Source organism: Rhinolophus ferrumequinum, chromosome 3, assembly GCF_004115265.2.
Source record: "Rhinolophus ferrumequinum isolate MPI-CBG mRhiFer1 chromosome 3, mRhiFer1_v1.p, whole genome shotgun sequence".
Taxonomy (NCBI): Eukaryota; Metazoa; Chordata; class Mammalia; order Chiroptera; family Rhinolophidae; genus Rhinolophus; species Rhinolophus ferrumequinum.
In genome coordinates, this window is record NC_046286.1 from 51,726,527 (window position 1) to 51,870,705 (window position 144,179).

Here is a 144,179-nt window from a genome sequence, read left to right on the forward strand (position 1 = left end):
TTTTAAAAAGGGGAGGAAAGCGAATGGGAACAAGAGGCTTAAATCTCCAGGTATAAAACAAATATGTCATGAGTATGTAAGGTACAGCATGAGGAATATAGTCAATAATATTGTGATAGCATAGTATGGTGCCAGATAGTTGCTGGACTTATGGCGATCACTTCTTTAGGTATATAAATGTTGAACTATGGTGTACACCTGAAACTAATATAATGTATGTTAGCTATATTTCTTAATAGAAATCTTTAAAAAAAAGAATAGATTTTAAGATTCAAAGAAACAAATTAATTTAAAAGAAAATAAGAATTGCTTTAGTGGTTTGCAATAACATAGCCTTATATATTCAAAGACATTTTTACCATTCACATAAACTAGGATAGATACCAACTACCCTTGACTTTGGCACTTTTAGGACCTTCGCCAGAATGTACACTCAGAAACAATCTCTTCAGAATGAAATTTAGGAAGGTAAATTTTAGAGATGCCAGCTGTGGTTCTTGACAACTTCCAGATGTCATCACTGCTGCTGCTACAATGTGGCATCTGCTACAAGTCCTCAATTTCTTTACAACATATCATCTTATTGGTGTAATTAATAATTAACTTATAAGACTTGGAGGAAAAAAATCATAGATACAGAGAACAGGCTGGTGGTGGCCAGAGGTCAGGAGTTGGGGGTGAGAAAAATGTGTGAAGGCAGTCAAAAGTTACAAAAAGAAAACAAAAAGAAGAAAAAGAAGAAAGACACAAGTTGGTCCTGGAGATTTGAGTCCAACTTTTACCTCGCTTGGCAGCAAGCACAGATACTATACATTTCTTTAGAATGTGTTCCTATGACGATTAACTCTATACACCACTGCTTTAGCAGGGATACAAGCTGGCAATATATTCCTTTAAATCACATTTTGTTGATGAAATAGAAGAATTTTCAGCTCCTTTGATTACAAGGCCCAGCACTGACAAGAGCACTAAGTTGTCCCTTTGCGAGTTTGCCTTTTTGTCATTTTGCCTGGAGATTATACTGTGAAGAAGTGTACACAAGCGAGTGAAGCCGGGAGCTAATAAATCTGGCTCTAAATACAGCATTGTAAAGGAATTGAGGGGGGCGGGAGAAGCAAAACCAGGAAAGACTAATATAGATTTTGTTCCCCTGGAAACAAAAGAATACTTAGTGCTTTAGGAATATATATATATATATGGCACAAGTTTTCCAAAGCTGTGTCTCTAAAATGAAATTCTGACAATATTATCTGAAATAGCACCAGTGAGGAATAAATGGGGGGGGCACAAACTTATACAGAATTTTATAGTTTACATTTATATGCATTTGACTCCATAGTCCAGAATACAAAGATTATGTACCAATGATACACTGATGTGAAACAGAAGCAATGTCCGTGATTGCTTTACTGATGAAGGGGAAAGGGCACAACGAGCAGAAACTTGCTGTCTCAACCCCAAATCAAACCTACATACATCGAACGGAATTTTAAAACTCACTTTAGAATAGAAAGAAAAATAAAAATATAGGAAAGCAGGAAGTATTTCAAAATAGATTATTAAATAAATGGATTTGTAGGATCTAGATAAAGAAAATGATTATTAGGAAATAGCATGAGTTTCTTAAGAGTAAGTCTTAAAAATGTACCCCTTCTAAGATTGATAAATTTGAATCTGGTATTCCATAAATAAGGTAGCATTCCATGATCTTCCCCTTAAACAAAGGAGAAATATGGTATTTAAGACAATCATATCCATGTACATGGTAACTATTTAAGACAATCATATCCAGGTACATGGTAACACTCTTTTGATAAAGTAAACAAATCAGACTGTTAGATGTCCCTAAAGTCCCCTCTAGCTCTACACTTTTTAAAATCTAGGATCCTAGTGTATCATTGTCACCAGTGTATCACAGAAATACATCCTTTATTCTCAATCAATTTTGTTATTAACTTGAATAAAGTCTTAATCATACATTTCAAATTTATAGATAACAGATAATGGCAGAAATAATCATGTTGACTGACACATTTAATTTTTGAAGTAAGCTCAACTGGTTAGAGCAGTTTGTTCTCCTTGGTATCTTCAGGGCATACCACAAAGCCTGGGATATAATAGATCTCAAATACTATTTGCTGAAAGAATAAAGAATAAATTAATGAATGGGTCAAAACTAACAAGGTGAAATTTATCAAATAAAATTAATTTGTTCAGGTACAGAATAGACTAAACCTGATTTGATAGCAATTTAGATAAATACCAGTCAGATACAGTTTGTTACCAGCTCAATTTAAGCCAAGAGTCCAATTAACAGAATTATAATACCAGGGAAAATTAATCTCACTGTCACCTGCTCTAGTCAGACTATGTATAAAATACGAAATTCCTTCTGGGCATCCCTTTCTAAAGCTGACCTTGACAAACTAGAGTTCAATGAGAGAGGGTGAGTGGCCAGGATAGACAGAGATCTGGAAATCTTGTCAGAAGACGTAATTGAAGGATCTAAGATGTTTAATTTGGAAAAAGAAAACATGCTTTGAATATCTGAAGAGTTGTCATGAGAAAGATTTATTAGAGTCATTCTATGGATCACCCAAGGAAAGACTACGGAAGCTATAGGGTAACAGATCCTGTTTTAGTACAAGGAGGGAATTTCTAACAGATTTGTCCAAAAATGAATTAATCTACCTTGCAAAGAAGGGAACGCTTCATCTCTTTAAGTGTTCAAGCAAAATGTAGATATGTAGTCTACCAGGGCCTTGCAGACAAATTATTGCTGTGGGTGGATATTAACATGTATGATGAAGAGCCTTTTCTAACTTCATATTCTGTGATTCTATGACTACTGAGTGATTTGCCGCCTACCTCTTCAACATCATCCTAATCTCTGTTTTCACTGACTTACCTTCATCATTTCTTTTAATACCTGACTATGTCTCTCTTTGTTCTTTCTCCTATTATTCTCATTTGCTCATGATGTAGCTCAACAATCTGACTTCCTTTGCAAACACAGAAGGCAAAAAATATCCCCTCTTACAAGTCACAACCTCTTAGCTCTAATAGCCACTGGACTTGCATTTATTTTCATTTTCTTTGACTCTGTAGAGGTATTCTTAACTATTCCATCCCCTATGCCTTCTTGCTTCCCTTATTTCTTCTTCAAATTCAGTTACTCTTTACTAACCTTTTTCTCTCTTCTTCCACCCTTGAATAATAGTGGTTTCCTAAGGAATTGATGCTTGCTATGTATAGGATTTTATTGACAATTTTATAGTGGGATTAGTGTATTATTAATTTCCTAACTACAATAAGATAATGTGAACGATAATATATATATTGTCTATATTTTTGTAATTCCTTTGTAATGACAAATAGTAAATGCAGTAGTCCCTGCTTATCGGTGGGCTAGATGTCCCAAGACCCCCAGTGGATGCCTAAAACCATGGAAAGTACCAAACCCTATATATACTATGTTTTTTCCTATACACACATACATACCTATGATGAAGTTTAACTTATAAATTAAGACCAGTAAAAAATTAACAATAAGTAATAATAAAATAGATCATTATAACAATATAGTATGTGCATGAGCTTGCTCTCTCTCTATCTCTCCCTCAAAAATATCTTATTGTACTATATTCACCCTTCTTCTTCTGGTGGTACTGGTGGAAACATTCCATAAACAAGATGGCTGTCACTCACGTTTTCTTACTATGTTGCCAGAACTTGGGCAGGTACTTTTTGTTTTTGTTTTTGAGAGCACATGTGTTCTTCACTTTGTACACACGCCTGGCTTTATCATATGCCCTGCAGCATTGCCACATATTACCAGAGTTAATATGTCCTTCCATGTTTTATGCCCTGCTGTCTTATTTGCACTTTTATGAACCTAAGTTCTATTGCTCATCTTTTTCCAGAAAAGCATAATTTCATCGCAATTGAACTTGTTTTGTATGGTATCCTTTCACCTTAATCAACTTCTTCAACTCTGCCAGAAATGTGGCACCAGCTCCTTCATCAGTAGACACAGCTTCTCCAGTAATTTTTATATTTTTCAATCGAAACCTATTCCTGAATCTGTGTAACCATCCCCTGCAGTAAATGGCTTGGTGTTACTCGTTTCCAGCGATCCCTTGCTGAAGTTTTTGTTTAGGTCAGTGCTTTCTGGCACAACACATTGCCATCCATTAAAGCCCATTTTCAGTTCACGTCTTCTGCCCACAAATTTAAAGCCTTTTCCGTCTTAACAAAGCTCTTACCCTGCATTGTGGTTGTAACTTTTATACGCGTAGTTTGAGGTGCGACAACAAAACTAGCGTGAATTTCTTTTTCCTTTTTCACAATTTCACAGATAAAAGATTCTTTCTTATCTTAGGTCTTAGTAACCTCAGCATACAATTTATTTTTCCTGATTAAGTTGAGAACTTTTACATTTTCACTTAAAGGAAGCAGTTTTGGGCTTTTCTTTGATATATCCACATTGCCAGCACCATTACTCTCGTGCTTTGGGGTCATTGAGTAACATAAGGGTTACTTGAAAACAAGCACTGTGATACAGTGACACTTGATCATATAACCACCAAGAAGGCTACTAAGTTACCAAAGCTCCATCTCACGACAGAATGGGCAAATGTGAGATTTCATCACACACTCAGAACAGCCCACAATTTAAAACATCAATTTTTTATTTCTGGAATTTTCCGTTTAATATTTTTGGTCCTCTGGTGACCTTGGGGAACTGAAACCACGGAAAGCAAACCAGTGGTTAAGAGGGCACTACTGTACTGACTTGTTTGACAATGCCTATTTTGCAATTGTTTAGTTTTATTTTCCTAGTTGAGTTAGGAAAATTACTTCAAATTTTATTGTTTTATTTTCCTAGTAAACAAGAGAAATGCTTCAAATTTTAGAAAAAGAAATGTTTATCATGGAGGAACTTTACAGAATCACATCTTTTATCAGTGAAACCATCAATCCACATTACATCTATTTGAATATTTTATTAGCCTTTGAATTTAAAATAAATCTGAGGATGATGTCACAATTATATACTAAGAATAGACAAAAAGACTGAGTCCTTTCCACATAACATACATGTCAAAATTCGACTTAAATTTGTAGACACAAGCTGTTAGAAAATCTTTTAAATAATTGAAGTTCTATTTTTCCAAATCCACACAAAGCTTGTTCTTAAAAGAAATCTCTCATCTCTCATTCAAAAGTCACTTGTGCTCTCTACCATTATCCTAATCATATATTATTTCATTTAAAGCTCCTCTGATCTGTATCAGATGTTGTTAAACACTGAAACCTTCCCCATTCAAATTCTTATGCCCCATTCAAAATGAGGAAAACTGCAGCTGGGGTATATGGTTACTAGGTGGAAATAGCTGCTTTGAGTCTCATATCTTAGAGTCTGAACAAACCTGTGCCCTCATCAATGGTCTAAATGAGAGCTGTCCAATAGAACTTTCTGTAATATGAAACAAGTTTTTCTCTACTGTTTCATAAGATAGCTGTAAGCCACATGTGGCTATTGAGCACTTGAAAGATAACTGTTGTGACTAAAGGACTAACTTTTAAATTGCATTTAATATTTTAAAAGCCTACTTTTTTAGACCAATTTTAGGTTCACAGCAAACTTGAGAGGAAGGTACTCAGATTTACCATATGCTCCCTGCCCCCACACGTGCAGCCTCCCTATTGTGATATCCCCCACCAGAGTGGTACATTGTTACAATCGATGAACCTACTTTGACACGTCATAATCACCAGAGTCCATATTTACATTAGGGCTCACACTCGCTGTGCACTATTTTGTGTGGGTAAATGTATAATGACACACGTCCACCATAGAGTATTTTCACTGCCCTACAAAGCTTCTGTGCCGCTCCTAGAGCCCTGGCAGTCATTGACCTTTTTACTGTCTACATAGTTTGCCTTTTCCATAATGTCATGTAGTTGGAATCATCGAGTACGTAGGCCTTTCAAATTGGCTTCTTTCAATTAGTCATATGCACTTAACGTTCCTCCATGTCTTTTCATGACTTGATAGCTCCTATTGTTTTAGAGCTGAATAATTTCACTACTGGATGTACCACAGTTTATTATCCATTGACTTACTGAAGGAAATCTTAGTTGCTTCTGAGTTTTGCCAATTATGAATAATGATGCTATAAAATCCATGTGCAGGTTTTTGTCTATGTAAGTTTCAACTCCTTTGGGTAAATACCAAGGAGCAAGTTTGCTGGATTGCATGGTAACAGTATGTTTAGTTTTGTAAGAAAGTGCCAAACTGTCTTCCACAGTGGCTGTATCATTTCACATTCCCACCAGCAACAAATAAGAATTCCTGTTGTCAGCATTTGGTGTTGTCAGTGTTCCAGATTTTGGCCATTCTGATAGGTGTGCAGTGGTATCTCCCTGTTTCAATTTGCATTTATTTGATAACATATGATGTGAAACATTTTTTCAAATGCTGTTTTGCCATGTCTATTTTCTTTGGTAAGTTATCTGTTAATTGGCCCATTATTTAATTGGGTTGTTTGTTTTCTGGTTGTTGAGGTTTAAGTCTTCTTTATATATTGTAGATAACAGCGCTTTTAAGATGTGTCATTTGCAAATATTTTCTCCCAGTCTTTGGCTTGTCTTCTGTTCTCTTGATATTTACTTTTGCAAAGCAGTGTTTAATTTTAGTGAAGTCCAGCTTATCAATTATTTCATGTGTTGTGCCTTTGGTGTTGTATCTATAAAGTCATCTGAATTTTCTCCTATTATCTTCTAAGAGTTTTGTAGTTTTGTTTTACATTTAAGTCTGTGATCCATGCTCAGTTAATTTTAACAAAAGGTGTAAGGTTTCTGTCTAGATTCACCCTTTTGCACATGAATATCCAATTGTTCCAGTACCATTTGTTGAAAAGACTATCTATACTCCATTGTATTGCTTTTGTTTCTTTGTCAAAGATTAGTTGACTATATTTATGTGAGTCTATTTCTGGGCTATCTATTACGTTCCATTGATCTATTTGTCTATTTTTTCACCAATAGCACACTGTCTTGATTACGTAGGTTTACAGTAAGTCTTCAAGTCAGACAATGTCATTCCTCCAACTTTGTTCCTCTTTTTCAATATGGTGTTGGCTATTCTGGATCTTTTGCCACTCCACGTACACTTTAGAATCAGTTTATTAATGTCCACAAAATAACTTGCTGATTTTATTGGGATTGCATTGAATCTATGGATCAATTTGAGAAGAACTGACATCTTGACAGTATGGAGTCTGCCCATCCATGAACATGGAATACCCTCCATTTATTTAGTTCTTTGGTCTTTCATCTGAGTTTGTAGTTTTCCTCATAATGATCTTGTACATATTAGATTTATACCTAAGCGTTTCATTTTGGGGGTTGCTAACGTAAATGGCATTGTGCTTTCAATTTTAAATTCTACTTACTCATTGCTGTTAAATATCATTTCATTTTAATTCAATTTAAATAGCTTCATCTGGCTAGTGGCTACCATTTTAGACAGCACAAGTCTATTCTATAGAAAATACAATCATGAATTATTCCTTTTTTAGAAATTATTCTCTTTTAAGGCATAAATGTAAATGTTGTTACTATACAACATGTAATGCTGCACCAAAACATTTACACTGGCTTATTCATTTAACATTTATGGACTATAGCAGGCAATATGTACCAGTTGTTTTACTATATCTAAGGAGCATTTAGGAGCACACTTACGACTCAGCCTATTAAGAGATGTACTAGCAGTAAAACTTAAACGTAATTTTGCTTGCTATTAGAGACATCTGAATAAAGAATTGTGGGGACAAATTATATAGAATAACTGTACGAGTTTTAAAAGGTTTCATTGAAGAATTTTATTTAAGCAGGGACTTCATGGAAGAATAAGTTACAAAATAAACGGGGGCAGGGTGGAGTGAAAAAGAGAACAGACATCCACAAAATGATATGGAGTCCTGAAAGGGCTTGGTGTGTCTAGGGCTCAGCAAGCTATTCCACAGGTGGTGTGTAGTAGCAGAGGATGCTGCTGGCAAGTAGACTGCAACCTGATCATGAGTCTTACATGGTAAGAAATTTGAATGCCAGGTGGTCACATACTAGTACATTGTATTTGTATTCTTTATGTTAAACGTTTTTTAAAAAAATCTGCTGCTTCATTAGAGTTCTAAGTTGTTTCTGGCAAAATCATGTCTGCCTTATCTACCATTGTACTCCATGACATCTGATAGAGAATCAGAAAGTATGTTATAAGAATATTTTTGCTTGTTCTGAAGTCTGACACCCTTTGGAACCACACCACCTACCCTCTTTCAAGTTACCCCTTTTACTTGACTTCTGGTGTTCCACCTCTTGGTTGGAAATCACACTGTCAGACAGTATGGCTGTTTGGTGGCAGTATTTAGTGACAGGTTTTATGACTGTGCTCTATTTTAAACAGAGCTGGGGACTTTACTAGAGAAGTACATTTGTGGCACTGGATTTGAGTCACCCAGAATAAAATACTGAGATAGCAAAGGACCTGAAATAAACCCCCTTCACCAACTCTATAGGGCATGTGGTTAAAAGGAATTTTTAAGTGAAAAGTGAGGTATAAAAGTAAAAGAAAACAAGAAAGGTACTCCGGAGTAAATTTCTACGTTTTATTGATTTCAATGTAGGGGAAAGCAAAATAAACATTCCCATTGCTGCTTCTATTTCTTCTGTAGCTATAGGCACTTACTACCTTATGTTTGCATTTCTTCATTATTTGATGGGGGCTAATCATCCCCTTAAGAGAAACAGGAAAGGGTCTAGATACACGGAAGCAAACCTTAACCTTTATGGTAACCAAATTATTCACCTTTGTGCTAAATAAATAAATAAATAAATAAATAAATAAATCAAAGAACCCAGCAAACAAAGCCATTACCTTCAGCTGTGTCCCTTACTTGTCTCCTAAAAAGTGTCTGCTCTGAGCCCACGTAAAAACGTGATTCCCTATGCAAAGAGGACTGATCTACAAACCATTCCACAGTAGAGGGGACGCTGATTACAGGCACAGGCACATCTCTTCAACCCCTGCCCCCCAAAAACAAATGGAAGACAGAAGAAAAAGAAAAGTGGTTAATTTGATTATCACTGCGCGGAAACGTTAGGGATCATGCAAACACACAGTAAAGTAATACTTCACTAACTTGGCCGGTCCTGCAACCCACCCGCAGCCTTGCCGAGACCTCAGGACCCGCATGTGTCCCAAGAAGCTACGCCCGACTCGCGCGGCCCGCTCGTACCGCAGTGGACACACCTCCCTCACGGGGTGGGAGGAGCTGCGGCTCTTCTGCCCGCCCCCGCCGGCGCGGGACTCGCGCGTTCCGTATCTGCGTCCGGGGCGGCGTCTCTTGTCCCTCCGCGCGGCCCTTTCCGCGCACGCTCCAGCCGCCTTAGGGTTGACGTGTCCGCTGTTCTTCCGCGGCTCGGCGAGTAGGCGGTGATGGCGGATGCCTGGGACGAAATCAGGCGGTTGGCGGCTGACTTCCAACGGGCGCAGTTCGCCGACGCCACGCAGAGGTGCTCGACCCCCCTCTCCATTGTGGCGTCCAAAATAGCCCCCGGGCGGTCACTCCAACATCTCAGGCCTCAGGTCCCTGGCGCTGGGCCCCTGGTCCCGGACCTTCCCAGCCTCTGTCACCATTCCCGCCTCCCCGCTCCTCCTGGAGCCTGGATTGCGGTTCCGAGTATAGTTCTTGGCCTGGAACCCCGAAACCTACTGTGCCCCAGAACCCCCGATCCAAACCCCAGCCAGGTGCTAGCGTGCCCCACCCCCACGATGGGCTAGGCCGGGGACTTCCGAGCTGTCATAGTGTCCCTCTGATCTTTACCCGTCATCAAGTCACTGTGGCATCATTGCCTTTTATACACTTCCCGACATAAAACGAGCTTGAAAGGCGAGGCTAACACCAAAATACAGTACTTTGCAGATACTGTGTTGACTCTTAAAACATTTTGCCTTTTTGACCACCGTAACAGATGTGCTAGGCCAGACCCATGGTCCCATCTGTCATGTTTAGGGACTTCCAGACACTGACATTTCCTGCAAAGCCCTTAATTTTGGGGGGATGTGTCCAGAGCACCCTAACTGCTTTTTAACAGAACACATATACAATGCTAACAGAATCCTTGTTTATCTGTTGTCTAATTCTTGCTCTTGGTGTTTTTGTTCCTTCTGGGGCTGAAGACCTTAATCCTTTGATGCTCTATTTTGAAGAACAGAGCAAACTAGGGCACATGCAGTACTTAAGTGCTTGGGTAACTAACAGTTGCAGTTACAGTTTTCCTAGACCAGATCTCCTGCCTACAGATCAATTGTATGAAAGTAGGGCAGGGTTTTTTCCTACCTAAATTATATGTCCTCACTTTCCTATTCAGATTTGAAGATTAGAAGCAGGACTAGAAGAAAAAGCAAACTTGAAATCCATAATTGAATGATTTGTACCAGTTCAGTACATGATTTAAATGCATGTGAACCTGCTCACTCCCAAGTTTTTTTTTTAACTTACTGAACTAGTAACTTACTAAACTTACTGTTATACTAATGAAAGATACAGATTTTGTATTATAGAATCTATGACTCTTTACCCAAACTTTTTTTAAAGGCCCGTCTTCAAACATTCTGTTAATTTTATTGAGCACTAAATGTATCAATTGCATTTTTAAAACTTTTCTTTTTTCCCTCAGGTTGTCAGAGCGGAACTGCATTGAGATTGTGACTAAATTGATTGCTCAGAAACAGCTAGAAGTTGTTCACACACTTGATGGGAAAGAATATGTTACTCCAGCCCAAATTAGTAAAGAAATGAGAGATGAACTACATGTCCGAGGTGGTAAGTAATTCCTTAGTTTTTTTTTTTTTCTTTTGGTTCTTTGGAAGGGAAAAAAAAACCTTAAAACCGTAAGAGTAAATTATTCCGAGGTTATAGGACGCCTGTCTCAATTGTCAATATAACAGCCTTAACATTTTTAACAGGTTCAGGTAAACATGAGCATATAATTTAAATGAAGTCAAAGATTGTCACTTTACAAAAAAGCATTATGATTTTGAGTTACGTGTCTGTATGTGAATAATCGATTGTTTCTTTGCACAGTGCATGAATTTATTGCATGACTCAAGGAGGGTTATCAGGTGGTAATTATGAAGGGGGAACAGAGATTTCAAAGGATTATAGATTGTTGAAACCAAAGCTGTACTACCATGTTGCCCCGCCTTTATTTTTAACTTAACTTTAAGGATTTGCAAATTAGGAAATAATTCAATATGGTGCTACATGTATTATATGGTAGGAAATGCTATTATAAGCACACGCAACATTTTTGTTTTCATTTGTCTTTTAAAAATTTGAACAAACTACAGAACAAATTTGAACACTATTTTATTAAAATAGAAGCAACAATGGAAACAATTCTTCATTAGATGTTATTAGATAATTCCTTGGTGTTTTGTTTTCTGTATCTACCTGCATAGTGAGTGCTATAACATATTAGCTATAATTTGGAATGCTTAACAGATTTTCTTTTGCTAATAGGTGGAAGTCTACCAATTTTAAATAGTTGAAAAAAATTCATCTGAATTTAGTTGTCAATATCTCTTTGGTCACAGTTGATCAATTGTGAATGGAGATAAATACCCTCCGTAGGTCTGGTCAACTTGTGTATCAGTTGATGTTCATAATTGGCCTGATGTGGCAAATGATACTTTCAAAATAAATTATTGCCCATGCCTTCAGCCATGAAGATTTATGTAGCTAGTGGTTCGTATTCGAAGACATTAATTACTGTGGCTGTATAGAAGATTTCAACTGTGCATAATGTAAATCTGTTGAAATTTACAGTTTTGAGCTAGTGTGTGTACTTATACATAATTTAAAGTAAATGAATGTTTTTTCTTTAAAGGTCGAGTAAACATTGTTGATCTGCAACAGGTAAATTTTTGATTCATAAAATCTTTTCCTTTGATATCTCAGTTTTTTGATACTATGAATTGTTTCAATGCCTTAAGTATTCCCTAATACTAGTATAGTATTTCTCACTGATATAGTGACTCAATTTAATAAGTCCTGATATATTAAATTGATTTAATAAGTTCTTATTTCTCTGTTGCCTTGCTTATTCTTTATTCTTTACCAGGTAAACTCATAGTTATCATTTTATTTATTTATAGCATTTATGTAAATTTGGGAGAAAAATTACTAACTACATGTTTACTTGTTTTTAGTATGTGGAAATAATAGAGAAATATTTAAAAAGTAGAAGATATTTTTAGAAAATATAAGTACACATATCAGCAAGGTACACTATATACAAAAAGCTGGAGAATCTTGTGTGAAATGGTGCCCATTATATGAAAATGTAACTTCTTAACACAAACTTGCCTAGCAAGTATAACGTTTCAGAAATGAAAATAAATAAGCAGTAAGCCTCTGATATTTTATTTGAGGCTTTTTACAGTATTTTAAAACAATATGAAATCCAACTAAGAGTAAGTCTTTAAAAAGATAGTTCTAGTATATAATTTTGAACTTAAGAAACAATATGAACTTATTACTAATAGAATTTGTATTTATTTTCCAGGTAATTAATGTCGATCTGACTCATATTGAAAATAGGATTGGTGACATTATTAAATCAGAAAAACATGTTCAGCTAGTCCTGGGACAACTGATAGATGAGTAAGAACAATTTTAAGAGCACTTTGTTGTGTTTCTTTAAAAAAAACAAAACTAGTGTTTAAATTTAGAACAGTTGTGGTCAGTTCAATATTTTGTTTAGAACTCTTATATGATTTTCATTATAAAGATCATTACTTAAAAAGTAACTGCTTAATTATGTGAAGTACTGGGAAATAACATAAACTCTTATTTTTTTTCTGTTATCTAAAAGCAACACAAAACATAATTTTTACAATCTTTCCTATATGATCTTAACTCTGAAAGCAAATGTTTTCCAACAATATTAATGAAAAATGCAGAATTTCCATTGTTTAAAAAATTCCCAGAATTTATCATTTGATTAACTGTACATTCAGTTACATTGATAAGAAAAAAAAATGTTTTTCAGAATATGAGTAATGAGTAATGTTTATCTAAACATACCCTATTCATTAATTTTGGGGCATACCTTATTGCAACAGAATTAAGCATAAAAGATAGAGAAAAACAATTTTATTAACCCTAGTTATTTTGTTTTGTTTTGTTTTTACTATTAGGAACTATTTGGATCGGTTAGCAGAAGAGGTAAATGATAAATTGCAAGAAAGTGGTCAGGTAACCATATCAGAACTGTGTAAAACTTATGATCTTCCTGGAAATTTTCTGACACAGGTATGTTGTCTTTATAGTACAATGTGTCTTTTTAGAAAAAGAAACAAGAATTTTAATGGGAGGGAAAAAACCTAGACTTTCTTACCATTAACTGATTTTTTGCAAGTGGTTGACTTGCTATTGTAGCGACATATTTTGGGGATAGTTCTTATTGATTGTTGGCTCTGAGGAGACTCTTTAGAAATGATTATAGTCTTCCTGAACCTAGAGAGACCCTAAAAACAATTAATACACTACGTTCTAGGCCTGCTTTGACGCAATAGCAAGAATATCATGAGTGCATAGGTTTATTTAACGATTCTCATATCAGTTGTACTAGTATTATCTACAGTTCTGATTGCCCAGTTATATTTTAAGAAGTAACTGAAGATTATAATTTAGAGGGGGTGCTTGCTACTGGTATCGTGTAGGGTAAAGGTCAGAGCTGCTGCTAAATATCCCACAATGCACAGGACATCCTCCCCAACAAAGAATTCTTTACCCAAATGTCAATGGTACCAACATCTTTTGATGTCACATTTTTTCCTCCTCTAAACTGTCAGTGTAGTAGGAAGAAGAACCAAGGAATCTCTCATAGGGAGAGATTCCTCAGAGAGAGAGTACTTGTGTCCAATATTTTGATTTATAGTGTGATAGCAGTGCTACCTAAAAATAGAGGCTATTTTCTTGTTTGTTTGTTTGTTTGTTTGTTTGTTTTCTTTTTTCCTTAAAATAGTTTGACATTTTAGGATTATAGAAGTACATTTATTACACTGGAAAGTGCATGGACTTTGTAGTTAGACCTTGATTTGAATTGTCTGTGCCGCTGCTTAGTTATTCAGTGTTAGAAAAATTATTTCCTCTCCTTTGTGCTTCAAGTTACATATCTGTAAAATGAGAATAGGTGTCTTTTTCATAGACTCCAATGAGGTTATGTACATGGAATACCTAGTGAAATGTCTGGCACAATGGAGGCACTCACTGATAATGGTTTAGTTTTATACTTACTGGAACAAATAAGGGAAAAGCCAAATCTCTTTTTAGGTATATGTTGTGTTAAGAAAATCCAGTTTACAAAAATTTACTAAACCATAATTGCATGAAATTAATTTGTAGTACAAACAGATTTATTCACCCATTTTAAGAGAGTGATTTCTAAAATAGATCTATTTTACATAACATTTCAGGAGCCTAAGTTCTATTTTATTTTTATATTTTTTAAAAAATTGTTTATTTTTCAATTACAATTGATATGCAATAGTTCATTAGTTTCAGTGTATCACATAGTGGTTAGACATTTATATAACTTACAAAGTGACCACCCTGGTAAATCTAGTACCCACCTGACACCATAGTTATTACAGTATTATTGACTATATTCCCTATGCTATACCCTACATCCCCATGACAACTTTGTAACCACCAATTTGTACTTCTTAATCCCTTCCCCTCCTTCACTAATCCAAACCCCCATCCCATCTGGCAACCATCAAAATGTCTTCTGAATCAATGAGTTTGTTTCTGTTTTGTTTGTTCATTTATTTTGTTCTTTAGATTCCTTATATAAGTGAAATCATATGACATTTGTCTTTCTCTGTCTGACTTACTCCATTCAGCACAATACCTTCTAGGTCCATCCATGTTGTTACAGATGGCAATATTTCATTCGTTTTTATGGCTGAGTAATATTCCATTGTATATATGTACCACTTCTTCATCCATTCATCCATTGATGGACACCCAGGCTGCCTCCACATCTTGTCCATTGTAAATAATGCTGCATTGAACATATGGATACACACGTCGCTTCAAAGTAGCATTTTGGGTTTCTTCAGATAAATACCCAGAAATGAGATCACTGGGTCTTCTTTGTCTCTTATTATAGCCTTTGTTTTAAAGTCTATTTTGTCTGGTATAAGTATTGCCACCCCAGCGTTTTGTTTTTGTTTCCATTTTCATGAAACAACTTTTTCGATTCTTTTGCTTTCAGTTTCTGTGTGTCTATTTTAAATGAACAAATACATGTTAATCACAAAAGGTCAAAAATATATTTTTTTAAATACTTTTTAAAAGTATCAGAACAGATCTAAGTGATGTTTTATAAAACCGTGCTACTGATAACATTTTGGAAAAGTATATGGTTTCTTAATGTTTTTCAGTTCTAATTTTTCTGGCTATCACAAGCAGTATTTTAAAAGTTTGTTAAGAAGTTATTTGAAAAGAATTTTTCTATACCATAAAAAGTATCAGCAAGGCTGACTTGAGTAGATTTCACTTATTTTGGGATGTGAAACACGTACAGTCTTACTTCAGATGTCCCTGAAGCAGTCATAGTACAGCTATGGAGAAATACTCTCTTGAGGTTACTAAAAAATCAGGTTTTCTGCCAGTGTAGATCACTGGGCACAGATAGCTTGTTAATATTTTCATCAAAGAAGATAACTTTTCAGGTCTTGTTTTTCCCTAGTTTTCAAAATTTATTTATCTCCATTAGTGTTAGAAGCTGCAGAGAGAGTCTTCTCCAAGATGTACGTGTATTTCTTGGCTTTCTGAATGTTTCAAACTGCCTATATCTAGAAAAGTGGTTAATCAATCATTTTTATTTTACATTAGAAATAGCCCTTGTTAACAAGTAGCTAAGCCTTTTAACGTATCAGCTATTTGACTCATTCAGTTCTTGGGTCTACCATGAGATTATGATGTTTCCTAGATCCTAAATCTTGATTTTAGGTTATATATCTTATTTATGCTTGTTGAAATTTCTCAATTATGTGTTTAATACAACATCAGCCTGCAGCATGACTTTAGTAAGACTACACAGATGTATATGTGTAATTTTGTTCTTTCAAATTAATATAAATTTGCATCTTTACCGTAGGCACTAACTCAGCGCCTGGGTAGAATTATTAATGGACACATTGATCTTGATAACAGAGGAGTAATATTTACTGAAGCTTTTGTAGCTCGACATAAAGCACGCATCCGTGGACTGTTCAGTGCTATTACCCGGTAAGCATGTTTTAAAGTCTATATATTTCTCTGATCGTGGTTTGCATTTTTTTTTCCAACAGCTTTTTTTTAAAGCATAATCTCATTCAGGAGCCTAGTTTATTAAATAAATAAAAGGGGAACTTCTGTGAAGCAAGAGTGGGGATTCCAGAGCCCTAGAATGTAGCGGGAATCTTCTCTAACCCACACCTTCTCCCTACTACTTTCACCACTGCATGGCTGCTAATGCACTTCTTCAGAATACTCAGATAGGTGTATAAAATCACCTAGGATCATGGAAAGAGCATGCGTCAGAAGTCTGTGGGTCATAGCTCTATTACATAGTAACCATATGACCTTGAGCACGTAAGTCAGTCACCTTACTTCTTTGGGCCTCAGATGGGGCTAGATGATTTTTGAACCCTTTTTACTAAATAACATTCTAGAATTCTAATTAATAACACTATTACTTTCAAAATCACTTTAACTTTTCTAAAATAAGAATTTCTGAAATGTTTTAGGCCTGTGGGACAAACTCCAGTTTAAAATTAAGAAAACCTACATTCTCAATTATCTTCTCTCTCCTGTGTCATTAATTTTCTCGGTGGTTTTTGTGTCCCATCAGCATTTAAATATATCCAAATTGCTCCCATATTCCTCTCTGAACCCTGTATTCCACTACATCTCCTTTCTTGTTTGCTTCTTAAAGTGAACCTTCTCAAGAGTTGGTGTCTACATTTACTGTCTTAGTTTTCTTACCTTCTGTCACTTCTCAACTCACCCGTCTGACTTCTACCCTATAGCAATGATATATATCATTGAATCTAGTGGGTGTCTTCTGTCTTTGTTTTACTTGACTTTGCAGCAGCATTTAATTCCAGTTACATCTTCCTTCTTGAAATGTTCTCTTTCTTTTGTTTTTTAAATGTTACACTGTACTGGTTTCTCTTTAACTCTTTTGGCTGTACCTTCTAAGTCACTTTTTCAGTCTCTTCCGCCATTCCCTAGCCTTTAAAGTTTTGTGACAGGCCATCTTCTCAGTCCTGCACTTCTCCTAGGTGATTTTTACCTTTCTTTTAAATTCCAGATTCATACTACCTACACAGCATCTCTTCTGAAATGTTTTACAAGTGCCTCAGATACAACATATTTAAAATAACTCACTGCCTGGGATATTGCACTCCCCACCTTACTTGAATTAATTCTTTCACAGTGTTTCTATTACCAGTTATATTATCATCCTGTTGGTTTTGCCAGAAACCTGGGAGTCATCCTTTATAACATCTTCTCTCTCTCATCTCCCTTTCAGAGCACAAAGTCTTTTGAATTCTATATTCTGAACATTTATGTAATCATAATTTCTCTAACATCTCCATTCCCACCATTTCAGTGCATTTTTTACCTGGGCTGTTTTAATAGTCTCTTTCTTCTACTCGTATTACCTCCCACACATTTTTTACATGGCAGCCACAGTAATTTCTTTTTGCCATTTAATAAATCAAAAGCATTTATTGAACATGTAATACACATGCAAGGCACTGGTGGTACAAACAAATGGCAGGTTAGGAGGGAGAGCTTGGAATCTAATGCAACAATTTTCTTTTTTCTTTTTTTCATGTATTTAATAATTTCCTACTTACAGAAAAGTTGTGAGAGAACCTTTGTTTTTCTTCCCCATTTGAGAGGACATTGCTGATATTATGTCCCATCACCACAAATACTTTAGTATGTATGTTCTACAAACAAGGGCATTATCTTACATAACTATAATACAAACATCAAAATCAGAAAATTGACATTGATACATTGATACTGTCCAGTCCTTGGATCCCATTCACGTGTTATCAATTGTTCCAACAATGTCCTTTATAGTAAGAGGAGCACATATTGTATTTAATTGTCATGTCTCCTTAGTCACTTTCAGTCTGCAACACTTATTCTCTCTTTGACTTTCATTACTTTGACACTTTTGAAGATTACATGCCAGTTATTTTATAGAATGTTCGGTTTTACTTGCTATTTTTTTCATTCTGATATTCAGGTTATGCATCTTTGGCAGGAATATCACAGAATGAGTCTGTGTTCTTGTTATCTAATACTATCAGATGGCATACAATTTAGATTTTTTCCAGTTACTGATGATGTGCATTGTAATTTCTTAATAAGAAGATACCTTATCCTGCTAGGCTTCTCGTAACCATACTTGTTTTTCCTTTATAATTAAGTATTTGTGGGGAGAACAATTTGAGATCATGTAAATTATCCTGTCTTTCTTCAAACTCTCAGTTTATTTATTTATTTAAATCACTATACACTCATGGTTCCCCCTTTTATTCATTGGATTATAATCTATTATCATTAGTACTTAGGTTTTCAAATTGACTCCGGTTCAGCTAGTGGCAGGCTCTTCAGGCTACACACACACATGCATATTTATGTATATTCCTATATCTTTATCTACGTGTATCAAAAATCATGAATTCACACAATACCTCTAATTCCCTTCCAATACCATAAGTTTTGTTCTGTTTTTTTTTCCTTGTCCATATTTGTAACTCCCTTCTCTGACTGAGAAACCTAGTTTCCATAACCTTGAATACTTGATTAATTCTCTTGTATGTGACTGAGCTCCCATTGCTGCTATTGCTCTCTTTCCTGTGTGGATACCCTCCTTACTCCACATGGGCTCTGATAGCTTCCATCAGGTCACCCTCCTAACACAAGAAACTGGTAATGGAGTTATTTCTGGGAGAGGAGCTGAGTAGCTGTAACTTTTTTGTATCCTATGACTTATTAGTCAAAAAATAAAAACTAAAAATACATTTGTTCTGTTGATAATTTTTTTGACTAATTACTGTGAGGATAGTTATCGGATACAATAAATAATATTTTTATGACTCATAGTAGCCCTGAGTTTCTTTATATAGAGACAATGTCAAACCATGAGGGCAAAACAAATTCTGAGCCTCAAAAAATGTTGGTAGGCTGTGTGGCTTCCAGGTAGTTCCATTTAATGCACCATGTTTTCATATTTGCCTTTTAAAATATAAGGAACCACCCCACTTTTCTGGCCTAACTTCAGAGAAAATACCTGCATCTCTGATTTAAAAGGGTTTATATTTATTGTTATTATTGGTAGCCAGAAAGAAGAGCAGAAAATTATTAGTGAGGTATGTAGGTATACTAAAGTACATTGTATTCCAAATAAAAATAAAAATTCAGCAGCTAAGTTTCATTGCACAAAAAAAAAACTAGAAGTTTTATTCAATTCAATTAAACATTTATTGAACACCCACAGTAAGTTATGCACCCAGAAATTTTAAGATAAATTCCTTCAAGAAGCCCTCTACATTTTCTAGGGATGTGTTCAGGTAGAAGGGGAAAAGAAAGCAAACAGAAAACAAAACATGAGAAAGCTGTCAATCATTACAACATAAACAGAAGAGAGCAGAGTATCTCATTGGTTTGGGGGCTCTAAATGATTTAGCTGAAAAATTTGGGTAAAACAATTTAACAAAAACTAAATTGATCCATATAATATTTTGGGCAAAATAATAATCTACTCAAAACACCCCAAACACAGGGGTTTTAAATATCAATTTCTATCCAGACAACTGTTTTGCCTCTCCCAAATTTGTCACAGAGAAAATTTATAACATCTGAAATTATCAACAATAAAGGATCAAATAGCTTTAATAAGTTAAAAGTCTCTTACTTATATGCATAAATATAAAAACATAGACTAAACCTAAACCAGAGAACAGGCATATTGGCTTAAAATGAATAGGGAAAAAAAATATAGTCAGAAAAAGTCTAGATGCTTTTTTTAGTTTCCTTACTTTAAAAAAATTATTAGAAAAGCACTCACAGGGAATCTACCTGAAATAAATGAAAACATGTGACCACAGAAAGACATGAACACAAGTGTCTATAGCAGCATTATTCATCATAGCCCCAAACTGGAAACAACCCAAATGTCCATCAACTAATGAATGGATAAACAAAATGAGGTACGTCCATCCAACGGAATGTTACTCAGCAATAAAAAGGCATGAATACCAGTTCATGCTTAATTGTGCAGGAACCTCAAAAACATGCTAAGTGAAAGAAGCAACTCACAAGAAATCACATATTGATTCAATTTCTGTGAAATCCTTAGAAAGGGAAATTAGAGAGGCAGAAAGCAGATGAGTGGTCTCTAGGTCTAGGGATAGCAGCAGAAATAACTGCAAATATCCATGAAGGAAGTTTTTGGGTGATGGAAATGTTCTAAAACTGATTGTAGTTATGATTGCTCAACTCTATAAATTTATTAAGATCACTTAATTGTATACTTAAAATTGGTTGGATTTATGATACATAAAGTATACCTCATTAAAGCTTTTTTTTTTTTTTCAAAAAATGCATAGTCATTACAGAAAATACTGATAAGCAAAAATGAGCATTTTAAGTGGATCCCTACCAGTCACCCACCTAATCTGGGAATATATAATTTCTGATTCTTTGTAGTTCATCCATGATCTCATTTTTCTTCAAACATAGAATCATATAACATTCACTTGACTATTCCCAGGTGGGGAGCCTCCCAGACAAAGAATAGAATGAAGAAAAACAAACATACAATACAGGGTAAGGCAGATGGTCAAAAATCACTATATGGTGAAAGTTTTGGTGGGAAAGTAAACTGATCCTGGATTGGGAAGACAGAACCATTCCCCTGGTATTTCAGTAGCATAATTTTGAGTAAGGATGTAAAATCTGATGCAATTTTTGCCTTCGTTTTTAAATTTTAAATTATTTGCTGTTTTTTAATAAACTAATTATCTTATTTTTAATTCATAAATATGTATAACTGTATAACAAGTTTTTGTTTTGTTTTCATAAAGGCCTACAGCAGTGAATTCTCTGATTTCAAAATACGGATTTCAAGAGCAGCTTCTTTATTGTGAGTTTGGTTTAAATGACATATCAATTAGCTGCTGAATAGACTATTAATATAAAACTGACTCATTTTAATGTTTATACCTCTTTTAAGACTTATATAAATAAAATATTTCTTGTTGAAAAGTTTCTATACCAATTTTCATGTATGTGTTATACCCACCAAACATTTAGTGTTGGCTACCACCAGAGGAGTGGAATGAAAACAAAAAATTGTGTGTATACATGTGTATAAAATACTCTGTAATTATACATATACATATAGAGATTTAAAATTGTAGTCTTAAGAATAAGTCTCACTTTGTTTCTTACAGATTTTTCTAAATTTTCTAATATGGAAGTAAATAGTGTTTGTCTAAGAAATTTTTACAAAGAGTATAATGGCAATTACGTGCTGGTTACGGTCCCAAACATTTTACTGAAATACAGCCACACTATGAAATGGGTATTATTACTATCCCCATTTCATGGATCAGAAAATGGAGACAAAAGTAAAATGACTTGCCAGTGTTCGCAGATACTAGGAGGTAGAGTTGAGGATTGGACTTAGGCTCCCTGAATCCAGATCCATCCTCTTAACCACAGCGTTATATTTTTCTTATAGGTAGGGTTAAAATGTGTTGTTCCAAATTAAACAGTGAAAATTTAATAACTTATAAAAATTTCCAGATTATGTCATAAAAATGGCGGTATGAGGTGAGCTTCTTGAAATCTCCCCTGGAATTTACAACAAATTGAACAACTATAATTCCACAAAGGACTCCCTGTGCAGCAGACAGGCAAGACTAAGAAGTGCGCAACTGAAATCATCTAAAGGGGTAAACAGAGCCGTTGAAACACACAGGTTCTGAAACTGGTACAGGAAGAGCTTTGGAACTTCAGAAGCTCTCCACATCCCCCCACAGAGGTGGTGTCCTGTGACCCAGGGGACCTGTTCACAGAGGAGGAGCCTGCCTTCCAGGCAATCCCCCCATTGTGTGAGAAGCCAGAACAGTGCAGAGAAAATATAACACTATAGCATGAGAGAGAATAAAAGGCTGGAGTCGGAGCGAAAATAAAACACTCTACCAACACCTACTGGAAAACAAAAGAAAGACCTCTTCCTGTCAACCTGTTGCAGAACCCACTCCAAAAATGCCTAGGAAGAGAAATAATAATTCTTTAATTGCCATGAATAACCAAGGTAACAAGACAGCTCAGAAAGAAAATGAAAAGTCTCCAGAAAATTAACTTAAAGACATGGAAATATGTGACTTAAATTACAGAGAATTCAAGATTGTAGTTCTTACAAAACTCAGCAAGATGCAAGAAAACAGACAGGCAGTTTAATGAACTCAGAAACACAATCAAAGAACAAAATGAACACTTTACCAAAGAGATGGAGATTCTAAAAAAAGAGCCAAATAGAATTTCTGGAGATTAAGAACTCAATAAAAGAAATGAAGAGTGAAATAGTCAGCTTAGGTAGTAGAGTTGGCCAGATGGAGGAAAGAATCAGTGACATCAAAGATAGAAATCTGGAAATGACACAGATGAAAGAAGAGAGAGACTTGAGATTTAAAATAAATGAAAGAACTCTACAAGAACTTTCTGACTCCAACAGAAAGAACAATGTAAGAATAAAGCGCATACCAGAAGGAAAAGAAAGGGAGAAGGGAACAGAGAGTATGTTCAAACAAATAGTCGACGAGAACTTCCCAAACTTGTGGAAAGAACTGGATCCTCGAATCCAAGAAGCAAACAGAACACCTAATTACCTAAATCCCAACAGGCCTTCCAAGGCACATTGTATTGAAGCTGTCAAAAATTAACGACAAAGAAAGAATCCTCAAAGCAGCCAGGGAAGACAGTAACCTATCAAGGAAAGCCCATTGGATTATCATCAGATTTTTCAGCAGAAACTCTACAAGCCAGGAGGAAGTGGACTCAAATATTCAAACTATTGAAAGAGAGAAATTATAAGCCAAGAATAATATATCCAGCAAAGATATCCTTTAGATATGAAGGAGGAATAAAGACCTTTTCAGACATACAGAAACTGAGGGAATTTTCTAACACACGATCTGCACTACAGGGAATACTGACGGAGGCTATTTGACCTGAAACAAAAACGCAAAAGAATACAAAACGATGAGTAGTATTACGAATAGACAAAAGCAGGAAATAGCAACTCCTACAACAAATAGGACACTATACACTTAAACATGACATACAGGGTAAAGAAGGGGAGGAAAAAAACAAACTTGAAAACAGAGGAAAAAGACAACTTGCTACTGCAGTGCAGAAATCAACTCACAGCATAAATAGGCATAATTTGTGACAACAAAAACATAAAAGGGCAGAGAGTAAAGGTCTGAACTGGCACAAGGGAATGGAGAAGTAAGCCTGCTGAAGAAAATGGAATACTCTAAATATGAAACTTTCTTTTTACATAAACTTAATGGTAACCACTCAAAAAAAAAATCCAGAATTGAAATATATAACATAATAAAAGAAGAAACAGAGGGAAAAATCATAGAATACCCACCACACTGAAATAATAGCAACAAAAAGGCAAAGAAACAATGGAGACACAGTCTTACCAGAAAACCAAAGATAGAGTGATAAGAAATCCTCATATATCAATAATCATGCTAAATGTAAGTGGATTGAACTCACCAATAAAAAGGCACAGAGTAATAGATTGGATCAAAAAACTAAACCCAATCATATGCTTCCTCCACAAGACACATCTTGGCTACAAGGACAAATATAGACTAAAAGTGAAAGAGTGGAAATTGACACTCCAAGCAAATGGTATCCAGAGAAATGCAGGTGTATCCATACTGATACTAGATGAAACAGACTTAAGGATAAAAAAGGTTAACAAGAGACAAAGATGGACATTTCATAATGATAAAGGGGACTGTCCAACAAGAAGACATAACAGTCATCAATATTTACATCCCCAATCAGGGAGAACCAAAATATACCAAGAAACTACTAACAGAACTAATGGGAGAAATTGACCAAAACACATTTATAGTATGGGACCTAAATATATCATTGACAGCTATGTATAGATCATCCAAACAGAAAATAAATAAAGAAATACCAGCCCCAAATGATACATTAGATGAAATGGACATAATTGACATTTATAGAGCTCTTCATCCTAGAATATCAGACTATACATTCTTTTCTAGTGTACATGGAACCTTTTCAAGGATAGACCATATATTGGGACATAAAAGTAGCCTCAACAAATAGAAGAAGATTGAAATCATACCAAATATATTCTCTCATCACAAGGCTTTGACATTGGATATCAATTGCAAAAAGAAGGCAGGAAAAAACACAAATATGTGGAGATTAAACAACATACTTTTAAAGAACGACTGGGTCAAAGAAGAAATAAGAGGAGAGAACATATGATACATAGAAACAAATGAGAATGAAAATACATCCTACCCAAATTTTGGGGATGCAGCAAAAGCAGTATTAAAAGGGAAATTTATATCACTACAGGCATATCTCAAGAAACAAAACAAATCCCAGATAAATAACCTCACGTTACACCTTAAAGAACTAGAAAAAGAAGAACAAATGAAACCCAAAGTCAGCAGAAGGAAGGAAATAATAAAAATCAGAGCAGAACTAAATGAAATAGAGAACAAAAAGACAACAGAAAAAAAATGCAACAAAGAGCTGGTTCTTTGAAAAGATTAATAAAGTTGACACACCCTTGGCTGGACTCACTAAGATAAAAAGAGAAAAGACACTAATAAACAAAATCAGAAGTAAAAGGGGGGAAGTTACCACAGATGCCACAGAAATACAAAGGATCATTCAAGAATACTATGAAGGATTATATGCCACCAAATTCAATAACCTAGAAGAAATGGACATGTTCTTATAAACATATAGTCTTCCTAGGCTGAATCATGAAGAATTGGAAAATCTAAATAGACCGATCAACAGTAAGGAAATTGAATCAGTCATCTGAAACCTCCCCAAAAGCAAAAGTCTGGGACCAGATGTCTTCACTAGCAAGTTATATCACACCTTCAAATAAGATCTAATACTTGTCCTACTCAAACTCTTCCAAAAAATTGAAGAAGAGACAATACTCCGTAACTGATTTTATGAGGCGAGCATTACCCTGATACCAAAACCTGGTAAGGATAACACAAAAAAAGAAAATTACAGACCAATATCTCTGATGAATACAGATGCAAAAATCCTAAACAAAGTACTAGCAAATCGAATGCAACAATGCATTAAAAAGATTATACATCACGATCAAGTACAGTTCATTCCAGGGGAACAAGGATGGTTCAGTATATGCCAGCCGATTAATGTGATACATCACATAAACAAAATAAATGACAAAAATCATATGATTATATCAATTGATGCAGAAAAAGCATTTGACAAGATACAACATCCATTTATGACTAAAACACTTAATAAAATAGGTATAGAAGGAAAATACCTTAACATAATAAAGGCCATATATGACAAACCCTCAGCTAATCTCATAATTAACGGTGAAAAACTAAAGCCCTTTGTTCTATGTTCAGGAACACGACAGGGCTGTCCCCTGTCACCTCTGCTTTTCAGCATAGTATTGGAAGTCCTAGCCAGAGCAATCAGGCAAGAGATGGAAAGAAAAGGCATCTAAATTGGGAATGAAGAAGTTAAATTGTCACTTTTTGCAGATGACATGACACTATGTATAGAAAACCCTAAAGACTCCACCAAAAAGCTATTAGAAACAATAAACAAATAGAGTAAAATTGCCAGCTACAAAATCAATATACAAAAGTCCACTGCATTCCTATATACTGACAATGAAATCGCAGAAAAACAAATAAACAATTACTTTTGAAATTGCCACAAAAAGAGTAAAATACCTAGGAATAAATTTAACCACGGATGTGAAAGACTTACATACTAAAAACTGTAAGACGTTTTTTAAAAAAAATTGAAGAAGACACAAAGAGATGGAAAGATATTCCATGTTCATGGATTGGAAGAATCAACATAGTTAAAATGGCCATATTACCCGAAGCAATATACAGATTTAGTGTAACCCGCATCAAAATTCCAATGGCATTTTTTTTAAAGAACTAGAACAAAAAAATTTTCAGATATCTATGGAACCAGAAAAGACCCTGAATAGCCAAAGCAATCCTAAGAAAAAAGAACAATGATGGAGGTATCACACTCCCTGACTTCAGATTGTACTACAGGGCAACAATAATCAAAACAGTGTGGTATTGGCAGAAAAACAGGCACAGAGACCAATGAAATAGAATTGAGGACCCAGAAATAAACCCCCATAAACATGGACAGATAAATAATCTTGAGATTATTATGCTGAGTGAAATAAATCAGACAGAAAAAGTCGAGAACCATATGATTTCACTGATACGTGGTATATAAAACTGAACACAACAAAAGAACAAGACAGACAAAGAAACAAAGAAGCCAAAAATATACAATGGAGAAAAGAAAGCCTCTTCAGTAAATGTTGCTGACAGAATTGGAAAGTCACGTGCAAAAGAATGAAACTAGACTGCTATCTGTTACCATATACCAAAATTAACTCAAAATGGATGAAACACCTAAACATAAGACCTGGAACAATAAAATGCATAGAAGAAATCCTAGGTATTAAACTTATGGACCTTGGGTTTAAAGAGCATTTTATGAATTTGACCCCAATGGCAAGGGAAGTAAAAGCTAAAATAAATGAATGGGACTATGTCAAACTAAAAAGCTTCTGCACAGCAAAAGAAACCATCAACAAAATAAATAGGCAACCAACGGAATGGGAGAAGATTTTTGCAAACAATGCCGCAAACAAGGTGCTAATATCCAAAACATATAAGGAATTTATACAACTCAATGACAACAAAAAACCAAACAATCCAATTGAAAAACGGGCAGAATAAACATTTCTCCAAAGAATACATACAAATGGGCAATAGACATGTGAAAAATGTTCAACATCACTAATCACCAGAGAAATACAAATAAAAATCACAATGAAATGTCACCTCACACCAGTTAGAATGGTTTGCATCAACAAGACAAATAGTAACAAGTGTTGGAGAGGCTGTGGAGAAAAAGGAACCCTGAAACACTGTTGATGGGAATGCAGATTGGTGCAGCCACTGTGGAAGGCAGTGTGGAGTTTCTTCAAAAAATTAAGAATTGAATTACCATATGACCCAGCAATCCCTCTCCTTGGGTATCTACCCAAAAAATCTGAAAACCTTTATCCGTAAAGATGTATGTGCTCCATTGTTCCTTGCAGCTTTATGGTGGCCAAGACATGGAACTAACCAGTGTCCTTTGATAGAGGGTTGGATAAAGAAGATGTGGTATATGTATATACACAATGGGATACTATTCTGCCATAAGAAAAGATGAAATAGTACCATTTGCGACAACATGAACGGATCTTGAGATGATTATGCTGAGTGAAATCAATCAGACAGAAAAAGTCGAGAACCATATGATTTTACTGATACGTGGTATATAAAACTGAAAACAACAAAAGAACAAGACAAACAAAGAAACAAAAACTCATAGACACAGACAATAGCTTGGTGGTTACCAGAGGGTAAGGGGAGAGGGGGGTGGTAGATGAGGGTAAAGGGGATCAAATATATGGTGATGGAAGGAGAATTGACTCTGGGTGGTGAACACACAGTGTGATATATAGATGATATATTACAGAATTGCACACCTGAAATCTATGTAACTTTACTAACAATTGTCACCCCAATAAATTTTAATTACAAAAAAAGAAAAAAAATACTCCATGGCTTTATCTCACTGTTGGTTCTAATATGATCTGGGTATCTTGATTTTTCTAAATATGAGACAATTGAATTTAGTAACATTAGTGATTGTATATTACCTATTCTCAAAGTATTTTAGTCATCCCCTTTTAAACAAATCATGAGATAAGTAATGGCATGTTTTTTTCCCCAAATTACTCAAACTAAAAATTCAATGTTGTTAACTAGTTTACTAGTTTGAATTACAAGTTCAGCACCTTTACCTAGGTGCCAACATTTTGTCAATTTATGGCCTGACTATTCTCATAAATGGCAGGAAAGTTTTGTCTAATATATAATGTCTTCATTTATGCAATTTAAACTTGAAATTGCCTTTCTAAAGGATAAGGATAGATTGTAAAATAGTAAAGCTTTGGGGTTGGTCTTTTTTTTTTTTGAGATTTATACCTGCTCTGATTTATTTCTATTTGTTTGGTTTTGTTTTAAGCTGTGCTTGAAGAACTTGTTAATAGTGGACGCTTACGAGGCTCTGTGGTTGGTGGAAGACAGGATAAGGCGGTGTTTATCCCTGACATGTACTCCAGAACACAGAGTACTTGGGTGGATTCCTTTTTTAGGCAGAATGGCTATCTCGGTAACTTTTTTTTTCTTTTCTTTGAAACTAAAGCTGCTTTCTAATACTACCCATATTCTTAGAAAGTTTTGTACTAGCCCTAGGAGTAAACATGTACTTTACTGGTGTCCAGCAAATTTTAGTGGTTCTCTTTAAGTATAAAAGAGACTGCAGGTTTTTGTGGGTCTTGGAACTGAGTTTCATTCCACAATTATTGAACAGTTGTAGAAATGCCAAAAGCTGGTATTGATTGTTACCAACCATACAGTTATAGGATACTATTACAACTTTAAGTATTTTTTAATTCATAAAAAGTAATTATATTTAATTATATTTTATGAAGCTGCCCAGGTTTTCAGTTAACAGTATCTTAGAAATATTTTATTGGCTATCACATTTATAGTGTTCATTTTCATTCATTATCCAGTACTTCAGAAACATTGAAGTTATTCTAAATCCAGTTTCTGAAGTTCTGTCATTTATATAATGTAGATTGATTGAATTTAGTCATTAAAACAATTAGCAAATATATATATATATATATATGTAAATACATATATCTGTGTATGTGTATATATATATGTGTATATATGTGTATGTATACATATATATATATAAAATATATACATTTTATAACCCAAGTGAAACCACATAACAGATCAGTTGCTTTCTCAGTAAAAAAACCTGAATTGTGAGTCATTAATGTTCAAACATTTTAAATGCATGGTAGAATACATCATTTAATGATTATTTGGGGATGAAGAAAAGATGGTAGATATCTCCAATAACTTTAATGGTTGTAAATTTAAGTCTTCATTTTTTACTTTGATCTTATATCCTAAATCTTTTGCTAGTTTAATTTAGACTGGAGAATTACTTTGTCCTAAATTGATGAAACATTTGAAAAATAAATTCCATTCCTTTAGTTAATGGTCATAAGCAAAATAGATTCCAGTTTTTTGTTTCTTTACTTAAATCATTACATTCTCCTTTACCTCCCTTTCTACTTTGTTGCTCTATAGTTCTCATGTTTACCTTTGACCCCTCAGTTGGACAGGGAGTAATACTGCTGGGATTGAGAAATTATTTGAACCAATTTTTCTACAAATAGGTTTAGTAATAAAAAATTGGGGAAGGTAACATAAGCAGGGAATAGGCTGTGGTACATTTCTATGCTTTATTCTTTAAAAAGATATTAGAATACAGTGTATTCACTAAGAATAGGTTTTGGTAGAATTTAACTTTTCCTAAGATTTCTGAAAGGTGTGAAGCTTGACAACTCTATTCCAACTTTGTAATATATTTCTAGAATTTGATGCTTTGTCCAGACTTGGAATCCCAGATGCTGTGAGCTACATAAAGAAAAGATACAAGACTACACAACTCTTGTTTCTGAAAGCAGCTTGTGTTGGCCAAGGGCTCGTGGATCAGGTCGAAGCATCAGTGGAAGAAGCCATCAGCTCTGGAACATGGGTGGATATTGCAGTATGTTTTTTTCTTTTTCTTCTTAATTTTTCTATAAACTAACTACAACTGATATTTCACTAATATGCAGCCATTTTAAGAATTGGGATACATAAAGGTAGTGTTGGCTTTAGAGACAAATCCTAGAAGTCATGGTTATAACAAAAATAATCTTAATGATTTGATGCTTAAAAATGTTCTAGCTTTTGAAATAGGGTACCTTTTATATGTGGATAGTCAATATCCAGAATCCTATGAATCTCAAAACAAACAAACTATACAAGGCTCATATAAGCCCTGCTATAAAAAATTGATGAGACTTCTCACAATCTTTTCCAAGCATTTACAACTTTACTGGCATCAAGCATCGTGTCGCATTTGTTTATCCCTTATCCATTAATCTCTGCTAATATATTAACACAAGCTGCTTCAGCACTGATAGTGTTTTACTTCAGGGTTCAGTATTGACCTGCCTTTATTATGCCAAAACCTAAGTGTAGGTGAAGAGAATGAAACAAGAGCCCAATCCATTGTTCACTAGTCAGGGCCCAGACTCCTTATACAGCAGAAAATTCCTTGTGTTAGATACACAAGTTCACAAAGATTCCAGATATAAGTGTCTGTTTATTCAACAAATTTTATTAAGTGCCTCCTGTGTGCCAGGCACCATTTTACTTGCTGGGAGTGTGTTGTCCAGATAAGTTTCCTGCTCTCAGGGAGGGGTACTTTCATTAAGGGGAAGTAGTTAATAAAAATGATAATTTCATATACTAGAAAGAGCTGAAAAAAATGTATTTTGGAGGTAAAGTTATCAAGACTTGATAGTGGAATTTTTGTATGTTTATGAGAGGAACTGTGTGACTTGTAGGGTTGGGACCTGATCAAGTGAGTAAAGAGTGGTACCATTGAGATGGGGAAATGATGGGGAAGTGTAGATGGAAGCTGGGAGTCTGGAGGCAGGTGGGTGCAAATCAGTGTTGGTTTGGACATGTTAAGTCTGAGATATATATTAGCCATACAAGTGGGAAGGTTAGGAAAGCAGGAGGATATATGATTCCAGAACTCAGAGTGATGATAAAAGCAGAAATGTAATTTTAGAGGTTATCAGTATATAGATGGTTCTGAAAGCCACTGGACTTAATGAGATCATCTAGGGAGAGCACATATGTAAAGTTATCTGTATTATGTTTCATTTATATTTGTTTGCATTTTGTTTGTAATTGTAGCCTCTGCTACCCAGTTCTTTATCAGTTGAAGATGCTGCAATGTTGCTTCAACAAGTGATGCGAGCATTCAGCAAACAGCCTTCAGCTGTAGTCTTTAGCGACACTGTTGTAGTCAGTGAAAAATTCATAAATGACTGTACAGAACTGTTCAATGAACTGATGCACCAAAAAGCTGAAAAGGTATGCCAGATTTCCTTTCACCTACTAATCTTAACAGTAATTATCATATAAGAATCATCTGGAGTCTTTTGAAAAATGGGGTAAGCTGCCTAATCCAAAATGAACACTGTATTTTATATGTTATTTTCTTTTACTACATCATTACTTTTATTTCCTTTCCTCTCCTGGATTTATTTTTCTGCTTCTTCATTCCCATCAGGACATACAAATTAGAACTTAGGGAGCTGATTTTATGAATCAGAATTATATAAATGAAATTATACACTTCACAATTAAGTCACCTGAGGGTATTGGCCCAACATTAAACTCCACAAAAACAATATCTTTGGATTATATACATAAATATACAGTGTATTTGTCAATCATTACATATTATATTTTCTAAATCTAGCAGAGTCTCATTAATTTTTACTACTTGGGATATACAAACCAGATAATTTACTGAGGAAAGAGAGTGTTTGTTACCATCAAAATCGCTTAGTTCCTCAGAATAACTACTGTCAAAGTATTTAGAAGCAGAGGTCATGCTAGGTCCTTTTTAATGACTATTCAACTCGTTTCTAATTAGCAGCACCGTCTACTTATAAACCCTCCTCACAAATACCCCATTTATCTTAGACTGTTAATAAATTCATGAGAGCTTATTAAATATGTAAATAATTTGTATTTATCTATACTCATTTTAAGCTCTTGAATAGTTTAAAAAATGAAATAATTTTCTACATTTGGCCTGCTAAGCAGCAGAGAGGAGTGAAAAGTACACAGGGTTGATACCCGTAAACCTGAGTTCTTTTCTCAACTTGTTTATTCTCTGTTTGACTTTGGACAAATAGACCTCCAGTTTCCTCATTTTCAAAGAAAGGATGGTGATGCCTACTCTCAAAAGGATAAATGTAAATCAAAGAATAATGCATATAAAATTCCAGATACATCTTAGCTACCAGTTACTAAATGGCTATATTATTATTTTTATTTGTGACCTTAAGAACTTAACATGGTCATCGATTTTTTTTTTTCCCATGTGCTTCTCCCTCCAACCACCAAAATAAATTCAGGAAAAGAGATTCTTTCATTTGAACTGTCAGCGTTCTAAACATTTTTCTTTGGAAAATCAAAAGGGAAATAATCTTTTTTAAAATGAAAATGGACTTCTGTTACTACAAATTTAGAACACCTTTCCATGATAAAGAACTGGTTTCTGGACTGGGAAATAGTTCATTGTTCTTAACATAAATTTTTAAAAGCAGAATCAAGAATGAATCCAGAGATCAAGAATGAATCCAATTATAAGACTAAGTGTGCAACTCATATATGTGCATTATGGCGGGGTGGTGGGCTGGAAGTGTTATCTTTCTAGTAATCGCAGGTACCCAGTATGGCACTGGACCTGGGAGTCTCAAAAACAAAGGGGGCTAGGGTCACCTATTGAGCAGCAGGAAAACCAGCCAATAAACTGCTGAAGAGGATTGCATCTGATGCTGTGTGATCTGTTGTTCAGTGACCAGATAGGATTTCTCATTAGCTGACAATACAAAAAGCCAAGAATAGCAAAGAGACTGATTTTTGGCAAAGAGAAACAGTTTCAGTGGCAACTGTGAGACAAATCTCTATAACTAATATCAATGAAACCTAACAATAAGTAGGATGTGAGTACATAAACAACTTTTGTTTTATACTTTTTGTAATGCTATATAGTTTTGCCTACCAAAAAAAGCATGTTTTATTTCAGGAAATGAAAAATAATCCTGTTCATTTGATCACTGAAGAAGATCTGAAACAAGTCTCCATTTTAGAAAGCATTAATACAAGTAAAAAGGATAAAAAGGATGAACGAAGAAGGAAAGCAACAGGTAATTATTAACAAAGAAGATTCATAGATGAGTTTTTTATCTGTTGCAGTGAACTCTGCATCTGTTAAGCCCTTTGAAAGGTATTTTATTTGGTTGATTCACCTTTAACTACTAATATTAACCAAATCTTTTGCTAATGGAGTTAATTTTGATTATAAAAATGGAAATATTGGTGACTATTTTATGTTTTATTTGTGAGAACTAAGTAAATTTTATGACCTGGCCCAACCCCTGTTGTTCTCCGCCCTGACCCGTTTTGTTCCAGCCCAGTAGCTGTTTAGTTTTTTCTGTTTTTTTGTTTTGTTTTTTTTTGTTTGTTTGTTTTTGATTCTCATACTTGACAAGTTTGTGTTCACCTCACGCACAATCTTTGCTCTAGCTGTTCCCTCTACCTGGAATGTTCTCTCCTGAACTTCAAGTAACTTGTTCCTTCTTATCATTCAGAGATCAACTTTACATCAGTTCCGCAGGGAGGCCTACCTAACCACCGGAATAGTAGACACAGTCACTCCCCTTCATATTATCTTGCCAGTTTTTTTCCATCGTTTTTATCACTGCGATGTGTTTTATTATTTGGGAACCTTGTCTATCACACTTTTTTTCTCATTTCCCTAGTACTTAGAGCCCTCTGGCATATTTTAGATTCTCTATAAATATTTTTTTGTATAAATGAATTTTCCAAGGAGATATTTTCTCTTTAAATTTCTTTTTTTAAATTTAGCCACTGGAAATTTTTCTAGGTAGCACTGGTATACTGGTAATTTGCATTTGGAAACTAACATGTATTTTTTATAATATTTATATTAGGAACAATTTTAGTTTATTAGCTATATCAGAGTTAAAGAAACTAGATATTCAATATATTTCATTAACAAACACAGGCATATTGAACATGTGTTATAAAAACTTAATTTTTATTTGGTGTGGGAATTTCCTATTTATTTTAAGATCATTTATTTCCTCTTCAAAGCCTTTTTCTACAGTCTTGCAATAATGATATTTTTTAATTTCTATTCTATAGGAAAACTACGTAGTAAATTACTCGAATAAATCACAGTATTCACAGCTGTACATATTTTATCATATTATTTAAAGATATAAATTCACCTTGATTAATTGGTTGCACTTATGTCAGTATAACTAATCTATTTTATTTCCTTTTAAAAATTCAGTCATCTGGTATTTTGTTCTCAGTGGTAGTACTATTGTATTGTAATAGTTGAATTACAAAGCATGGAATGATGTCAGACATGAAAGTTTTCCTCATAAGAAACCTGTTACAAATGTAATAAAAAGCACATTCACTTTAGACTTGTGCTTTTGAAAATTGTATTTTTTATCATAAAAACAAAGAAAAATAATAGAACTTGTAGGATTTGATGAAATTTAAAGGAATTCTACTTAGAATTTAGAAAAAGATCTTTATATAATTTTATTTTATTGAAAAATGAATCTTTTAGGAAAAAATGTAGTTTTAATAGTTTTCAATGTTTCAATCCCACTATTATATACATATTTTGTTGAATAGATATTTTAAATTTAAATATGTAATAGAGAAATAGCTCAATAACATTTTTTACTTTTATGGTGTTTTAGTTTCATAATTTCTTTTTTTAGTCTTCATTTAACCAGTAGGTGATTGATATCTATATTTTTCTACTTAACCAATTTAATATTCTTGCTCCACATTTTTAGGTGCTCTATAAATATTTATGGAGCTCCTGTTATGTGTCAAGAATTGAATGAACCCCAAGGATACAAATATTAGTGGGACATGCTTCCTGCTCTCAAGAAGTTCATTGTCTTGTTGGGTGGTAGGAGAATCAGGATGTCTCTTGTAAACATGGGTAATAATTTTTCAACCAGGAAGTCAAAACCAAGTATAATTCAATTTGTGAAATACTGTAATAGGGGATATTCATCTCTGTTACCACAGAGATGAGCAAATGAGGGCACACTTACTTTGGGGAACGTTGGAAAGGAGATAAAGGACTGGGTTTGACCAAGGAAATGTCAGACAGAGCTACAGAACAGAGGTGTTACTAGAGGAGGAGGAACAGACTGCATTTAGAGCAGGTAAGTTATCTAAGTGCGTTGCTCACATTCAAGAAATTTCATATTTTATTATTTACATTTTTATTGAATTTATAAAACTTTTAATAAAGAAATTTTGACATTAAAAAGTTGCTGAAAGTGCAATTGTTTGGCTTTTATTTTTCTGCTGTAAAGTTAAATATGACCATATAGTGTCATCATTTTCTAAAAATAGTAGTTAAATTAGATAATACTAACTAATGTCATTTTCCACTAGAGGGCAGTGGAAGTGTGAGAGGAGGCGGTGGTAGCAATGCCAGAGAGTACAAAGTTAAAAAAGTCAAGAAGAAAGGAAGGAAAGATGATGATAGTGATGATGAGTCATCTCACACTGGTTAGTAACATTATTTTACTCTTCCTTTGTATATGCATGATTTTTTTTAAACATTTTCTTAAGATGTATACTGTTAGGTGTATATGCTTGTACAGGAAGTCCTTGCTTTGCAGTTTCATTGGGCATAAATATCAGTTACCACAGTTTAGTTAAAAGATATTAATCCCCCAACAACATGGTTTATATTTCAGTTTACCAGGGTATGTTAATGGTGAGTAATTGTATAAAGTACTAATTTCATGCTAGGTCCTCATCCCATAAATCGGCACATAAATAACAGATGTGCATCATGATCTATGACAATCACATCACTTACTTCAGTTTATCAGTGATTGATCACTGTGCATTTCTTACTCACTTCACGCACAGACAACAAAACATGTAGTTGGGTTGCCTCCTTTTTCCCAGTGATAAATCAATGTGACATTTTACAAAAATGGATAATCAAAAGAGGGAATTGGCCACCAAAGTTGAAAGTACAGCAATTAAATAAAAAGTGATAACACTGGAAATAAAATATGAATCAAGAATAAAACGAATTATAGAAAAAATCGCCGACTGTGGGAATGTTGACATTGCCACAGTTCAGGGGACTGTAGCTGTACAGTCAAAGGAACTTGGTAAAAGGAACTTGGTAAAGGCGTACTTACTGACGCAAATGAGGCAAGTGATTGTGACAAAAAGGAGTAAATGTCTTAGAGGATGTGAAGTTGGCAGAAAACTTCACGACGTAGAAAGGGCAAAGGATAAAATGTTGGAAGCTGACCTAGAGTTAAAAAAGGAGTATGACAACTTGCCAAGGCATAGATGCTTACTCTGGATTATAAATTACAGGGTGAGGACAAAGCAAGCACTGCCCAATCTATTCCTTATGAGTTTTTACAAATAAATAAAACACTTCCATTGTCCATGTTTCTGAACTAAATTATAATGTACTAAATTATAAATATTAGTTTATTTTTCATTTCCCTATACGTTTATAACCATCAGTAAGAGCTTTTAATGTTTTCACAGACTTTTTTAAAAGATCATAGAGCAATCGTAAATTCTCCCATTGTTTATTAAGAACACTGCATAGCTTCAGCTGCATAGTCATTTTTATGATGTCCCACTGCTTTGCAAAGCAAATTACAATATTTTATGAAAAGCATTTCTGCAAATTTAAGTAAGAAACATTAATTTTGTACACATTTACTTTTTTGTGATAACACTTGATTGGTTAGTTACTTCTGTCTAGGGGGAGAATTAAGTGTATAATTCTTTTCTTACACTTGTTAGTGTTTGGTGTGGTTAAGTTAGGAAGAGACATCCTACTTTGTTTTTCTAAATAAAATTTATAATATTTTATATTTCAATTTTTTAAAAAAATTAATGGAACTATAAGTTCCATTATAGTTTTTCCCCAGCAAAAGGGGAAAAAATTGAAATGATGATAATTTGAGATTTTGCCTCCTTCACAGAGTTCATTGTGTGTAGGTTAAAGCTGGGAGATATAGATATCAAGGGACATGGCTTCAGCTGTTACTTGACTAGTACTTGTAATAGCATAGTTGTTGAAGATCTGTCTTTAAAGTATTCTAAGATAGGTAAAAACAGTTATTGTTCTCATCATGCATAAAACAATATTCATTAAAGGAGAAGTATCTTCACAGAAACTACTACCTCTACCCTTAATTAAAATAATATTAAGACTATCCCATGTGAGTTTTAATTTTTCATTCATAAATGGATTTCCCTGTTCCCCAGATGCAGCAGGGGAGGGAATGAAGGTGCATTTAAGAAAAAAAACTTTTCTAATATCTGTGGCCTTTAAGTAATTATTAAATGGGGCATGTGATACTCTTATTATACATAGATTATGGAGAAGGGCTATAAAATCATAGTAAAACCATTCTACCTAAAGAATGTAATTTCATTGCTTTTGAAAAACGGTCATGTTGTAATTTCTGAAATGGGGGATGTAATTAGGTTCTCAGCTAAAATATAGCATCAACTCAGTGTGAAACATTACTAGAAGGAAATACAATTTAATAACTTTAAATGCCTGCATGAAACAAACAGAAAAATCAGAAGTTCTTTGGTGTGAAAGATCAGGAATGGATAGAATAGTACCCATCTATTTTAAATCTGTGATCTCAACTACTTACATCTTGATGCATAGTGAAATTGATTTTTGAGCTATTTTATTTTTACTTCTAAGGTTTCATTTTTAGATTCAGTAACTAATTTAGCTGGATATCATCCCCTTTATACTTTTATAATTAATAAGGGAAATACTGTTAACTTTATCTTCAGTTTATACGTCTCCAAGTAAATGAGTAGATATAACATTTCCATAATTAACAATTATTTTCATTACAGTAGCTGCATACAAATTTTCCTTAGTATAGGATTATCTTTGTGATAGCAAAAATAAATAATGGGTGTAAAATTGTAATTTTTTTTATTTATGCCTTTGCAAAAATGATAATTTTTAGCTTAATTCTACTTGAGTTGTCGACTGATTATAAAGACTTTTCCTAAGCTCTTATGTAAATTATAAGGATGATTTGATTTTTGATAAATATTTAGTTTTATAAAAAATTCTGCTCAGTATCCATTATTCAACGAAGAGAATTTATTCTTTCCTAAAAGATTTTTTTCGCATTTGGTTGATTGTTTTAATATCTAACTATTTGCATTATCCAACTTAAATCGGGGACAAGCATCTTTATTATTTTCTGGTTGACTCGTAGAAAACAGTCATTAAATGAGATTAGAAAATTATTACTCAGAAGAAATGTCACTATGTACACTATTTTTAAAATTGTGTTAAAAGTCATTGGTATTTGACACTGGCAATTTTGTTCACATAAAAATTAATATCAGTCTTTATGATAGGCAGTGAAACCTTATGAAATAAGTGAATGGAAAATTATTTGCTTTCCGGTTGCTCATTTGTTTGTTTTGTTGTTGCTTTTTCTCATTGTTCATTTCTATTACAGGAAAGAAGAAGCCAGAGATCACTTTTATGTTCCAGGAGGAAATTGAAGATTTTTTAAGTAAACGCATACAAGATGCTCCTGAGGAGTTTATTTCTGAACTTGCCGAGTATTTAATAAAGCAAGTACAAAAACATATTTTTTTTCTATTTGATATAAATTCAATGAGTTATTAAATAAAATTTTCACCGAGATGATAGAAAACATATCTTAGGTGTTTTCTTTTCAAAGCTTAGAATTGAATCTAGCCACCAAATTCCAGACTCTTTTTGCCTACAAAGGCAGTTCAACAAACATGTAAGTGCTTTGGGCAAGGCAGGATGGAAAATAAAAGGTTAGAATGTGGAGTTACTGTCCTAGGTAACTAGGACAGTTACTTGCTGTCCTAGTTGGGAGAAACCACCAGCACTAATCACTGGCTGGTCTTTTCCATAGTATGAAAAGTCAAGTTTAAAAGCAGGGAAAGATCATTCTCTATCTGGATTTGACACAGTGCACTTTTAGGGAGAAGATAAAGTCACAAAATGCCTTTGAAGAGAATGAGTTTAGACGGTACTAACTTGAAATGTACCAGGCTAATTATTTTTATACAGAAAGTCAAAAAATTGTGTTTAACTTGACCATTACTAACTCAGGTGGTCTTCCACAAATTAGTCCCACTGTGTATAGCAGTCCCACTGCTATAAATGCAATCCAGTAGCCCAATGCATCTAACTTTTTGAATTTATAAATTTAGCTTTTCTAGTGAGATTTTTTTTTTATTTAAGTGAATAGTTTTTGTGCATGAAATTACATAATCATATTTTTCGTATGTAAGAAGGTGAAATAGTTACTAATCATTTGCCATTCGTCTTTAAATAATCTTTTCTGAGTTGAACATAAATAGGTTTTTTTAAAAAATACGTTATCCTTACAGTACTTTACAAATTGAGAATTTAAGTTATTATTCCTGAGGACGGGGAACAGATTTATAGTCTACTATTCTCCAAATTAATTTTTAAAAGCTGCTTTGAGTTGAATTTGAACTGAAGCTTTTGTTAATTGTTTTTGTTGTTTTTGTTGTCTTTAATGCAATAACTTTGAGTACTTTAAAATTGAAAAAATAATCCATTTAAGTTAGAATTCCTGGAATTGGAGGACAAATTCTTGTGAACTATTTTCCAAATTAATCTTATTTGTTTAAAAAAATAGGGATCTTTTCTTAAGCCTTAGGTCCATAGAAGAAAACATTTTTTATCTATGTAAATCCAGTACCTTTTCATAAACAAAATATGTTTATCTTGTGTAGACCTCTGAATAAAATTTACCTTGAGGTGGTACGTTCAGTATTCATGTCTTCAACAACTTCTGCCTCTGGAACTGGTAGAAAGCGCACAATCAAGGACTTGCAAGAAGAGGTTTCAAATCTATACAATAATATTCGATTATTTGAAAAAGGGATGAAGTTCTTTACAGGTATACTTAATACTATTTTCTCATTCATTGGTTCTCATAATTTTTCTTGGATATTCATTTTAATAAAACACCTTTATTTTTCAGATGATACACAGACTGCTCTTACCAAGCACTTGCTAAAGACAGTCTGTACTGATGTCACTAATCTCATTTTCAACTTCTTAGCTTCGGATTTAATGATGGCAGTTGAGGATCCTTCAGCCATTACAAGTGAAGTATGTTAATGATATTATTGCCATTCTTGATGTGCTTTGTTTTGAAATCTGAGCATATTTTAGTTTCTCACATCTGAAATAGTCCAAAAGGGAAATAAAATACAGGAAAGGGTTAGGGACAAAAATCTATAAAATTTTTAGGTAAAGTTTGGTACAATGTATATACAGTTGCTAGGGGGATTAGTAATATATAACCAGTCTATTAATAAGATTATATAGGAGGAAAAACACAAAATATAAAAATATATGGTTATAAATAGCAAAAAAAAAATAGTCATGGAGATACAAAGTGTACCCTAGAGAACGTAATCAGTAATGTTGTATAACTATGATGTCAGATAGGTACTAGATTTATCGGAGTGATCACTTTGTAAGTTATATAAATATCTACTCACTATGTTGATACTTGAAACTAATATTGTATATCAACTGTAATTGAAAAATAAAAAAAAATTACTTAAAAAGTAATGATGCTTAATTATTTTGGAATCAATAGCTTTATTTTTTCCTAATTATCGTTATGTCACATCCCCTTTTCCTGCTGAGTTGCAAGTCCCTTAACAGTGTTGATGCCAGATTCCATAACTTTGCAGTCATTTTCATTTAGTGACACTATCTTGTTTCAATATTTATACTAATTCTACAGAGAATTAATCTAATCTCTAAAGAGATTTCTCTCTCTCTTTCTCTCTGTCACACACACGTACACATCCTCTCATCCTCTCATCATCTTATATCGCTGAAACAGATGGTGGGAGGAATAGGACTGCAGCTAGCCTCTTTGGTTAACTGGCTATTGGCTAGCTCTCTGATTTGGGAATGTTTTTTAGCATATTTTTATCTCTAGTTTAAGATCTAAAATTGAAGAACAAAGATAAACTCCAATCTTGTCTTATAGTAATAAATATACTTTTCTGTTTTGTTTTGTTCGGTCTTATATCCATCACATGTTAAAGACACAATCCTGAAGAATTTTTTTCCCCCATAGGTAAGAAAAAAGATTTTAAGTAAATTATCAGAAGAAACTAAAGTAGCCCTCACAAAACTCCATAGCTCCCTGAATGAAAAGGTAAGCAAAGTTTGATTCTGTTTAGATACTAGAGCTAGAATTTGTGATCTTTGAGTAGATTTTTATCAGAATATTTGTAAACTAAATCTAAAACCAGCATTCTGCACTCAGATAGCTTTTTGGGAGGTGAAGGGGGAGACCAAGCTGTGGTTAGTTTACCCTCTTTAAAGTCGTAAATTAGAATTTCAAATTTAATGACAAAATAACCTTTTTTTAAAAATTGTATTTAGGGAGTAAAATTATAAAACATGATTAAATGGCTATATTTCTTTTGTCAATCTGTTTATAAAGTAAATTGTGATATTAAATACTTTTCAGAGCATAGAAGACTTTCTTTCTTGTCTGGATTCTGCCGCAGAAACTTGTGATATTATGGTAAAAAGGGGAGACAAAAAAAGGGAAAGGTAACGTTGAATTAATCTATGTTATTAATAAATTCTTAAATGTGTTATATGTCACATCTGAAATTGGAATTTCACTATCTGAATCTTGCATAGAGAACTGTTGTATCTAAACGGTTGTAAACCTTCAGGCATATTCAGCCTTAATATACTTCAATCTCCTTCCCTGACCCATCTTGATATGGGAGCAGAATTCCTTAACCCCGTAGTTGATCAAGCCTGGGAACTTTTTATTAGCTTCGAGACCTTCTCTACGGGAAACCTATTTAAATCAGTGCACTTCTGTTTGATCCCCAACAACTCAAATAGCATACTTTCAGTGTCCCTGCAGTATTGCTTTTTTTTTCCTATCATTTTCTAGTATATTATCCATGGTACTTAGGCTGTATCCCGTATTTAAAAAGTCTCTTAAATATTTATGGAACTAGATAATCAGAGCAGTTAAAAATGAATACAGAAGTTAAGAACTGAAATTGGTGAGAATTTGTGTTTTTATTTCTGTTTAGGCAGATGCTGTTCCAGCATCGACAAGCCCTGACTGAACAGCTGAAAGTCACAGAAGACCCTGCTCTTATTCTGCACCTCACATCGGTCCTGTTGTTTCAGTCCTCAACCCACAGCATGCTCCATGCACCTGGAAGATGTGTCCCGCAGATCATTGCTTTTCTTAATAGTAAAATTCCAGAGGTATTACACTTTTGATGCACTTAAACCTTTTAAAGCTTTTAGATTCTAATATTTTAAATGGATAGATGTGAATCATTGCGAACACTAAGACATTACCATGTTTCCCCGAAAATAAGACCTAGCCAATTAGCACTAATGCGTCTTTTGGAGCAAAAATTAACATAAGATCCAGTCTTAACATTATTATATAAGACCCAGTGTTATGTTATGTTATGTTATGTTTTATGTTATGTTATGTTATGTTATGTTATATAACACCGGATCTTATATTAATTTTTGTTCCAAAAGATGCATTAGAGCTGATTGTCCAGCTAGGTCTTATTTTCGGGGAAACACGGTAACATCATCTTCCTGTTTCCATATATGAAAACAGTGAATTAGGAGACTGATTTTTAAAACTCAGTATAGCTCAAGAATCTTTTAGGATCCTATGAGATCCATGATAAAGAATATTCTGAATTTGGAAATTAGCTATTTGAAAAGATATGGTACTGGCCAGTCTTCCATTTCATCTTATTCAGGTTTAAACTGTCCTTTGAGGGCCAGCTCAACAAGTCTTATCCTATAGAAATTCTTCTGAGAAACTGCTCAGCTAAAAGTAATTTTGGTTTCTTTGAACTTTCATCACTTTGACTATATCTTTGGGTATAGAACCTAGCTAAATCAACTGTTAAAATAATCTGTATTCATGTTTTCTCTCCTAAACTGTGAACTATTTGAGAGCAAGGACCTTGCCAGATTCAACTTTCTACTTACGTGTCTAGTGACTTGTAAAGATGAAGACCTTTGATGTGTATTGGTTAAACAAATCCTACTTTGTTCCACAGAAAATTAAATCATGTTTAACTTCTTCTCCTTTCTCTTTTTACAGGACCAGCACACTCTTTTGTTAAAGTATCAAGGTTTGGTTGTTAAGCATTTAGTTAATCAAAATAAGAAGACTGGGCAGGGAGATGATCCCTTGAGTGATGAATTAGACAAAGAACAAGAAGGTATCACCAGTACTACTCGTAAAGAGCTTCAAGAACTTTCTTCATCCATTAAAGACCTTGTTCTCAAATCTAGAAAATCATCTGTGACAGAAGAGTAATGATCTTAATTTACTTTTGCCATTTAGTAAACATTTTTTTCCCAAAATTATTGGTGAGTGGTTATAAAAAATATTCACTTTACAATCCCCAGTGCCCTCATAGCCACTCACACACATACAATTTAGTTAAAACAGTGGTGTTATTTTTAATGTAAATCTTTTAAAAATTTGAATTTTTGTAAATTGAGTTCTCCTTCGAACCTTTCTTTTTGACATTATAATTCTAAAAATTATGTTTTAGGTTTATTTTTGTTCCAGATGCTGAGTGAAGAATAAATTTTCTGATATCTTTCATTTCTAGTATAGAGCTCATTCGACATGTTATTAGATTTCAAGTAACATCATTATATTTATGCATATTAAAGAGAAACATAAAATGTGGTCATATTTTTAAAAAAAGAAAAACCCGTTGGTGTCAAAAATGAAAATCGTGTATTTTATTTTAAAATTAATAGAGAATGCTTTAAACCTAATATACAGAAATTTGCAAAACATATATTTTTTTTTATTATAAGCCCTCGCTCTATTTCTGGCAGATAGAGGGCCACCCCTCTTGTGAGCTTTTATATGGTTGGAGGCTTCCGGGATGCCCTTGCAAGCATAGAACACCTGATGGGCCCGTGCATTGCTGCGCTGTATTCTAAAACAAGATACTGACAAGAGTAAGAGAAGAAGTAAAATTTACTGCTGATAAGTATAAGGCACATGTTAACATTGAGATAACTAAGAATTTTGTGCAAATATTTTTCTTTAACCTAGTTTCTAAATTTCATTTATTATCTCAGTAGTCACTGTAGCACCTAATACTTTGTTGTAGAGGGATTTATAAGTGCATTTAAATCATTGGGACCTCTTTTTTCAAAAATCGAAAGAAACCCTTATAAAAAATAGATCTTTTTTCCCTAAAGATTATTAGTAGTTATAACTAATTAAATTAAATAAAATAATTAAAACCAAAATATTTCTTTGAAGTATCATTTCAACGTAATGAATTTTAATCAAGAATTTATATATCAGAAAGGAATTTATTTTGAAATATAATAGTAACTTAAATCTCGAATATTAAAAAGTACTATTTTATATAATTCCTTATATAGCATTTGAAACCCTCTTTGAAAACGTTTGAATACAAAGATCAGTCTACTCTAATTCTAGTCAAAATGTTAACAATGAGTGAAAGGAATTACCGTGTTTCTCCAAAAATAAGACCTAGCCAGACCATCAGCTCTAATGCGTCTTTTGGAGCAAAATTAATACAAGACCCAGTATTATGTTATATCATATCATATTATATTAGACCGGGTCTTATATTAAAATAAGACCGGGTCTTATATTAATTTTAATATAATATAAGACCGGGTCTTATATTAATTTTTGCTCCAAAAGACGCATTAGAGCTGATGGTCTGGCTAGGTCTTATTTTCGGGGAAACACGGTATGTAATTGCAAACGTATAAAAGTTGATAGGAATATAACGAATTTAAAATGTTTTTTCATTGATAATTTTTTACTAATGTATTTCATATAGGCAAAGGAAGAAATATGACCAACACTTTATGACCACATACTCCAATTAGTTTTGTTTATTCAGCTTCCAAAATATTAAACACTAAACATAATTTTTTGTCTTTCCCTAAGCATTTTATCATTTGTTTCAAAAGATACCAAAGTAATCCATGTTTTTGTCAAGCTAGATCACAGACAATAAAGCAGACTATTTAGACTTTCTTAATTTGTGAAAATAAAAATAGAAGAGATAATGAAACAAAAAGGAAACTGTTCTGTTTTGTTTGCATTAAATAGTTTTTGTTTTTCACAGTAAATAAGTTTATTTTTTGTAAATTATATAGCTGATTTTGTATGTACAAATCTAATTTCCTTAATAAAATAAAAATTGTTAAATGTTTATCTGCAATGCTCTTAATGGGCAAATTTAAGAATGTTATTAAAAATAAAGTTACGTGTTTCTATTAAGTTTGGTGGTACTTTGAAGATTCTATTTTAATTACTACTAGGATTAATTGATGCATGTATTATATGTATTTACCTTTTTAATTCTTATTCTGAACATCTTTAAAGGATTTTGCTCTGTTTTTCTTACACAAAAATAGTTCCATAGCCCTCACTGTCTTTCGCTCCTTGGAAGTTGCCATTCATGGACTATTTCACCTTAGTAAACATTTTCACTTAGCTCGATTTCAGCAAATGTGCAGTTAGGCTCTTATCTACTACTTCCTTCTATTGCACATTCAGTAGAGATACTTGAATAACATGCTTATTTATTCATGTTCATGTGTATTCCATCTCCACACCATGTGTTTTTGAAGAGTGAAGGAAACCTTCTTCTAACCATCAGAAAGATTCAGTGAAGTGTGGCATATCTTATCAAAATCACAGTATATTTTTAGAAAAGACCTTAATGCTATTTTAAAACAATAAATATGGAAGTTGCTTAATCTGAATGTAGAACCATCTTGAACCTTTTAGAGAATGTACTTTAGTCAGACCATAAAGCACCAAGGACAAGGTCAAAGTACAATTATCTAAATAAAGTATAGTATAATATAGTGCGGCCTGTAGATTGAGAAGGAACAGTTCATTCCTTCCTCAGAAATTCCACTCGACCCAGGGCCAAATAAATTTTTTTTCTATTAAGAACTAACCTATGTGAGTTAAATAGGTGGTGGGAACAATGGAAGTTTTGCTTTCTTTGACTAATACCTATGATGCCTTTATCCCAGTATATGTGGGAAATGAAATAAAAACACATACAAACTCTGGGATAAGTATTTTCCACAGAAATCTGGAAGCACTGTTAAAGTCGCGGTGAAAATGGCCTTCAGATTCATATAAATTGCTCTACCTTGAAGGTCACACTAAGCAAAACCAAAGAATAAATGAAACCAGGAGAGACTTCTTGCAAACCATCTAAGAAATAAACCCAGATTTTCTGGCTTTCAGAATCACAGTGTTTATTCCATTTATATCACTTTAGAAAAGGAATAACTAAACATGTATTAAATCTTTGTAAGTTCCCAGTGTTGTGTTTTGTTTTACCAGGCTTGCCTCTATTTGACCTCTATTTCTCCTCAGTGATTAGTAGTAAAACTTAACCTGCATGTGTATCTGAAGAGCAGAAGGAAAGCATTGTGTTGTGGTGTGATGGAAGAAAGGACAGAGTGAATTTAAACTCCTCAGCTCAACAATCTCCTGGATCCTGGATGACAGCTCAGTACCAGGAATACTAGTGTAGATCTTAAAAATATGCCTTGCTTTCATGAAGATGGCAAAATTCAACAATTATAGTTTAATGTACATAATGTTTTCAGAGATGTAATCAGAGTATGCTGTGGGAGAAGAAATGAAAGTCAAAACTGTCTTGCCCAGCTGGGAGGGCAATTGAACAGGCTGCAGATAACCTGAACTGAGTCCTGAAAGAAAAGTAGGACTAGCCTGGTGAACACCGGGAAAGGGGAAACAGACATTTCTGGGCAGAGAAAAGATTTAGAAGTACTAAGACATGCATTGATAGGAAATGAGACTTTTGAGAAACGCTAAAGTATGAGAAATAAATGGTCTGGGGAGGTAAGGCATGATAAAGCTGGAGAGACCAGAGAAGGGATCATGAATGCCTTATACACTAAGCTAAAATGTTGAACCATTATCCTGAAAACAAGGGAGTCTAAAAGATGTGACTAACCAGGAGAATAAGGTAATTAGATTTTTCTTTCAGAGAGATCACCCATTCCGGAAAGCAGTTTGACAATTAACCAAAATCCTTTAAAATACCTATATTTATGAAATCGTCTACCCTTTCTAAGAAGTAGAATGTGGACATAAAAAAACACGTGCAGGTCTTTTTCCCAGCCTCTGGTAGAAGAGAAACGTGGGCAACATGTCTTGCAAGAAAGGAGGCAGTCTGCTTGGCTCTGAAATAATTTTGTTTATTCAGATGCTAGTCCACCAAGAAAAATTCCTCTGACTAGTCAAGCTAAGACAAAGGTCCCAAAAGTTTTCTCTTATGTTTCTTTTTAACTCAACGTAGAGAAGAAAAGCACTGTATCAAATTGTTTTCCTACTGAGCTGGTCTTTACTCATCTAAAATGTAGGCTTTAACCTAACTATTATATAGACTTACATGTTGAATAATTGCTTGAAGGTATGATACACAGAATATATAGTTGTTTAAATAGTCTAACATGTAAATTGAGTGAGTGTTGTTATATTTTCTTTTTTCCTCTTTCCCACCTAAATCTAAAGCCTTGTAATTCATACATTATAAATGCTTAGGGTAATGCTTAGTGTTGAGAAAATAAATCAGAGAGAGGGAAAAAAGAAGGCATACTATTCCATAATGTATTTCATTATATTGCAGCCATTATTCACAGCCACTTTAATAATACTTAATTGATTTGGGAAATCATTCACAGTATATTAAGTAAAAAAGAATATAGAATTATATACAATGTAGTCTTGGTTTTGTAATTAAATACATAACATATTTGCATAAAAACATATACATAAACATTTTCTTGTGTGGTTATATGTGTGCATACATAATATTCTAAAGAGATTTCAGTGAAGATTTGGGCTGTGGCTGTCTCCTGGATTGCAAGTCATCTTAATTTTTAAAAACTTTTTCAATACTTATTCCAGATTTTCTGCAAGAAGCATTTTATAGTTTGATAAACTAGTACTTTTAAATAACTGTTCTTTTATAGTGATGTAGAGAAATGATAGAAGGGCAATCAGACCGAGGCAGCCAATTTTCTATGATTGATACAACAATCCAAGTAAGAAATGTGAGAACCTGAATGTAGGGTGATGACAAATTTGAAAGATACCTAAAGTAGAATCAATAGAAATTAGGGATGAATGATGGGAGAATAAATGAGAAAAGGGAGGATTCTAAGATAACGGGTCGGACTATTGTGCCATGCCTTGAAATGGGAAATACAGCAGAATAACAGGTTTGGTGTGTGAAGAAGATGAAGAGCTTTATTTGGGACTGAGTTTGAGATGCCTGGGGACCTTTTAGATAAGGATGCCCAATAGACAATAGGATACATGCCTGGAACCTTAGAGAGTGATAATAGTTAAGAATAGACAGTAATACCAGTTTGGGACTCATATAATTGCTAATTGTCGCACCCGTTGAGAGTGTACAGAGAAGCGTTTTGTGGAGGAAGCTCTAGGGAAGGATGAGGTATAAAGGGAAAGGAGGCAGAGGATCTAAGAGCAAGAAGGAAATCAAAAGAGTGTAATTTAGTGACACCAAGGGAAGAGAATTTCAAAAAGAAATAGACATAGCTAGAGATAAGTTTCATGTAAGATTAAAGACAGTGCTCTTTGGGGTGCTAATCAATATATTTTATGAGCTCAATGAAGCATTTTTTTGGGGGGTAGCACAGTTCAAGTGGAAGATAAATTGCAATAGTTTGAGGAGGGAACAGGAAGATCACAAGTTGAACCACAAGTGAATATAGATTACCCTTTCAGGAAGCAGAGGTGTAAACAAAGAGAGTAATGCCCCTAGAATTATATGGGGACATAGGCAATTTTTTATCTCCAAGACCACTTCCTCACTTATAAAAGGAGAAAAATAATGCCTGTCTTGAAGTGGTATCGTGAGGATTAAAATCTATTAGTAACTAAACGTACTTGTGTCCTTTCACTGAATCAATTTGTTGCTGCTAATCACCATGTTTTCATTTTCATCATATATTAATCATGAAAGTCAGATGAATAACGAAACGTAGAGTTGATTGGCTTTGCGTTTCTCTAGCTCAGGTTTTTTTTTTTTATTGTATATACCTGAGTTTGACCTCAGAAAATATTCATATTTCATTCCTTTAGACACTTAGCACAAGGACAGTTTAAGTTTGGTCTGGGCATAAATGGAGTTAAGGCAGAATCTCTCTTCTCTCACCCCACCTTACAAACCAAAGAAATAGCCTCAAATAGAGATTCTAGGAGCAAATGTCACTTGCTTTGTGAATCAGTTTGACTCACTAAGAATTCCTATTGTAGATCAGTTCAATACTCAAACATTTCTATAGATCCTACTCTTGATATCAATATCCACTTTTCATATTTTGAAGATTTCAAAAGATCAGATGAGTCTATGCTTCAATGAAGTCACAGAGCCATGGATGTGACGTAACAATAGCTGCCAGCTTATAGGACGTCACAAGCAGGGGTTTCCTCAGTCCACGCTGCAGGTGCAGGAAGCAGGTAACAACCCTTCAGTTATTCTAGTCAAATCCAAGCCTTCAAGGTCTCAAACGTCCCAAGAAGGCAGTGATAGTGACCACCGTCCAGGCTTCATCTCTCACAGCTACCCAAATCTCTGCAGGTGAGAACATGGGGCCTCAGCTGTTTCCAGATAGTTCAACAGGAAAGCTCTATAGTTCAGCCATTTCTAACCTAAAAGAAGGGTTCTGCTAGTCAGAAAATAAATACAACAAAACAGAAAACAGATTAATCAAGGAAACAGAAAATACATTACCATGTAATTTTTTTTATTATTTCAATGTGCCCTTAATTTCATCTAGGCAGTGGGAATTTCTCAAGTGTGTATGTGCAGTTTGTATTTTAAACTTTTTGGAGCTTATCCAGATATTTCAAATACTAATCCAGGCAGGATTGCCCTTTAAGGATGTCTTGCAGAGAACTTGTTACGTGTAATTTTAAGTAAAACTGACGAGTGCTTTTTCATTCCAGCAGGAGTCAGCTATGTGCACGTCACAAAACTTGGAGGAAACCCATTAACCCTCCTATTTTGTTCTACAAAGTTATAAAACTGCAATTAGGAGGCATCCTGAGAAGCTCTGACGGCTCATTCCGTTCCTTTTGGAGCTGCCATATTCATATGTCGGAGGGAAAAAAAATCATCATATAGTCTCCTTTCATATTGTTTAAATTACAGGAAGAAGCCGCTTTAAGAAAAAGTAAGTTTTGTTTTCTTTTCGTTAATGTTTCCTATGTGTTTTTTGTGTAGTAGTTTGGCTTGTTTATTTGTTATTTTTTTAAGTACAAGAGATTCTTATATACTTCTTAGTGACTACTTAAGAAAAAACTTATACTTGGCAGGTAAGTATAGATCTTGAAGTTTGTTAGAAATTTTTTCAAAGCCATCTGAGCCATCGGTTATCAAACTTTATATTCTGAGCTTTCAGATTTCTCCTTTTGATGATCCATATGTGGAGGCAACACAGGGGCCATGAGTTCTGACAATGGGCTTTATTCACAGGGGCACAGTTTCATTATCATAAAAGGGGGTGGTGAGATTCTGGGGTTTGCTTTGGATTAATGTATTTGAACGACAAATGTATCACTGAGGATGTTTTATAGCTGGTTTATATATCCATAGTACAATTGGCAGTCATTTACAGATTTTAAGTGAGTTAGTGAGACTCCTGCCATTTTCAAGAAAAATCTGCCTACTTTTCAGAAGCAGGCATGGAGACAATCCATAATGATAGGTTTTGTAAGATTAAAATGTGTGTGTGTCTGCCCTAGACAGATAAATAATGTGCTACAGGAATCTACAGCATTGCTTCTTGAAACTGAGAGGGCATTCCTTAAGCAGAAGCATGCATCCTGTTTGTTTGTGCCTCACTATTTTAGTCAGACCCTCTTTGATGTCTGACATCCATTGGAAAACTAAACGCAACTTCTCAGCTGTCAATTCGGGCTTCAGAATTGTGAAAACTAAAAAGAATCATTGATAATATGTAGAATTCTTTTAAACTCAATGTAAAAGAATCCTCAAATCATTTTAGTCATCATTTCACATCCACAATACTGTCACGTAGAAATTCTAGCAATTTTGTTACCAAAGTATATGGATTCAAATGTAATGTAAGTATTGCAAACATCATATGTATCATATGAGAGATTTCCTAGCAGATTTGCTATGATATATGCCTAAAGCCATAATTCAAATTGCTTGACAGGGAAGGTAAACTCTAATGTCTGTTTTCTACACTTGTTCTATTTATTCCCACACGTTCTCATTAGCTGCCAACTCTGGGACTGTTCTGCTTAAACAAGAGCAGCAGATTTGTATTTTAATGTAACATCAGCTCACTGACAAGTTTACCTTTTATTTTTATTATACTTGCCAACAATATTTTGAGTAAAGCTGGATTCATTTGGGTTCCTTAGACAAGCCTAGTAACTTTCTACTATAATATTGAAAATAAATGTTTTTCTAGAACACATTGGAGAAACCTTGATTTGTTTTTGTTTTGTTTTTTTTATGTTTTCAATCTAGGGAACATGATCTCTTTAGAAATGAAAACCAAATACTTGGGTTCACATGGGAAGTTCTGAGTCAGACGTCAGTTAAACAAACTTGCATTTCCATGTTCTTGTAATTGTCTTTTTGCTCTCTGGTTGTCATCATTCTTTTTCGTTACCCTGGAAGAGGAGGAAGGGGAGGAGGAGGAGGACTCCTTCCTGATAATAACATCTTAAATCCCTCCAAAATGATCCGCTTGAGCATTTCTCTCCACATCGCTCCACTTCTGGGATCACAGATTCCCTTAATCTGGTAGAATCAATGAGCCCTCTTCTCAGAAAAAAGTCCGTTGCAATCGATTTTTCATGACATTGTTGGGATTGGTAGACTCCTGAAATCTGTCCTCGTGTATTCTCTGGGGTCCTCATTATAAACCACTCTTTTCCATTAAGCTGTGCACCTCAGGTTCAGACAAACCCTGGGTCCAGCGGGTTCACTAAGTCTTTAAAAGGCTTACAGTGGAAATATGCCTAAGCTGTTTTTCTAAACTCTCTTCACCTGAGGACAGGTAAGGTTAAGACAAAGATTTTAGCTGAAGACGAAGTTTAAGGGTTTATTTTCAAAACAGGTGCTGCATTAATGCGTGGGCACCCTGGTTCTGGGTAGTGTCATAGAAATAAAAGTGAAAGATTGAAGTAGTAGAACAAGTCCTTCTGTGGAAGCAAAGCTTAGAATGAAAGGGTGACAGGATTAAGGCTCCAAAGGCCCCAGAATGTGGAAGGATGACCGCAGTGGGTTCTTCCTGTGTTTTTGGCCATCTTTCCGAATCCCTGTACCAACCTGTTGGTAGATTGGAACATAAAAGGGACGATTTAAACTAATGCCCATTATCTTATACCTTCTACTTCAGGAATCACAGTCTTCAATCTTTCCTTCTTTATTGGCTCCTTTCATCAGTATTTAAACATGTTCCAATTGCCCATCTTGAATAGCTTCTCCATTATTGAGCTCCTCTAGTTACCCTCATTTCTCAGCTTCTAGATCAACCTCTTCAAAGAATTGTCTACATTGTACTAAGAATGCCCACTTCCTTAGCCCGCACTTCTTAATCTATTGCATTCTGGCTTTTGTCCTCATTAGTTTCCCCCAGTGCTCACTGAGGTTATCAGTTAGTGTATTGCTAAATCCAGCAGAACTTTTTAAAAATTTTCTACTTGTTATCTCAAAAGCATTTTACGCTATTCACCTCTTTCCCCATCTTGAAACACTCTTTACCCGGATTTCTATGATATCAAACTCCTGGTTTTTCTCCCACCTCTGAGACCCCTATTCTCATTCTATTTTGCACATTCTCTGTGTTATCTCCTATATCCTAGATTCCTTTTCTCTTTCTGGGAAATTTCGTTACTTCAGTTATCATGTATATGTTTATGAATCCAAAATCTTTATCTCTAGCTAAGACACATTTCTAAGCTACAGACATACATATATATCCTATTGTCTATTGAGTACGGGATGGCCCAGAGCAAACTGGGATCCCAGTGAGTACAGTGGGGGAGGGAGGAAACTTCAGAGGGAAGCTGGGTCAAAATTTTGACATAGAAATTGCCATAGGACCCCTTCCAAAATGCCCAAGTAATTTATATGGTTTCCTTGCCCCATCTTTTTGGTCCCAGCTGAACAGCTCTACTTGGCTATCCCACAGTTCTCTCAAATTTTATCATTTTAATCTAAAAGTAAATTCAATATTTCACACCTTACATCCCCCAAGTATAGTCTTATACAGTAAATGACCCCATGATGCAACCGAACTGCTCAAGCTAGAAACATGGGGTGAACTAACTCCTTTTGTCCCTTCATCATATACCCAAAGAATCTCCAAGTTCTGTGAGTGCTACCTCATACATTAACCTACTTCTCCCCTGTGTCACTGCCACCACCATATTTCAGGCTGCCATCTTTCACTGGCTTAACAGTAGCCTCTCACCAGAATCCGTGCCTCCAGGATTGCCCTCTTCTACTGCATTCTCCATACCGAAGCCAGAGTGATTGACCGAAACAATTGTTCTAAAAACAAATTGGATTTTACCAATCTCTTATTTCAAACCTTTCCCTGCCCCTCTACTGGCCTTAGGATAATATCTAGACTCCTTCTCAAGGTTAATGAGAAGCAGTATTGTATAGTGGATTATAGCAGATCTCCTCAATCATGAAGGTGCTCGGGAAGCAGTTCTGGGTTTTTGTTAAAATGCTGATTCTGGTTCTGTAGGTCTGAATTGGTGCCTGAGTTTTTGCATTTTTAACAAGCTCCCAGATAATGCTGATATACTAGTCCATGAATCGTGCTTTTCATGCCAAATTATCTGAAGCTCAAGTCCCAGCTGTGTCATACACTAGGTCTGGGAACTTAGAGAAGTCACTTAGCCTCTGTGTGTCTTATTTTCCTTGTATATAAAATGACCAGGATGGTATACCTTATACTTTATCATATCTTTGTTATGATAAATAAACATATTAAAATTACTTGCACAGAATAAGTGTTAAGTGCTAGTCATTATTATTACTAATTCTGACCCTGAATACTTTAACCTCTATATTCTTCCCCAAAGAATTAAAAACCGACTTTTACTATGGCACTGATGGATGCACACATACATACACACACTCTACTAATTAATAGAAATAAACGTATGCCATTATCAAAATCCATCTGGGAAACGAATACTCGAAATCCAAAAATCCTATAAATTATAACCTTAAAAAAAACAGACACCAAGTAAAATTCTCCACCACATTTAGAATAAGAGTTAACAGTTATTCTGATCAAGGTAATTAGAATATTTATTGTTTTGTTTGTGTTTTTACTAAGCAAAGAGGTTAGAAATAATGCTATTAATTCCTTCGTTTACTTTTGTTAAGTTTGAAACTACAAAGGTAGCGTAATCAGATAATTGTAATTTGACATCCTCATTAATGTAAGCTTTTGTGTATATTATTTTCTCTCTTTTTTCTCCCTTCCTCTTACATACACATACATACACAATGCAACAGACTCAATAAAACCACCTCTATCGTATAATATAACAGATGTGGATTTGAAAGTTCCACTTAATCATGGGCCTCTCCTTTCAGAGTTCTAAGACAATTGCAAAACGGACACAGGTGTCATATCAATATTATTATTGTTAAAGCCGATTGGAAAACAGAGCTTTTACTAAAAACGACCCCACCCAGCCTGAACTGAACTTATTCCCAGCGCGGGTAGAGAACTTGGACTCTTGCAGGGGCTGGGCGGCTGCAGTGGGCTCCGTTCTGGGATGACAACTGAGTTTGGGCCTGTGCACTGGCCCAAACAGAGCAAGGGAGAGAGTGGGGTACCGTTGAGAGGGTCCAGTTACTTATCAGTTATGTCAACTTCTCAAGTGGAGTAAGTCAGTGAGCCCAAAGGATGGACGGTTTATCCGCAACACTTTCAAATGAGAGACATTCTTTCAAATAACAAATATAGAAACCTGGGGGAATGAGAAATTCTCTCATATAATTTTTAATTCAAAAAAGTAGTCCCGGTTTCTTATACATTTAAGTCATCAACATACATTGCTGCAATGCAAAGTAAGAGAGATTTTTAGTTTACAGCATATGCCATAGATCTACTTCTACAGTGTCGTCTTCAGTTGGCCAGGAAGAAAACTGGAGCTAAATATGTTCATAGCAATGTGTAGTCGAGCTTTTAAACCTCTATCGTGTGAAAGTGTTTAGTTTCATATGTGACTTTTCTATTATCCAAGTTTGAACGAAATGCTGCACTCCAGGTGGGGTCCGGCAAACAATTCTAGCAGTGCTCTCTGGCTGTGGTCCACGCCTCTTGCTATTTCTCCACCTCCACAACTCTGTGGAGTCCCCACTGCTTAAGAACCTTCCCCCACCTTTTCTTAGAGACTAGTTTTTCTTCAGTCATCAAATTACGGCTCCAGAAGAAGCTTTACCTGAGGTTTTCTGGATATTTCCTGAAATATCCAGAACAGCCTATGCACATGTCCATGTATTTCCACGTGTCCTTTCTCCTTTTTTCCCTCACTCCCTTCTATCCACAATATTCACTAGTGCTCAGCATATGCTGGTAATAAGCTAGCCAGCAGTCTAGTGCTAACATAGCTTCTATCCTGCTAGAAGCTCATTGTGGAGCAGGAAAGGTGATTAGGGCTAATGTGTACCATGTGGGCTGAAGCCCCAAGGGCCATGAGCACGTACAGCCAGGGTCCAATCTGGCATACGAGTGATGGAGTAAAGAAATTTTTTGTGAGTCTCTTCCATGCCAGAATGGAAGCTTTCCATGTGTAGATAACTAGTTTTACCTGCCAAGCTCCATGGATGGCCCAAAGTTGGCATTCAAAAGTTCTTTGTGAAACCTACAAACTAAAGTACACTGTGTTCAGAAAGCTAGCTGCTTGATATTGTTGGGTTTAAAAGCAAACGAGCCAGATCACGGCAAAGGCCAGACTGTGAAACGTCTGAAATGCTATGCTAAAAAACTTGGATTATGAGGGTCACAGAAAGTAGTGTGATTCAAAAACAAGTCATTTAAAGTCTCTGGGTCAGCCTCTATTTTATAAAACGGAAGCGGGGTGGCTGTTTGGCTCTAAACCTTTAAGATTCTATCACCAAACATCTGACTTTTTTCGTCCTGCATCCATTCGACATATATTTTTGTCTGGCTCTGTTTTAGGTGCCAGGGACACAGCCCCGGGCAAGGCAGAAAAGGTCTCTGCTCAGTTTGTCTGACACTTTCACATGCCTCAAAATAATTCACACAGTGAGTGGTGCTTAGGGTAAAAATGAAAATAACACTAAATCATAACCAATATTTGTCAACTTATACCGTGAACATTTGGTTTCCAAGAGAACAATAACAGATTTTTCCCTTTACTTTATACACAGAATTAGCATAACTTGAGATCAACACATTGTGTTTCCAAAGCTATAAACCCACAACTGCTGACTGAAGGCTGTGTGTATTCTGGCTACAATCATTTCCCTTTGATGGATGCTGAGAACCACTTTCTCTAAATCTCTGAAACCGGGAACTGATAAAAATTAAATTATAGCTGGTTTTAAATATTGCCATGTGATGATTTAAATGGTCATCCCCTCCATCACCAACAAATTTTAAACTGTCAAGAAAGTTGCTTGTAATTATTGATAAATGTTATCATCAGAATACAGGACATAGTTCTGCTTTCTATCTTTTAAAATCACATTCTGGTAAAAAAAAAAAATCATTATTTTGCTTCAGGCATAAATACGGGGAAAACTAGTTAACATCAACTTTTACCCCCATTCAACCCAAACACTCCTCACACACACATACCACTTGACACACATACTCACACATACTCACAAACACACACACCCTACATGCATATACATCACTACCTCATGTTTTAGTTGAGAATCCAGGAAATAAAGCCGAGTGTGGTTTGGGGCTTTTCTTCCCAACTCTATAGTAAACTAATAACTATAATAAACAAAACTCAATAGAAATTGAGTTGCCTTGAATGTTGCAGGGGACATATCCTTGGTTTTGAGGATAACTGGTTCATTTTGTACAGTTAGTGCAGTCTGGCTTAAGACATGGAAAGAACTTCTCTGCTTATGCATGTGAGGTGGTTACCTGGTCAGTCATTAAAACCTGGAGTGCAGGATAAACATAGGAGAGGGTTTTATTTTTTTTTTCCTGACAATCCTAGCAGGAATCTAAGCTGTCATTCCATAAGCTTTTTGTCTATGTATACATGAAAACAATATCCACAAAAGGCCTCTATTTGGAGCCTGGAAATCTAAATTCAGATTAAAGCTTTTTCACTAACTGCTTTGTCAGTTTCAAAAATAAATAAATAAATAAATAAACCTCAGTTTGCCTTTTTAAATTTCAACTTTTCCTCACTTGTTAGATGAGAGAAGCAAACCAGAAAATATCAAAAATCTCTCCCAGCTCCTAGAGTTAGTGGTTCTATGAAAATGGGCCTGGGTCAGAAACCTGCTTTCATAGCAAAGGAAAAATATCAAAATGACTGCAACGCTAGGAGGCTTTGTCTTTAAATATCTTCCTATATTTATAGGGGATTCCTTCTCCTGATTTTCCCTACAATTCTTTTCCGCGCTTCCTTTTCTTACTTCCTTCCTCTCATTCTCCTATCCTCATGGCTGAGATTTAATTTTTCTTTGGTAAACTATTACAGAAAAGACTGTCTGTGCTACTAATTTATTGAAGAGTAACAGTCAATACTTTCTCCTTGAGAAAATGAGGTCACACAGAGCAAAGCTGAGAAATAAATTGTGCAAAATTACCAAAATTATGGTAAATGCACAATTCTTCAAATGGGTCACCAAACTGGCATCTAATTTCAGCCAATCTTAAAAAAAAAAAATCTATTTCATTTCTATTTAACAATCTGGTCCTAAATAGGTCATTCATTGCAAACTAGTAGTCTAGTCTAAAAAGAAACTTGTTAAAATTAATTTTGATTATCAGTCTGAGTATTTTCTATTAAGTACTTATAAATTTTATTTGGAATATATATTTTTCTTCATCTTTTTCTGCAAAGGAGTACTGGTTGAAGAATAACTTCTTGAGAATTTAGTTTCTATCTCTGTAAAATGAGGAGTTGAAACTGATCTATCTCTTCTAGTTCTTATGTGTTATGATCAAGAACAAGAGATTCAGGGGAAATAAATTTTCTTTTGATTTGTGTTGATTTCATTAAATTTTTAAAATAGGCCAGTCGTGTATTTGGTATAAAACTTAAAAGGTACAAAAGGCTACAGTGAAAAGTAACTCTCACTACCTTTCTTGTCCCTTCGTCACACTGTCTTGTGGTTTCTTCAAGAGGGACTCTAAGTGTTTTAAGTCAAATGTTAATTAATGAGAAGCCAAGTTTGGTTTTGATCAGTACCAAATGTTACAACATTAGGATAACAACAACCATATATATATATATATATATATATATATATATATATATATATATATATATATATATGGTTGTTGTTATATATATATATATATATATTTATCAGGGGTGCCAAAAAAATATATACAAGTGGACACTTTGTTCAACGTTGCTCAAGCAGTAGTTCACCATAATCAGAAGTGTCTGGACGCTGATGGTAACCACTTTGAGCACCTCTTCTAATTGCAGAAGTCAAACGTGACTTGTATTCATCTTTTGTTATCGGTATATATTGAGTATTACAATTTTAATATAGTTTTACTTTCTTAAAATATGTGTACATTTTTTGGCACCCTTTTTATATTTAATTTTATTTTCCACCTACCATTACTTTAATTCCCATGTACTTTCTGTCTAACAATGTTTATATTTGCAAAGCTCACAATAATTGTTAAGGTATTGTGATATGTATTATCCCATTTACTCTGAAGTACCATCTATGGAGATAATTTACAATAATCCACCTTGCAAGGCAAAATATAAATGTTGTGGCTGTTTTTCTTTTCTTCTCCTTCTCCTTCCTCCTCCTCCTTCTTCCTTCTCCTTATTTCTTCTTCTTCTTCTTCTTCTTCTTCTTCTTCTTCTTCTTCTTCTTCTTCTTCTCCTTCTCCTTCTCCTTCTCCTTCTCCTTCTCCTTCTCCTTCTCCTTCTCCTTCTCCTTCTCCTTTATTCTTCTTTTTAATATATGTATTTAGATGCTGCCAAAATGCCTAATAGGATGTTGATAACAGAGTAATTTTATCAGTGTTACTGTGACCTATCCCAAAAATATCATGAAGAAAATCAACTGAAATTTAAGAATTTGGAGACTGATAGGAAATTTCATGCATATGAAAAGGGGTACATATGCTTGTGACCAGCCCTTAGTGACAAGCTGCTGGGCTTCACAGAAGTGCCTGGGGTTGCCCCCCACCACCACCCCAGGTCTGTGAAAGGCCAGGGAGTGCTCCTGTCGAAGGTCTAACCTTCCCTTCCCCAGCCCTCTACAGCATCAGTAGGTATCTAAAGGCTGCAGTGATCACTAATTTTTAATGAAAAGGTCTAAAGAGATAGCCAGTACCTACTTTGCACCCGCACTCATCTACAAAACTGCTGTAGACTTGCAGAGAGACAGGGCACTTGTTAACCTTTGACTTAGCCTACCAGCTCAGAGGAAACGGAAGAGTATTTGAAGCATCCTTCGGAAACCAAGGAAAGCATGCTTCTAGAGTGCTCTAGTCACTTAGGGAATGATGCCTCCCAACAGAAAATTCCAAAACTGGCAATGCTTCTGCTTGTTTTCCTTGTCTTGAGCCAACATCACTTTCAATAGTATAGAAATTCTTTAAAAATTACCATCGGTTTTATCTGAGACATTTTTCAAAATCACCAAGTGTTGGGCACTGCTTGGCTTCAATTGGAGAACAGATACAAATAAGATACAATGGTTGTTCTCAGTGAGCTTGCATTATGATTATAAGGAATACAAGAAACCTTCAAAGCATTTATAATACAAGGTAGAAAATGAAAAATAGCTAAGAGAATCTCACAGGGCTTTCATTAAACATATAATACAACTTATAAAAGTACCCTCATATACCTTAAATTTCAAAAACATCTGAAGATTTAAGTCAGAAGTGAAATAGAACTTGTTAACAGACTCTCCTTATTTCAGAAGGCCCAGAAATGAGCTTTTCTTTCATTATTATGTTTTATGAATTTGAAGAAGATTGTAAACCAACAGAATCTGTAATACTCATTAATGCCAAGACACATGAAAGCCAATACATTATATGGTTAGACTTGGTAGTCCCTGGCCAGTCACAGGCAGTGGGTGACCTGGGCCTGCACTGAAGCCCCTCCCAAGAGGCCCCAGAACGAATATATTTGGAGATTGGCTTCAGACCACAGCAGAGCACTGCCTAATTATCCCCACAAGCAGCATACACAAAAGTCGATCTCAATAGGCACCAGAGCCTGCAAAAGCAAATCCACTCAGTGGAGTAAGCCCCCATGTACAACAGTACATAAGCTGTGGATGTGGCTAAACCCCAAAGCCAGTCAGCCTGCGGATAAGTCTCACCCACTGACATGCCAGTAGCAATCAAGGCTCAACTATAAGAGGAGGACACATGCAACCCACACGAAGAACATTCCTAGAGCACCTGGAGCAGGTGACGAGGGAGACTGTGCCAGGACTCCACAGGGCACCTACTACATAAGACTGGGAAACATAGCAGGTCTACCAAATACATAGAAACAAACAAACAGAGATAGTGAAAATGAGAAAACAAAAAAAAAATGCCCCAAGGGAAAGAACAGGAGAAAACTCCATAAACATAACTAAACAAAATGGAGGCAAACACCTACTAGAGAGACAGAGTTCAAAACAATAGCTATAAATAGGATGTTCAAGGAACTTAGTGAGAACTTCAACAGAGAGATAGCAAGCATCAAAAAGGATATAGAAACAATAAAAAAGAACCAGTCAGAATTGAAGAGTATAATAACTGAAATGAAGAGTGCACTGGAAGGAACCAGCAGCAGACTAGATGAAGCAGAGAATCAAATCAGCAATTTGGAAGACAAGGCAGCATAAAACACCCGATCAGAACAGCAAAAGAGAATTTTTTAAAAAATGAGGATAGTTTAAGAGACCTCTAGGACAACATGAAGTGTAACAATATTTGCATCATAGGGACACCAGAAGAAGAAGAGACAAAGGGATTGAGAACATATGTGAAGAAACAATGACTGAAAGCTTCCCTAACCTGGTAAAGTAAATAGACATACAAGTCCAAGAAGCACAGAGAGCCCCACAAGATGAACCAAAACAGGCCCACACCATAATTAAATCATAATTTAATCATAGTTTAATCATAATTAAAATGCCAAAGGTTAAAGACAAAGAGAGAATTATAAAAGCAGCAACAGAAAGGCAACTAATAATTTATAAGGGAGTCCCCATATGACCGTGAGCGGATTTCTCAACAAAAACTTTGCAGGCTGGATAAAAACAAGGAGGTACAACCAATGGTACTCTACCCAACAAGGCTATCATTTGAGATCGAAGGACAGATAAAGAGCTTCCCAGACAAGAAAAAGCTAAAGGAGTTCATCACCATCAAACCAGTATTACAACGCATGTTAGAGGGACTTCTTTAAAATGGATTAAAAAGAAAAAAATATAAATTATGACTAATAAAATGACAATAGCTACATATCTATCAATAATTACTTTCAATGTAAATACATTAAATATTCCAACCAAAAGACATAGGAGGGCTGAATGGATAAGAAAACAAATCTGATGCCCATTTGACACTTTATATATGCTGCCTACAAGAGACTCATTTCAGGTTGAAAGACACACACAGACAGAAAGTAAAGATATGGAAAAAGATATTTCATGAAAATGGAAAAAAAAAAAAGCTGGCATAGCAATACTTATATGAGACAAAATACACTTTAAAACAAAGGCTATAACAAGAGACAAAGAAGGACCCAGTAATCCCACTTCTGGGTATTCATCTGAAGAAACCCAAAATGCTACTTGAGGGGACCTGTATATTCATATGTTCATTGCAACATTGTTTACAATGGCCAAGATGTGGAGAGGCAGCCTGGGCGTTTATCGATGAAAGAATGGATAAAGAGGAGGTAGTACATATATACAATGAAATATTGCTCGGCCATGGAAGGGAATGGGTTCTTGCCATCTGTGGCAGCATGGATGGACCTGGAGGGTGCTGAGTGGAGTATGTCAGGGAAAGACAGATGCAATGTGAATTTGCTTATACATGGAATCTAAAGAACAAAACAAACAAACAAACAAAAAACAGAAGCAAACTCATAGATGGGGAAAATATTTTGATGGTTGTCAGATGGAAAGCAGGTTGAGGGTATGGGTGAAAAAAGGAGAAGGAATTAAGAAGTACAAATTGGTGGTTACACAGTAGTCATCGGGATGTAGGGTATCGCATAAGGAAGATAGTCAATAATGTAACAACTGTATGGTGTCAAATGGGCACTAGATTTGTTGGGGTGATAGATGAAAGAGTACTGGGGGGCAGGGTGAAAAAGGTGAAGAGATTAACAAGTACAAATTGTTAGTTACAAAATAGTCATGGGGTGGTAAAGTAAAGTATAGGGAATATAGTCAATAATATTGTGATAATATAGTACAGTGTCAGATGGTTGCAGGACTTACCATGGTGATCACTTTTTTAGGCAATTAAATGTTAAATAACTATGGTAACCCCTGTAATTAATATAATATTATATGTTAGCTATATTTTTAATAAAATCTTAAAAATCAAATAAAATGTCAAAATTAACAACATTAACATTAAAATTCACTAAAAGTTAAAAATAAATAAATAAATACTTTATAGGTTCCATTAGACAAAGAATTCACCACCCTCCAAATGAAGCACACTCTTCATTTTATTGGACAGTTTCTAATATGATCTCTGTATTGTCAAAATAAAAATGATTCATTTCTTATATTTAAAAAGCATATTTGTTTAAAAGAAAATCATAGAAAGTAATTTTTGCTTGATTTTCTTATATTGTAAAGAGCATGTACTTTTGGTTTTTCAAGATTCTATAGGATTACTATGAATCAATTGTATTGTAGGGATTGGAGCACAGCTCCTCTGAATTCCTGGATGCATGGTTATTAACCTAACCTGCTTTCAAGCCACCGTTTATATTGAATTTGCTTGTCATCCTTTTAAGGTGAATTAATTGAGTAAGGATTGAATTTTCTTATCACTCATTATGGAAGGAAATTGGAATTTATTTTAAAACATCCAGGAAAATAAAATAGCCACTTTGGTTTTACAGGGATCAATTTATAATGTCCTATATCACAGGACATTAAATTCAAAACTAAGCAAGTAAAAACAGTTACAAAAAATATTGTCGCTCCTCTCCAATGAAGTATGTTCCCTAGAATATTCTCCTAGACAGCATATTTTTTATGTGATCTTGAGAACTCAAATACCTGGACCTGTTGGGGTTATTCACCTGGTAGTATGTGTTATAGATGTGGGCCAGGTTACAGATGTAGTCCTTCCTCAGTAGACGTAGGTTTTAAAATGACAACAAATCATGCTTTTTGCCAAATAAGCTTTCATTTGTTATTACAGCAAGGGGAAGCGGGTGGAAACAGTGTTAGACAGATGGATCCATGGAACTCCCTGTGTACTGCTAAGAAAACAGCTACTAGGGTTCAGATACTGATAGTAGTTAATGAGTGTGATCGAGAAAGTGATCTTCAAATAGAGAGGAAGACCAAAAACAAACAAATTGTACAATTACTCTACTTGGGAATTCCATAAAGTATTTGTTCAATTTTCCAAGAAGCCAGTGGTCGGGGAAATACTTTCTCATATTTATGTTAGACCTGCAGTGTCCTCGTAGTCTCCATCACTAGAAAAAATGGATTAATTTGGAGGATTCATATACAAGAAACTTATCCTGCCTCTACCATGAGCTGACCCTATGCTACATACTTTTAGATAAATTATCTCTTTTAGTTCAGTCCTTGTATATACAAAACCCTAGCACTAAATCAGAACCTCAGTCGAGACTTTGAGGAGACCCCGAGGCCAATGAGAAAGTAGATTTGCCCTTCCAGAACCCCTTTTACAGACATAATGGAAAGTTTTCAAGGAGTAGAAGGGAAGACACTACTTCTACCTACTGCAATGGTTGTAGTTCCTTTGGGATCAAAATTGCAAAGGCAAAGCCTAATGATGGGTTTAAAATTAAAGTTGGGATCTGTCTAGATAGACCTAAATAATCCACTTTCATGTTAAAAGGCAATGCTCTTTTTGTCTTGAAATTTTTCTTATATCCCAGTGAGGGGAAAAAAGTCAAGGATGGTACATGTATTTTAAGAGTCTTACTTAAAAAAAAAAAAATTGTAAAGAATACAATATTCTATAAAATACGGTTATATTTATACATTACCATGAACTATATTTTACTGCTATTTCAGTAATAGCTGCCATAATTACGTGATTCGGAATGGAATCCCTGCAAAAAAAATCATACAAAACACTTTTTTTCTTTGTTGGTATCCACAGAACCAATTAACCAGATGGAAAGCTCTAGTCAGCTGTTTTGCTTCATGGGAGAATAGTTCCTCAGCTCTCAGGAGAGTTCCTATTTGACCTCTCTACACAAGACATTCAGTTTCCAACAAACTGGGCTTGCAAATATATCCCTAAAGACTAATTTCAAACATTCCACCACAATTCTGTGGTGCTTGTTTTAGGTTATTTTTGATTGATGGCCTGAAGTTATGGCTTTAGTTATTTTTAACATTGTTTGCTGAGTTTTTAAAAAGTCATGTGTGAGGGGGAAGAAAATAGCCTCTTTTTTATAAATGGGAACTACAGTTATAATTGCACATGTTCCTTCGAGTCAAGCACACTGACAGCAGATTTACCATTACTTTTCCATTCTGAAGTCTCACTTGATCCTAGAGTGGGATCATAAGCAACTGACAGTGTTCTCATTTCACAGTTAAGGGAAGGAAGTGCCGTACAGGTTGAATGGTTTCCATAACAGTAGCTAAGTTAGATGCTACGGCTAAAGGGCCCCGTGCAACAGTCCACAGCTTCTGATTTCTAATGTAATACTCTTCTCAGAATGTTATGTCTTGGGTTACAAGAAAACCACAGAGAAGGAAGGCAATACACATAGTTCTGCTCAACTCCATCCTCAGAACCAGGAAAACAAACCAAAGTAAAATGTAAAAGTAGAACTTCTTTACTAGTTACTCTAACTCCTTCATATTTTAAAAATACGTGACTTTTAAACGTTTCTGCTGTAGAACATATACTTATCCCACCTGGCCTAGTTTACGCAGATTCTGGATGATTTGTTTTTTCATATATCTTATTTAACTCCCCTAAATTTTGTGAAATTCAGTCAATCAAATAACATTTCAGTCAAACAACATTCCAGCTAATATCTCAGAAGACAAAGACCTTACAATCTCAGTAAAGTCATGGTTTGTTTTGGAATGTCACGTGCGCAGATCCAGAAAGGCTGGTATAGCTTCCAACAGAAAATTGAAGTACCTGATCAAACAGTTCGGAAACTGTTAATGGAAGCTTATTGGTGCCACTAGTTTAGAGGAAAAACCTTTTAATAATAACAGATCAACCACCTACTTCTGCTGTTTCTTTTATATCTTCCTCAGCTATTATTCAAAGAGTTCTCCAACTGTCTTTATCTGTCCTCACAGGGAAAGTAAAAAACTTCTCCTTGCCATGGACAGGCCCTTAGGGTTTTATCTCCTGTTCGCTAACCTTTATTCTCAGTCCTTTGACATATCTACCACAGATATAATAAATTAATCCACTACTCAAGTAAATGTATAGCATACAAATTCTTAATTCTTTTATACTGGAGGCAAAACAAACTATTATATAATGTGGCAAAAGAAAAAGAGAACTATGAAGGAATTGATGAGAGCAACCATATTCTGAGAGGCATGAGAATGCCACTGGGAGAAGGAGTTTTAACTGAACCTTGATCAATGAGGGGCATCATCAGATAGATAAGGTCGGTGGAGGAGAAGAAGGAGGGCTATTAGAGGTGAAAGAAAAGCCACGTCCAAAGACTCAAAGGCATAAAAGGACATAATGCATTTGAAGAACAGGAAGTCATGGGAAGTCGCCAAAGCATAGGTGAAGTGTGTGTGTTTGTGTGTGTGTGTGTGTGTGTGTGTGACAGTTCGGTATTGGGAATGGGATAGAGAAATAGTAGGCTAAGTAGACCAGCTAGTGAAGGATCTCTGTGCTGAGTGATGGAATTTAGACTGTAGTCAAAGAAGAGCTGTTGGAGGTTTTTCACCAGGGAAAGGAGATGATCAGATGAGTCTGAGAAAGATTTTTGAACATTGTGGAGTATATTCTGGGACTCCCGGGGGGAAATTGAACTTATCCTCAGAGAACAAAAGTCATGTACTAGAAATGTGCTTGGTTCAACTCAACAGAGTAAGAAATCTTTAATAATATCTTCAGTTTGATGTAAGCCACTGCGGTCCAGCAGAGATATGAGGAGGGACTAACCTAGGATTTAATGGCTACTTCTGAAGTGGAATCAATAGAATGTGTGGTACCCAATAAACATGCGTAGGGGATGCAGGGAGGGAAGGAAGAGAATGACTGAAACAGTTGTTTAGGAGTTAGGTGTCTTGTATAACTATGCACTGTGGATGGTTCCAATGGCTCTTTATAGAGCATAAAGCAATATACCTTGCTCAATGAGGCTTCCAAATGCTCTTGACTGACCATCAGCCCTCTGTCTACCCTCAGAGCAACAATTAAAATTAAGATCCTAAGAAGGAAAATGACCACAGGTGAATTCAGTTAGGTATAGTTCAAATGAAGTTTCTTCATCCAGTTTCTGTCTCCATCCAAGTTTAGTATATCAATCAAATATGTTTCAAAGATTTCAATATTTTCTACAATATTTCCCAAGAACATTTTAATACTCCTAATGCCATTTGGCTCTAAATTCTTTCAACTTCTTCCCTAAAGAAAAGCAGAAACAAATTTGCTTTACTGAATCAATGAAAGACCTGAATAGGCAATTGCAGCTCTTTTAGATGAGCATAGATGTATTTATACAGGCTACTGAAGCTACTGTGAGTAACCAGATGAAAATTAAGACAGAAAGCAAACTTTAAATTAAAGAACCGTGCACTTTGACACTTGTATGTGCAAAAGTCGTGATTATGGCACTACGTGCATCTAGTTAGCAAAACTTATAAATCATGCATTAGAGAAAGAAGTAATCTTAAATACCATTTACTATATGTCACCTATTTTAAGACATCTAATCAATGTAATAATTTTATAAATGATTACCTGTCTCCATGGGGAACAAAAAGCTGTAGTCAAATCAATGTAGTAACTTATAATTGATATTTACAATAAGGGATATATGGTTAATTCAATTCCCTGAAGTAAACAAAATTCCTCAAAAACATGTCAGCATAGACACATTATTGGAAACCAGAATGACCAAATTATATCCTCGTACATTTCAACTCCACCATTAGAAGGGAACCCCCTCTCATTTTTAAAACTTGTAATCAATCTATAGCTAGAATGCATGCAGGTTGTCCTTGAGTTGCATGATACTCGAGTACGAAGCTCATGTATATTGGAACCATATCCTTGCTTTGCACATTTCTATGGTAACTGAGTATTGAGACAGAAAGAGTGGGGGAGAGAGAGAGAGAGAGAGACTGAGAGAGAGAGACTTTACTGCCTCCCTCTCACCTTTCTTGCTTCTAAAATGGTCCCCCTCAGCAGTTGACCCTTTGCATTAGCCTACAGCACTCCAGATCATTCTTGGGACAAGTTCCATGACCACCAGCAGAATGCAAAGCCCTTCTCTGGATATTGCTACACCCATCTGGATAATTTATCTGTTGACAAACAAGGAAAGGAAGGTTTAATACATACTACTTCCACTTATTTTTCATTCACTCATTTTTAAAAACCTTTAAAAAGTTAAACATGGTATATAGAAAATAATATTTCTAACATATATGCAAAGTATAAGGAATAACAATTTGGCTTAATTAATTACACATGTCCTATATATTTGAAACCCTCTACAAATTTTGTAATTCTTTCGCTGTTTCTTCATTTTATAATATACTAAAAGTCTTACAAAATGGAAGTAGTTTCCATGTCCTGAGAAGTCATGCTTCATGGTGCTGTTATACTTATATACATCTAAGACTAAATCAATATTAATTATGAAAATGGCATTTTCCATATTAAGTGATGAAAGTTAAAGGTATATGTCTTATTTCACTATTAAGAGATAAACACTTGATAACTGTAAATATGAATAAAACTCACATTTTAAAATCTTTCAAGGGAATCAGATCTATTTCCTCCTGTTTCCAAGCCCTCAGTAATTCTTTGAGTGTGTTTCTATTCACTAGGAAGGGACATTTTTGTGGAATTAATCAAATTCAGAATTCAATGTTCCTTGCAGATAATTTTGGTATGTTCCATTGGGAACTTTCCTATTTCCTGGGAAAAGAGTGATGTATTTCAAATCCTCAGTCTTTTCTCTGTCTTAGTGAAGAAAAATATAGCAAAACTGCTATGCACAGAGTTAATGACAGTGTATATTTAGCAAGACACTCTGCTGGAAACTTCGTTATTGAAATAAAAGAAGGTAAAATATATGGAACTACCATTTGAATGTAGCAAAGAAAAATTAGCATTTAAAATGCTGTAAAAGTGTCATAATAATGCATTGATTTTCTGATTTTGCTAAAATTAAAAAAAAAATTCTGAGGTGGAAAATTAGAAAATATTCATAGCTCCTAAGATATTCCAGTAAATCCAGAAATGACAAATCTCATTTTCAAAGAAAATCAGTGATACTGCTTTTGGTGACAATGAAAAACTCATGTACAGGTAAACCTTTGAAATCTATATTTTTTGTTCTTTAACGATTTTCCTAAATTTACAAAATAACTCTTGTCGACTGGCAAAAATAACTCTCCAGAAAATCCACCAAAAGAGCAGTTTATTTGGGAAAATAAAAAGAAACAAAACCCACCACTGCAGTGTGCAGGAACACACACCTCCAACCTGGGGCTACAACCTGTTGCCCATGTGAAGAAGAATAACCCCAGTTCCAAGATGGCTATTCCATATATCCGCATCCCTCCCCCAGTAGTTACCACAAAGTCCAACAGGGAGACAGGACCAGAGAGCTAACAAGGGGCCCAGCTCCACCCACCGTCCTCCCAGCTCCATGGTTAAGCATTTTAAGATGCCAGTTCACTTTTATCACTCTTATCCTGGCCTAGGCTTTATATTTCATATCAGTTTTTCATTCTGTAAGATGCTGCTGTTATTATTCATTCTGTGTGCTATTAATTTAGCCCTAAAGCCTCAAGAAGCCTAGAGCTCTTTCTACCATTGATGGTTTTATCTGCACTTCTACATCTGGCAATTGCTCAACAGCAGTCACAGAGACCTGGCACTTCAACTGAATCCTACCTGCTAAGGAGTTTTATTTGACCAGCTTAGTGTGGGACATTTAAATAGAGGTGCTCAGGAGTCAAGTTATGCACAAACTAAAGCTAGAGGTTTTGGAGTCAACAGACTATTTGGGGAGGTTGAAGCCAAAGGTAGGGAGGATATCCCAAGGGAGAGTCTATGGTACAGGAAGATCTTAGGACTAATGTGCAGAACCCTCATTAGATAGCCACTAAAGATTTGAGAAATAAAAATACGGCCTAGGAAATGCAATGTAATGTGATTATTAATTTCTATTTCAGTTAGAATAAAAATGACTGTTATTATTTCCATTGAAGTCTGCATCCAAAACCCTCCAGCAAGATAGTAAGTGATGACAGTGAAAGTCCTATTAACAGTTCATATTTATATCCTTGAGATGAAACCATCCTATTTCAACATATATCACATTCTCACTGAATTCCACATTTAGTGAATGATGAAGGCAATATGTGTTTTACAATCTGGCTGCTGGCTTGATGCATTTTGTTAACAAAACACACAGGAACTGCCAAGATGGAAGAGTGGCCTTTCTTAAATTACTCCAAGTGTCACCATGACTGCAGGATATTTTCCTAAATTGGTGGATTTTCTCTTAAGAAAATATAAATTCGTTCAAGTGCTTGACTCGTATTGAGGTTTTATAATTTCTCTTATCAATAAAATTTGCTTTTATATACGTGAATCATTTTTTATTCACAGGATTGAACCAAAATGACAACTGCTCCATTTGACTGTCAATACTGCACCACATCACTTCTTGGGAAGAAGTATGTACTAAAGGATGACAATCCATACTGCGTTTCATGTTATGATCGTGCCTTTTGTAACTTTTGTGAGGAGTGCAAAGGAGCAATTGAATCAGATTCCATGGTAAGTCTTACCTCAATTCACAGAATTATTGCATATGAACAGACACATGCTTTGGAATGCCTTTCTCCCTTTAGTTGACTCTTAATACTCTATTGCTCTGCTACTGGATATAAGGGTCTTCAAAGTTCCCATCAGTTGAGTTCCAGGCACTATGCTTTGCACTATGAAATATAACTTTAATCTTCTCAACGATCCTAGGTGATAGTTTAACACATTAAATATTAAAGAAGTTAAGTTATTTGCCCAAAGTTACACAGCCAAAATGTTGACTTATTTCTGGAATGACAAGAGTATGAATGAATAAATACGTAAATGGATGTGTAACAATTCAAAAATCTGTATTTTATGACTTCATATTGGCCTCCCCCCCCACTAAACCCAGTGTGCCCTGATACCTTTCACAGCTACAGCCTATTCATCCCACAGTGCACATTGCTGTATTTTTTTTTTCTTTTTCTTCTTCTTTTTTTTTTGCCTTTCTTTTAGTTAGGTGATGTTGAGATTTTGTTTAGTTAAATCTCAAGCAATAATAGGATATGAAAACCTAAAAGTAAAAATCATCCCATGAATAACCTCTCTTGCTTATTAAAGGAAGGTAGAAGAAATTTGAAGAAAGAGGGAGTCCATTTCTTTTCCATCTGTCTTTAGTGACCAACCAAGAAAGCCCCAGTCCTTAGCTCTTAACTGCCCCAGAGATTCTCCTCTCTATGGGTAATAGTATCAGTAACAACTTTCCCTCAAGCTACCAGCACAATGTACTGGCAGCAGAGTCCCAGTTGTATCTTTTAAAATGGCCTGTTATGTTGCAAGCGCATTTAATTAACTTTTATTCCTTGTCTCGAAGGATCTTTTTTACAAAGGCAGGCACTGGCATAAAGGATGCTTCAATTGCACCAAATGCAATCAATCTTTGGTGGAAAAGCCTTTTGTTACCAAGTATGAACGCCTGCTGTGCTCTGAGTGCTATTCTAATGAGTGCTCCTCCAAGTGTTTCCACTGCAAGAAGACCATCATGCCTGGTAAGAGCACAAGGGACTTCTGGTGTGGCTGGAAGTACAATACTGTGAATTAGGCTCAAGCACGGGAAGGATACAGTAGCTAAAAAACCCTACTTTTGAGAAAGAGATCTTTCTTGCTATCTCTTGATCTCATTTACTATACAATCAAAAAGATTCTTCTTTCTGTTTTGAACAGATAAATTATAGTGTTCTGTTTATTTTCATAAACCTAAAGAAACATTTTGAAACAGAATGTGAGCCATAGAATAAAGAGAAACTCTATAACAATAGTACTAACACTGCATTAAATACATTGTCCTAGACATAACCAATGGCATCAAAAAGCGTAATCTAGCACAGGAGAACGGGGCCAACCACCATTTGGTAGCTTGACCCCCCAACTGATTTGAGGATCAGTCATCTTTATTTTCTCTCAGGGAAGAGAAGGATCCGTGTAAATCATTACACTTTTAGGCAAGCACTAGTTCTTTATGTTTTGATCCTCTTCTCAATGGATAGAATCATGCGAACATGATTCTCTCATTTTCTTATTACGGATTTAAAGATTTTCTAGGAGACCGTAATGCACAACATCAATCTCAGGACTTTGTGCCCCCTGGCATTCCTAATATCCCTGTACTGATGATTATGGCCCATTTTACCTAAACCATATGCAGCCTTTCAGAGCCTCCACTTGTAGTACGTTCACATCTCAAAACTGTTCCTTCTAGAGTTTGCACTGAAAGATTGATTCATCATCATCATCGCTGAACTCTATTTACTTTTTTTTTCAAAATAAATGTTTTGGAAACCAACAAAACATTATTTCTTATGCAGACAATTAATTTATAATCTTAAATTTAAAATATACTTTTTTAAGTAATTTGGCATGTCTTTGCTTAAAAGATACTAACAGATTCTTACTTTTGGTGTACAGGTTCCCGCAAAATGGAATTTAAGGGAAACTACTGGCATGAAACCTGCTTTGTGTGTGAGCATTGCCGGCAGCCAATAGGAACTAAACCTTTGATTTCCAAAGAGAGTGGCTATTATTGTGTGCCATGTTTTCAGAAGGAGTTTGCTCACTACTGCAGCTTTTGTAAGAAGGTAATTATCTAAAGAGGATGAAGCTTGTGGAACCTTCCAGACCATTGCTTTTTAGCCACACTATATATTTGGAACGAACTAATACTATCATGTTAATCTGTCTTTACACATTCATGCTAACTTGAATTCCAACATGTCCCAAAGCATTACCTGTCACAGTGAGGATGGCCATCTATTTTTATCACCATAAAATTCCATCCAGTACATGAATTTAATATTCCAGTTCCATTAACTGCTGTAGAGGGCACACATCTCTCTTTGAATACAAAATATTTTATATAAAATAATTTTTGATCCATTTAGTTTCAGAGAAATATAGATTAGTTTCACAGAGTGATGAAGTGAACCAATTTAAATAAGATGTTTAACTTCTCACGTTATGTCTCAGAAATGTAAATGTCTTGTGGATTTGAAGCTTTAATGTTTCTAAAGAGTAGATATGTAGGCTCAATAAAGAGATGAGTTGATCAGGGGAATTCATTAGAAAGAAGGCTTTGAGTGGTTTCCTTTACTTCCAGTTCCAGAGTATTGACTTGGATACTCATTCAAACATATTTTCCAATAGAAAATAGTCAGTTTTTTTCAAGTAAACTTTGTCCAATTCTTTTTTATCCTCTAAGCTTTTCTGTGAAAAAGTTTTTCATTTCTATCATCTTGATAAAATCTGTCTGTAGTCCATAAAATATATACTGATGTTCTCAAAGAAATCCTTGATGTGTGAGGCATCATAAGTTTAAAATAGCACTATAAATTGCTAGGAGAAAGCTGAATCATGAAAGCATATTGGATTAGTACAGTGGTTTCTAAACACTTTTGATCTATGGGCTACTTTAGCAGATCTCTTAAGACCTCTTGTATGCTTGCATCTGGACAGCTAGAGGTCTCGTTACCACTTTCTACAAATGCATATACAAACATACATGTGCACACAAACACACACACAGTAATTTTCTAGGTATATTTAAAATACTAGCATCAAAAAACTCCCAAGTTATAATTATTAAATTACACAATAATGATGGCTGAAAAGTACAAATAATTGTAACATAATATAAAACTATCTTCTTCCCGGAGATTTCCACTACTTTACCAGAAGCACTGACTTAGAAAATGACTTTACAAGCAACAGTCAGACCCTATGACCCTGAGACATGTGAAGCTCCAAAGAATTACCAAAGTCAAGACATATGTTTAGAAACAGATGCTGGAAATACAATGGATAGATTGTACCTATGTTAATCTCACTATTTTAAGGGATAACTAAGTTGGCCATTTTTAGGTTATGTTTCTTAAAGAATTATGCTAAAACATTACTGAGACTTGTGGGAATTATCTTAAAATCATCTAAAGTTCTTTCAATGGTATGAAAATTCAAGAAAGGACGGTCTCTAGAACATCAAGTTCTGAGCAACATCTGAAGCCAAAGCACTGGCGTTTCTCAGGTTATGGAAGGCTGTCCTATATTTAGGACATGATTTGAAATCACCAAAAATTTATGAAATGTTTACATTGGGTAGTAGACAGATCATGACATGCCAGATTATTTTCTATTTAATTTTTTAATCTACACGTTCTTTAAGGAAAGCTGGATATAAATGTTTCTGATCAAGATGATCCAAGCTGAAGAAAAACAATTAGTTGCAAAGACCAAATATAAAACAAAATAGATAAAAATTACTTGAGGATCAAGCCCCCTTAGTATGTTTTTCATAGATTTTGTGAAACTAGAATTTATTTTCTACCAAACAGCAAGTAACCTCAAACTATAAGTGCTTTAAATTCCAACTTCTCAAAATTAAAACAGAGTATTCTGTGATTCATCGCCTGTCATCTACTGAGCACAAAATCATTATCATCTCGACTTTGCCAGAGAAGAAAGTAGTTCTAAATCCTGGGATCAATCAGTGGCACAAACCAAGCTTAGATATTAGACTTTATCTTAGTCCCTTTGCTTCTTCAAAAGGAACATAATCGCAAGCAAACTATTTTTAATGTTCCAAGTTTCTTCTCCTTAATTAAACAGTCTTTGCTGTACATATCAAATTTTATTTTGCTGTGAATACATTTTTCAAGTTTTCCATCTTTTAAGCATTGCCTGCTAACCATTTGATGAAACAAATCAAAGGAATCTTAGATTCTGCTGTGCTTGCTGTAAGGCATTTGAAGTCAGTGGGGAGTATTTTAAATTGCTTGTGTTCACACACACCATTATTTTTCCCATTTACTTATTTAGTATAGTATACTTTTTTCCTTTAGGAAAAAATAACTTTTCTTTTGAATATATTTAAATTTTAACATATTTATTGTAAGATTTTGAAATATCTTCAGAATAATCTTTTCAAAAGTCTATATCATAGACAAATAACATTTTTTAACTTGTCAACAATATAATGGCTTAGAATATGCTCTATGTTTTCTGCATCTAGTCAATTTGAATACAAAGAATTCATGAATAATCTCTGATTACCACATTGCTTCAGTCATTATAAGACATTTATTTACATGAACACATTCCAGGTTCCACAGCTACTCCATGAGCTCAGTAGCCATGGATTTGAAAGACTCTATGACTTAAAAAGTGCCACACAAGAAGAAGTGTCCAATATTTACCCATCAGATTCTGAAGAAAGAATCTGTCTCCGCCCTTTGGAAAGTAGAATCCATGGACTAAACTGGTTTCGAAAAAATACTATATTATGGAGGAATAATAACCTTCTCTGATAAAATGCCAGCACATCATACATTAAGGCTCAATGTACAACCAGTGTTAATTACTTAGAGGCCTAAAGCTGAAAACACACACATATGCCCACAGTATCCAATTTGTATTAAATACAGTATTGGAGTTGCTTTCCAAACACTTTTTCCCTTGCTGTTTATTCACTCATTCAACAAAGACTTATCAACCGTTTACCAGTACAAAGTAATCTTGCCTCAGAACTATATTAATATTTAGGAACACGGGCTGTGGAGTCAGATTGTGCAGGTTTGAATGTTAGCTCTGTGATCCTGGCAAGTGACATAACCACTCTAACCCTAAGTAATTGCTCATCTCTTAAGGGGGAAAGACACTAGTCTCTACTGTATAAGTGTATTGAGAATATTAAGAAGAGGTCAGCCTAATATAGGGCTGAGGACTGTAAAAACACAAGAAATTTTAGTCATTAGTAGATGACGGTGCTTATCAATTCCATTCAGGGTTGCCATTGCTGGATATTCTTGAACCTGGCGTAATGGAAAAAGCTTTTTTCAGCATCCTTAGAAGGTAAATGAGGAAACAAGAGCATGGTATAGGGAATATCTTAGCTCTACTGGCAGGTCTTTGAAGACCAACAAGAAAGTCATAGAAAGATAAACAAAGGAATCAAGAGCCACCATTGCTTTCATCTTTCTAGATCCATTATGACTCTGCTTCTTTTCTGTTCCATCATGGGGGGAAAATTAGGATATTTCTCACCAATTCAATTTAATCCCTATAACCTTTTGCTTCTCGTATCAATTCAAAAAAATCATAGGAAAAGAATATCCTGATACAGGGTGATTGTGTAGCCTAAAGAACCACTTATGGACATAAGACAGAATCACAAAAGGTCTGAATTGTAATGGTTTCCACGGTCATTGTCTTTTGTGTGGTCCTTTGGCAGGTGATAACTTCAGGTGAGATAACATTTCGTGATGAGCCATGGCATAAAGAGTGTTTTCTGTGTAGTGGCTGTAGAAAAGAGCTCTGTGAAGAAGAGTTTATGTCCAAAGATGACTATCCATTCTGCTTGGACTGCTACAACCATCTTTATGCCAAAAGGTGTTCAGCCTGCACCAAACCCATTACTGGTGAGTTCTTCAGTTTAATACGGTCCTACCATGAGATAGTTATGACTAGGTAAATGCTATAGAGTTAATTTAGGAAATGCATGTAAAAATGGGTAGTCTTTTCCTTATGTTTCCTTTTGAGCTAAACACACATGGGTACCCATTTATAAATGTAAATATTACATGGACCCCTCAAGGCAAGTAGAGAGTGTAATTAGGGGAGCTATGCTCTGCGGAGGGGAATCAATGCTAAGCAAAATGGTACGGCTCTAAGTAATATAATAGTCCAGGGAAGGGGAGAACAGGATGAGCTGAGAGGACGGAGAAAACCTTCATGAGGATATCTGAGTTAGATCTTTAAGGATTTGAGTGGGAGGAAGAGAGTCTTAGAAATCAAAATCCGGCTTCATTCCAAACAAGGGTGAAGGGACCTTAAAATAGAAAAAGTTTTAATAAATATCACTATTACACAAAAATCCAAAGCTGTATTAATTAGGGTAGCGTAGGTTAGGAATTGATTAAATTTTATTTTAATATGCTTCTAACTAATGTATTATTCTCTTTTCTCTCCATTTCCGTGCAATAAGTTTTAATTATAAATAGATGAAATAAAACAAGATAGCATTCTGCTGGAGAAACAAAGCACATGTGACATGATTTGAAAATAACATAAATGGCAATTCAATCTGTGTTAAATAGATTTTCAAAGCGAGAAATGCATTATATTTTCCTCAGAGACACCTCTAAAATGTTAATCCTATAGTAAAGGAACTGAAGCTAACGAGACACCTGAGAAATCCAGCAACTATTCTTTAGGCAACTTACAGTCACTGAATAATGTCACTTCCCATTCCTAGTATTCTTAGATCATATTTCGTTTTTTCAGTTCAACTTATGTAACATCGAATTAAAGATTATTGTATCCCTGTCCTCCTCCTCCGCATTCAAATATATCAAAAAAATAAAATTAGAATCTTCATGAATCTTTAAAGAAAGAAAACAGCTTCGCTGCAAACCTAGCTTGACAGGCTTTCACTGACTTGCAAGGGGAGAGAGAGAATTACCTGAGGAAAGAGTCCGGTCCTGATTGCCTGTAGGGGGAGCCATATCTTTCAGAATCTCACACTTGCCCATAGACTACATCTGGCCAGCAGGCATGTATTGTGTGGCCTGCACATGTTTGGAAACATGTAATGCAATGTAATATAAAATCCATCTCACAGCCGAAAGTTAAAGAGCCGGCCAGGGGTGAGCCAATTACCCTCCCAGTCCCTGGCCTGGTCATTGTCATATAGAATTAAGCAGCTACCCCATAATGTATGGCATGTCTTCTGTTTCCTTACACCTTGTTTCCATCACTTAGTCACCTTTCTGCCCTCTCGAGTACTTGCTCTGGTAATCCCATACAATCAGGCTCAAAAGCCTGGGCTCTTAACTACTCTATTTTCCTGCCTTTTACACATCTGGCAGTTCCTGCAGTCAAGAGAATAAGCCATTGTCTTCACTGGTTTTAACTAGGAAATGGGACTTCCAGAATTGCAACAGTAGCTGGAGCTCCAAAATCTCCTAGTAGAATCTGCAATTGTAACCCAACAGAGTCAGTCTACTTATTCTAGAACATTTTTCATGAGTTAGTCAGAAAAAAAGGGGCTTCCGTGAGGAAATGAGAAAGTTAAACGACTCAAATGGGTTTGAAAACTTTGTGGGGACCCAAATAGCTAATACTAGTCTGCAAAGAGCCTACACAAGCCCTGCACTTAACGAGTTTCAATTCCGATCCGTAACAGATTCATCTGTGTAATTAATTTTTTTTCTGATGGGTTCTTGCTGTTCGATCACTGAGCCCAGCTTTTTAAGATTCAGACAGAAAAATCACATTGCTCTGCGTGTAATGTAAGGATGATCAGGAAGCAGAGATTTGACGCAAAAAGTAATCCAAATGTAGGACTATGTATTTACTTTAAAATAATCTGTCTTTTGATAATTATGTTTATCTTCCTTTAGCTCAGTGACAGAGATACCAGAGACTAAAATGCCTACAAAAACTTGCAACTTACACTTTAATATTTTTTTTATCTGACTCTTAGACATATATGTAAGTCCTATAGTAGTGCTTCTTTAACATCGAGCTATTTGAACTAATGTACCATAGGGAATTCTTATACTGCCATATGTTTATCTTCTGAAAGTTGCACATTTATGTAACCAATATGTCACCCTAAGGAATTATAACTATAACTATAACTATAACTAAAACTAAGGAAGTATAGTTTTGAAAACTAGAATGTTTTCAAAATACTGTTTTATATTAACTAAATCTATAAGTCATCAGGTATAATTTTGTTTAATCCCATCACAATGAGCTTGATTCATCTGAACAAACTCAAGGCATAACTAGATTTGTTTTCTCCCCCTCCAAGATAGGACTAACCAATCAAACTTTGGAGTGACAAGTACTCCGTACTAGAGTAAATTGCCTTGGTCTTGCTTCTGCCCCTGACCATCGGTGACAGTGGGTAAATCCCTTCTGAGGTCCTCATTTGCCTTATTTGCAAAATAAGGTGTTGAAATGGATTACATTTTAGCTTTCTTTCAACTCCTTTAACTGAATGGAGTTTCAAACAGTAATTCCTTCAGAATGGAATGCTAATGTTTTGGGTTGTATTTTTTACAAAAGATAAATTCAGACATAATTTGGTACAGTTTAAAGCACGAACTCTCAAACCAGATGGCCTAGGATTGAATCCAGAGCTGCCACTCACCAGCTGGCTGATTTGGACAAGTGGCAGGACCTCTGTCAAATGTTGTAGGCAAAGTAGCGTTGATGATAATATCTACCCCATGAAGGTGAGGTGAGAGCTATATGAACTAACACATGTAAAGGGCTTAAAATAGTGACTGGTTCATTCATCTTCATGTGCTCAACAAATGCCAGCTCTTATTTTACTGAATTTTCAGAAACCAGATAAAACAGGTATCAGAGACCTCTTTCCTGGAAAAGTTTCTTACTGCAAATTACCCTCATGACCAGAGAGAGTGAAAATATCTAAAATTGAAATAATTTATAAACACCTCACATGATGAGTCAGGCCTGCCTTAAATTTCTGCTATTATATGCTCCCATTGGTTTTCTTCTTTGTAAAATTCTGGAAGAATGATTCTTACATTTGCCACTTGTACAGGCTTAATAATAAAATCAAGAAAGACTGATGAACAGCAAAATGCTAAATGTGTAATAATGAGTTTTACAAACAGAGGATTTTACATGCATATATATAGAATATTATTCTTGTAGCCAGCTTTGAATTACATTAGAAATTTAATTGGTTTATTATTGATTTACTTTTATTAGAAAGTGATAATAGCATCATAAATAGGAAAATAAAAGTTTGATAAAGTAGAGGAATTTGATGTAAATTTATCAATGAACTAATAAATTATATGTAAAGACATTTCTAGGATGGAAATAAGTTTATTATCATATTTAAAGAATTTATCTGCAATGAAATACTTATTCATTCTTTTACTTCACCATCCCAAATGGAACATTTGGAAACTATATGTGAATCGACACATGAACTATTTTAGCCTTATTCTATGGATGATAATCAAATCACAGGAAGTTCATAGCACTAAGATCGCTTAGCAAGTAAAAAAGACCAAAACCTAAAGCATCCCAATTCCTAGAACTTTTTTCCTTTTCTACAACTACTCAAAATCAATTCCTTGAACTGTTCCCTGGATTGCTATTAGGGATAAAGTCTCACTGAAGACTCAAATTCTGCTACCATGTTTTAGCTCTTTCACTGAGTTAATTGATTTCAAGATTTTTTTCCAAAATGTTTCAGAACTCCACAAGAAATAAAAAGTTGATATTTAGACTATTTTATGCATTTAATACCAATTTGAGCTGCCTTGTACAAAAATGACATTATTTTTATACATAAAAATTTCCTATTGTTATTCATTCTTGAAAAACACAAAAATATAGAAAAATGTACATCTGCTTTCCTAAACTTCCTTTCTGGAGGTTTCCATCTGCAGTCAGCGGATGGAAATATTCATTCAGATATATCCAACCGTCGCAGCAAAAGGATTAGAACCCCCTGCCTCAATAAGGCCCAAGTTGAAGTGGTGGAGGCTGACACTTCTTAGAAACTAATCATTAGATAGCAGGGCCTCATTGGCCAGAGTGATCAGATTCACAGATCTTGATGGCAAGCCTAGGCTGAAGTTGTCTCTGGACAAGGTAATAAGGTCGTCACATTAGGGTAGCTTCATGAGAGTCTGGATGAAATTCTCTATTTGGGGTTTTTGGAAATTGTGTCCCAAACCATAATATGACCATGGCACTTTATCCTAAGTAAAATCAAACATGGAAAAAGAAGAGAACTAAAAGTCATTAAAACATCAGACATCAGGCTGAGAAGTATACATTTATTTTATTTTACCTTAATTTTGCCTCTAAGAAAAACAAGGGCACTAAAAGAGAAAGGAGAAAGCTATTTATACTTAGGTATCTCTGACTTGAAAAGCTATATATACCATCTTCCCTCAGCAATATACTCCATTTCCTTATCTGTTTTAGCAATCCTTATCTGCTTCCAAAAATATGTACTTTGTATACCCAGATTCTATCTACTTTTGGAGATGATGGAAAATTTTGGTTGGGAATCAGGCTGGATGTCATAGGAGGGACTTGGCCTATCGGTGACATTCCAAGATGGACACAGAGCCCCTGGGAGCTGCATTCTTTTTTAGGTTACTTACCTAAATCTTGCTCATTGCTGCATCTCCGGTTCCTAGAAGAGTTCCTGAATAGAATGCTCAATCTATTCATGGAAAGAACAGATTAATTCTTTCTCTCCAATTCCTTTGCAGGTCTCAGAGGTGCCAAATTCATCTGCTTTCAAGACCGCCAGTGGCACAGCGAGTGTTTTAACTGTGGGAAGTGCTCAGTCTCCTTGGTGGGGGAAGGCTTCCTGACCCAGAACGAGGAAATCTTCTGCCGCAAATGTGGCTCTGGGGTGAAGACTGACATCTAGAAGGAGATAGCCCTCCCCCACCTAAAATCCACCTTGTTCTTGTTCTCACTAAATCCAGAACTTGGTTAAAGTAGTATTTCTGACTTAACTTTTAGAAAATATTAATGTAGAGTTTATAATGGAAGTGTTTTTTGCACACATTCTGACTGAACTGTATTATAAGAGCTCAAAAAAATCACAGTCTAACAGAAATGAATTTATACTAAATCACAAAGGCACCTCTCCTTGTAAAATACTGCACTCTGCTGTCAGAAAGATAGGAAAATATCTCTTTATTGTAATCAAGTATATAACCTATCCATAGAAGTCATGGACATTATTACTGACGATGGATGTTTTTCAAAACTGCAGAGTAAAAAGGAAATGAAGAGATCAAATTAAAAGGCACACGTGAGACTAATGTTTGCATTCCTAGTAAGCCAGCTACACATAATGTGATAGACTGGCTATGAATAGAACAACACTGATCAGGGAAAACTGATTAGCAATCATCACATTTAAGAATTCTGTCATTTTATCATTCTTTTATTGCTCACACATACTGGCTTTGAAAAACAAAGCTGCAGTTTACCCTCATGCACACTGCTTTCTCAGCTGGTTGTTTCCCATGTTTAATCAATGGAATTTGAGAATTGTGGATGCTATGGTTCTCATACTCTACATAGATATGAAGGGGTCCTTTCTACCTGGGGATAGTCAAAACATTATCTTCAACACATTTTGTATTAAATGTATTCTCAAAGCCCACAATGATTTTTCTAAGTACTTACAGATAGCATGAAAGAAAATGTCTATTATTTCAAATGAGCTAACTGGGATAATCATTGTCCCCAAAGGCAAAGCTTTAAAGTAAATAGATCATTAAATCATCACTTGTGGAAATGAGTTTTAGGGAAGGGATTGAGTGTTGGAACATGACTTTCATCCAGATATCTACAGGCATAATAGCATGCATAATTAGCTCTGAGCCTCATGCATTTTGACTTCTAAAATTACATAGATGATTAATGGAAAGACATAGAAGTGGGCTTTAAAGAAATCTGGTAGCAGTAAGAACTGAAAAAGAATAATCTGCTGCTGGTAATTCAGGACCTGTAAAGCCGTAGAGGAGAACAACGTGGGCTGTAGATAAGCCCTCTCACTGTTCCTCCACACCTGTGTCACCCACCTCACACATCCACCCATGCCCCAGAACTTTAACCTCCTGCATGACCCAGAAGTGCACTCCTAACCCTAAGCATCCATTCTGCAAATTAAGTCAGTTTTTATTGTTCATAAGAGAAGTAACAGTCCAAGTGAAAAGTCTGTCACCATACATTTATCTTTCTATCAGACATCAACTGAGGATGACCTTACCTAACTGCCCCTGGACATTATATAAGACAAATGGAAAGCAACCTCTGCTCTCTATAGTCAATCATCATCCTTGTTAAGTGTCACTTGGGTAAGGTAGAGGGAGGTCAGGAAAAGAAACACACATAGATTGTGTCTGCTCTCAGATTACTACATAGCATTAAAGGTTCTGATTGAAATCTAATTATATGTTGTGCCTGATTACAGTGATGGAAATAGCATCACAAAGGATCAATTAAAATTATTATGGAAACACAATTTTTCAAATAGTATAAAATACAAGGACATTTGGAGATGCTAACAATTTAGAGATACTAATAAAAAGTCGGGCTACATAGGCTATTTGAAAGATATAATTGTCTTCTTTTGTATTAACAATGTCAAGATATTTTCTAATATTCACTTTATAAAATATAAGAAAAACCACCGATAATTTTCCTGATTTGTTTGAAATTGCATATGTGGAACTAAATATGCCAATTTTTCTATGATCTAGAAAATAATAGTACATTACATAGTTAGAAAACCAAGCCATTCTAAGTCTGGATAGATCTATAATAAAATATAACATGTAACATTGTCTCAGTTAACCAATTAATATAAACATATGAAATGTAATGTTGTCTTAGTTTAACAATTGATAATATTTAGGCATTTTGCTCTGTGTGTGTGCGGGCGGGGGGTGAGCATGCGCGTGATAAGGCTTACACTCATTCTGTACAATTAAAATTCACATAATCATTTCCAAGATAGAGATGCTTTGATATATGTACTAAAGTATATAGACTTTTATATATAAATAAGTTTACACTTAGAATGTAGCAATTCAAGTCAAAATCTTATATACTATCATTGATTTCAGGTCAGTAAAGGGAAACGCTCTCTAACTGACCCATTTAAAGATGGAACTGACTGCTGTAGGAAGCAACGGGCTCCCAGTGATTCAAGGAGTGGCATCTGCCTGGGCAGGGAGTCAGTTAGAAGCAAATCCTGTGCTAATAACAACCAGATGGCTTGGAAGTAACAGAGAAACTGTGCCAAAGAGCAAGAAGAAATGAGACTGCTAAAAGAGAAAGGGTCAGATGAAGGGAGAATATTAACTCTTAGAATGAAAGGTTTTATTTGATATAACATGCAATAGAAAGTTACTAACTGTCCTTAAATAGAGGAGAAAAAGCATTACAACAGCATTTGAGAAAGATCATGCTAATGATTCTGTGTGGCCTAGAACTGAAGAGAGCAAAGTTCCAAAGACTGGGTCATTTAAAGCAGTAACACGTTTGGTTAGTGCAATAGAAGTGAAAGAGAAAATCTATAGGTAATGCAGGCCAAGAGTTACATTTGTCAATATAGATGAGTATGCAAGTCAACAAATCAAAATATTTAATGTTGTCACATTGAGGTTAAATATGACAACGAAAAATGTAGAAAATAATTTCTACTTCCATGATAACAGGTAGGGGGACCAAGGGTTTCACTTAACAATAGACTTTGGAACAATCAATTTCCATTAGTTGAATGAAGTGTGACAGTGCTACAATCATGAGTTCAAAACTTACACAGTCACTGTAACTTAAAAAAAATTATGCTGTACATTGGAGGGAAAGATTGGCCAACCATTGTGAAAATGCATAGCACTGATCACAAATAGACTTGTTTAAAAATCACCACAAAATGTAATGCCACAAATAAAAAATTCACCCAAATACATTACGTCTGATGTTACTGATACCATTTCGAATTTATGAAAAAAAGTACTTTTTAATCTACTTGGGATGTTAATAATAATTCATATTTTAAATAAAACATGATTGTTGCATTATTTTAGATATATTTGACCACAAATTATTCTCAAATACATTTATAGATAGATATGCATTATTATAACATTGTTTTTACTTGTTTTACAAATTGTGATTTTTAGAAGTTTCTCATGCCAAATAAATTTACATAGTACATATTTTTTAAATTGTTTTTATATATTTATTTTTTACATTAATTGTGCAGTAAACAGAATATGTATGGAATAACTTTGTAGTGTTTCTACTTCTATTATATAAAGGGAGTATGGTGACTTTTATCTTTTTGTTTCATCATTTTTACAACACCCAAATTAACTACGTGGTCAGGTATCATTTCAAGGAATCAATTTAAAAAAATAACATAATTGAATTCTGTCTGACCCACACAGTAACGCCTGTTCTGTGAATCACAAGTGATTGAAATTTAAAAATTATAAACTAAGAATTATTTTATTTCTAATTATCGTCTTTAAGATTCTAAATATATTCTATCACAAATAGCCCACTTCAATTGGATTTCCCTATTTTGACTAATTTTTGCTAATTTCTTATTATTTCTATACTGGAGAAATTGTTAAAACTCTTAGAGGTTTTAAACTCTTATTTATTTTATCTAAAGCAACATTTGTATCTGTAATACAAGCCTTCACAAAACATTAGCTAATCTACACTAGTTGAGTTCTATCCAAAGCTGCATTAGATTCAGAATTCATTTAATGCCAGAATGTGTGGGTCACAAAGAAATAGTTGGAAAACATATTTCACCAAACATTTCTAGTTCATTTTTTAAATTACATGGCTTTGAAATATAATGAAATTCTCATGGGTACTCAAGAGGTAAACTTTGTCTTAGAATTGTGTTTCTTCAATGAAAAATCAGGAAATCAACAGAAATTATACTTGCTAGGATATTACTTTTATCCTGAACCTCTTCCCCCAGAAGCATCGACCTTTAGATCATTATTCTACCAGAAACCTTTCAAGAGTCAGCTGGGATACCTGTAAAGACATGTTGGGGAACTTTGAGGTCCTCTTTTCAGGAAGAGGTAAAGGAGACTATCAAGACTTGGGGAAAATGTCATAAGATTGACCTTACAACTCCTCCGAAGTTACTGTCTCTGGATTCAGTTATGCCAACATAACAAAAGGACACCAAGAGCCTTCTTTTGAACTATTCAAGAGAATTTAAGAAATGAATCCATCCACTCAGTCATCCATTACGATTTCCTAGATGGCCCTAAATATGCACTATCCAGAGAAATTTAGAAAAGTTCTTTTTCAAAATTCTGAACATTCTGAATTTCCTCACATGACTAGCTTTAAGACCATATACCCTGTTAAAAATGGCAGTGGGGAAGATATTTCCCAAATTAGGAATCAAAAAGGAGGGGAAAGGAACACAAGAGAGTCTTGCTCAAGTCTGAGTCTATAAAAGAAGTAATGGGATTTGTGTGTATTTGGAATGACAGGATTACATATCTCTGTGGTCGAGAAAGTGAACCGCTCACTCACTGTGATAGAATTATGTATGATCCATGTCACAGAGGAGCAAAGAGTATTTGGGTCAAATATTTTCCCAGGAATGGTAATAAATTTATGAAGTAGATGTCCAGAAAGGGTTCTTTGAATGAGGAACATTAATGAGCTCAACAGACATCCATTCAGTGACTCAAACAGTGACATTAAATGTCATTCCCACCATGTGCAAAAACAAATATCAAGTTTTATATTTATGGAAGTCCACACACAGAATCCCAAAGGCTTATTCTTTATACAAATGACAGCCTATCCCTGACTTGTCTCTGTAGCATCATTAATGGAGCTGTTTATCAGAGAATTCAAACCCAACCACTCAAACAGGAAATAATTGAGGAAGTATAGATAAGGGGAAAATAGAAGAAAAAAGAATGATGATTTAAAAAATTGACATTTCTGAAACTATAGAAAATTAAATTGAATTTTTAAAACTTTTTTCCTATATAATAAAAATTTTCCAAAGAAGCAAACAAATGGGCAAAATAAACAGGTGTTGATAAAATATGGGCTTGAGTACTATAATTTGGTGTCTGTCTCTTTCCCTCAAGGGAAATTACTTTTCAGATGCCTCCAACAAATATGCAGCCACCAAAGTCAACATCTTGGCCTTCCCTGTTCCAAATCTAACTGTAGTAATCATTTCACTATGTGTATCAAATTATCATGCTGTCTACTTTAAATATATCCAATTTTTATTTAAAAAAATAATTTTAAAAATTAAAAAGTAACAGAATGCTCACATCAGGTGATACTCAGAGCAATCTTGGAAACATACCTCTCAAATAGTAATGATGTTAAATATTTTCCTGTTTATGATTTTTTTTTTTATGTTCAATACATTTGACTCATTACTTTCAAACACTGCTGGGTACAGAAAAGCATTTCAGGAAGGCAACTTGGCAATGTATATAAAGAGAGCCTTACATTTTTTTCATATACTTTGACCAAGAAATTCCAATTTCTAAGAACTTTACAGAGAAATCACTGGAAATCCACACAAATATTTCAGAACTAGAATGTTTATTGCAGTGTTGTTTTAAAAAAAGCCCAAACAAGAAACCAACTTAAAGGTTCAAAATAAAAGATAATAAATTAATTGTAATACCTATTTACAATAGAATAGTTTAAAAGCAGCCAATAAAAAATAATTTTAAGACTACTTAGTGATGTGGAAAAACATTCATGACATAGGGTTGAGTGTAAATAGAATATTATAAAACAACATAGATGATATCCAATGTGGCTAAATTTATTTACGTGTGAAGAAAAGCTCTGCAAACAAGTACAATAAAATATTAACATTAGCAAAATAAAATATTTTTCTTCCAGTGGCATGCATGACACCAGTCTCTCGTATGTCCCCTAAAGCTCTGCCTCCCTAACTGGTACACTATCTTTCACATATTTCTTCAAAACAGATTTTCCTAAATATTCCCAAGCTTCTTGCTCAGCATTGTCTCTGCTGATGAACTCATCTAGTTGCATGATTTCACTGGCTTTTCTCTATAGCTGAGCCCAAATGTATGTGTCCTGCCTTAAATTCTCTTCTGAGTACCAGACCCCGTTTCTCTCTATCCACTGGACATCTGCAACTCAATATTATGTGGACAGATTACAATAATTTTATTATTTTTCCTAGAAATTCCATTTATATTTTTAAGTTCAGCATCTTAGTTAATGCATTATCCAAACAAAGCCTTTAGAATTTATGTCTTGGGCACATAAAAAGATGTTCAACACCATTAGTCATTAGGAAAATGCAACTTAAAACCACAGCAAAATACCATTTCACACGAACTACAATGGCTGTGCTATACAAGACAGGCAATAACAAGTTATATTAAGATGTAGGGAAAAAAAAAAGATGTAGAGAAACAGGAACCCTCATACATTGCAAGCAAGAATGCAAAATGAGGCAGCCATTTTGGAAAACAGTTGGGCAGTTTTTCAAAGTTAAATATAGAACTACTATAAACCCAGCAATTCTCCTGAGTATCTACCCAAGAGAAATGAAAACATATATCCACATAAATGTTTAAGTCAGCATTATTCATAACAACCATAAAGGTGAACAACCCAAGTATTCAAATGGTGAATGGATAAACAAAACATAGTATAGCCATAAAATGGAATATTATTCAATCACGAAAAAGAATAAAGTACTGCTACATGCCACAACATGAATTTTTTTTAATTTTAATGTTTTTGAAAACATGCTAAGTGAAAGAAGTGAAAAAAAGGACACATATTGTATGATTCCATTTATACGAAATGTCCAAAAAAGGCAAATTTATCAATAGAAAGTAGATTTGTGATATTCTGAGGCTGACAGTAGGAATTGTAAATGGGCATGAGGGATCTTTGTAGAGGGGGATAAAATATTCTAAAACTAGTGCATGGTGACAGTTGCACCATCTGGTAGAATTACTAAAAATCACTGAATTGTATAACTGAAATGAGTTAATTATATGATATGTAAAGTATATCTTAATAAAGCGATTAAAAAAAAAAAAACTACCTTGGCTCCTCCCTCTCCCCAATCTCTTACATCTCCATAAGTCCTGGTAAGAAAAGCCACAATTTTAAAATTTTCCCTTGTAAGCTTTTTTATTTCCCCAAAATATCATTCCATTTAATTTTCTGTACCTAGGATTCTCCTCCTCTTACCTGCCTGGTTGATCAAAATTTTAATCAACCTCTAAACCTCAGATCAAATTTACCCCCTTTGTGAAATCTTTACTGATATCCCTTAGAAAAATTTAATCATTTTCTTCAACTTCATTTACAATTTTGTGAGAAGTTTAAAAAACTTGATTTATATTACAGTTAGGAATGGGAGGAAATCTCATTAAAGATGATGATGTTCTTTGGAGCCAGAAAAATGATTCTTTTCCCAGGTGTGCCATCTCCTTGGTGTGTGACATTTGGTAGTTACTGAATTCCCTGAGCCTCACTTTTCCAAACTTTAATTGAGAGTCCGTAATATAAACTTCAAAGAGCTGCTGTGAATAATAAATGAAATAAAAGCAAATTGTTTCCCATCTACCTAGAACATATTTAACTTATTTAAAAGTTATTAAATGTCAATTATCTTCACCTTTCTTCCCACCTCCACTCTACCCCTAGATTATGCATTTATTCATCTGTTATAAATCCAGTTCTTGGCTAAATGTCTGGCACTTGGTGGACAACCAATAAATACTTGCTGAACTAAATTCTAGTTGTGAAAGTTATTATTGCTATATTAATATTGTCCCTATGCTGATTGTCAATAACCATGATAAATATGCAAATCCCTTTGGTTACTCACATTGACCATGTTATACTGAGTTGCCCATGTGAGAAGCAACTAGACTGCAAATCAACACTTGCAATTTCAATCATCTGCTTTGAAGATTTGTGTTTCCTCTGTCCACAGACTACTAATCTGTAGAGTGTGCTTCTCTCAAGCAGCATTCACATGGGTATCTTGAGATATTTAATTTTCAGATGCTCTGGAAAATAACTGCCTACATTTGAAGTTTCCTCTTCATCCCCCAAAGTAGATTTTTGCATACACTGCATAGCTCTTATGTTAAGCCAAACCTTCCCAAATATACTTACCAAGTTTTGTATCATGTGCCTACGGACAGTTAGACATGTAATTGTACTTACTTTACTTAAACTGCAAAATGCATTCTCCCTGTCTCTCAAAAATGCAGACCATTTTCCTTTAAGCTATCACTAAGCATGTGTAGCTTTGGGCATCTCAAATTCTCTTATCGTACGGGAACAGCATCCATGGGCTGCCTCAGTCCTCCCAGGATACAGCATTTCTTTTGCTCTTCCATATTCAGCATCTCCTTTTCGTGACAATTTCACCTCTCTTTTGTTTCTCTTCTTGTGTATTAATTCCCTCTGGACATAGATTCAGACTATTCACATAATTACTTTGGACAGAATTCCAGAAAATAAACATTAAGCACATTTCTTGATCTGTATTGCCTGTTCCTTAACCAATGCCCACAATTCTACTGCCTCTGTATTAAACTCGATATGTGGTTTCTCTGGATGGGATGATAAAAGTCTATAGCTAGCATGTATTCTGAGATAGGCCTGAGTTTGAGTCTGGGTATTGAAACTTTAGTCTAATTCACATTCTTAGATTTTTCATAAAATCTCTCTTCATCCCTCCTAAGAGGTACATTTCTAGCTGCTGAAATAAAGCCTTTGCCAGTTTATGAGGAGAATAATATCAAAACTTACAACTATTTTGATTCTTAAATATAAAATGAAGCTCTTTTTGGTAGTTTCTTTTCTTTTTTAACTAAATTTTTTTTTAATTTTAATTAAACAAATTTTGTTTTTCAATTATAGTTGACGTATAATATTAGTTTCAGTAGTATAACAACATAGTGGTTAGACATTTATATAACTTACAAAGTGATTTCACCCCCACACACACACCACTACCACAATAAGTCTAGTACCCACCTGGCATCATACAGTTATTACAATATTATTGACTATATTTCCTATGCTATACTTTACATCCCCATGACTGTTTTGATAACTGGCAATTTATGGTTCATTTTCTAATGTGGAGTAACTATTGAAAAATTCTCAGCTAATTATCTTCTTTATGAATAATTGTTCATCTTAAGGTGAGAGCAACCTCCCTTTCAAATACACCTGATTCTAATGTAGGTGACTCTGCCTTAGACTCTTCACACCCACTAATAGCAGCCTCAAAACAGCAGCCTGAAGGGTGGAGCTCCCCATGTCCCAGTAATGTAGGCAGTAGGACTTGTCCTTGTTTTCCACAATAATCTAACAAAATTGTGCTTTTAGTTATTTCCATTGTATTAAGGAGGAAATTAGGGTTTAAGACATAAAATGATCGCCTTGAGTCATTGCGATACAGGTGGGTCAGACCGCTGAGTCTCTGCTGCCAGCTACACTGGCAATACACTGGCTACACTATGCCTCTCGTCTTTGCAGCAAGCCTAGCGTCATCATGTCCCGTCATGCTCACTTCCTGCCGGTCCCAAGCCCGGCTCCACATGTTCGATGTGTTTTAAATCTGTGTTTTCTTTTGCACTTCCACAGTTTAAGGCTTCATTACCTCTCAACCTGGACTCTTTGGATTGCCTCCTATTGAAATATATTTCTATGCCTCCAAGGCCGCACCCTTTTCTCTATTCTTCATACTTCCTCCAACAGATAAATATTTCTCAAGTAGCACCTGATCATGGCTACATCTACCTCAGCGGCCTTTGTTGGTTTTCCATCAGGTGCCTCCAAAATCTAGCCCCACTCTTTCTTCCCGGTCATCTCTCTCAGTATTCCTTCCGCACTGGAATATACATCCTTGAGAACAGAGTCTTTGTCTATTGTATTCACCATTATATACGTACTACCTAGAACAGAGCCTGGCACAGAGGAGGTGGTTAGATAAGTGTTAGGCAAAAGAATGAAGAAATTTTATACTTTAGCAAAACCTTATTACTCATCAAATCCAAAATAAATGAACCCTAGATAATTTTCCAACTTGATTCCTTTGCTTAAAATATCTACTGTGGAGTCCTCCCTACTCTCTCCACTTTTACAATTTAATTTCCATTAAAATTTATCCATCATTTAAGTTACAGCTCATAAGTCAATTACTCTAGCTGGAAATATCCTGTCCCTCCTTTGCACTTTGTTTATGAAAATTCTGGTCTCACACTCATTATATTTTCTTTGAATTATAGTTAATTCTTCCCCATTAGTTTATGAGAACACTGACTCAAAAACAGGGCAATGTCTTATTCAGCTTGTTAATTTTTTTAAATTGAATTGAGTCTCAGTACAGGCCACTTCTGAACTTCTTCCTCATTATTAGTAAATACTGATACACATGTAAACAACCACAGTGGTAAAAATAATAATGACATTGAATGCTAAGTGCTTTGCATGGAAGTAATCCCTCCAGCAACCCAATGAGGCCGATATTACCATTATCAAATGGGGAAACTGAGGTACAAAGAGGTTAAGTTCTGTGAGTTCCCACCGGAAGTACAAGAAAGAGCCCAAATTTTAAATTAGGAGGTTTGGCTTTGGTGTCCATGCTCTTAATCTTGGACACCACTGCCTCCAACATTGCAAAAGAAGAAATTTAAAAAGAACCAAATATCAACACATTTCTATATGTCACGGGCCTATAAGTATGCAATCTTTTAAGAATTCTGCACATTTGGATTTATATTTTATGTGTCCACAAATTTTTAACAACATTAAGAGAAATAACAGGACATGATGAAATTTTTTTACATTAAAAAATAAGTGAATAAATCAAATGAAAGAGTATATTTGAGACACACTTTGTGGAAAACTAGATGTCTTACTAACACAAACATTTCCTTTCAGCAACAGGACACTTAGAAATCTCAGCTTTGTGATAATGTTGATTTTCTAAAAATAAAAACATGGTATATTCTTTGAATTATCCACTAGATGGCAGAAAATTGTTATTGTCCAAAACAACATTACAGAATTATTCGTCCAGTTTCTTTTCTAAGCTTCAGATTTACTCAAATTGCATTCACCTCTACCCCTAACAATGCTGGCCTTTTCACACATGGCATTTTAAAGCAAATGACTATTTTCAATCTAAAAAAGAAAAATCAGAGGTTTTCACAGTAATAACTATTAGGTATGAGCATGCTGATTATATGTTTGTGTTGCTCTGCTTTAACATCATAGGAACAGATGCACAGACATGGTAGGAGAAGGGCCCAGAACCTACATAAACTGTTCCATTCAGGTGTCAGATATTAGAGGACAGATTTCTGCAACTTTCAAGTGACAGTTCTCATTCTTGGTTGTATATTAGACTCACCTGGTGGAGCCTGGACATTGGTATTTGTTCAAACCTCCTGAACTATAAAATAAGAGGATTAGATGAGACATTCTAGTCTTTTTTCAGCTCTAACAGTCTAGGATTGATGTCTAATAGCATATCTCTTACTATAAGCTCCATGAGTGTAAGAGCTAATTCTGTTCTAGATCCTTTATGAATATTAACTTAGTTAATCCACAACACTGTGACAGAGCTGGGGAAAATGAGACACAGAAAGTTTTCGCAACTTTCCCAAGGCCACACGGTAAGTGGGAAAGTTGAGACTCAATCCAGCAGTCTGGCTTCAGAATCTGCTCATATAACATTATTCCATAATGCCCTCATTAATAGTTGATTAATGAAAGAACTATATCTCTCTATTTTTCTACATATATCTAAAATTTTACCTGCATGAACACTAATGTTTTCTACATTGCTATTTAAGCTCTAGCTACCAACCTGGTTGGAAAATTAACACAGCATTATCTGGCAATTGGGCTATGGCAGAAGCGAATTCTGAAAAATAAAAAAATAATACAATAAAAAATAAGTGCATTTGGGAGTGCTGTTGTTTTCCTAGCTGAAACTGTAATTGAACTCAGTAATTTTGCAAAAGAAGAGCCATTGAAGTATACTTATTAGAATCTTCCGGAAAACTCTAAGTAAATCTTGCAAACATCTTTAACATGGGTTTGACGTTAGGCTCACAGAGACTAATAAAAACTGAATTCTGTCCACACTCTGCTCTCTTTTTAGAACTTCATTTTTTGTTTATGACATCTGAACATGTAGGTCTCCTGACCCAGTAGGGAGGTCTTCCTTAGAAACAGAAGTGGATATGGTAGAGAGACTTCCACACGCAGCAAATCAAGCTGAATTCCCTGGAGCAGCTCTTTGAAAAAGTCATTAATACTTTTTGTCAGCACTGCTTGCTAAATGAAGACCTAGGGGGCAGAGCTAACTAGTAAGCGTGAAGTACAGTTGCTATGAAATTTTAGATGATCTGTCTTTTAGGGGAGTAATCATGTCCACAAGAACAAAATGTCTCTAAGGGTGACCACTATGTGATATTATCTTTTAACTTTTTATAATGGAAAAGTTTGATGCACAACATGCAAAGGTAGAGTGAGTGGTACCCATGGTAACACTCAGGTACCCATCACCCAAATTCAACAGTTACTAACTCCCAGTGAGCCTTTTATCTATACCTCTATCTAATCCCTTTCCCTCACACATGGATTATTTTGAAGCAAATTCCGGACACCACATTAAAATATGTTAGCATGTATATCTAAAGGAAAGGGGCTCTTTTTAAGAAAACATAACCATTATATGATATTTAATGTAGTAATTACATTTTTGGAACCCATTTTATCTAGATCCCATACATTATTGAATGCCCTGGCCCTGAGGACTGTGGGTTAGCATGAGAAATTAATTTTTTTATTTCCAGAACGTAGTTTATCAGGCAAATTTTAACCAGGAAAAATAGAAAGGGCCTCAGTACTGCACCAAATTTTACCTTATTTTCCTCTAGCATGTCATCCAAACTTTAGTCTAGTTTGTTCCTTGTCAAACAGTTGTAATCTCCTTAGAAACCACTTACTTTTAGAAAAGTTTGTTTCTTTTGAGTTAAATGTCAGTAGCATATATTGTGTGCGACACTGGAATATGGTGATTTAACAAAGCACGGAAGTCTACTGAACATCCCCAAAACTGTGGATTGAGTGATAATTTTTAAGCTGTGCAGAGACTTCCATTGCAACTGGACAGTGCAGTGCAGGGAGGCTGACTTCGGAGGGAGGACTCTCAACAAGGAGATGATTTTGAGAACAGTTCTTTGTGCTCAGACTTTCTTGCCAACAGCTGGATTATATGGAGGCTGTATTCCCAGACAGAGTTGCCTTATGTGCAGTTGCTTGGTACACAAAATCCGTGGACCACAGCAAGGAGTATTTCCCCTATGGTATGTGCAAACTCCCTGAAATCCATAAGAGAGAGGTGTTTTCTAAACCATTGTCCTAGCTAGAACTGGCAGCCACCCAATAATTATCTGGGAGAGCCAGGCATAAATTCTGGCCTCATCAAGTGAAGAGGTTCAGGAAGAAAAGGAGACAATTTAAAATTGAAGACTCTCTATCTTTCAGATTCTCAAAGGGCCATAACGGTTATTCTAGAGTTAGAAGGGGATTTGACACTTAGTTTTGTCTCTGGTCCCTGGAGTGCACTTTCAACAGCCGAAATCCAAATAGAAGGAGAAGTGAAATAAAGCAGGCTACATTAAGTGACATTTCTTTCAGCCTAAAATTAACTGAAAATTATGCACTGATTAATTCAGCAGAGTGAAATATTCTATTTTAAACAGATATACAAAACATCTGATACTTTCTTTCAGAGACCTATTTCAAATCTATCAGTCTATCATGAAACTGATCCATGGTCAATCCTCTTTTCTCCTATTTTTGTCTAACTTAGGAGTCTGGTTTTCTTAATCTTTGTTCTGGCACTGTCCTGTTCTTTACAAGTATGGCAGCTTTTTCAGCAACAAGTCTGGAATATGGATTGCAGAAAGGCAATCCAGGGCACTCACTATCATTTGTTTCTTATGGCCTATAATTCCTAGATGGTCTGCTGTGCCTTCTCTCCACCTTGTAGAGTCTTCCGATGTTTTTCCTTGTTGGTTTACATATATAATGTCCAGGGGTTTTATTTGTATTTAAGAGAGGAATTAGGAAGATTACATCTATTCTATCTTCCTGGAAAGTGTACCTTATCTTTTCATTTGCATATCAAGAGCTACCATGGCAGTACATAGAGACTTTCTCATTTTTACAGCTACAGTATTTCTTTGCATGGATGTACCATAATTCACTTAGCCAGTCTCTGATTTTTGGACATTTAAACAATCATCTACAATTATTAACAATTCTACAAGTAATACACTTGCCTGACTGCAACTATGTCAGTTGGACACGTTCCCCAAAAGTGGAATTATTAGTTCAAAAAGTATATGGATTCATAGTTTTGTTAGTTATTGCCAAACTGCCATCCATAGGAATTGTACCAATTTATAGTTTAACCAGATATGTATGACAGTATCTGTTTTCCTACACAGTGTGTTTGCCATCAATCATTTTTGACCAAATTTATGGTTGAAAAAACTATCTTAATTTGCCTTTCCTTTGTGTTGAAAAGGTTCTAGCATTGGTATATTTTTTGAGTCATTTGTATTTCCTTCTCTGTAAACTGATTGTTCATGTCCTTTGAAGAACATTCTATCAGTTAGCTGAGATTTACACTAATTTATAGGCTTGTTTTATAAAGTAGAGGCAAAGTATGATGTAAATATATTAAGAATTCATCCATTTTGAATATGTAATTTGATGTGTTTTGACAAATGTATTCACTCATACAGCAACCAACACAAGCAACATATATGACATTTCCATCACCCAAAAAGTTCCCTTGGGCCCACTTGCAATCAATTGCTCCTCCCCAAAACATTCTCCAGTATCATCTACAAAAGGCTGATTTAATTAAGAATGACCAGGGAAGATATTGTTTTGCACACAGCCTAATTGCCACTCTCCTTTGGATCCGGTGGGTAAGATAGGCAGAAGAGTGAATACATGACTATCTTATTGTCTTAGATTATGAGCCATTAGATGACAGGAAACATGGCTTTCATATGTTTTATACTGCATTTAGCATTTGTAAATGTTTAATAGATATCGTTATCAATCAATGTTTGCTTCTAACTTGAAACTAGTCATTAATTGGTCATAAAAATAAGGAAATAATTGACTCACAGTTTATAATATAAAACAGTCTCCTACTTACCTGATGCTTTGTTCCTGACTAAACAATTTTGAATAAATACTTATATTCTTGCACAGAAAACAAAGATGATGGCAATGGTGTACAGGCAAAAGTCCTGTCATTTAAAATGAGCGTGAGCAATGCACCATTGAATTTGGGTGGATCCATCATCCTCATATTGAAGCTCACTGCTGCAGAGCTGATGTGTAATCACTGAGCCGCAGCCAGCTTTGCAGGGCTGAACAGGAAAGCCATGATACATCCACAGCCAATAGTAGCAGCTTTCGACTACTGCAACTTGACTGATTTTTAGGTCATTCACATCAGGGTGGGAAGAAGGGAAGTGTAGCATCTGGCGATAGGTGAAGGTCTTCTGATTATATTTTATATATACTACCCCGGGCAGCAGAAAGATATTTACCCTTTTGTACCCGTTATTCTTACAAATAAATGTGACCTAGAGTACTGTGTTTCCCACACTGACATCATCAGACAGACATTGCTAAACAAATAGCATTCCTCTAAAATTAAAAGCAAGCAAACAAAATCTATTTTTTCCATTAGAAGTATCTAAGTATGATTAAGACTAGGTGCCACTTACGACCATATTAATGGTAAAGTTCTATATCAGTGTGGCATTCACCATCTAAACAAACAACTTGCATATTCAAGTAAACCTTCCTTGAATAGAGAGTCAAGGCTATTTTCTAAAATTATCACAGAACAAAATGAGGACTTACAGTAACTAGAGCAACAGGATGCCTTATTTGGGCTAGGCACAAAACTAACACAAGCCCTCAATAACCCACTGAATGGATAACTTAGTCCTATTTCAAAGCCTCTCACCCACTAGACTCCATATATATATGTGGAGTATAGATATGTATATATCTATATACACACATGCACACAACTTTTGAGTAATATACAATTTCATAGAACAAAGGACCCTATAATGTAACAATTGATTTCAGTCATATAACATATATAAACATGTACCAATCAGAAAATACCAATCAAAACCAATCAGAATAACAGTATGCTGAGTTTTTCAGTTAAGATGAAAATTCCATAGGAATAAGCACTTTCTTTTGATAAATGGCTAATGTCCCTACATGAGGATATTTTTTTCATATCATAGTTGTTTTGCCCCCAAAATATCACGCAATTTTCAAACGGCTAGGAAAACTGGTCTCCCCACCAGTAGCTTTAAATCTCATATGCCAAGTCTCAAAATGTAAGAGAGTCGTTTAATCGAGACTCAAATTCCTTCCATCCTAAATGGGGTGATACTAGTGTCAGAGACATAGGATTTTTTACTAGGTTTTTCAAGTAAGTCGCAGTGCTTGATAAATAATCAGAACTCACATGAGGAACATAAGTCAGTATTTTTGTCTAGTTAAGACATGTAATCATGTCTTTGGTAATCAAAAAGGCGATTTTTTTATTGAGCTTTTCATCAGCTCTCTCAAAGTGATCTGTGTAAATAACCTTTTCCTTACATGTCAAGCAATATATACATTGAAAACCTATTCAAGATAATTAAAAAATAATCATCTAATTCTTGTCCTCAGCTTTAATAGCAGTTCATTTCCTGGGATCAATCAGATGCTGATGCAGAAAAGCATAGGTTCTCCTAAGAGCACTGTTTCTAGTTGTAGTGCAGGCTGTGACAGGGGACCGTGGGAGCCCAGAGCTTAGCATAGGCCCCACTTCCCGGGGGCTGCGTGCATTTACTGCTTGTCACAAGAAATACATGGGTCACATCCTGAGATCAGATACTACATCTTTTTCTGCCTGTGATTGTTTTCACTGCAAGTTTAAAAAGTATTTTTTTAATTATGTAAGACTTTTATTTCACTCCCCCCACCCCCAAGACTCTTTTAAACACTCACACAGACACATCTGCTACCTTTATAGACAGATGAAATTACTCAATTACCTTTTTAGGGACACTAAATTAGTAAACAGTTTTCTGACTGCAAGGCACAGCACTTTCTTATTCTTCCTAGAGGTGGTATGTTAATAGGAAAAGCTATCAAAAAGAGTTATTTCTAGTTGGGTATAAAGAATAATCCCTTGACGTGTGATGTCACTTCAGATTGATTTCTCCCTCAGTGTTCCTTTGTATATGTTGCTATTTACTTTAAGAAAACATACAGGAAAGGTATATATAGCAGGACAAAACACACTCTCCCATGAGAGCTTTAAAAACAGATCTTATGTAAGTGCCAAGAATAATAATCCATCATTTTGGATTTACAATTCCTATTTATCTGAGAAAGCAAAATAGAAAAATCAGAGGTACAGATCCTCAGGGGCCTACCTGCTCTCTCCTGTGTACTCTTTCTCCCGTATTTTTCTCTCACTTCCCTTCTGAAGTCTTATTTATTTGTATGTGTAAATATCCCCAAATTTCCCCCAGTTCTCTCATTCCCAGACAAGCTTCTAGAAACAGTAGTCCACACCCAGGGCCCAGTTTCCTTTCCTCCTGCTGCAGCCCCTCTGCTTTCTTCCCTCTGGCTTCTAGGATCCTTGGACCAACCAAGGTTGGCATCCACCACTGAGGTGCTAGAGCCAGTGCACATGTCTAATAGCCTTTCACATTTGAGTATGCTGAACCCCTCCTTGAAGTTGTTACTTCCCTGTGTTCCCCACTAGATCTCCTCCCAAATCTTTGATTTCTCATTCTTAATTGCTTTGAAATCACCCTTTCCTTTAAATATTGGTGCTCCTGCTTTATTCCACCCTTTCTTCACTCTATACAGTACTCTTAGATGTAGAAATAAATCATTCTCATAGCTCCAATTCCTGGACCAATTCCTGGCTACCAATGATTCCTATTTGCAGGCTAATTTCTGTCCTATAAATCCTGTTTATTAGACAAATCACTTGGAGGTCCAGTAGCTCAAACTCCACATTCCAGAATAGAATGTAAGATCTTCCCACTCTGTCATCTGAGCCATCTCCGGCTCATATTTATCATATTCATAGATAAATCTCTATGAATTTATCAGACTGAAGTGATCAACCAGTCATTCACTCAACACTTAGTGTGCACCAGGCAGTTTGCTAAGTTTTTCATTACGTGCTCTTGCATGTCGCGTTTACAACTCTCAGAAGGAAGTATTATTATAATGCCCATTTTATAGATGAGGAAGCACAGCAACATTACAGGACCTTGCCAAAGTCAAACATGGAGTGACAGACTAAGACAGAAGGACTCAGAGACTGGGGCTTCACCACGTCCTGGCACTGCCTCTCCTCCATCTCCCACTCTCTCCTTCTGGCTGAGAGCTAATGGTTCTAGCTCTCTAGTATTTCTTGACAAGATCCTCTGTGTAATAGCGTTGGTTTAGCCTTCATTATCTGTGGTTTGACTACCTTAAAATCCTCTTTCTTTCTCTTTGGCACAGCTATTGATCCTAGACCCTTAAGCTCTAATCCCCACATTGTTACAGGAGTTACCTCCAAAACACCAATATGATCACATTAAACTGCAAGCTCCTTACCACGATGGACAAGATTAGATGCCTGTCTACTTCCCGAGTCCCATTTTGCTTTTTTTTGTGATTAAAAATGTTTTAATCATACCAATACACACACCTGGTTTAAAAAAACCTATTAGATTGAACTATATAAAATTGCTGATAGTCAACTAATTTTAGTATACGAAAGTATCAATCTCATATTGAACTTATTTTGACGAACACTCATAAAGGAAAGCCACAGTTCCTTGCTTCGGCCCTTCTTAGCTCCAAGCCTGCTCCCTAGAGACAGCCATTGTTTCCCTAGTGACAATCATTTCATGTGGTTCTGGATGTTAGTTCCGTATTTCTTGTAATATGCGGAAATACGGTTAGGTTTGGTTCTGACAAGCTCGAAGCAGTACCGCAAAGAAGAGAACAGGGCTTTTTGTTTGTTCGTTTGCTTGTTTTTCTCTTATATAAATGATTCGCAGTATAGGGACCCTGACTTTTCCCAGTTCATGTTCCACCACCACTAGAATATGACCTTTGTCCACATAGTCTGAGGTAGAATCCATGTTTCAGACCATAAGACGGAGAAAAAGACAAAGAAGGAGCACAGGGCACATGAGCATGTTCTCCCTTAAGAGAGATGCCAGGTGGCTGTCACTTAAACTTATGCGTAACACCTCATTAGCCAAAACTCCATCCTAGAGGCAAGTGAGGATGAAGACGTAGTGCTTGCACTCGCCAGCCATGTACCACTGAAGAAAGGGAGACAGCCTATTGCATGACAACTAAAAGTCACTGCTACATATGCTTATACATCTACATCTAGATCTGTAAATAATTTAGACATCACTGATTTCCACTGATGACATGTGTGCATTTAGTTCTTATACCCCCCACTTTTCCTCTCCTATTCTTTGAACATAGTCAAAAGCTACTTTCAGTTGAATCAATTTATTAACATGACTTAGGAAATCATTGTACAGAAGAATGTTATCAAGATGCTATAGAGCTTTTATTATTACAATAAAGATTTTTACTTACATAATTTCCATGTAAAATCTTTAATACTTTCCTTTATCTCTAATTTATTACCTACAGTTTTATGCATTCTATTGGGTCTATGTCTCTCCTGGAGCGCTTCGCCATGGAGGACTTCATTCTCCTATTCCCAACAAAATTGGTTGGTGTTAGGCCTACTGAACAGTTTTTATTCTGGCACTTCTCTTTGCTACTCTTCTTTGTTAGAGACATGTTTTTCTAGATTCTGTTTTCCTCTTTCTTGATTTATTCCCTCATTTTGCTGGAGCACACCCACATTGGTAGCTTAAGAAAGGTTGCCTGGAAGGTAAACTTTCTGAATAGGTGTGCATCTGCTCTACTTTTCTTTGGAAGTTTAAGTATAAAGTTCTCAGTAAGATAGATAGCAATAGATAGTTGATAGCTAGCTGGCTAACTAGCTAGCTATTTAGGTAGGTAAGTAGATAGACCTTCCTTCAGTATTTTGAGAAACACCTTCTATTGTCTCACTGCTTCCAGACTTGACATGTCTGATGCTCTTCTGATTCCCAGTCCTTTGTCTGTGGCCTAATACTCAGGAGATATTTATATCTGTGTCCTGAAATTTTCTTTGTGTCTGTGCTCTGAAATTTCAATATAAAGTGCACTAGTGTGGGTTATTTTCACTCTTAGCACTGGCAACTTGGTAAGTAAGGCCTTTAAATATGGATATTCATATCTTTCAATTCTAAAATATTTTCTTGTATTTCATCTGTTATCATTTTCTTTCTCCCATTTTCACTCTTCTTTCTTTACTTCTGAAACTTATTCAGATGAGAAACTTTATCTTCCAAATATCTTCTTTTCTCTAATTTTTCTACTCTTTTATTTTTGAGAAATTTCTTTGACTTTATATTCCAAACCTTATTTTTTTTTTTTTGCTAAAAATATAGTTCAGTAGCTCCCAACTTTATCTGACGAAGTCCTCCTGTTAAGAAGTATATTTAGTCTCTTTCCCTTCCTGAAATAAAATCTATAGTTAATGCAACCTACATAAACATACATTCAAATATCAAGAGGCCCCATGGCCTTTGCAGCAGGCTGAAATGCTACCTGCTGCACAGGAGCGGAGCACAGACTCCTGACACCCGTCTGCTGGGACCCATAACCAGAGCTGTGCCCCACAGCCAAATGCAGTATCCTGGCAAAGTCAAGATCTTTCTCACTGCGGCTTCAGGAAGGTGGACACACCAGTGTCTTGTCCGTGTTCAGTGTGTACGCATCATACAACCCAACAGAGGAGTTTCCTTGGCTGACAACCAAATGTGTATCCTGAGAGAATGTTCTGCAGGATTTACTGAGGTTTATCAAGGCATCCACACATGCTAAAGAATTGTCTTCTAAGGGAGTAAACATCAGAGGCCAATGGATCCCCAAATCTTTTTAGACAGTCTCGGATTCTTTACCAGGAGAAGGAGAGTAGGAGCCACCTCTTCAGTAGAGGCACTGGGATAGGTTGCAAAGACATGAATTCAGATTATATGGGTCCAGGAGCAGACCAACTGCCAAAGGTTATTGACACAATAAAAACCAACCCCAATGACAAAAGAATCACCAAGTGTGCTTAAAATCGCCTTTTGATTGTGCTGGTGTTTGATTGTGCCAGTTGCCAGGTCTACAGTGAACGATGGACCTTACCAAGGACAGGAGACATGGGTCCCCAGGGGCCTTTCAGTTTCACCTATATGATCCCACTCATCACAGACCTGAAGACAAGTGACCACACACACTCTGGGAGATGCTCATTATTACTCAAATCCCATTAAACCACTGAAAATTAATTAGACATTTCTCAAGCTCATCAGCTTCAAAATGTTAAGATAATTAGTGACTTGAAGCTGCAGATTTTCAGATTGAAGCCTGATTCAGAATTTTCATCTGATTCTTAAAATGAGAATGGCTGTCTGATATGCCTTTGAAGGAGTTCTGTTTTGAGGATCTAGTCAGTCTTTGAGGTGGCCTGGTTGCCTAGGTGCAAGTTTTTGCTTTTGCTTTAAATGAGGGAAGAACTAGGTCAAAACTCATCAGTATCCTATCAGAAACTATGTATCTTTGATAACAGCTTCTTTAGGGGAAAATGGTATTAGTAAAAAAGGCCAATTCTTTTAGGGAAAAAAAAATCCTTGAACTTCATTAACTCATTAAGATGTGTGAAAATTCTAAGAATATAAATAAAGTCAGATTAAAAGTTTATAAACCTTAGAAAAACACATGGATGATACATTTCAAATCTACATCTGTATGATAAATGTCAGTGAATTTCAAGTATGATTTGAACACTATCACTATTTCAACATATACAAGCTATCAACCATAATATATAATGTGGTTACAGTCATTTGAAATTATGTATGTTTTATAAATATTGTTATAAATATAATAAAGTAACAGTCTGCATTCTAAAGAAATCAACAAAATGCTCCATTGTAGTATAAGGGAGTAACAAGAGGAAATTATTTATAATTAAGGAGGTTATATGTGAATATGTAAATCCTTGAACAGGACAAAATTTGAACTAGTCAGATATTTCCAAACGTGTGAAGATTTATATTGAATATAGTCAGTTATACATGTGTGGTATAAGACTCAAATACCACAAATCTTCTCCATCAGTGACCTGACTTTCCAAAATGATGAACAACTCTTGGTATATTCTGAACAAAGCAAGGTACAATCTTACTGTGATTTACATACTATTTGCATTATTGGAAAAGTCAGCATACATAAATAAAATGGAGTAGGCTCTGGACTCAGATTACTACAAAAACAAATCTTTCACCTATTGTCTCTGGGTACATTTTTCCCCCTCACATTTTAACAACTTTGAAATTAGGGAATGCATCTAACAATGCTTCTTACAGTCTCTTTCAACAAGATGGCGGTCAAGATCAGCAAACTTGATCAGCTGCTCATCGTGTCATTGCTTCAATCGAGTTACCTGCTTTGTGGGTATTATATGTGTTGAGTTTAATTACTATATAAAATGCAATTTTAAAAAAAAATATGCCATGATTTACTATTGGAAAAAATAGCTATTCACAGGCATGGAAACAGTGTAGTGGGGCATCATTTTGAAATTTTAAAATATTCTTTACTATAAGAATGACCATCGTTCAATATTATTTTTTCCAAAGAAAATCTAAATTGCTTCCTTGAATGGGAAGAGTATATTCCTTCTTGGTGAAAGAAAGACACCATAAATAGATGGTGGCTTATATTTTCTTAATGAAACATGTGCAAGGATTGCCTATCACATGCCACTCAATTCAACAGACGACAGGTAAATTTGTAGATTTCACAGAACAGCTAAAAGAAATTTCAAAGGAACGAAAGCTATTGATCTATATTTCATGCAGAAATATAAAGGCATTTTGTAAAGGCATTGTTTAACTCCTAGCATTCATAGTTTAACCTGTAGTATTACTCCCTTCTCAGTTATACATAAAGTGATTGTAAATCTTAAAATCAATGGTATCTTAACCAAGGATGTGAAAGACCTATATGCTGAAAATTATGACATTTTTAAAAGAAATTGAAGAAATGGAAAGACATTCCATGCTTATAGATTGGAAGAATCAACATAGTTAAAATGGCCATATTACCCAAAGCAATATACAGATTTAATGCAATTCCCATCAAAATCCCAATGGCATTTTTTAAAGAAATAGAACAGAAAAATCATCAGAATTGTATGGAACCCCAAAAGATCCCGAATAGCCAAAGCAATCCTAAGAAAAAAGAACAATGCTGGAGGTATCACACTCCCTGACTTTCGCTTATACTACGTGGCAACAATAATCAAAACAGCATGGCATTGGCAGAAAAACAGACACATAGACCAACGGAATAGAATTGAGAACCCAGAAATAAAGCCACATAAATACGGACAGATAATTTTGGACAAAGAAGGAAAAAACATGCAATGGAGAAAAGACAGCCTCTTCAATAAATGGTGCGGGCAGAATTGGAAAGCCATGTGCAAAAGAATGAAACTGGACTGCTATTTGTCTATATGTACCAAAATTAACTCAAAATGGATCAAAGACCTAAACATAAGACCTGAAACAATAAACTGCATAGAAGAAAACATAGGTACTAAACTTATGGACCTTGAGTTCAAAGAGCATTTTATGAATTTGACTCCAAAGGCAAGGGAAGTAAAAGCTAAAATAAATGAATGGGACTATATCAAACTTAAACACATCTGCACAGCAAAAGAAACCATCGACAAAATAAAGAGGCAACCAACTGAATGGGAGAAGATTTTTGCAAACAGTGCATCCGATAAGGGGCTAATATCCAAAATATACAAGGAACTCATGCAACTCAACAACAAAACAAACAACCCAATTGAAAAAGAGGCAGAGTACCTGAAGAGACATTTCTCCAAAGAGAACATACAAACGGCAAATAGACATATGAAAAAATGCTCAACATCACTAATCATCAGAGAAATGCAAATAAAAACCACAATGAGATATCACCTCACCCCAGTTAGAATGGCTATAATCAACAAGACAAATAGTAACCAGTGTTAGAGAGGCTGTGGAGAAAAAGGAACCCTCATACACTGTTGGTGGGAATGCAGATTGCTGCAGCCACTATGGAACGCAGTGTGGAGGTTCCTCAAAAAATTAAGAACTGAATTACCATATGACCCAGCAATCCCTCTCCTGGGTATACACCCAAAAAAATCTGAAAACATTTATCCATAAAGACAAGTGTGGCTTTACTTGCAGTTTTACTTACAGTGGCCAAGACATGGAAACGACCAAAGTGTCCTTCAATAGATGAATGGATAAAGAAGTTGTGGTATACATACACACTGGAATACTATTCAGCAGTAAGAAAAGATGAAATAGGACCATTTGTGACAATGTGGATGGATCTTGAGATTATAATGCTAAGTGAAATAAGTAAGACAGAAAAAGCAGAGAACCATATGATTTCACTGATATGTGGTATACAAACCAAAAACAACAAAAGAACAAGACAAACAAATGAGAAACAAAATCTTATAGACACAGACAGTAGTTCAGTGGTTACCAGAGGGTAATGGGGGAGGGTGGATAATTGAAGAGGGTAAAGGGTATCAAACATATGGTGATGGAAGGAGAACTGACTCTGGGTGGTGAACACACAACGTGATTTATAGATGATGTAATACAGTATTGTACATCTGAAATCTATGTAGCTTTACAAAAAATTGTCACCCCAATAAACTTTAATTTAAAAAGAAAAAAAGAAAGAAAAAACGAGGCGTAGAGAGGAAGTCAGTTTCATAAAGCCACACAACAGTTCCTGGTTCCTGGTGTACAATATGTATGATGAAAAGAGTGCCTGCAATATTTATTTAAGACTCAATACTAAAAATAGAAATTAAACAGTTAAAAAAAAATCAATGGCATCTTATAACGAATAAAATATGGTACCTAAATGTACAAAATATTTAGAAATCATGTGGAACAATTCTTCATTTTAAAGGATTGTCTTATAAATTGAAAGATGTCTAGAATTACTGGCTCCTGACCACTAAATAAAATGATTGTGACAACAAAAAATACCCCATAAATGTCAAAACACCACCAGGGAGGGAGGTGATACTGCTTCTATTGGGAATTGTTGTCCTAGAGTTTATTCCAGGAACTCGTACATAATAGGTGTTCAATAAGTGTTTTTCAAAAGATGATTAACAAATTACTAAGTTTTAGAATTTTCCAGTTGGTTGAATATTACTGGCTCAACCATTGACCTTGGTCGAGGATGGATAATTTGGTAATTCTTACTGTGCACTTTAGTTCTCTTATTCAATAAAATTTGCCTCCCATTTAGTAGTGCTTTGTTTCAGCAGTTGAGATCATAACATAATTCATTTATTTATTCCTGAGACATAACATTTAACAAATACTTGTTAACAATTTACCATGAACCAGACATTGTAGTAAGTACTGTGAAAACAGTGTAACACAACTTGTGTATAGATCTTGCCCTTATTTAGCTTACACTGTCATAGGCAGAAAATCAAACAAGCAATAACAATAAAATGAGATAAGTATTGTGAAGGTGGTGAGGAAGTAGAAATAAGATTCATTTGAGTTTTAGTCATAGTAATTCATTTTGCTAGTAACAGATGTTCTTATCTAGGATACAGATATCATTGTCACTTCAGTACCTCGGGAGGCTACCATAAAAATTCAATTTCCATGAGACTCTTTTGACTCAGTAGAGAAAATGATTAGCAGAATAAATGTGGGTATGGACTTTTTATTTTACATTGATAGGAATAACGGATGCTTTGAATGACAAATGTTGAAATCCGAAGTCTCTACACCAAGTTTTCACTCTTCATTTATTTTCTCAAGAACTCTACAACCTCAGTCTCAAAATGGAACCAGAAGTGCTTAATAGTAGGCCTTTATGGGCTGTCTGGAAAAAGAGGTCCTGCACACTCTTCAAATTGAACATAGAAATAATTCACACTTGTCATCTATTCTGTCTAACATAATACAAAGTGGAAGAAAGATCCAAACTTCATTTTTAGCAAGTTAGGGAGCAATTTAATGATATAATCCCTCGCTGACATTTTTCTTATTAGATACATTTTAATGTACTTTTTAAAAAAAATGTTACTAACGTTATTGACTTGCAAAAAGAAACCCTACTTATTTTATAGTTTATGATCAATATTTAAAAATAGATTGTCTTTTTCTTCTCTTCCTTACAGCAAAATACAATCTACCCCAGACTCCAGCATTTTGAAAGGAAAAAAAAAAAAAGATGACTAAACATCAGAAGTAGAATTAAATTAATAAGTGTAGTAAATTTGCTGCAAACACTCGTGTTATTATTGTGAATTTCTGAATTCACAATATGCTGAAGAGACAATCTTAAATGTCACCAAAACCCAATTTCTGTGTTATCATTTTTTCATAATCGTATTAAAATGTTTTTCTTTATACAAGAATGGTAGAAAATAACGTAATCAAAACTGAAGTTCTAGATCAAAAGAGTGATAACTGATCCTTCAGTGATCTCAGATTTATATCTTTTTAAATAAAGAGTCAAATGCAGCCTTTTAAGTTACCCAAACAATCTTTGAGAAATACACCTCTAATATAGTTGAAAATATTTTTGTACTCTAAAATAACTAAATTTAACATAGTGAATTAAATATTCTATACCCCAATTGCTATAGTACCTTATCCATTTTTCTTCCCAAATTTCAGACTCATTTTTGACCACTGAAATCTTTTCATGCAGATATTGGAGCATTAATAAAAGACCTCCCCCTCTGTTTCCTCCTTTTACCACCCTCCCTACCATGCCAAATCTTTTGTTCCACATTTCAGAGTCACATAGATGAGAAGCTCACTGCTTGCCAGGGTGTTAACAAGATCATCTAAAATAAAACTAGTGGGTAGCACTTACAGATAAAACACAGCATCATGAATATGGATGTACAAACAGTCAAGTTTGAAACCTTAGAAATCCACAAATGCTACAGTTCAATCTAAAAAAAGAAATTTAGTATCTTGCTCCTTCTGTCTTTTAATGAACTAAATGCTTTCCCATTCTGCTATAGTAGCATTTATCATACATTTAAAATTGAAGTTGAAAAATCCCAACACATGATAGTCTGACTCATTACCATAAAACCCATAAACACTGGTGTATCTGTACTTTCTCAGAATATAAAGGTTGTGATAGGTCATTGAAAATAATTTTTCTTCTCTTTACCACTTGACAGTAAATCAGTTAACTGGAAATTTGGTTCTGACTCATTATTGTTAGAGATGCCTCCTCTAATCCCAGTGGAAAGAGAGGACATCATCTGAGATGCTTCATAGGTGTGGAGTCATAAAGGTAATAGACCTCAAAAATTTCATTTACCAGATAAAGAAACCAAGAGCCAAAGAAGTCAATATACTTGCCCCCCCCCCCAAAAAAAAAACAACCAGCTAGTAGATAAATATTAACAAAAACTGACTTTACTTAATTAACCTCTCATTAGGTCCTTATTTCATTCTCATATGGGCATGTTCTCTCAAACAAACAAAGAATTTGGCTTGAATACAGTGGGCTAATATCAATACCTGTAATCCTGGCATGCGAAAGACAAGAAGATGGGCTAGAAAACTAAAAAATATTTTCCATCTCTTAAATTCCATGCAGTGGTGATCTATATGTATCACTATTAAGGGTACAATTTTTATAATTTTCGACAAAGGAGCCAAAAACATACAATAGAGAAAAGACAGTCTCTTCAATAAACGGTGCTGGGAGAATTGGAAAGCCACAGGTAAAAGAATGAAACTAGACTGCTATCTGTCACCATGTACCAAAATTAACTCAAAATGAATCAAAGACCTAAACAAAAGATCTGAAACAATAAACTACATAGAAGAAAACATAGGCACTAAACTTATGGACACTGAGTTCAAAAAGGATTTTATGAATTTGATCTCAGAGTCAAGGGAAGTAAAGGCTAAAATAAATGAATGGGACTATATCAAACTTAAACTTAAAAGCGTCTGCACAGCAAAAGAAACCATCGACAAAATAAAGAGGCAACCAACTGAATGGGAGAAGATTTTTGCAAACAATGCCTCCGAGGGGCTAATATCCAAAATATGTAAGGAACACATATAACTCAATAAGAAAAAAAAAATCCAATTAAAAAATGGGCAGAGGACCTGAATAGACATTTCTCCAAAGAGGACAAACAGATGGCCAAGAGACATATGAAAAGATGCTCAACATCACTAATCATCAGAGAAATGAAAACAAAAACCACAATGAGATATCACCTCTGTTAGAATAGCTATCATCAAGACAAATAATAACAAGTGTTGGAGAGGCTGTGGAGAAAAAGGAACCCTCATACACTGTTGGTGGGAATGCAGTTTGCTGCAGCTGCTATGGAAGGCAGTTTGGAGGTTCCTCAAAAAATTACTAATAGAATTACCATATGACCCAGCAATCCCTCTCCTGGGTCTACTCAAAAAATCTGAAAACATTCATCCATAAAGATATATGTGCTCCAATGTTCCTTGCAGCTTTATTTACGGTGGCCAAGACATGGAAACAACAAAAGTGTCCTTCAATAGATCATTGGATAAAGAAGATGTGGTATATATACACAATCAAATACCACTCTGCCAAAAGAAAAGATGAAATAGTGCCATTTGTGACAACATGGATGGATCTTGAGATTATTATGCTAAGTGAAATAAGTCACACAGAAAACGTCGAGAACTATATGACTTCACTGATATGTGGGATATAAATCTGAAAGCAGCAAAGGAACAAGACAAAGAAACCACAAAAGATCCCGAATAGTCAAAGCAATCCTAAGAAAAAAGAACAGTGCTGGAGGTATCACACTCCCTGACTATAGCTTATACTACACGGCAACAATAATCAAAACAGGATGATATTGGCAGAAAAACAGACACATAGACCAACGGAATAGAATTGAGAACCCAGAAATAAAGCCACATAAATACGAACAGATAATTTTGGACAAAGAAGAAAAAAACATGCAATGGAGAAAAGACAGCCTCTTCAATAAATGGTGCTGGCAGAATTGGAAAGCCATGTGCAAAAGAATGAAACTGGACTGCTATCTGTCTATATGTACCAAAATTAACTCAAAATGGATCAAAGACCTAAACATAAGACCTGAAACAATAAACTGCATAGAAGAAAACATAGGTACTAAACTTATGGACCTTGAGTTCAAAGAGCATTTTATGAATTTGACTCCAAAGGCAAGGGAAGTAAAAGCTAAAATAAATGAATGGGACTATATCAAACTTAAAAGCTTCTGCACAGCAAAAACTCATAGACACAGACAATAGTTCAGTAGTTGCCAGAGGGTAACGGGGGAGGGCAGATAATTGAAGAGGGTAAAGAGTGTCAAACATATGGTGATGGAAGGAGAACTGACTCTGGGTGGTGAGCACACAATGTGACATATAGATAATATATTACAGAGTTGTACGCTTTAGACCTATGTAATTTTACTAACCATTATCACCTCGATAAATTTTAATTAAAAGAATAAATAATAAATTTAAAAAAGAAAAATAATTAGAAAATTGAGTGGAGAAATGAGAATTTAAAAGATTGTAGAGAGCAACTGGTGTAAAACTTAAAAGTCCCTATTTATAAGTTGATAAATAGAAATAATTTGAAAGGAATGCATGGAAAGAAAGTTTATGGCCTAAGCACAACTTGGTGAAAATTATTTGGCAGCTGTGTCTGGTACCAATTTTAATGGGGAGTGGGTGGATGTAGGAAGTCCAGCAAGAAGATGATTGAAGTGATTGAAAGGAAGCATGATGTGTGCCCACACAATTGGATAGGTTGCAGAAAACAGAGGAGCAATCAGAGCAGAGTAGTTTTCAACAAGTACGATAGCTGTGTGTCTAGAACATGCCAGGCTCGCAATAGAATTTTGGGCAAAAATAACAAAAGTAACCATGATCTCTGTATTTATAAAGCATAAAAGATAAGGAGCGTGAAAAAAAAAGGCATCCCTGAGAAACACTTTATCTGAAGGAAAAGTTGGAGTTAACCAAGAGCAGGTTGGAGGAGGGGAGAACATATGCGAAAATACAAATTTTCATCAAACTCAGTCTAAATTTTTGGCTACATCGCTATCATTTGTGTCCCACGACTTGCATAAGACCTCATTATGCACTCATTCAGCAAATATTTATTGAATGGCTTACTCTGTACCAGTCACAGTTCCAGATGCTTGGGATAAAATGAAACAAATCTTATAATATGGTGGAGGAGAGAGAAAAGTAAACTGATCATTTCAATACATTGTAATAAGTGCTATGTAGTTCCAGGAAAGAAATAGCATTAATATTAGGTTGGTGAAAAAACAATTACAGTTTAAAAGGTTAAAAATAATTGCAAAAACCGCAATTACTTTTGCAACAACCTAATAGTAGCAACAGTTTCTCCAATTACAAAATAATAACTATTATTACCAACTTCATGAGAATTATCTTCACAGTCGATTTTTAAATTGCATTAAATATCTTATACAAGAAAATGCAGTTGTTGGAATGCAAAAGATGATTAGAACCTGCAGTGCTTCTTCCTTGCCACAAATGGGGCAGGGACACTGGCACCTTGGGCAGAAAGAGGCCCAGGTAGGGCTAGAAGTGTCAGCTCCTTGGTTCAGCTTTGTGACTCCTGCTGCTTTCATTTCAAATACAGAATAAAATCACATAATAAGAAACCTTTTCATAAACAGCAGGAGAAAAAGTGAGAGGGCACTAAATACTAATGTAAAGCCAATGCCACCCAAGGCATAGAGTTTAAGCTGCTTATCCTCTGAGAGAAGCAGTTGTTTTGCCAGCAGGAACCCTTGTCACGGTAAGTGGACCCGCAGAGTAACCACAGGTCTCCTGAGTGATTGGAGGCAGCAGGAAGGAGACGATTTCCTGAATCCACCCTCCTGCGCCTCCGCAGAGCTCGGAGTGGGAATTTTGGCATATTTACAACAATTATTTGGGTACCTTCCATCACCAAAATGAGATATGTAATGTCTCACATTCCACTTATTTAGCAATAACACATTTAAGGTGCCAACTTCAGACTTCTCAGGCAACTGTAGAATGGAATTCTGCCAACAGCCTAAGAAGGTTTCGAAGGGCTTGGCTGAGAAAAGGAATCATCGGAGAGTAGTTCCTAATCCAGCATGAAAGGTCACACGAGTCAAGATCTGTTGCCAAAATGCTGCTACTGAGGATTAATTAATATCAACTGAGCAAGCAAGAGTGCCTGGCATGTTACCAGATGGTGTTTCTCAGCCCTCCGCCAGGAAAAATGATTATGGAGATTCAAGCTAGCAGGGCCAACACGCAACGATCACTTCTCTGGCCACAACAAAATGGAAAAAGGCTGATGTGATTACAAAGGTAAGCTCCTCTCCACTTTCAGGTAGACAAAAAATCAGTTCCGTAGTCATTGTCTAAGACTGTTTCTCTTTTCTATTCACAGAGAAATAGACAAAATAACTAAAATTTATTGAATTCTAAATATATGTCAGACTCTGAGTTGGGTCCATTTTTTTTGTTGTTTGTTTGTTGAATGATTTAGGCTTCACAATAACCCTGCAAAGTATTATTATCCTTGTTCTACAGATGAGGGAAACTGATGCTTGAAGTATTGGCCAGAGACACCGAGCAGATGAATTCTCTACCTCCAAAGCCAATGCTCCCTTTCCCCAGCACGCTGCATGTGCTTCGTTGGACATAACCCATTCATTATTTGTTGCAAAAAACCTTGGAATAATAATCAAAATATTGTTTCTCACTGGAGGACACTCTAATCCTACTCACTAGCTTAGTCTGGGCCACATCTCTTCGGCATAGTTAATGATTAATAATCATTAGTGCTGAGTATTGGTTTAATCCAATCAGTATCGGTTTAATACCTAGAACCAGATGCATCCTTGCCAGAAGCCACAAACCTAGAGTATAAAATAGAGCATACATTCCATACCTTGGTATTTGACTATGGTTTACTGGAAGCGGAACTTAGTTTTTTGGTGGGCAATAAAACTTGAAGTGCCTCCCTTTGTCTGCATGTCTTTTGCTCTAAGATTGGCCCATTTAGGGTGACACATTGGTAGGACATGAACAATTTTCTGTTTTTTCTCCCCACTTCTGCAAAGGCACAATTTCAAAGCCCAGAATTATGATTACATGAACATTTTGGAGGGTAAAATAGATGACTTGTACTTGATTTCTAACATAAAACATTTTTGAATGATGACATATTATAATATTTTCTGAAGAAGCACGAAATGATCAAATGGAAAGGAAAAGCTAAGATGTTGATTACAATAGGACCGCTAATATGCCATAATAATTACTGTAAATCTATATTGTCAGATTCTAACTTGTGGTTGGTTATTCCTGTAACCAATCTAGCCCAAAGACTCTGTTGTATTTGTTTTTCTTTTTTGTCATTTACTTTTTTTCCCCAGCTATCCTCAAGTACATAGATCAATGTTTTTGGATTGTAGAGTAATTGGGCATTCAATAAAACAAACATGTATTGAACTACTTTTTTTTTTTTTTTTTTTTTTTTTTTTTTTGCAGCCAAAACCCACATGGCTAGTAAATGGATTGGGAATATGAGGTTTGCTGGTATTTGAACCTGAGTAATCCAGATTCAGAGCCTGGCTTCTTCACACTCTACTGTTTTTCCTGCTTTATAGATAAGGACGCTGCAACCCCTGGAGGTTAGGTGCTCTGCCCAAGGCCAATAGGTAAAGTGGCAGAATCAGGATCTTTATGCTCCCAGGCCATTACATTTCTGTTATATTCCATTATCTCCTTTTCCCGGCCCCCATTATAACCCCTGTCTCCCCTGGATTTCCTAATTCTGTTCATGCTTCCCTTGAACTCTCAGTTACTCTGGCTGAAACCTGTCATCCTTTTCTGACTTTTTCCTTAACCCACCAGGTGCCCAGTCCTCTAGATTTAATTTTACCACATCTCTCTCATCTAGTCCTACATCTCCTTTCTTCATCGCTCCTGCCTTACCTCAAGTTCTCACCTAATTTTAGACTCCCTTCCACTTCCTTTCCCTGATCTCCAGAGCCAACTATTTTCAGCTTTTCTGAGTTATCCTTGTGGCATATGTGTGTCCTTGACTTTAAGGAATCTGTGTATATCACTCCTGCTTGAATTTTTAATATTAGTTATGACTGTCAATTTCTCACAATAGGTGAAGATTTAGCTCTCTTTCTCCCCAGCTTTTACCACATATTTTGCAATCTTCATCCTTCTTCAAATATAGATACATTGCAATTTTGGTTGCATCAGTGTTTACATTGTTTTGACTAAGTAAATGCTTTTATTGATTTCTGTAGCATAATACGATGTCTTTCCCTTTTCTGAACAGTTTGCTTCCTCTGAAGTTTCATTTGCTTAACTTTTCTGTCATGAATTCAACTACAAATTCTCCCCTATTGTGTCAGTATCTTCTCAATATATTCAACTCAGCTGTCCTTTCAAGTTGATCTCAGTGACATCTCTCAGTGGAACTTTCGACCTGCTCCATGAAGACTGTGGAGCCACCCCCAGCCCCATCCCAGGCCAGCTGCCCTGCTGCCGTACTAGGTCTCCATTCACCATCCTACTGGTGATTTCCTTCTTCCAACTCTTGGGTTGGATCTCTGTTTTCCAGACCCCATGTCGTCTTCTTTCTAGTTATATCATCTCATTTTACTGACATAGCCTAAGAACAGGTGCAGAAGAGGTATATTTTTTGAGAATTGTTAAACTTTATCCTCACATTTGATAAAGATAATGCATGAGTGTAGAAGTCTAGGTTAGAAAACAATATCTTTTAATCTCTAGTGTTACTATTGTCTGTGATATTTTTATCCTTGATCCTTTGTATGAACCTCCTTCGACTACTACTGCTATTTATTTTGCTATCTCTCTGGAAGCTTGCAGGATGTTTCCTTTGTCTACAATGTTCTAAAATTTTACCGTGTTGTGCTTTAGTCAGGGTCTATTTCCAACCATTCTCCTGAGGACTCAACTCGGAGAGCTCTTCCATGTGGAAACTTACGTCTTTTAATAGTGAGACTCATATATGTGTGTAAATATGTGTTCATATTATATGTAACATGTATAATAGATTATAAATACCATATACAGCATTTATAAAATAATTGAAATATTATATATAATTGAAATATATATCATTGAAAATTATTCCCCTATACTTTCTCTATTTTCTTTCTGAATTCCCTAATATTTATATGTATAACTGCCTGGAATGTTCCTGTTTTCCTCAGTATTCTGGGAGATTTTCTTAACTTTTACTTCCAGTCATTGTAAGAGGTTTTTTAATTATTATTATAATTATTCATTCCTGCTATCATATTTTAAATTCCCAGTAGTTCTTCTTTTGGTCTTGGCTCCATTTCATAGCACTGATTGTGTTTCATGACACCATCTTCTTTTTGCCTCTCAGACGACAGGAATGCTTGATTTCTCCAAGATTTTCTTCTTCCTGTCCAGTCTGTTTTCCAAGGTTTTTGTATTGGTCTCTATCTTCCATATCAGAGGTTTTATTCAAATCTGGTAGTCCTGGGGTGTCAGCTTATATTTCAGAATGGCCCACTAAATCCACTGTTTGGAAGCTTTGAATAAATAGGTGGGGCTGTCATTGAGGAGCTTGACCAAAAGGTAATCTCAAAGGCCAGACTGGATTTGGGGAGATACATCTGACATCAATTTCTTTAAAACTTTTCTTTTTGGTTGATCAGACTCCCCAGGGAAATGTCTCCAATTTCTGCATGTGTGGTACTAGCCTAGCTACCAGCATTATGGTAAATGAGAAGGGGGAAAGGCTGAGAGTCTCAGAGCCAGAGTAAATTTTCACATAATGTGCCTATTTTCATACAATATTCACGCCTTCAAATCTGCTTGCTGTAGCCCAGTTCAAAGACCCTTTGTTTAACAATCCTCAGAGAACAAATCTCTGGTCTCCTGCCAAAGAGGGGGATTGTTTTGCCTTTATCCCATAGAAGAAAGAATAGAAGGGATAAAGGAAATCAGAGTACTCTACCTTAAAAATATGCCTCTTTGACATAAAAATTATTTTGAACTAATGGCAATTAAGAAGCAGCAGACCTAGGCTGGCCCGGTGGCTCAGGCGGTTGCCGGTTCAATTCCCACATTGGCCAGTGGGCTCTCAACCACAATGTTGCTGGTCCGATTCCTCGACTCCCACAAGGGATGGTGGGCTGCGCCCCCTGCAACTAACAATGGCAACTGAATCTGGAGCTGAGTTGCGCCCTCCACAACTAAGACTGAAAGGACAACAACTTGACTTGGAAAAAGTCCTGGAAGTACACACTGTTCCCCATTAAAGTCCTGTTCCCCTTCCCCAATAAAAAAAAAATTTTTTAATTAAAAATCTTAAAAAAGGAAAAATTAAAAAAAGCAGCAGACTAGAAAAAGCTCCCACTTTTCTGCCTTAAAAGAGATATAAATTCTGCTTTTACTAGAGAGAGACTTATCAGCCCAGAGAAGGCAGTAAAGGAATCTGCGAACGAAGTTCTCTCCATGAGTGTCCGCCCATATATTTACCTTCTCATAGTTTGCTGCTTTTGGAAACTTAAAACTGCCTTTCTTTGTCATGTCATTTCTCTACAGATGGACTGTTCTTTGTTGAAAATGCTATATAGGCTACCATCTTGAGTTACTTCTAGTTCAGGTTTCTCCTATTTATGTGCACAGCCCATGTTAGTAAACCTGTTTTTCTCTTGTTTGTCTGTTGGATAAAGAGTCCCAGCTGAAAACCTAAAATAGGTAGAGGTAAAATTTTGCCTCCCCTACAACACTATCTTCTACCTAAACAAATTCTCAATTAATTCTTCTGTTTATAGCCCTAAATTCACTTGTACTCCCAGAGTCACCTGATGTCATGAATTCCCCAGCCATTAAGAATTCTGCAGTGTAACTTGGGTTATTTTTCAGCTCTTCACGTATCTCAGGTCTGCTAATTCAGTTTTTGTTCATCCATCTCCTTTGCCAGGTTCAAAATGTTTGGGATTGGCTCCTCTTCACTCCAGTTGTCCTTTTAGGTTTAAAAACTAAAATCTCTTTATTGTCATATTAGTGTAGTTTGTTTGGGAGAGAGGGCAGAGGTTCAATTCATGTGTTTGACTTCAGTGTGTAACTAGATACTTGCCTTCATTTCCTCTTGTCTAGTCAGTTACCAGACTCTTACCTCTCTGATCTTATCATTTCTCTGCTTAGAAACAATCAGCTTTCCTGTTGACTACAGCCAACTATTTCCATTGACTAACTTGTTCATTGTCTCCACCACTATTCACATGAACAATTGCCTTTCAACACAATGATTCATTTGCTTATAATTCCTGATATTATGACACTTCATACTTGGCCTTAGCCTACCAATATGACTTACTACATATGATTTCCAGTACCGCCTGCTCCAGTCAAGATTTTTGATTTTTGATTTTTGTTTCCTTGATCTGCTATGTATTTTCTTCACTCTGACTTTTCCTGTACATTTTCTAATGACTGGAATGTCCATATCTAGAATACAAATTCTTCTGAGCCACCAGAGCCCAGGTCAAATTTACCTGTGTACTTCACATATAGCACTTCACACACCTCATTTGTTTTTATTAAAAATATTATTTCTATTATTAGTTTCATTGCTTTATATAAACTCCTGAAGAGTGGGAATTCTGTTTTAATTCTTTTATCATAGCCAATGCAATAAACACATGGGCTCATTTAATTGAATGAAGCTTTTCCTACCCATATATACAAGAATATATAACAATTTTTAAAACCTTAAAATATTTTCCTACTCTTACATTTTATTTATGTATATATTTCAAAAGGCAACGAGAGAGAGAGAGAGAAAGAGAGAGAGAGAAGAAGGAGGAGGAGGAGGAGGAGGAGGAGGAAGGGAGGGAAGGGAAGGAAAGAAGAAAAAGAAAGAAAAGCCCACTCATTTATTCATCTCTCCTAGTTTAATTGATTCACAGCAATTGTATAATTCTAACCATGGTCTGAAATTTGATTGCAAATTGTGTATCTACGAGGAAAAGAATTCATTATCCAAATGTATAATTTTTCCCATAAAATATATCGATAGATATTTCTGTGCAGCTTACCGCTGAAAATTTACATATGACTCACTAAAGCAATTTCTTCAGATAAAAGAACATTGCTAACAGGAGGGTTCATGGGTATTATTATAGTAACTTCAGAAAGATAGCCAAGCATCCTTCTTTGAGTCATTTTTAAAATCTACTTCAGCATTTAAAAAATATTGTGTGTCAGCAGGAAGAATAAGGTGATTAATACTAGCATGACACAGTAGAAATTTTTGCAGATTTGTCAAAATAAATGCAGTTTTAGAGTCAACATTCTCCCCAGTTCTTATTTTCAGGGCCATATTTTAATAACTTATTTCTGTTTATGATTAGTCATTTTGTATTATACCATTTAACATAAAGAGCTCCTCCTCGTTGATCATTTACTTTGTGCTAAGCACTTTATATCCATTCTTATTTCATAGTTACAAAATCCCATTGGATATTATTATTCCCATTTATACAGATGTGTAAACTAAGGCTTAAAAGGAAACTAAGTAAATTGTCTAGGGTCAAATAGCAGGTGAACGGTTCTCTTTCACTTACTAAATGATTTTTACTTTCAGGTTATTTTTACATGCTAGTTATCAGTTTATCCATATAACTTTCCTATCAAGTTTTTCTACTTTGACTTTTATCCAAAAATCAGTGGGAAAGAAATTATGTACAAAGGTTGGTTTGTAATCTGGAGTGAACAGTTAAAAAGAAAATTATCTACATAGACAGTCTCTAAAGTGTGTGTCTTTTGCATGCTATTTGTGTGTTTAGCTCTATTTGTCATGTCTGTGCACACAGGAGAGGTGGGAACTGTGTTCTTCAAGGTTGTCTGTCTTCCTTTTATACTTGTTCATAAAGGTCATTGCGCTTCATGCTGTCTGTACATCCAGCAAGAAAGCCTTATTATCCACAGAAGTTTTTATCACCTCATCACAGTCTGTCTAAACTCTCTGCTTTCTATCAGATGCGTTTAAGAAACATATGCTACAATGGTAATCATATTTCTCCTTAAGACTAGGCTAAAGGGACTCAAATGTTATTTTTCATTGATTATGCATCCAACACTGTGATACACAGTTTTAAAAACTCTTGTTTCATGTTAAGCACAGTCCTCTGTCAACAAAGTTTGAGCCCCTTCCGTTATACTGTAAACAATAATACAAACGGAGCCACTTTAAAATAGAGTCGGAAATGCCAAGCCAGAGGAACTACTTTGCAGTCTTCTGCCTCAAATCTTTGGAATGTTAAAACAGGACAAAATAACCTTTGAATTGGGCCTAGGGCAACATTATGCTCCAGAATAACTGTTTGCAAAGATAACAAGAAAGCAGTTATTATGACTACTGGACTATGGGACTGAAAACTAAAAACATTGTTTAGAATTAACATCGCTATATTAGGTTATCTGCACCAACAGAAACGCCTTCCTTCTACTGATGTAACTTTGCTCCTTCTCATCAACACCTACTGCTTTTATCTCCTAATTGGAACGCTATTTGGGCTTCCTTCTGAATTAATGATTCCCAAGAAGCAATTCTTATTGATCTCAATAAATGCTTGCTGCCTCTTAGTTTGAAAAGACTTTTATTTGGGGGTTAACAATACCACCCTATCTTTTCAGCAACATAAATTGAGGTTATATTCATGCTCAACCACTCAGCATCAAATAAATGACAGACATAACAAAGAGCACACATTCACTAAATTATGTACTGAACACCTAGTATTCACAATTGGATGGTAACTGAACTGACACATAAGTGATTGAAATGGGCATTAGTGTACTGTATATTTGCAGAGAATCCTGATATTCCCTAAAGTGTACACAACAACGGCAATCAACCAGCTATATCCCAAATTTGGTCTGAAATAAACATCATAGTTTTTTAATGAACTGTAGCCTTTATCCTGCACTCTCCATCTTCAACCCCCAATAAATTTCTCTCCATGAATCAGAGGCATCAGAATTGTGACAACTATAATTCTGTGCTAAAGTTAAGAATATTCACTTCAAAAATGTCCATGGCAGAATTTATATGCTTGAAGTTGCAGGAGTCAGAATATGATGAGGGAGGTATGTTGAATTTTGTCTATTTTCATCAAATTTTCTTGCTCTTTCCCTGCCACCTACCTCTCCCCAACCTTCCTCAGATGTACCTTGCTGTAAACTGAAAGTGTGTGTCCCCACCCCCCAATTCCATTCCTTAAATCCTAATCTCCCCAGTGCTCGCTTCGGCAGCACATATACTAAATCCCAATCCCCAGCATAGTGGTATCTGGAGGTGAAGCCTTTGAGAGGTGATTAGGTCATGACGGCGGAGCCTCTGCGAATGGGAGGAGAGCCTTTCTATAGAAGAGACCACAGGAAGCACCCTTATCCTTTCTTCAGTCATGTGAGGACACAGCGAGAAAACAGTTCTCTATGAACCAAGTGGTAAGAACTCATAAGACACCAAATCTGCCTGTACCTTGTTCTTGAACTTCCTAGCATCCAGAACTGTGAGAAATAAATTTCTCCTGTTTATAAAGCACCCAGTCTATGCTACTCTGTTACAGCCAGTTGAAGGGACTAAGACACATCTTCAAAGGCAACACTGATGGGGAAACAATGTTCACTATAGGCAATCTGAGAGCAAAAAGAGGGTAGTTGCCTTAGCATTGGTGCTCAAACGCTAGTACCTCACGAAATCGCCCAGCGCGCTTTCTAAAAATATAGTTCCAGATCTTCATCCCCTGAAGATGCAGTGCATCTGAGAAGGAATCAGCATTTAACAAGCATTCCTTAGGAGATTCTCATGCAGCCCTGGGAAAGACTCATTTTGAGAAACGCTGTTTTAGAAAGAGAAATGTTGTTGTTGCTTTTCTCCTATTTTCCTAATAAAGTCCCAGTGATTCAATGCAACTATATTCCATCCAGACCCCCTGGTTGCATCTATCTCCTACAGAGTCCAACACATCAGTGGGAAGATTCATCAAGAAGTCATAGGTAGGCATTAGGCTATCTCCAGGAAGAGATGTTGGTTATGATAAGGATGTGAGCTCCAGGGAAAGCCTGGAAGAGGAATTTCACTGGGTTACTAGGATGCTGCATGCTCTGCAAATTTACACCCCAAGTGCCAGTGATCACTTCAATTATTCAAACAATTAAATTCCTCCTTCCAAATATTTCCAGTGACTGGCATCTACATTTATAACTTCCATGACATAGACTGGGCCAGAGAAAAACAACAATCTTGCTCTGTAGAACAGCTCAGGATATCTCAAATCTAAGGCCCTGCATAGCTATTTCAACCCGAGACTACATTTCACGTTTTGCCTTCAGTCTGGAGGGTCATTCAGTCTGGAGGGTCTGTGGCTTTGCAAGTTTCACTAGGGAATGTCACAAGACTAAAAACAGAAATGTCTGAGCTGCCTAAATGGGAGCCTGGATCTCACAGGACACTGTATTAGGTGCCAAAAGACTCCTCTGGGGATTGGCTTGCCACACTCCACATCCTCTCATTCTGCAGGGTTTGCAACTGTCCTCTCGGCCCCAGTCGGTGGCACTGCACTGAAAAGGAATCACATAGGCAGCATCTGACTTAGATGAGGAAAATACGTGTCAGGCAAGGGATAAAGAAAGGAGATCTCTAATTCTGATTGGCTTTTCAAATGTATCTTTGGAAGTACGACATTTGGGGAGGTTTGGATAGGAAATAGGATAAGGAATAATGGACTAAAGCTTACTTTCAATGCTCTTTTAAAGAAATAGTCAAGTCAGTGTTTTCCTGTTCAGTTTTCGAAAAGGGCCCTTACGCAGTGAGCCATTTAGAGGAGAGCTTACTAGAATGAATCCTCCGAGGCCATTAGTGCCCAAATATGTTTCTGTGAGGGCCTGGATCAGATTGCAGACGTGCACTTGAGTGGAACAGAGTTGAAGCTTCTTCCTTTCATTATGTTTTGAGAGTTCAACCCTAAGACTTCAACCATGGTCTCTTTGACCCCAAAGCTGTACATCTTCTTGAGGGCAATGCTGCTTCTCCATCCAGTCTTCACGGCTGCATCACTTTCTGCTTTTCTCTTCTCCCACCCCCACGTGCTCTGCTCCAGTTCTCTGGGATAGGCACTGCCCCCGGTGAACATGCAGTACCCTTTCAAGCTCCCACTATGCTAATTCTTTGACTAACTTCATCTCACTTCTACATCTGTTGAAATATTTCAAGGTCTGCCTTGATAATCTTTTCCAAAACTCTTTCATAAATACCAGCTGGTTCCCCTTCTTCTGTGCCCCTATGGCACTTGGCTTGAATAACTGATTGGCTCATATATAAATGTCCATATCTCTCCCAGCAGAGTATGTAGATGTGGGTTGTTTTCATTCTCGTTCTTTTCTAGTGATGTTACCATACCTTACACCATACCTTGTACACAAGAGGAACATAATACATTTTTTTGAATGAATGTTTGCTGAGAACATACTTTACAAATATTTTTTGTTTAAAAGCCATGAATTATGTTATTAAAATGTTTTTAGAGTTTTTCTTATTATACAAGTAATATACATCATGATAATGAAAGTTTAAAAATACAGATACTATAAAGAACATTAAAGTAAGTCATAATATATTGTGGTTTACCAGCAATAACCACAATTAGTATATTAGCATGTGTCATTTTGGAAAGTTTTCTATGCCCATGTATATGTGTATGTTATATTAGTATTTTGAATGTGTTCTTAGCCAAATCATAGATAAGGATGGCTCTGTCAACCAAGACTAAATCTGACCTCTTTGGAATGTTCTTTTTTAACCTACAGTCCAACAGCAATGAATGGTCTGTGGACAACTCAGGAGGCAGCCCATGAGTCAACATGTGGGACTGTCAGAGGTGCTCGATAACTTATAATTGCTTCTTTGGTCATCATGAGGCAATACAAAGTCACTACCTATAGAAAGCTGTTAGAGGAACTCTAAAGTGTAAACAGTTGTATGCTCATTGCCCTGAGAATTTGCTAATATTTATTTGTTCATTTATTCATTCAATCATAATTTATTTTTCTAAGGAATTACTTCTAGAGTAAATGATAAGGAAATCCTAATAATATTCTGATAATATAGGAATTTTACTGACCTGTTTTAACAAAGTAATATAGCATTGCCAGCTTGCAAGTGATGTTTTTCAGTTAAACCCTGAAATGAATGCTTAGGTCACTGTTTGGCTATATCCTGTTTCCTTTGTTGTCAACCCATCATCTCCATACTGGACAGACTACTTTTCTCTGGTGGCAGTCACTCTTCACGTGATGTCCTTGGAAAAGGTCAAATTAATTTCTAAAACTCAATATTGTTATAAAACGTATATATTTTATTATATTGACAACTATGCAGGTGGCATGTTTATGATCTGTATCTGTAGGCTGCAGAACTTCACTCTTTAGTGACCCCCCCTCCCTCTCCTAAGTTCTCCTTAGTTATTCTCAGGAGACCCTGGGGAAGTCTTGCCTATGGGCATAGCCAAGGCCCGTCACTTACCACATGCCAGCCATGTTTTTCCCTCTGCTTTTCTGCCTCCTCCAGTGGGTGCCACCTTGTCACCAGCTCCTCCTTCTGCCTAGGCCCTGGACTCTCTGATGGTGTCAAGCTTGAAAGGGACATGGCAGACCCTGGGAGAAAAGTCTGTCTCCCCACTCTAGGGTATAATAAACTGGAGCTATAAAACACGTAAACACTTTCTTAGTTTTCATTTTAGCCCTCTGTTCGCCATAGGACTCAGACAATTCTGGGAAGCACCACTGTGCTCAGAACCTGCCACCCCTCTGAACCCCAAGTCTCCTTACTGAGTGTCTCTCACTGACTGTCTCTCTTCTCAAGCAGTGGCACCTCTGGCATATTATCCCCATCAGCTTTTAGAGATGTCCAGATGTGTTTGAAACTCAGTCTTGGAGATGGCTGGGGCTTAGGCTGGGATTCTTCCTTTCTTATGAATGGAAACTGAAAGTACGTGCTCTTCACTCAGTCCAGCTAATGGCAGGCAGTCCTCCTGAGGACCTCCAACCCGGTGTGGTCCTGCTCAGGCTCTCAGCTCGACAACATCTCCCCAGAGTCCAACATGGGTCCCACTGAGCTAAAAATATGTCAGCAGGCTACATTTCTTTCTGGAAGCTCTAAGAGAGAATATGATCCTTGCTTTTTTCAGCTTTAGAGCCCACACACATTCCTTGGCTGTTGCCATCTTCCTCCATCTTCAAATTCAGCAATGTCAAATCCCTCTCTCACCCTTATTCTGTGGTCACATTTCTCTCTTACTATGTATTTAAAATAGGCCCACCTGGCTAACCCAGGATTCTCTTCCTGTCTTAAGGTGTTTACTCTTAATTACATCTGGAAAGTCTCTTTTGCCATGTAAGGTAATATATTCATAGGTTCTGGGGATTCAGACATGGACCTCTTGAGTAGAATGGGGGGCATTATTTTGCCTACCATTAATAGTTCTTCAGGAAAATATTCCTGGGGGGACCCTCCTCTAAATAATGAAATCAGTAAATATTTCCTTGAGAGTTGTGTGCCTGATGCTCTGCTAAATGTCCTACCTACTCCATCTAATTCAATCTTCAAGCATAAAGTACATAATATTATGCCATAGAAAGGAAGATGGTAGATTAAATAATTGCCCCAAGTCCCCCAGGCAGAACAGAGTTACACACAGGTCTGGCTGTTGCCAAGTGTTCTGACTCTTCAACTACACTAAAATTCAATGCATAACATTCAACTTGAGTACAAACAGAAGGAAAACTTGCATTTCCATTCAAGCAATATCCACCGTTTTCTCTGCTTTTACCCCCACCCCACCCTATACTCAGATTTGATCATAGATTATTGATGGCTTCCCCTTTCTGAAGTTTCCCAATATAAATTCATACTCTTATTGTGGGGGGTACAACAAAGCTTCCATAGTTATTGTCTACAATCATGCAGCTGATTACTGGTAGAAAAAAGGTTCTGTCAGAAACAAAATGGATGGTATGAACTTCAGTCAAAGATTAAAAGTGAATCCACAGGGCACTGAGGTAAAAACCTATGCGGTCCTCTGTAAAGGTACCTTAGCTCACATTATTTTCCTAGGCTGGCCCAAGTGGCACAGTGTGAGTCACTGTCATGATCAAAGCCTACAGGGATAGCTTCCTCCATTAGATTACCTCCAACCTTCACAAACACCAGGTCTAACTTCCAGTAGGCCTCACATTAAAATAGAGAAATTGATTTTAGTTTTTGCATTGAGGTTGCAACATTATTAGTCATTCTTCCCATTTGGCATACAGAAAGACATTTTAAAGCATACGTCTCTCCCTCTCTCCCTCTATAAGGTCCACACTTGCTGGAATAATGTCGACCACCAGCCACCCTCGTGATGTAGGGATCTGTTTTGGTCAGTTTGTGCAGCTATAACAGAACACCATAGGCTGGGGGAGTTATCTGCAACAGAAATTTATTTCTCAAAGTTCTGGAGACCGGAAGTCTGAGATTAGGGTGCCTGCATAGTTGGGTTCTGGTGAGGGTCCTTTTCTAGGGTGCAGACTGCTATCTTTTCTCTTCCTCTCATGGCAGAAAGAGGCCTATGGAGCTCTCTGGGTTCTCTTTTTAAAGGACACTAATCTCATTTATGAGGGCTCCATCCTCATGACCTCAGCACCCCCCAAAGCCTCCACCTCCTAATACATACCATCACATTGCTGGGGTAGGATTTCAACATATAAATTTTGGGGGGATACAAACATTCAGTCCGTAACAGGAACACTTGTCATTGTCCATCATCAGTCCTCCGTGTTTGCCAGCCCATTCTCTCTGGTTAGTTCCTCTCCTGTGATCTCATGTTCTGCCTCAACTCTGGTGTTACACAGAAGAGTTTTCCACACTAAGGCATAGGGTCTTAACTGTGACTTTTTTCAGGTACCAAAGGATTATTTAATAATTGTAAATAGGTTTCATTGAGGAAAATTATTGTTGGAAGGAACAAAATAAGCACCATAGTCATTCCCCCTGTATATATATATTTGAAAGATGTTTACATTCCTTTCTCTTTTTTGTATTCTGTAGTATCCTATACTATAATATCCTTATTACAGCTGACTACTTAAAATCATCCCTCTGTTGAGTTTGGTGTTTAGGTGAAGATTGGTGAATAGCTAAAGGAAAAGGACCAAGCTGTTGTTATCAGCTAGAATGCTGAAATTTAGCCCAATGCACTAGCTATCTTGCTATGGAAAATATGGAGTCAGAACATTGTATGAGCTTATTGAAGGTTAAATAATGTGTGGTTTTTTTGTGTTTTTTTTTTACTTTGTTGTAACAGAATGTAATTTAATCTGGAAAAGCCTAGAGAAGGACAATGAGGATAGTTAATGTTTGGAAGGATATATGCTTTGTAACTAGACTATCAAAGTAAGATTAATTAGCCATTACAGAAGAGCAACATGAATACATTTATGGGAATCAAAAAAATATCCATTTTTCCATTTAACCATCCCATTAACTCCCAAAGACCTCATTAAGTTTCCATAATTAAAAGTGAAAGAAATATAAATAATATATATATATATATTTAAATACCACGGACTTTCCAGATACATGAAAGCTGTAAAGTGTATTTAAAGTAAATAGAGCTGAAGAATGAAATAAATGAGTTTTTCATCAATGACACCATTAGATCACTTAGATATTGGCGACAGTGAGTCTTGACAGTTCATAAAATGGGCAGCTATTAGTATCATTAAATTACTAACTGTCCTGGTATTCATATCCCAGTTCTAATACTAATGGTTCCTTGATTAACCAATATGTCCAAAAAGAGATTTGACCATGTCAAATTATTTATTCAACCTTGAGTCTTATAAAGTAACAAAATAATCACTTTAAACTGGTTAATCTCTTAGAGTTTTTTAGAAAAGTATGTGATATTATCAAAATTTTTGAAAGTAAAGAAACAAAAATACTGAGAGTACATACTGTTCCAATAAAACTACTATTAGTATTTTGATGCATTTCCTTTTAATCTTTTCTTCTATGCATTTGTACACAGATGCAATCCTAATATATCACCTCCATTTTCTATTCTGCCAAAAACAGTTTCTCACATTTCTTACCTTCATAATCCACATTTGTAAGCTACACAACATTCCAACAATAGATTATACAGCACTCTATTAATTATTAGTTCGTTTTCCGATTTTTGCAGTAAGACATTAGTATGATTAAAAGAACATTCTTTGATGTCACACAAACTTTGCTTCTACCAGTAATCAGCTGCATGATCTTAAACATGCTACTTAATCTTTCTCCAGAATCTCACACAGAGAGACACATAGTAAGCTCTCAGTATTTTTTGAACAAAGGGATAAACCTCTGCTATAGACTGAATAATGCCCACCTGCCAGATTCATATGTTGAAATCCTAACCCCCAGTATTTAAAAAGTGTTACTGAAGATGGAGATAGGGTCTTTAAAGAGGTAATTAAAATTACAGGAGGTCATTAGGTTGGGTCCTAAAGCAATATGACTGGTGTACTTCTAAGAAGAGATTAGGACACACATGTACAGAGGGAATTCTGCCCTCAGACAGCTTTCAGACTTTTACTGCAACTCTTCCCTGGATCTCCAACATGCTGGCCCATCCTGCAGATTTTGGACTTGTCAAGCCTCCACAGTCACGTGAGCCAATTCCTTAAATCTCACCAGATAGGTAGGTAGGTAGGTTGGTAGGTAGGTATGTAGATAGATAGATAGATAGATAGATAGATAGATAGATAGATAGATAGATAGACAGATAAATAGATAGACAGACGGACATCCTATTGATTCTAGCAAACCATGACGAATACAACCTCTGTAATCCTTAGTTGCCCTACCTACCAAATGAAATAACATAGTGCCTACTTTCCAGCACACAGTGGCTATACCACTTGCACGGTTCTTAGCACAATGCCTAAATCTGAGGAGACACGTTGGTCAATATTATAAACCCTGTGACAATGCACAAGTTCATCCATCTAACGTTTTCCAAAGTTTATACTAACTTTCTTTGATAGCTTCATGGCCATGATTTTTTCAGTTATTGATACATAGAAAATTTTTGTCAAAGGATGTGCTGTATACAATACTACTGCATATTTGCCCAAACAGGGCCACTGTTTTTGAAAAATACACAATGAGACAGACATTTCAAAGCTTCAAGTATTTTTTTAATCAAAGGATTATTTAGTTGTTCCTTTATTCTATAAACAAAACAATATCAAACAGCATGTAAATATTACCTCATTGATTTAAGCTGATTTTGACCTTTTTTGTTGTTGTTGTTTACATGTTCGAACATAACTGGACCTTCAAAATTGGGATTCCTCTTACAACCTGGGGGATTTTTTTTCTCATCTCTTAAAATTTTTCCTAGCAAACGTTATTGACAGCAAAGATATTATATCACCTGCGACATCTTTAAACCACAAACTGGTAAATATTTTGAGCAATGCTTTTTCAATGAAACTTTGCAAGCATTGCAAAGTTTGAGTGCTTATTGCTGCAATGATGGAAAACCTATCTTTCTGAAAGATGCATTGAAATCTTTGTGGAAATTACTTGAGAATAAAACAAAAGTCTTAAATTTTCCTTTCCCAAGAAAGAGAGAAAATAATGAAATATATTGTAAGTATTAAGGATGTTTCAAATCTAAAAAAGAAATTTAGCCAAGGTCTTCTGGAACAATAAACCTTTGAATAAACCGCTTCCAATGTTAGATATTGTTAATTTGGAGGAAAAACTCATTTAATCGGTAAAACATTATACCTTTTTATTTTGATTTGCATTTAGTTGATACTAGTGAGAGTGATACTTATCTATGAATTTTCTAACTATATATTTTTAAGTAAATTGTCTGTTGATTTGGGACTTTTTTAATCTTGTGAAGTCCTAGTTATTTTTCTTATGCTGTAAATATGTTTTTAAATAGCATGTAAATGGTCACTAACTGGAAGCTCTTTGGAAAGCACTTTCTTCAGGCCCTGAGGTTATGGTTGGAAGACAATTACTCGTTGTGCTAGAGTGTCACGGGGAAGTCACTGAGTCTCTCTGAGCCTTAACATTCCCATTTGAGAAAGGAAAAAATGGAATTCAATGATCCCAGATTATCTTAGTAAGGATGAATTATTTGCAAAGAACAGAAGTTCTCCTAAAATAGCTCAAGTAGAAGGGTAAGACTGTATTAACATGGGTTAGATCGAAGTGCTCTAACAGTGTCGTGGGGCTGTCTGTCGCAGCTTGGCTCGTCTCTACTTCTCTTTGTGTTTTGGTCTTATTCTTCTACCACAGGCAATCTCTCAACACATGGCACTTATGAGCACCTTTGGGAACCTACACCCTTCATAGCTCATGATTCAAAAGGAAGAGAGATCCTTTTTGTCCTACTGTCCATAACCAAATCTCTGGGGACAACTTTCACTGGGCCAAAGGAGTGGAAGGGCAATATAATTGACAATCACACCAGAATCCATAGTTGGGGAAGAGATAAATGAGTGTTGAGCAGACAAAAATGGCAGGTGTCCACCACAGACTCACATGGGATATGAAGAGCAGAACTACACCGAGACTGAAAAATTGTCAGGCAGCCATTTTCTCTATGGTCTGTCTCTACGACAACAAGTACTCTCATTTCTGCTTCTCTTTGAGCATCTGTTCCATTGTCCTTTCTACAAAAATGTCTTTTTCTTGAAAACTCCTGTTTTTGGCTTCCAGTGACCCAGCTTCCATGTAGCTCTGACTCTCTTGGCTCAGCTCCCTGCTGCCCCCCAAAGCCTCAGCCTGTTTTCAACTCTAAACTTTCAAGGGCAAGAATGATTGACTAAAGGTAGGTTATGGGTCTGGTTAAGTTAAATTGACCTCTCCCACCACTGTAGGTGGGTGGGGTATTTTGAGAAGGGAATGAGTTTTCTGTCTACCTGTTCTACCGGACCTTGCATAACTCACATCCTATTTCACTCACACTCACATATATTCACAACTTGCAGGTATCTCCAAGTACAAGCTCTTTTCTATCTCATGGCTTTCCCTGTGCTGCAGCCTCTGCCTTGAATGCTCTTTTGCCCACATTTTTTCTTTTGGTTGCTTTTTTCTCATGTTTGAGATATAATTGACATATAACATTGTGTAAATTAAAGGTGTACAACATGATGATTGATACACATATATATTATGAGATGATTGCCACAACAGGGTTAGTTAACACCTCCATCCCTCACATGACTACCATTTGTATGTGTGTGTGTGCGTGTGTGTGAAATAGGATGTGAGTTATGCAAGGTCAAGTAGAACAATTAAGATCTACTCTCATAGCAACTTTCAAATACATAATACAGTATTGTTAACTACAGTCACCATGCTAGACATTATATCCCCAGGACACATTCATCTTGTAACTGTGGGTTTGTATTCTTTGCCCAGCATTTCCCTAGGTCCCCACCACCTGTCAGGTCCTAATGGCCACCATTCTACTTTCTGTTTCTATGAGTTGAGTTTGCCTTTTTTAGATTCCCCATATTGTTGTGATCCATTTCAATGCACCCTTCAAGTTTTGGCTTAACTATCTCCTCTGACAGGCCTTTCTTGCTTACATAATCTGAAGGTGTCTCTTGACATTCTGTAGCGTTATACCCGTGTGTGTGTGCACGTGCATAAAATCTGTTTACTGTCTTTCTCTGGTCTGCAAATTTACATACAAAACAAATGTAAATTTCATTTTTTATGTAACTACAATTTTTAGCCTCTAACCTTCCAAGTAGCAGAAACTTCATCTTAATTTCCCTCCAATTACATCTGTGTTCTGATGGGGTATATGGTATGGGGTGAGAGGGAAGCACCAACTGATTTTTGATATCATCATCTCTCAATGTTGGGATCCGGGGGAATGGATTTATTCCAGGCTGATCTTTAATCAAATCTATCTATTTGCAAATTGTCTAACACAATCTCTTCAAAATTAAAGTTTTCTCAAGACTTGGTGTATTCAATAGCAGCCTCCTTTTCTAGACTGGGGGAAACCCCATTCAGTGCATGCTAAAAATTATTTCCTTTCTTTGAATGGCTGAGTATTGACACCATGAATTAGGATGTGAGGGGGGAGTCGGAGTACGACAGTTGGTCCATGGGTTGTATTTACAACACGGGAAACCCTACAATTTTCATTAAAACAAAATATTTTGGAAAAAAATATTAAATAGGGTCAGAACACAGTATGAAACTGTCAGTCGTAGCAATGACTTTAAGTATCTAGTACTCCTTAATGAAATGTCATATAATCTGAATTTCTTTTCAATCAGTGAGCTATTTAAATAGTTTATATTCATCTGCCTTGTATTGCATTATTTCTGACAGCAAGTAGCTGCAGTTAATTTGTTTTAATTAGGGGGAATAACGGGCTGTCATTGATTTTGCTTTTCAAGTTATTCTCAAATCATTCTGTATTGACAGCGTTTTGAGGGGTTTTTTAAGCTGATTTCTACTATGACACAATTAAAAGGAATATCTTTTATTTTCAAACTACAGTTGAATGGCATATCTAAGTACTTTTAGTAAGAGGCATATGAAAGCTCAAGATACTGAAAGAGGTCATGTTTTTCATCGTGCTATTTTAAAGTATAGATGTTATTTACAAAATTTGATAACAAATTTATTTTTAGTTGTGAGGTAGGTGGGAATATGTGTTCCTTTAATTTTGGAATTGATTTTCTTGTCTCCTAGTCTGTCTGAACAATGTCACCATCCAGCTAAATAAGAATATTTAATGTAACATAATTTGGCCTTCTAATTAGGCTACAGCTACAGTTATGTCTTAACCCACCTAGAAAATAAAACACAAACGTTTCATAATGAATCAAAATATTGCCTTGAATAACAAGCAGCGTGTGTACAAAGATGCCACCCACGTTGCAGAGCAACGCTGGCCTCTCAGTGCAGCTCTCCTTCTTACGAGAAGATTCATTCTTAGAATAACAAGAAAGAGCTTCCCTGGTATTCTGCGTGCTGGGGTAGGAAGAACATGACATTTGGATTCAAATATCCTGGACGTGACTCCTGCCAAACTTCTGGGGCCACACTGAATATGGAGATAAAGTCACTATTGGACTGAAAGCTCCCACAGGATCACCTGTTGTTTTAAAAGTCCCTTCTTGGATCCATAACATGGGTGGAACAAATGCCAGCATGGAGGAGGTGGACCATCAGGATTGAAAGCATGGACTCTAGGATCTGATTGCCCTGAATCATATCTTGCTCTCTGCATTTACCACTGTCAGAACTCAGGTAGATTAACTAATCTCCCTCAGCCATACTTTTATCAACTATGAAATGAGAATCATAAAATAGTATCATAAAATAGAGTTGTGAGAATGTAATGAGTTAATGCATGTAAGGCTCTAAGAACAATGCGTGGGATGCACTGAGACTGAAATGAACACTCACTGTGATTATCATGATGCCGGCGGCTAAGTAGTACTATTTGGTACTGAATTGCCCTCAGTTCACTGATTGCTGCTCCCCCAAAGCCTCAACTTCTTATGGTTATTTCTTTATGGATGCGACTGATGAGTGTGGGTTAGCCTGTGTTAAAATTCATGATTTATTTTAAATGCTTATATTTTCCTAATTGTAAAAGAGTAATATATACATATTGCAGAAAATTAGAAAATATATAAAACTGTAAAGAGAAAAACAAAAAGTTAAATAAGCTAGGGTTATATTTTATGTTTCTTCCAACCACATTTTTCTAGGCATATACATGTTCAACAAAATTTGCATCATTTTATACATATATATACATAGATTTGTTTCTTGAATTTTTTGTTTAAACTTTAATCATGAGCATTTCTCCAAGTTTTAAAATTGTATTCAAAATTAATGTTAATGGCTATATAATACTCCAATACGCTGCATTAATTCACCGATCTCTCACAGTTGAGTATAGAGGCTACTATCCCACTTTTGGCTAGTATAAATACTATAAGAAGCATCATTGTACTTAAATATTTGTCCACATTATCATCATTTACTTAGGCTATATTTTTGAGAACTGACACTAAAATACATTAAGATATTGATTGAAATACTTGTTGGAAATTTTGTATATTTTTCTTTTTACTTCTCTGATAAAAAAACAATATCTCATTATTGTAAATTTGAATTATTTGACTGCAAGTGGAATTGCACAGTTTTTAAGCTGCTTATTTATACTTTGGATTTCTTCTGTTAATTGTATTACATACGTCTTTTGCCTAATTTTCTATAGAAAATTTTGTATTTGCTGTTGTCATTTGCCTAATCAGCACTGTTGTTAGTGTTTTCTTTATTAAATTATAAGTGGAGGAACGCAACTTACCACTCGTTTTCCCTCTGTCATAGTCCATTCGAACTTCTGTAACCAAATACTACACACTGGGTGGCTTATAAACAACTGAAATTTATTGACCACAGTTCTAGGTGCTGGAAGTCCAAGATCATAGTGCCGGTATGTTTGAAGGACCGCCCTCTTTCAGGTCTCAGACTTCTTCCTGTATCCATCCTCACATGGCGGAAGGGGCTCAGGGGCTCTGTGGGGTCTCTTTTATAAAGGCATTAATCCCAATCATAAGGGTGCCACCCCCATGACCTAATCATCCCTCCAAACCCCACTTCCCAATATCAGTATCTTGGAGATTAAGATTTCAACAAATGAATCTTTGGGAGACACAAGCATTCAGACCATAGCACCCTCTATGTGAAGAGAGCTCCACTGCCTAACAGTCCTGGTGCCTCAACACCCCTTTCCCGCCCTCCCCCTACACACACATACACACTCTTTCTACCAGTAGGAATGAGGAATGACTGATTGGTGAGTTTAAGATAAGGGACAAGGCAAGCGCAGCTTCACTCCTCCTCCAACGTCCTATCCTTCCACTACAGAAAGAGTGGGATGCACTTGCCTCATCTGTTTCTCTTTGATGTAAGTTTTAAAGGGGCAGCTCAACGTGGGAGGCCTGGGGCTTCCCAGCAATAATTGCTATGGCAAAAACGATAGAGCAGGAAAAGGGGGGGGGAGAACTATAGACAAAGAGTGAGTTAAGGGTCGTAATTTTAAGGAGGGTGGTTGGGGAGGACTTCATTGCACGCCACTTAATCGCTTGTATCATGTGCGTTAACAATTTTACCTACAGAAATGGAGCTGTAGCATGTGAAATTTTTTTGTTCAAATTTAAATTTCAAAAACTCGTTGATATATCACCATTTGAAGAGATATATAATTAATCACCATCTGATGGTTTATGCCCATCAAAGCTTAAAAGAATCAACACAGACTCCTAAGAAGGTAATTAGAAGATGTTTGTTAGAAACACAACTTTTTTAATGCTTTGAAAATAAAACACAGCTTTCTCTCCTCCCAGCCAAACTCTGTTTCAGGTGTCAATGCAATGAAAAAAGAAAAGAAACCTAATACGCACTCTGTCTACCTGGTTATTCATTCTTCAAAACAATACATTAGCTCTATCATTTATTGAGTATTTGGTGAATATCAGATGAGATAGCAAATTTAGTGTAGAATGCTTCTATGTTTTTACAATTCCTTTACAACCTTTCAAATTTATCTCTTCCTCACTTAATTTTACAAGGATTTTGCCCCCAAAAAAACAGTTAACAGAGCAATTAATGCATTTATTTTTTTTCCAAAAAGCTACAACTCTCTGTTTTGCATTCCCATTTCATTCACTTTCCATATTACTTAATTAAATTATACAATTACAATAACAAACACAGGTGATTTAAACCAATTCTGGTAATAAATAACAAACCCAACTCTTCCCAAGCAAATCAAAAAAGTAAGACTAGGCATTTATTTTAGAAAAGGTAGTGCTTATCTCACAGGAAGGCATGGCCCTGTCATCCAACAGAACTATGGTGTATGACAGGAGAACAGAGAGACACCAGGATCCAGGAGTCGGCTGACTCATCACATACACAAGGAGGGTTGTAAGTCTAAGCACAGTCAGGGAAAGCGAGCAAATCTGATGTCTCTCTGATGGAACCAATGATTAGGCTTCGAGCATATTTCTGGAAACCTAGATAAAAAGCAGGAGGTACAAAATCAAAAGAAGACAGAGGCAGGGATAAATGGAAAAGCACATTAAATTAGTTCCTTGAAGGTGAAGGCAGCTGGATGCCACCATTCAATCTGTATTACTTTCTATATAGGAGAAGACAGTCCCTACAGAAGTAAACATGAGGGAGCAAACAATCAGCTCTGCAGCTAAGCAGATAAAGGAAAAGAGTCACGCGTTATTTCTAACTGAGATTTCCTAGAGTTAGATCAGTGCCAGTGTTCCCTTCCTTCCAGGGCATTTATAATTCTGTATCAATGCTATGTCCAACTCCCCAGGCAAGACTTCCTCTAATCTTGGTAAGGAGACTTGTCATCAGGTAAACACAGAGGAAATGGTGTTTAATGTTACTTAGTAGATATTTGCTAAAGCTCAGGAATAGAAAGAAAATCACAGGAATAAATTAAATTGACATTCTCAGGAACCCAAAATATAGAGGTAAGTGGGGGTGGGGGTGGGCCAAAGGAGAAAAGTTAATATCAAACATTTGGTCTTCAGAATAATGGAAAATCTGTATAAATAATTTGTTGGACTTCAGATTTCATCTGCATTTAATCCTCCTGTGGCCATTTTAAAACATGGCCACAAATTCTTTCATCCTTCTCCCATGAGGAAGTGAGGTGTCTGTGTTGCTTCCTCTTGAATCTGGTAGGCTGTGGTTTCTTTCACAAATGGCGTATGTAGGAAAGAACACAATGTGTCTTTTGAGGACAAATCATAAAAATCCACACCTCACTTGGGAGCCCTAACTTGCAAGGTAAGAAGTCCAACTACGTTGAGGCCACCATGGAGAGGCTGCACGTAAGGGATCACGCCAACAGACCCAGCGTGAGAGCCATCCCCAGGAGAGGCACCGGATATGTGGTCCAGCCTCAGGCATTTGAGTTATCCCAGCTGAGGTCCCAGCTATCAGGGACCAGGAACCATACCCTGTTTGAATTCCTGACCCATAGAAAGTGTGAGCATAATAAAATGGTGGTTCTGTTATTCCACTAAGTGGGGGGTGCATGTGAGTTGTTATACTGACAGAGATAACTGGAATGACTCCCAATATTCTTGGCCACAAAAACACTATTTATCTACTCCACTCCCATTCCCAAGCTGCACACACGTTCAGGCATGCACACATTCATTATCTGCCTTGTTCCAAAGAGAAAATAAAATAAAATATTGTTTTTGTTGATTTTTTTCTTACACCACTTTGTTGTGGTGGTGGTGAGAAACTACTCAGGCATCTTAAGAACAATCAATCCTAAGAAAATATATAATTAATTCTTAAAGAATACATTTCGTTCAAACCAGACATGTTTGGGGCTCACTGTGGCACCCAAAGTTTATATTAAAAGATTGTATCATTGAAACCACTGAAAGATGGAAGGCAGCACCCACACACTCTGTCTGCCTTTGCCCTCCTCTTCTCTGCTTTTCAGTAGCCTTGATCAAAGATCATCTGTCACTCCGAGTTCTGCAAAAGGCAAGATGCACCCATGTCTGATGCCCTGATTTGGAGCTGCACAACCTTCTTACTATGAACCAAGAAGATAGTAGACACAAATCCAAAAATGAGATGGGACATAGCTTTTATAGAGTAGAGCTACTTTGAAAGCATCCAATATGTCATTTTCCTGTGGGTCACTTTCTTACAAATATTCTCAGCAGCATCTAAGAGAAAGCTGAAACCATATTTTCTTTTTAAATTTAAGACCAAAGTAGGTGATCCAAGACCCAGATGATTGATTATATGACTTTCCTTTTCCACTTTATGTTTCTTGAAATCTTTTAAAAAGTAAAACAAAGATCTTTTGGTTAATTAAAATATTCATACATGGGGATGAATATTCCTAAGATTTACTTAGAACTACCAGATGTCAAAAAATTTACACTCTAAATTAAAAGTTGTTTATTTCTTTCATACTTGAATATTAGATATACTACTAAAGAAGTTATATAAAAAATAATCCATGTTTCATAAAGGGGTTTATCAATATCTCCATACCATATAGAAAGAAAAGTAATATGGGGATTCAAACACTCATAAATAAGAAAAGCAATTAAGCTATTTTATACTGGCATTATATTTACTAGCAAAAAGACAGTGCTAATCGATTTTTAAGCAGCAACTTTTAACTAAAGTTAATTACTTTGTCAAGATATAATGGCTTTGACAATACACTTCAAACAAGCGCAGCTCTATATCATGCATTCAAAGCAAGGCATGTGGTTGTGGCCTTTGTTGATAACAGGCACTGCAAAAGTGAGGTGAAGAGACAGGAAGGGCATGTCATCCACAGTCCCTGCCATTGCCAACTGGTCAAAGTAAAAAGCGATGAGTTCTTGTGAATATGTTCTTATGCATGTGCCTGAGCCTGAGCCAACAGAAGGTGAGATTGCTTTGACTTTCAAAGTTCTCTATCCATGTTGAGCAGGATGCTCCCTGAAACAAACAATGTCTAAATTGCAGCAGCCTAACACAATATTTCTTGCTCATGAAATAGTGCAATGAGGGTGGGTGGTGGGTACTGAGTTATGCAATGACCTCAGGACTGCAGATCTTTCTATCTAGGTACTCCCTCATCTTTCCTTTGTTAAATCCTCTCCATCCAGACAGTTGACAAGTTATAAGAGAAAGGATGGGACACCTGGTCGAACCATCTCAGTCTGGATGATGACACTTATAACTTCTCATATTCTATGGTCTATAATTGGTCTGGTGGTCCCTTCTAGATGCAAGCTCTGCCACATACATCAAAAAATAGGTTTTTACTTTCCCCCAATTCTGTGACCTTGTTTAATTTTTTTTTTCACGAACTGAGTGGCTACTTAGAAGAAAAATTAGAGTAGAAAAATTATTAATGAAAAATCTTATACCTCCTTTTAAGATGTAGCCTGATGTGGTAGAAATATCCTAATATTTGATGTACATATCATTGACATCTCAATAACTTGTTCCCATGATTTGTGAGAAAATGCAAAATTTTGGCTGCACAAATATAATGTGGCATTTAAACCTTCTCATCTACCAACCACCATCTTAGAAATCATATTTAAAGTAAAATTCTCAACACGATATGCTATTCTTAGCTCAGATAAAAAATAATGCTGGTTATAGCCGTGTAACTATGGTGTTGCCATGGTTATCTACCTATTAATGATTAAACTTGCTTCCTTATGCTCATTAGAATGTATATTTTGAAAACAGAAAAGAGGTTTCAGTTTATTAACAGATTGCAATATCCAAAGTTTGGATATTGTAAAACCAGTTTAGGCTCTGATGTTTAACAGATTCTTCTCTTGTGTCCATGGAATTTTTTTTCCCCTCATCATCTATAGCAATCAATCTTCAAAGGGATAATAATTTTATGCATCATAGAGTCATTATAACTTCCGGGGAACAGAGAAACTTGGTGAGAGAGTATGAATTATGCAAAAATATATATTTGTTTAAAAACCAAAAAGCATCAGCAAATCGAATCTGTTTATTCATTTCAATTATTTAATAGACCCATCCTTCTGAGTCTAAACACAAAAATATCACCATAAATTACCAAGGCAATCAAAGTTGCAGAATCATATGCATAAGATTAACAACTCATAGTTGTTCACAGAAGTGACTTTGAGACTTATAATTCAAGACACTTTTTGATTATTGTACTTTAAAAGCACTCAAGTGCTTGTAGGTGTTTCCAGATTCCAACACACAGATAATTTATCTGCTCACTTTTATAGTCCTGCAGATTTTTTAGAAAAGAGTTAAACCTTGGAACTGTGTATAAGATATCTGTGTGTTCAGATAATGTTATTCTTCTTGAGAGGAAAAAAAAAAGGAACTATGTGGTCATAGTTCCTGTGCTTCTCTATTTGTTTATTCAATGGACATTTCCTGAATGCTTAATATGTGCCAAGACCCATCCTGATGTTAAAAGCACAGAAATGAACAAAACAGACATAGTTCCTATCTTTATAGAACTTTCAATAGCACAGGTGAGAGATGGTAAAAGCCTAGACAAAGGCTTGTGAATGAATCTCTCTCTTTTGATGACAGGATGAACCCTTAGCCTAGTCTTCAAATTCTGCAGCCTGTATTTTAAGTCTTCCTTGTAGGAATCTATAACTCTTCCCCCAAACTGGGTGTCAGTATATATCATTAGGGACCAAATTCCTACGGTCAGGATCCTCTTTTCTACCACCAATTTGCAAATTATATCCAGATTTCAAGGCCTAATTCAATTCCCACTTTCTCCATAAAGTCTTCCTTGACTGGATGTTCCCTCTCAATCTTCTGAATGCCCATAGATTTTTTTTTTTATCTCAAAAATCATGTAGGAAATTTTATTGAATTTACATGGTGAACTAGGTACTTAATAAACTATAATTTATTTTCATTTTGAATCAATGTTATAATAATCTCCATTTTATGTATTTCAGTGGAAATAAATAAGTTGCCCCAAGTTTGAGATGTAATTCAACTTAGTATATTATGGTTCAAAAATCTATTTCCCTTCAAACCCATCACATTGACCTAATAATAATTTTCCAATTTCTCATTAGCTTATAAAGTTAAGTCAGGAATCATCTTCACATGTATGTATATTTTCTTTAACATCTAAAATTAATGCTTTATCCATGATATACTCTAATTTAAATTTTTCATAATTATGATAACAATACAAGATAAAATATAGTAAATACCCTTCTCCTCACATGCTACATGAAATAACAATTAGATGAGGTCATGCAAAGGAATATCACAGTGGGCTAGTGTAGTGAGGAAAGGAAGCTAAGAACTAAAGGGTAAGTAGAATTTTATTGCTGGTGTCCATAGATAAAAGCTTTCCAAATATGAGAAAAGTCAAGAGCAAAGGTGTTGAGATGAAAATGTACAAGGTCCATTCATGAGACAGCAATTGGAAGAGTCCAACTACAGCAAAGATTGATACAGTGGAAGATAGCCTAGTTGATGGGTGTAATAATGGCCTCCCCAAGACATCCATGTCCAAGCCCTCAGACTTCTGGATGTTACCTTGTATGGCAAAAGGAACTTTGCAAAGTGATTAAGTTAAGGATTTTGAAAGAAAGAGATTATTCTGGATTATACAGGTGGGCACAATGTAATTGCAAGTGTTCTTCGAAGAGGATGTCAGGATATCTAAATAAGTAGAAGAAAGAGATATTGTGAAAGAAGCAATAGGTTAGAATGATGTCAGGAAGGGGCCGTGAGCCAAGGAATGTTGGTGGCTTCTAGGAGCTGAACAGACAAGGAAATCGATTATCCCTTGAAGGAATGCAGCCCTGCCGAAACCTTGATTTTAAACCTCTGACCTCCAAGACTGTAAGAGATTAAATTTGTGTTGTTTTAAGCCATTCCATTTGTGGTTATTTGTACCTTAATAATAGTATGTCAGTGCATCAGGAAACTTGAGGCCCATCCTAAATAATTGGGAATCGTGCCTGCATGCACTGAATATTTCTAAGTTTGCATGGAAATGAATTCACATTAAGATGAATCACATTTTTACATTTATTCACAGCTTTCTGAACTACTGTGGCAGTAATGAGAAAGGAACCCAGGGGAAATGCTTAGAGATTGTATCTGAGGAACTCAAGAGAAGGAAGATTCAAAGAGGATACCTAAATTATGAGTGTGCTAAGTATAATTGAGAGAATAGAGAGTTTAGGTGGAATAGTAAATGTTAAGGACAATGAAGAGTTAAGTGTTGCACATGATGCGTTTAGCATGCTTAGCTCATATCCACTAGTCAGTGGAGAGTGCACTGCTAGAGAGAGAAAGACGGCTTGGAACTACTGCTAACTAGTTGTGAACTCCGTGAAAGGAGAAAGACAGTCCTTTTCTAAATACTTACACACAGCACACTGCACCTAGCCATTGTTAAGGACATGGCTGTCGACTGGGAAAATATTTAATTTTGCCAATGGAATGTATTGCAAACACATTTAATTTTAAAGCAGACTCTTTGGGATAAGTATCTAGCTGTACAGATTTCTCTCACTCTTAAGTGATCTTTCCTCTTCCTCTTTCCAATTTTGCATGTGGATTTCAGGAACCATATATATTTATGTGTTTTTCATGGGGAGGCTTGCCCAGGCCTTATGCTGTCCTCTGGGTCCCGTTATATCTGCTGAACTGTGCCTTGATCCACCTGGTCCCTGGGTGTCCTACACCAATCTCTGCTGAATTGAGATTGCCCCATGTGACCATCTGAGCATCACTCAGGCACCGCTGCAGGTGCCATGGCCTCCAGCTGCAAGGTGGTGCAGCTATCTCATTCCTATCAAAGGCCCCTTATATTCCTCCCAGCACTTCTATGTCCCCATCTCTTAGAGACCTTGGAAGCCTCAATTGATTTCCCTGCATCATTCTGATCTGTGCTAGATACGAAGTTATCATCAAGCCCAACTGCCTAGGTCACCTACTTTTGTCTTTGTTACTCAACCATTCCCACATCATGATGGGTAATATTCAATATGGACTTCTCTGAGAGTCAGGCAGTCTCCCTCAGGCGATGCCTTTGGAAATCCTGAATCCTCCAAATATGTCTATGTATTTTAAAACTTCCTCTTAGCTTTTAAACATATTGTCTCGTTGTGGATTTTAAAAAGTCAGATTTGAAATTCAAAGCTGAGCAATAACGTCTTGGTTATCGATAGTATATCTTCTTTCCTTCCTTAGAGCAATAAGCCTTGATCTCATAACTTAGCCTTAATGGGACTAGACCGCAGGTAATGAAAAAGAAATATTTGAGAAGGGAAAATCCATTGGAAGTCATTTCAAAAGTATTATTTGCCTACAGAGGCAGAAGAGAGAGTTGAAGTCAAGTACATGAATGAGAGCAGGAGTGAGAAGAAGAAAGTACAAAAGGTTGAGGACTGAGTTGGAGAATAGCCACTAAGCAGGTCCAGGAAGGAAAGAGGGAATAGAGCAGGGTGAAAAAACAGTAAAGACAAGAGGAGAATCAAGTCCAAGAGAAAGAGAACATTTCCCAAGGAGGAGATAAACAGAGAGCAAAAAACTAAATCAAAGAGAAAGGGAACCCAAATGGAACTGCAGGATGACAAATGCAAGGTAGCTGTTAACATTTGACAGCTGTGAGTTAGGGGTAGGATTTAGATTAGCAGCCAGAGATCATCCAGTTAAGGACGTCATAGTAAAATATTGTTTTCTTAGCATATTCCTGTGCAAAAATCTGAACAAACCAGAATGGATATTTTAAAAAATATACACATCAAAAAAGACTGGATATTTATTTTCGTTATCCTTATAGTATAAATATTACTCATTACTAATTTTATGTTTATCCCTAATAACCAGACTGGTGTATGGTCACCCTACTAAGGTATATTCTTTTCATGTGTGTAAAGTTCATTCTCCATCACTGCTGTCTGTGCATGTTAGTTACATAATTCTTCATTTAAAACACACCAAAATTACTGTGATTTCAGAAGATGGTCATCTTAATCCCTACTATAAAATTCCAAGGCCGGAAGCAGTTCTTATTGTTCTAATGAGCCTGCCAAATGTAAGAAACAACTTTTT

At 35.7% G+C, this 144,179-nt stretch overlaps 2 protein-coding genes across 2 annotated transcripts; both read left to right on the forward strand.

The window, feature by feature from the left end:
* The first annotated feature begins 9,382 nt into the window (after positions 1 to 9,382).
* On the forward strand, positions 9,383 to 44,297 carry UFL1 (UFM1 specific ligase 1). The gene is made up of 19 exons (XM_033103513.1): positions 9,383 to 9,582; positions 10,750 to 10,895; positions 11,962 to 11,990; positions 12,640 to 12,737; positions 13,274 to 13,388; positions 16,246 to 16,376; positions 21,242 to 21,300; positions 28,578 to 28,724; positions 30,013 to 30,188; positions 31,394 to 31,573; positions 33,303 to 33,423; positions 35,735 to 35,851; positions 38,836 to 38,953; positions 40,121 to 40,287; positions 40,372 to 40,502; positions 41,491 to 41,571; positions 41,890 to 41,975; positions 42,479 to 42,659; positions 43,531 to 44,297. The coding sequence occupies exons 1-19, from the start codon at positions 9,506 to 9,508 to the stop codon at positions 43,747 to 43,749; spliced, it is 2,379 nt and encodes a 792-aa protein (XP_032959404.1). The 5' UTR covers positions 9,383 to 9,505; the 3' UTR covers positions 43,750 to 44,297.
* A 6,186-nt stretch (positions 44,298 to 50,483) lies between these two features.
* On the forward strand, positions 50,484 to 81,959 carry FHL5 (four and a half LIM domains 5). Its single transcript, XM_033094505.1, has 6 exons — positions 50,484 to 50,699; positions 70,767 to 70,937; positions 71,782 to 71,956; positions 72,873 to 73,042; positions 76,687 to 76,873; positions 81,734 to 81,959. Exons 2-6 carry the CDS (start codon positions 70,779 to 70,781, stop codon positions 81,895 to 81,897), a joined length of 855 nt encoding a protein of 284 aa, XP_032950396.1. The 5' UTR covers positions 50,484 to 50,699; positions 70,767 to 70,778; the 3' UTR covers positions 81,898 to 81,959.
* Positions 81,960 to 144,179: the final 62,220 nt, after the last annotated feature.

Coding starts and splice junctions, on each gene's coding strand:
- UFL1 (XM_033103513.1), top strand. CDS start 9,506: ATGGCGGATGCCTGGGACGAAATCAGGCGGTTGGCGGCTGACTTCCAA. Junction 40,503..41,490: donor CTTCAGCCATTACAAGTGAA/GTATGTTAATGA, acceptor TTTCCCCCATAG/GTAAGAAAAAAGATTTTAAG. Junction 41,976..42,478: donor GGAGACAAAAAAAGGGAAAG/GTAACGTTGAAT, acceptor ATTTCTGTTTAG/GCAGATGCTGTTCCAGCATC.
- FHL5 (XM_033094505.1), top strand. CDS start 70,779: ATGACAACTGCTCCATTTGACTGTCAATACTGCACCACATCACTTCTT. Junction 70,938..71,781: donor CAATTGAATCAGATTCCATG/GTAAGTCTTACC, acceptor CTTGTCTCGAAG/GATCTTTTTTACAAAGGCAG. Junction 71,957..72,872: donor CAAGAAGACCATCATGCCTG/GTAAGAGCACAA, acceptor TTTGGTGTACAG/GTTCCCGCAAAATGGAATTT.